This window comes from Taudactylus pleione, unplaced genomic scaffold (assembly GCF_031769625.1).
Source record: "Taudactylus pleione unplaced genomic scaffold, aTauple2 ptg000324l, whole genome shotgun sequence".
Classification (NCBI taxonomy): Eukaryota; Metazoa; Chordata; class Amphibia; order Anura; family Myobatrachidae; genus Taudactylus; species Taudactylus pleione.
The window spans coordinates 1,244,922-1,389,100 of record NW_028284725.1 but is presented as its reverse complement, the minus strand read 5'-3'; the positions used below and the strand labels follow the sequence as shown (position 1 = coordinate 1,389,100).

The 144,179-nt window shown below is 48.4% G+C and overlaps 1 protein-coding gene and 1 pseudogene across 1 annotated transcript; one reads left to right on the top strand and one right to left on the bottom strand.

Annotated features, from left to right (window-relative positions):
- Window positions 1-9,811: 9,811 nt before the first annotated feature.
- On the top strand, window positions 9,812-13,442 carry LOC148509498 (uncharacterized; annotated as a pseudogene).
- A 22,708-nt stretch (window positions 13,443-36,150) lies between these two features.
- LOC148509497 (potassium voltage-gated channel subfamily A member 7-like) lies at window positions 36,151-133,160 on the bottom strand. The gene is made up of 2 exons (XM_088443050.1): window positions 132,077-133,160; window positions 36,151-40,949 (listed from the first exon to the last, which is right to left on the bottom strand). Exons 1-2 carry the CDS (start codon window positions 132,698-132,700, stop codon window positions 40,086-40,088), a joined length of 1,488 nt encoding a protein of 495 aa, XP_088299176.1. The 5' UTR covers window positions 132,701-133,160; the 3' UTR covers window positions 36,151-40,085.
- Between the last annotated feature and the right edge of the window lie 11,019 nt (window positions 133,161-144,179).

Below are 144,179 nucleotides of genomic sequence, written 5' to 3'. Positions count from 1 at the left end.
GTGAAGTGGGAGGTGAGAAGGGCGCAGGGCTGGCACCAGAGGAGGGGCCAGCCCACAGTAACTAGCCACACAATGCCAGGTGCAGGGGGAGAAGGGCCCTGGAGGCGGGCAGATGAGGGCTGTGGGGAGGGAGGAGGTGGAGCAGCTGGAAGGGGGATTATTTCTCTCTGCCCAGACACAGACACTGCCCGTGTTAATCCATCCCTTACGGTGCCACTCTCATATGTTTGGGGGGCGAGCCGCCCCCTTGTCCCCCCCCCTAGTTCCAGCGCTTATGTGTATGACAAACAAACACACATACACTGAGTGACAGTGATGCCTGCAGTCACCCTACACCCACTGCATCTACCTACACCAACAACTACAACTCTTTCTGCCCTTATGTCCTGGTAATGGCGTTTTGAGTAGAAGTTAGTACACAGGGCCTGATCCAACATGGATGGCTATTCTGCTATATGCACGCAATGCAGTTGGTAACATCAGCGGTGATATGTATATGTTTGCATTCGCATTGCGATCGCAGCCTGACACAAGGACGTCCACTTCCCCTTACTCACATATTTTGGTAACATAGCAAAATAATCGGTAACATCGAGTAACATCGGAGGCATACGCACAGATAAGGCAGGTCAGACCTCACTCAGGAGTTGCTAACTTCAGCGCACGCTATGAGACCTCAGGCTGCGTATGGTATCGCTGTGGATAATTTATGCACGCCCCTGCAATGCCATCCGAATGCACTGGCACGTCTGCATTCGCCCGACCACCGCCCCCCCATCACCACCCTCAAACGGCACTTCCTGTCAATCACTCTGCAATGGGTCTGCGACTGCAGTCCCGATCGCATTAGCTAGTTCGCACACTGTAATGCAGACTCATGTGCAGTATGCAACAATTGGCCAATTGCATGGGTATAAGCAACTGCAATCCTAGCTGAATCAGGCCCACAGTCCCACACCCTCTACCTCTACTTTCCTTTATGATATTGGCATCCTCCTAAAGGCGTTGTAGAACACAGGGCCTGATTCAGAGCCGCTCGTAAGCGGCCGCTCGTTCACTCTGAGCGATGTTCGCACAACTGCGCATGCGTATGGGTCGTAATACGCATGCGCAATCCAGTCATTGTGGTCGGAAATCGTGCACTCGCAAAACAGCGAGGGGCTGCTAATTTGAGTGACAGAATGTACCGTTTGTGGGTGGTAACAGGGGAAGGTGCTTGAAAACGGGGGAGTGGAGATCCGAACACAGGAGTGCCAAACGGTCAAAAGGGCGTTTAATGGGAGTGCATAATTAGTAAAGGAGCGTCATCGACCACGTCACTTGGTTGTCTTTTAGCCTGAACTGCTCGCAGTGATTGCGGTAGGAAAAACCTACCACAAGCACTGCGAGCAGTTCAGATGCCTTTCGATGTACCCGATTAATCTAATAAATACTGGAGATGACGTGTGTTGCGTACGGCAAAAGGGCGTCTTTACAAAATAGCGAGCGCATTTTTCGTTCGCTCGCTCAGACATAGAGGCGTCAACAAACCGCAAAGAGCGAGCGCTCAATTTAAATAGCCGGCCTCTTTTTTGGAACGACCGTCCGCAAATAGCGTCCGGCTCTGAATCAGTCCCACAGTCCAAATTCCCACACCCTCACCCTCTGCTTTCCTGAGTGACTTATTGGCGCCCGATCACGAGGGAGCAACTTTTATATGCAATCCAAAACACGCGAGATCCGATGTTGGGAAGATGTTTTTCCTCGTTCTGGGATCCAAACTTGGTGGGAAGACTCAAGCAGAGACTCGAATGCACTCGGAACCCCTAAGTATGGGTGTGTTTGGTTCATGGGAAAGCCGAACCGCTCATCTCTACTTATAATAAGTTTATCATGCCTCTATGATGCACTTACAATGTTTATCACATGCCTTTATGACTGTCATGCTCCGACCCTGAAAAACCTTTTTCTTACCTCTCCGTTGTCTGTCCAGGCTAGCACTGAGGTCCGCTCACGCTGCACATATCTCCAGACTGGTGCTGAGGTCTGTCTGTGCTGCTCCTGCCCAGTCCACTCAGTGGACCTCATTCAGAGTCGGTCGTTGCGGCCGCACGGTCATAAAGGAAAAGGGGCCGGATATGCAAATGAAGCATTCGCAAGTTGCGTCCTTAAGATCGGATCGTTAGCTGGCCGACCAAGGGGAGGATGCGACCGTAAGACAAAAAATACGCCCCCTTCTCGTACGCATTACACGTCATCTCCGGCCATGTAAGGATTAATCGAGACCATCGGTAACCATCGGAACTGGTCGTAGAGCTTAAGGTTGACCATACCCTCTCTTAAGCACTACGATCAGGTCAGTGTACAAACCACCCATGTCACGTGTGCCATGACACTACTTTGTTAATTATGCACTCCCATAAAACGCCGTTCGCATAATTAGGCACGCCTGCGTTCGGATCTCCACTCCCCCGTTTTCAAGCACCTTCCCCTGTTACCACCCACAAACGCCTCATTCTGTCACTCAAACTACTGACCTGGCTGTGTTCAAGGAGCGAGAAATTTCTGATCGTAGCAGCTAGTTTGCGCATGCGCATTGCGAATTTTACGCATGTGCAGTTTAGCGAACATCGGTGGTGTACGACCGTGCGGCCGCAACGACCGACTCTGAATAAGGTCCAGTGTCCTGTCAAACAGCATGGAGATGACCCCTTGCTCACAGCGTGTCTTCCCAGCATGATGGCACACAGGCTGCACGCCAGAGTTCCCTCCTAAACCACAGTATGGGCGCAGCCATGTTGTACTCTGTCACTCTTCCTCCACTCAGAGCGCTGCTTACAGACCAGTTGATCGCAACATTCACTCCCTGGAGATTCTCCTCTATAAATTCCATTTCCTGACTGGCCTCGTTGCCAGTACAACGTCGCTTCTTGCTGAGGTTACAGCTCTGTGCTGATCTCCCAGGTACTATGAAGCTGTATGGTTCCAGTCCATTATACCCAGTTCCTATATCTAGTAAACAAGTGTCCTATACCATTTATTACCACTGAGACCTGTTTTTACAGCCACTATCTGTTCTAGACGATACCTCAAACCATCAGTCTCATCCAAAGCTTCCAACATTGGACTCATATCAATTAAGTTCTTCAATTCATCAACATCGGTCCCAACTGATCAAGTTCATCAATTCATCAGCATCAGATTCAAATCCATCAAGTTCTTCAATTCATCAACATTGGTCTCAAACAGAACCAGCTCTCAATCCAGCATCATCAGTCCCAATCCAATTCTGCTCATTCATTCAGTATTATATGTCCAACTTCATTCCAACCTACCGTTCAATAAAGACATTTTATTCCTGTTCTCGCCTTCAGACCCATCATCCACTGCCTTATCTCTACCTCCTCACACCTATACATGAGGAGGTCCTGGCTCAAACCACCTAAGTTCCTTCACGCCTCTCCAATCTCCTCTTCAGCCTCCCACACCTGTTTCAACCCTCAGGCGTATCAGTTTGTACTGGCACTATGGATCCAGCAGAGAATTAGGTACATGCTGTTGGGTTTACACCTGAACTTGTTGCTCACCTAGAACACCAAGAGGCGGCACAAGGTGAGGTGGTCCAGTTTCTCCAAGAACTGACTAACCGGCTGGATAACATTCAATCCACTCTTGGAGGCTCAGGAGCTGCCGCTTCATACATTATGATTTCTCCGGTTCCAGTTTCCTCATTGGCACCTCGTCTGCACATTCCTACTCCTGCAAAATTTGATGGGAACACCAAAAAGTGCAGATGTTTCTTAAATCAATGTGAAATACATTTTGACCTCCAACCCAGCAATTTTCCTACAGACCGCATCTGTGTGGCATATATCATCTCCCTATTATCTGGATCCGCCTTAGACTGGCTTTCCTGGGATATATAATTTCAGGTTCTGGTCTCAAAATGGACTCAGTAAAGCTCCAAGCAATTCAGGAATGGCCGTTTGCTAATACTCTCAGGACTGTTCAGTTCTTCCTAGAGTTTGCGGACTACTATCGCAAATTCATAAAGAACTTTTCCACCATCATTGCACCTATTACTGCTCTCACCTAAAAAGGTGCCAATCCCTCCAGATGGTCAGAGAAAGCAAAGGAATCCTTCCAGAAAATCAAACAGAAGTTAATTTCAGCTCCTGTTCTTCGTCAACCTGATGTCACACAAGCATTCGTCTTGGAAGCCGACGCTTCTTCTGTAGGAGTCAGAGCTGTGCTCTCTCAACGCACTCCTGATGGTCTTCTCTACCTCTGTGAATTTTTCTAGAGAAAATTCACTCTGGCTGAGTGCAACTACTCTATTGAGGATAAAGAACTTCTTGCTATTAAGTTAGACTTAGAGGATCTATCTTTTGAAAGGAGCTGTGCATCCCATTTCCATTCTCACAGAACACAAAAACCTCTTATATCTTAAAACAGCCCACTGTCTGAATCCGAGACAAGCCAGATGGGCTCTTTTCTTCTCAGGATTTAACTTCAAGTTGTCTTTTCGTCCAAGGGTCCAGAACCGAAAGGTTGATGCCTTCTCTCGCCCTTTGGAGAAAGAAAACAAGACTACATCCTCTGGGAAGCATCTCATAATTGATCCAGTGGCTTTCTCTGCAGTCGGAGTAGAATTCTCACCACCAGTTATGAAAACTCTTGTCAAGCCCGCATTATGCAAGAAACTGCTACATTGGGCTCATGCTTCCAACTTCAGAGGTTATGCAGGCATACAAAAGACCTTTGAGTTAATTTTCAGGTCTTACTGGTGGCCCTCTCTCAGAAAAGACGTCCAAGACTTTGCCTCTTGTAACAAGTGCGCCCAACATAAAGTGCCTCAATAGTCTACAGCTGGGCAGTTACTTCCACTTTGTTCCACATCAACCGTGGTCACATCTGTCGATGGACTTTATTACCAACCTCCCGGTTTCAAACAAATTCAACACCATCTGGGTGATAGTTGACCGGTTCTGTCCAGAAATCTTCACACTCCATGGACTACCTCTTTAAATCTTCCCTGACTGGGGAGTGCAGTTTGTTGCCAAATTTTGTTGTACGTTGTGTTCTTCACTTCAAGTCAAACTCAATTTCTCCACTGCCTACTAGCCCCAGTCTAATGGCCAGACGGAAAGAGTCAACCAAGATCTGTAGTCCTTTCTTCATTTATACGTATCCTCCTTGGGCGGAATTTTGTCACAACAAACAGTGCCATTCATCATCTGGTGCCATGCCCGCCACTTATGGCTTCCACCCTCAAGTTCCTGAATTTCAGCCTCTTCTGCCTCACAGGTTCCAGCTGCTGAGCGCATCTTGCAGCACTTTTCCTGGATTTGGAAGATCCTCTCCTCAATTGTGAAGGCTTCTGAGCTGACAGGAAGAGGAGAGCAGTCCCCAGCCTCAAGCAAGGAGATCGAATTTGGCTCTTTACACAAAACCTGCGGTTAAGAGTTCCATCCATGAAATTTGTGCCCCGATACATTGGACCACTCGCCACCGAGCATGTTATCAACGTGGTTTCATTCAACCTCAAGCTACCCCCATTCCTGAGGATATCAAGTTCCTTCCATATTTCTTTATTGAAACCACTCATGCTCAACCGGTTTCATTCAGCACTTCCAAAGGCACCCAAAGTCCAGACTCACGGCCTGAGTCAGCAAGGATCACAACTTCAATTCCGCACGCAATCCGGTGATTGTTGCGTTCTGCACATGCATCGCAGTGACTACACAGACCCATTGTAGAGTGATTGACAGGAGGGGTGGCCTGCAAAATGCCGGCATGCCAGTGCATTCGAATGCCGTTGCAGGGGCGTGCATAAATTATCCACTGCGATGCCACACGCAGCTTGTGTACTCATAGCGTGCAATGAGGTTAGTAATACGTGAGGCTGTGATGGTACTTAGTATTACCGATGGTTTCACCATCTTGCTAAGTATTACGGATGTGCGTAAAGGGAAGTGGGCGTCCTTATGTTTTGCTAAAACAGCATAGCGCTTGCAGAGATTAGCATACCTTTGCAGTTGAACTGCGTGCGTAATCGCAGCCATGATCGAGGTTGTGATTCATAGTGAATCAGGCCCTCATTGTGGAGTTGAATATGAAGTGCCAAAGACTCTAGAATCCGTTATGGATGTCTTCAATACCTAATCAAATGGAAGGACTACGGCCCAGAAGAACGTTCTTGGACTTTTGTCTCTAGGATGCGCATATATGTTTATCATTCCTCTATGATGCTCATATAATAAGTTTATCATTCCTCTATGATGCACATATAATACGTTTATCATTCCTCTATGATGCTCATATAATACGTTTATCATTCCTCTATGATGCACATATAACACGTTTATCATTCCTCTATGATGCACATATAATAAGTTTATCATTCCTCTATGATGCACATATAATAAGTTTATCATTCCTCTATGATGCTCATATAATAAGTTTATCATTCCTCTATGATGCTCATATAATAAGTTTATCATTCCTCTATGATGCACATATAATACGTTTAGCATTCCTCTATGATGCTCATATAATAAGTTTCTCGTTCCTCTATGATGCATATATAATACGTTTATCATTCCCCTATGATGCTCATATAATACTGTAAGTTTATCATTGCTCTATGTTGCACATATAATACGTTTAACATTCCTCTATGATGCACATATAATAAGTCAGATATAATAAGTTTATCATTTTTCTATGATGCACATATAAGTTTATCCAGTGGCGTAACTTCATCCCAGGTGCCCAGAGGTAAGATAAATGTTGGTGCCCCCCGCCAAAAAAATTAAAATGTACCACCCCCCAGCACCTATGCCAGCCCCAGCTGCCGCCGCCCCCCTATGCAGTTCCTTTTACACAATGCTCCCAGTAGTGAGCCCCCTGTAGTTACCCCCTGTAGTTGCTCCCAGTAGTGAGCCCCCTGTAGTTGCTCCCACTAGTGAGCCCCCTGTAGTTGCACCCCAGTATTGGGCCCCCTGTAGTTACCCTCTGTAGTTGCCCCCTATAGTGAGCCCCCTGTAGTGAGCCCCTTATAGTTGCTCCCAGTAGTGAGCCCCCTGTAGTTACTCCCTGCAGTTGCCCCCAGTAGTGAGCCCCCTGTAGTTGCTCCCAGAAGTGAGCTCCCTGTAGTTGCCCCCAGTAGTGAGCCCCCCCCCGTGCACACAAAAAAAACAACAAACAAACACTTACCTTTATCCCCGCCTCAGTGCTGCTGCCGTCCATCCCTGGTGCCTGCTCCTCGGCACTATGGGAGTGACGTCATGACATCACTCCCATAGTGCACTGCGGGACCAGGAAGACGGAGGGAGCTCCGTCCACCGGCTGCCGCCGGGGGTTTGAATAGGAGTCGGGCGCCCGCTGGTAATACACTCAGCGGGCGCCCGGCAAATGGAGGGTGCAGGGGGTGCGGTCGCACCCCATGCACCCTCCATAGTTATGCCAATGGAGGTGGAGCGCTGATCAGCGGCGTTCTTTGTCCTTGCAGCTCCCGGGGACAATGGAGCCAGGTGTCCCCTTCAGGGCTAGCGCCCGGCGGCAAATGACTCCATTGTCTCGGGAAGTTCCGCCACTGAGTTTATCGTTCCTCTCTGATGCTCAGATAATAAGTATATCAGTCCTCTATGATGCACATATAATACGTATATCATTCCTCTATGATGCACATATAATAAGTATCTCATACGCAGCTTGTGTACTCATAGCGTGCAATGAGGTTAGTAATACGTGAGGCTGTGATGGTACTTAGCAAGATGGCGAAACCATCGATAATACTAAGTATTACGGATGTGTGTAAAGGGAAGTGGGCGTCCTTATGTTTTGCTAAAACGGCATAGCGCTTGCAGAGATTAGCATACCTTTACAGTTGAACTGCGTGCGTAATCGCAGCCATGATCACAGTTGTGATTCATAGTGAATCAGGCCCTCATTGTGGAGTTGAATATGAAGTGCCAAAGACTCTAGAATCCGTTATGGATGTCTTCAATACCTAATCGAATGGAAGAACTACGGCCCAGAAGAACGTTCTTGGACTTTTGTCTCTAGGATGCACATATATAAGTTTATCATTCCTCTATGATGTACATATAATACGTTTATCATTCCTCTATGATGCTCATATAATAAGTTTATCATTCCTCTATGATGCACATATAATACGTTTATCATTCCTCTATGATGCACATATAATACGTTTATCATTCCTCTATGATGCACATATAATACGTTTATCATTCCTCTATGATGCACATATAATACGTTTATCATTCCTCTATGATGCTCATATAATAAGTTTATCATTCCTCTATGATGCACATATAATACGTTTATCATTCCTCTATGATGCACATATAATACGTTTATCATTCCTCTATGATGCACATATAATACGTTTATCATTCCTCTATGATGCTCATATATTACGTTTATCATTCCTCTATGATGCACATATAATACGTTTATCATTCCTCTATGATGCTCATATAATAAGTTTATCATTCCACTGTGATGCACATATAATACGTTTATCGTTCCTCTGTGTTGCACATATAATAAGTTTATCGTTCCTCTATGATGCACATATAATAAGTTTATCATTCCTCTATGATGCACATATAATACGTTTATCATTCCTCTATGATGCTCATATAATAAGTGTATCATTCCACTAGGATGCAAATATAATGGAGGACGAAATTTGAATAGAATTGAGGAAAGGTAAGATTGCTGGTTTTCTGCTGTGTGTGGGTTTTGATGACAGCCTTGTTGCTGGGTTAAACTGTTTGTGTGAGATTGAGTGGATTAGCCTATAGGATTGTTAGTAGGTGGAGCTAGGTTTTGTCTATTTAAGGGCTGCCAGAACTCAGCTCAGTCTCTTTAGTGATCTTCTTACATGAGCTAAGTATCTGGGTTGCTAGTCTGCTCATTGTTGCACATTGCCAGCACTCGATTCTTTCCCCTCTCCATTCATAATGTCACGGCCCCGCCGCTCTGCTCCCCCCCCAGCCGGCTGGCTGATTTTGCCTGCCCCATTTGCTCCGCTCCCTCCCGCGGTTCATCCCCCATTCCTCAGCCTGTCCTCTTACTTTTGTCTCCGGGTGGATCAATCATCCCCCCCGGCAGTCCACCAGCACAAACAGGCTCTCCCTCTTTGGCCGCGCCCCCTCCCTTGCTATTGCAGCCCTCCAGCCGGCAGGCTTCCCCAGCACCTCTCCCTCCCCAGACTGCACCAGGTTCAGGCCTCATGGCGGAGCGTCCTCCTTCCGCGACCGACGGCATCCCCACCCTGTCGGCGGGTACACCTTCCGGTTCCTCTGGTCCCGCGCCTCTACCAGGTTTGCCCAGCATAGTTAGCCTTTCTCCCCCTCCTAGCACTCCCTTCTTACCTGTTCTGGCGGGGGCTCCTTCCGCGAGTCACCCGTCGGCGACAGGTCCCTACGCTGCAGCCGGGCACATAGCTGGTCCTTCTGCATGGCCTTATGCAGGCCTGGGAGGCGGGCTTGTTTCCCCACATACCTCCTCTTCTGCCTCTTTAGCGCTGGGTGGTCCTGTCGGCCTGGCTCACACGGCGGGTCCGGCGGCCATCTTACAGCCGGGCGCCATTTTGGGGATGAGCTCCCCTTATTTTGCCGGCACGGTCAGTCAGCTGCACAGCAGCATAGCGCCACGCTTACCAGCTCCCAGCTGGTTTCCCACTCAAGGTGGGGTGGTACCCATTAGTGTAGTATCCCTGGCGGCTTATCAGCCCCCGTGGTTCACGCCAGCAGGTAGTCAGGCAGCGGCGAGCGCGTCACCAATGCCCCTTTCCATGGCTGGTCCTAACTGGAGCCAAGCGTCATGGAGTTCAGGTGTTGCCCCACCTGTTTTATCCTCCCCTGCAGTGGCCCCTTCCTCGTCTGTGTACGGGGCACATTTTACAGCACCCCCCATTTACTACCCTTCAGCTTTAACACAGCAGCAATTGTATTACCCTTACGTACCGCCTTGGCAAGTTTACCCCTCTGCCCCGGCCGCACCCCCTCTTCGACCTGTGCTTTATCCTCCTATTGCCCATACGTTTCCTTTGAACCCCCCTGTTGATAGTAACAGTCAAGCATCTCCGGCTCGAGGTCCTCGCATTGCCCCTCCGGTGGTGGACCCGACACCCTCGCCCACTATCGCTACCTTGTCCACGTTGCCGGTGCCTCACACGTCTCTTTCAGTTTCAGGTACAGATGCGGTTAGCGGGCAAGTTACCGCGGTGGCTGTAATGTCTTCGTTGTTTGAAACGGCGCACGATCCTTCTACCACGGTGACCGGGACAGGTGCGGAAACAAGAGATAAAGTGGGAGAAGAAGTTCCGGACCCATCAGGGTCTGGTGAGCATGAAAATGACATGTCTTCTACCGATTCTTCCTCTTCCTCTTCACACTCTTCTGGATCCCCTGCACGCCCCCGCAAAATTGCGCGAATGGTAGCGCGGCGTCTAGCTAAAAAGTCTAGTAACAATACTAGGAAGGATGATGAGATAGGGGCTAAAGCACAAGAAGCAGGCGCAGACACAGTTCACTGTGCTAATACGGCGGTGCTTAGGGGGCTTGCGTAAAAGTGTTAGAAGCAGAATACGCAGGCGAAAATTCGTGGATGGAGGATGGAGGGTCCCTTTCCCTGTCCTCTTTTGCATAACCTCTGTATATCCCCGGTGGGGGTGGTTCCTAAAAAAGTGCCGGGTAAGTTCCGCTTGATTCAACATCTCTCTCATCCTCGGGGCGGTTCAGTGAATGATGCTATACCTGGGAACTATTGTAGTGTAGTGTATCAATCTTTTGATGCTACTTTAGACTTGGGGCCTGATTCAGACCCACTCGCGAGCGGCTGTCCACTCGCAAGTGGGTCGATGTTATGCACTGAGCATGCGCACGACGGAGGGAGCTCCGTCGTGCGCATGCGCCAGACGCGACGAGCGAAGGAAAGTCCTTCGCTCGTTGTGTCTGATCAAAGGGGGCGTGCTGTCGATGTTGATTGACAGCACGCCCCCTTTGGTGGGCGTGCCGGGGGCGTGCCTCCCTGACGGGGGCGTTCCCACGGGAACGCCTCCTGTCAGAAGCCGGCCCACTGACATCACTAGTGATGTCAGTGGGAGTGATTTTGGCTCTGATAGAGCCAAAATCACTCCGGAGCTTGCGGTTGAAAACCTCAACCGCAGGCTCCGGCTCGCAGTTTCGATAGTTGCGATGGTCACGACCATCGCGGCCATCAAAATGCACGCTCGTATAGGCTGTGGGTGGTGACCCACAGCTATACGAGCGTCCAGGAGGACGCTCCATTTTCATGGAGGGCGGCCCTCATTCAGAGCGTGCGCTCTGCTCAGAGTGTACGGCTCTGAATGAGGGCCTTAGTTCGCAGTTTTGGTAGTGGTGCTTTAATGGCAAAGCTAGACATAGAGGCTGCATTTCGTTTGTTACCGATGCATCCGGAGGCCATGCAATTTATGGGTTTTAAATTGGATTCGGGTTATTTTGTAGACAAATGTTTGCCCATGGGTTGTGCTGTTTCCTGTGCCTATTTTGAGAAATTCAGCTCTTTTCTTCAATGGTGTCTGCATGCCGGTACAGGCCAGATGGGTATAGCGCACTATTTGGATGATTTTCTCTTTATAGGCCCAGGAAAGAGCGAAGTTTGTGCTGATCTTCTCTTTTCGGCGCAGGTTTTGTTCAAAGTGTTAGGTGTCCCCATTGCCCATGACAAGACGGAGGGTCCGGTGGCGTGTTTGTCGTACTTAGGCATAGAGATAGACACGGCAGCGGGTTGTTGCAGGCTACCTAAGGATAAAGTGGAGAAATTGCAGGAACTAATTGAGTCGTGTTTATCAGCAGAATCAGTTAGGTTACGCAGGGTTCAGTCGCTCCTGGGTTCCTTAAACTTTGCCTGTCGGATCATTCCCATGGGTAGAGTTTTCTGCAGAAAATTGGAGAGGGCCACAGTCGGTGCGACGCAGCCGCATCAGTATATTCGCCTGTCGGGAGAGATTAAAGAGGATCTTAGGAATTGGAAACGTTTTTTGTTGAGTTTCAATGGTGAACGCATTTGGCCTTCACCCCCGTTGGCGAATAGTATGCTTCAACTTTTTACGGATGCGGCTGGGTCGTCTGGTTTTGGGGCCTTTTTCAATGGGGAGTGGTGTGCTGCTCCATGGCCTCTTGATTGGCACAGGGAGGGGCTGACGAATAACATGTTGTTGTTGGAACTGTTCCCAATTGTCGTAGCGGTGGAACTCTGGTCTGTACGACTGAGTAACTGCCAAGTAGTATTTTGGTGTGACAATCTGGGAGTGGTGCACGCCATCAACAACCAACGTTCGTCCTCACCTTTTGTTTTACGTTTGCTTCGGGATTTAGTTTTGCGCTGCCTCGAGGGCAATTTAAGGTTTAGAGCTAGACATGTACCGGGTGTCTGTAATGAAATTGCTGATGCTTTGTCTCGCTTTCAATTTGCGCGCTTTAAAGCTCTTGTCCCGTTGGCTTCTGACATTGGTTTGGTGTGCCCCCCTTTTGTGTGGCAGATCATCAGGCCGGCTTAGAAGGTTTGGCGTTACAATCGCTTGCCCCGTCGACTCTCAAGGCTTATTCGGCCGCTTGGCGGGATTGGTGCACTCATGGTGCACTCCTTGAGAAGGAGGGTAAGTCGGCGGATGAGTTGATTTCTTCCTTTGTTTGGGAAAGATATCAACAGGGTAGGTCCAGGGCCTCCATGGGATCCGCGCTTGCAGGGATTTCTTTTTTTGTAAGCTGAAGGGTTTGCATGACCCCACCAAGTCTTTTGTGTTAACGAAGGCCATGAAAGGTTGGGCTAAGGCTTTCCCCGTTCGTTCGGATTCACGGCGGCCTGTGGACTTACAGTTGTTGGCAAATTTGTTATCAGTTATGTGGAGGGTGGCCTCTGATAATTTTGAGGCTTGTCTTTTCCGTCTTTCATTTGCAACAGCATTTTTTGGTGCATTTAGAGTTAGTGAGCTGGTAGCTTCCAGCAAGGCGTCCAATTCCTTAGGACTTTTGTTGAGCGATATCGTTTTTAAAGATTCGTCGGTGCTTTGTCGGCTTCATTTCTCTAAAACCGATCAAACAGGCAGGGGTAAGTGGGTTACTTTACAACAACAGCAGGACCGGAATATTTGTCCAGTACACTTAGCGGCAGATTACATGGTAAAGCGCCCTTTGGGGGGAGCGCAATGGTTGCTACATGCTGATAATTCACCCCTCACGAAATACCAGTTCGCAGCAGTATTCATGAAAGGCTTGCTTGAATTAGGGGCTGATCCGTCAGAATATGGTACTCATTCCTTCAGAATTGGCGCTGCTACTAGCGCGGCTCTCGCTGGAGCTTCAGCAGACTCCATTCAGCAAGTAGGGCGTTGGAAGTCGGCTGCTTTTAAGAAGTATGTGCGCTGCGACAAGGTGTAGATGCGCTCCTGGCGTCAACCCGAAAGCGTTGCTTCCCCGCCAATTGTTCAACGACTAGCGTTGAGTAATTGGGGGTGTGAAGGGATTTTTTAATTTTTCCTCCCGTTAGCCATGATTTGGCCCATATTTGGTTCACGGGAAGGTTTTTTGGGTTTTCTTCTTCACTCGGGTTCCAGTTTCCCCACATTTTGCATCCCTGCTAGTTAGTTGCCATGTGTTGTTAAAGTTGTGTTTGTGTTTTTGGGTATGGTGCGGTTGCTAAGGTTAGGGTTTTCTCTTTTTCCACAGATTTGGCAAATGAAGATGTGACAGTGTGGCTAGTGGGCCATTCTTATATTTTTTGGGCGGAAAAGCATGTCTTGTCACAGGGTCAGAACTTGTGGCCGAGTGGTGTTAGTGTTCGCTGGATTGGTGTGAGAGGTTTACGTGTGGAGTCGGTGCTAGGATTGATTGTTTCATCTGTTGCCAAATGGGGAACGCCCAAATTCTTGGTGCTCCATGTTGGAGGGAATGATCTTGGTCAGCTGAAAGGAGTTGAATTGATTGTGAGGCTGCGTGAAGTTTTGGAAGAGATGCGTGTCAGATGGCCGACTATTCAGATTGTTTGGTCGGATATGATGCCGCGTTTGAATCGGAGAGGTGTGCGCAAGCATGGTGCGTTGGATAGGTCACGGAAGAAGGTGAATGTGGCAATTACGAGACATGTTGAGTCTCTGGGTGGAATGGCGATTAGGCATGTTTTTCTGGTCGGAGAGCTTGGGAAGTTTTTTCGGCATGATGGGGTACATCTTAATGCTGTGGGCACAGCTTTGTTTATTAAGGACTTGTTCTCGTTCCTGGGTTAGGTTTTTGGGTGGCGGGCCGGTCTCTTTTAGGGCCCGGCTTTGGCGGGAGTACGCTGCAACTCAGTGGCTTTAAGTGGCGTAAGACAACTTTGTGGGGGCACTGACCCTCGTTGCCCCTGGCGAATTTGTCCTGCTCTGTGCGGGGGACCCGGGTGCTGGCTGTACGGTAGCACCTCGGATTGGCCCTAGAGGGAAGTGAGACTCTCACATCGTTAGTACGTCTAGAGGGGGGACTTTTAAGTAGTCCTCCGAGTATTCTGATCAGCGTGAAAGCTAGAACTGAGTTTGCAGCGTCTCTTAGCCACCCTGGTTAGGTTGATTAATAATTTATAAATAAAAAGCTGTGACCTTTTTAGCCAAGCTCTGGTGTCCGTGTCTTTATTTATTTATATATTGGTTAAGTAAGATATCAAGGTGTTAAGATATATTTGAAGCAGTAAACCAATGCAGATCTTATACGTTTATCCTTCCTCTGTGATGCACATATAATACGTTTATCATTCCTCTATGATGCACATATAAGTTTATCATTCCTCTATGATGCTCATATAATAAGTTTCTCATTCCTCTATGATGCACATATAATACGTTTATCATTCCTCTGTGATGCACATATAATACGTTTATCATTCCTCTATGATGCTCATATAATAAGTTTCTCGTTCCTCTATGATGCAAATATAATACGTTTATCATTCCCCTATGATGCTCATATAATACTGTAAGTTTATCATTCCTCTATGTTGCACATATAATACGTTTAACATTCCTCTATGATGCACATACAATAAGTTTATCATTTCTCTATGATGCAGATATAATAAGTTTATCGTTCCTCTGTGATGCACATATAATAAGTTTATCATTTTTCTATGATGCACATATAAGTTTATCCAGTGGCGTAACTTCATCCCAGGTGCCCAGAGGCAAGATAAATGTTGGTGCCCCCCCCCCCCCAAAAATTAAAATGTAGCACCTATGCCAGCCCCAGCTGCCGCCCCCCCATCTATGCAGTTCCTTTTACACAATGCCCCAGTAGTGGTCCCCCTATGCAGTGCCGCCTATGTAGTGCCCCCCAGTAATGGTCCCCCTATGCAGTGCTTCCAGTAGTGTTCCCCCTATGCAGTACCTCCAGTAGTGAGCCCCCTGTAGTTGCCCCCAGTAGTGAGCCCCCTGTAGTTACCCCTTGTAGTTGCCCCCAGTAGTGAGCCCCCTGTAGTTGCCCCCAGTAGTGAGCCCCCTGTAGTTGCACCAAGTAGTGAGCCCCCTGTAGTTGCTCCCAGTAGTGAGCCCCTTGTAGTTGCACCCAGTAGTGAGCCCCCTGTAGTTGCACCCAGTAGTGAGCCCCCTGTAGTTGCTCCCAGTAGTGAGCCCACTGTAGTTGCACCCAGTAATGAGCCCCCTGTAGTTGCTCCCAGTAGTTAGCCTCCTGTAGTTGCACCCAGTAGTGAGCCCCCTGTAGTTACCCCCTGTAGTTGCACCCAGTAGTGAGCCCCCTGTAGTTGCTCCCAGTAGTGAGCACCCTGTAGTTGCTCCCAGTAGTGAGCCCCCTGTAGTTACCCCCTGTAGTTGCTCCCAGTAGTGAGCCCCCTGTAGTTGCTCCCAGTAGTGAGCCCCCTGTAGTTGCTCCCAGTAGTGAGCCCCCTGTAGTTACCCCCTGTAGTTGCTCCCAGTAGTGAGCCCCCTGTAGTTGCTCCCACTAATGAGCCCCCTGTAGTTGCACCCAGTAGTGGGACCCTGTAGTTACCCTCTGTAGTTGCCCCCTATAGTGAGCCCCCTGTAGTGAGCCCCCTGTAGTTGCTCCCAGTAGTGAGCCCCCTATAGTTGCTCCCAGTAGTGAGCCCCCTGTAGTTACCCCCTGCAGTTGCTCCCAGTAGTGAGCCCCCTGTAGTTGCTCCCAGTAGTGTGCTCCCTGTAGTTGCCCCCAGTAGTGAGCCCCCCCGCGCACACAAAAAAAAACAACAAACAAACACTTACCTTTATCCCCGCCTCAGTGCTGCTGCCGTCCATCCCTGGTGCCTGCTCCTCGGCACTATGGGAGTGACGTCATGACATCACTCCCATAGTGCACTGCGGGACCCGGAAGACGGAGGGAGCTCCGTCCTCCGGCTGCCGCCGGGGGTTTGAATAGGAGCCGGGCGCCCGCTGGTAACACACTCAGCGGGCGCCCGACAAATGGAGGGTGCAAGGGTTGAGGTCGCACCCCCTGCACCCTCCGTAGTTATGCCAATGGAGGTGGAGCGCTGATCAGCGGCGCTCTTTCTCCATGCAGCTCCCGGGGACAACGGAGCCAGGTGCCCCCTTCAGGGCTAGCTCCCGGCGGCAAATGACTCCATTGTCTCGGGGAGTTCCGCCACTGAGTTTATCGTTCCTCTCTGATGCACATATAAGTTTCTCATTCCTCTATGATGCACATATAATAAGTATATCATTCCTCTATGATGCACATATTATAAGTATCTCATTCCTCTATGATGCACATATAATACGTTTCTCATTCCTCTATGATGCACATATAATAAGTATCTCATTTCTCTATGATGCACATATAATACGTTTATCATTCCTCCATGATGCACATATAATAAGTTTCTCATTCCTCTATGATGCACATATAATACGTTTCTCATTCCTCTATGATGCACATATAAAAAGTATCTCATTCCTCTATGATGCACATATAATACGTTTATCATTCCTCCATGATGCACATATAATAAGTTTCTCGTTCCTCTATGATGCACACATAATAAGTTTATCATTCCTCTATGACAGGGATGGGGAACCTCCTGCCCGGGGGGCGTATAAGGCCCTCGGAATCATTTGGTCTGGCCCTTGAAGCTTTTTTCTACTAGCCTCATCTGGCTAGCAGGGTTCCTAGCAGGGGCTGGCTGACAACTTTTAGCCTGGGGGGCAAATGCATGCAGGCGGCCCTGGCAGAGGAGTAGCATGTAGCCAGGGTGCCCGAAGAATGTGCGTGCTACGGCGACCCCCCCCTCAAGTGTTCCAGGGAGGAGACGGGTCCATATGGGATTAATGTAAGGTGAAAATAAAGATTAGGGGCAGCCCCCTGTCGTAGTGCCCATATGCAGTGCCCCCGTGTGCCACAGGAGAGAACACCCTTATGCAGGCCTCCAGTAGTGATCCCCCCTATGCAGTGCCCCTTGTGCCCCCAGTAGTAAGCCCCTTATATAGTGCCCCCAGTAGTGATCCCCCTATGCAGTGCCCCTTGTGCCCCCAGTAGTAAGCCCCTTATATAGTGCCCCCAGTAGTGGTCCCCCCTGTGCAGTGCCCTTTGTGCCCCCAGTAGTAAGCCCCTTATACAGTGTCCCTAATAGTGGTACCCCCTATGCAGTGCCCCTTATATAGTGCCCCCAGTAGCAGTCCACCCCCCATGAAGTGCACCCAATAGTGGTAACCTTTATGCAATACCCCTTAAATAGTGGCCCCAGTTGTAGTCTCCCCCCTATGCAGTACCCCCAGTATTGCCCTTTATATAGAGCCCCCGCAGTGGTCCCTCGATGCAGTGCCCCCAGTAGTAGTCCCCTCCCCCTATGTAGTGCCCCTAGTAGTAGTCCCCTCCCCCCTATGCTGTGCCCCTAGTAGTAGTCCCCTCCCCCCTATGCAGTGCCCCTAGTAGTAGTCCCCTCCCCTTGTAGTGTCCCTAGTAGTAGTCCCCCCCTTGTAGTGCCCCCAGTAGGAGTAGCTCCCCTTGTAGTGCCCCCAGTAGTAGTAGCCCCCCCTTTGTAGTGCCCCTAGTAGTAGTAGTCCCCCCCTTTGTAGTGCCCCCAGTAGTAGTCTCCCCTCTTTGTAGTGCCCCCAGTAGTAGTAGCACCCCCCCTTTTTAGTGCCCTTAGTAGTAGTAGTCCCCCCTTTGTAGTGCCCCCAGTAGTAGTCTCCCCCCTTTGTAGTGCCCCCAGTAGTAGTAGTCCCCCCCTTTGTAGTGCCCCCAGTAGTAGTCTCCCCCCTTTGTAGTGCCCCCAGTAGTAGTAGTCCCCCCCTTGTAGTGCCCCTAGTATTAGTCCCCCCTTGTAGTGTCCCCAATAGTAGTAGTCCCCAGTAGTAGTAGTCCCCCACCCCCCTTGCAGTGCCCCCAGTAGTAGTAGTAGTCCCCTTATAGTGCCCCCAGTATTAGTAGTCCCCAGTAGTAGTAGTCCCCTCCCCCTTGTAGTGCCCCCAGTAGTAGTAGTCCCCACTTGTAGTGCCCCCAGTAGTAGTAGTCCCCTACTTGTAGTACCCCCAGTAGAAGTCCCAAGTAGTAGTAGTCCCCATCCCCCTTGTAGTGCCCCCAGTAGTAGTAGTCCCCCCATTTGTAGTGCCCCCAGTAGTGCCAGACCCCCCCCCCCAGTAGACACACGTAATATAAAAAACAAAAACAAAAAAACACTTACCTGAATCCTCGCTCCCGCCGTCGCCATCCGCTCCTCCATCTGTCCTTCCCGGGCCGGGCCGCTCTGCATTATGGGAGAGACGTCATATGACGTCATGACGCCTCTCCCATTGCCCACTGCGGGAGCCGGAAGATGGAGCGGCTCCTGCAGTGGGCGCAGCAGCAGCTAATGAGAGTCTGACAGATTCTCATTGGCTGCTGATCAAACACACAGCTGCCGGAGCCGGCGGCTGTGTGTTTGTCACTTGTGTAGCGCTGACCGAACTCCGTCCCGTCAGCGCTACACACGCGGTGCAGTCTGTGTCACAGTGACACAGACTGCACCGGCCCGCAGCCCGCATGACGCTGCGGCCCGGGGGGCACATGGCACCCTTACCCCAGAGCATCCTCAGGATGCTTTGGGCATTGCTGTAATCACTGGCAATTGTGGCCCCACCCCCAAGTGACATCACACGGACAGGGCGTGGCCTGCACCAGGCCCGCAAATAATGTTATATATATATCAAAATGGCCCCTGGCAGAAAAAAGGTTCCCCACCCCTGCTCTATTACAATGTATAAAACATGCTCCATTACAAGAAAACCAGAAAATATTGCACAGGATTTTGGAATGCGTGTGGACGTGCTGATCACATAACAGGAAAGGTTTTATGGGTGATGATCACATAACAGGAAAAGGTTTATGGGTGATGATCACATAACAGGAAAGAGTTTATTGGTGCTGATCACATAAAAGGAAAGGTTTTATGGGTGATGATCACATAACAGGAAGGGAGTTTATGGGTGCTGATCACATAACAGGAAAGAGTTTGTGGGTGCTGATCACATAACAGGAAAGGGTTTATGGGCGATGATCACATAACAGGAAAGGTTTTATGGGCGATGATCACATAACAGGAAAGGTTTTATGGGTGATGATCACATAACAGGAAAGAGTTTATGGGTGCTGATCACATAACAGGAAGGGAGTTTATGGGTGCTGATCACATAACAGGAAAGAGTTTGTGGGTGCTGATCACATAACAGGAAAGGGTTTGTGGGTGCTGATCACATAAAAGGAAAGGGTTTATGGGTGCTGATCACATAACAGGAAAGGGTTTATGGGTGCTGATCACATAACAGGAAGGGAGTTTATGGGTGCTGATCACATAACAGGAAAGAGTTTGTGGGTGCTGATCACATAACAGGAAAGGGTTTGTGGGTGCTGATCACATAACAGGAAAGGGTTTATGGGCGATGATCACATAACAGGAAAGGTTTTATGGGTGCTGATCACATAACAGGAAAGGGTTTATGGGTGATGATCACATAACAGGAAAGAGTTTATGGGTGCTGATCACATAACAGGAAGGGAGTTTATGGGTGCTGATCACATAACAGGAAAGAGTTTATGGGTGCTGATCACATAACAGGAAAGGGTTTGTGGGTGCTGATCACATAAAAGGAAAGGGTTTATGGGTGTTGATCACATAACAGGAAAGGGTTTATGGGTGCTGATCACATAACAGGAAGGGAGTTTATGGGTGCTGATCACATAACAGGAAAGAGTTTGTGGGTGCTGATCACATAACAGGAAAGGGTTTATGGGTGCTGATCACATAACAGGAAGGGAGTTTATGGGTGCTGATCACATAACAGGAAAGGGTTTATGGGCGATGATCACATAACAGGAAAGGGTTTGTGGGTGCTGATCACATAAAAGGAAAGGGTTTATGGGTGCTGATCACATAACAGGAAAGGGTTTATGGGTGATGATCACATAACAGGAAAGGGTTTATGGGTGATGATCACATAACAGGAAAGAGTTTATGGGTGCTGATCACATAACAGGAAAGGGTTTATGGGTGATGATCACATAACAGGAAAGGGTTTATGGGTGCTGATCACATAACAGGAAAGAGTTTATGGGTGCTGATCACATAACAGGAAAGGGTTTATGGGTGATGATCACATAACAGGAAAGAGTTTATGGGTGCTGATCACATAACAGGAAAGGGTTTATGGGTGCTGATCACATAACAGGAAAGGGTTTATGGGTGATGATCACATAACAGGAAAGGGTTTATGGGTGCTGATCACATAACAGGAAAGGGTTTATGGGTGCTGATCACATAACAGGAAAGAGTTTATGGGTGCTGATCACATAACAGGAAAGGGTTTATGGGTGATGATCACATAACAGGAAAGGGTTTATGGGTGCTGATCACATAACAGGAAAGGGTTTATGGGTGATGATCACATAACAGGAAAGAGTTTATGGGTGCTGATCACATAACAGGAAAGGGTTTATGGGTGCTGATCACATAACAGGAAAGGGTTTATGGGTGATGATCACATAACAGGAAAGAGTTTATGGGTGCTGATCACATAACAGGAAAGGGTTTATGGGTGATGATCACATAACAGGAAAGAGTTTATGGGTGCTGATCACATAACAGGAAAGGGTTTATGGGTGATGATCACATAACAGGAAAGGGTTTATGGGTGCTGATCACATAACAGGAAAGGGTTTATGGGTGCTGATCACATAACAGGAAAGAGTTTATGGGTGCTGATCACATAACAGGAAAGGGTTTATGGGTGCTGATCACATAACAGGAAAGGGTTTATGGGTGCTGATCACATAACAGGAAAGAGTTTATGGGTGCTGATCACATAACAGGAAAGGGTTTATGGGTGATGATCACATAACAGGAAAGAGTTTATGGGTGCTGATCACATAATAGGAAAGGGTTTATGGGTGCTGATCACATAACAGGAAAGGGTTTATGGGTGATGATCACATAACAGGAAAGAGTTTATGGGTGCTGATCACATAACAGGAAAGGGTTTATGGGTGCTGATCACATAACAGGAAAGGGTTTATGGGTGCTGATCACATAACAGGAAAGGGTTTATGGGTGCTGATCACATAACAGGAAAGAGTTTATGGGTGCTGATCACATTAACAGGAAAGGGTTTATGGGTGCTGATCACATAACAGGATTTCTCACCAGTGATTAGTTTTAGAACGGTAATTGAGATGCTGGGGCTATTGTGGGAGAAAATAAAAACATTTTGGGCCACTCTCACTTTTCACTATGTTACTCAGGGCCTGATTCAGAGCCGGACGCTATTTGCACTCGCGCGTTCAGAAAAAAGGGGTGGCTATTCAAATGAACCGTTCGCTCTTTGCGGTCTGTTCACGCCTATAGGTCTGAATGAGCGAACAAAACTTGCGGTCGTTTTTTGGGAAACTACGCCCCCTGGGCGCTCGCATCCTACGTCATGCCCGCTATTTATTAGATTAATCGAGTAGATCGACCAGCGTATGAACTGCTCGCTATTCTTGTGGTTGGTTTTTCCTACCGCAATCTTGCGAGCAGTTCTGACTATAAAATAACCCAGTGACGTGGTCAATGACGCTGCTGTATTAATTATGCACACCCATAAAACGCCCGTTTTGACCTTTAAGCATGCCTGCGTTCGGATCTCCACTCCCCGTTTTCAAGCACCTTCCCCTGTTACCACCCACATACGCCTCCTCCTGTCACTCAAAATAGCAGGCATTCGCTATTTAGCGAGCAAACGATTTTCGGCCGCACTGACTGGTTTGCGCATGCGTATTATGATCCGTACGCATGCGCAGTTGTGCAAACATCGCTCGGAACGAACGAGCGGCCGCTTACGAGCGGCTCTGAATCAGGCCCTCACTTCCTTTTCACAGCACTGTGCAATCATGGCAACAACCATTAGTGCACAAATACTATAAACGTGGTTCCATGTGGGCTGCTTCATACGTGTGTTTCTTTATACCAGGGGTGGGGAACCTTTTTTGTGCCAAGGGCCATTTTGATATATAGAATATTATTTGTGGGCCCGGTGCAGGCCACTCCCTGTCCGTGTGATGTCACTTGGGGGTGGGGCCACAATCGCCGGTGATTACAGCAATGCCCAGAGCTGTAAGGGTGCGACCGTCTGAAGCATCTTAAGGACTCTCCAGGCAGCACTGCTGCATAGACTCTGGCTGCAGGGTACCATTCTAGACACCCTGCTAGCCAGACGAGGCTAGCAGAAAAAGCTCTGAGGGCCAGACCAAATGATTCCGAGGGCCTTATTTGGCCCACGGGCCTGAGGTTCCCCATCCCTGCTTTATACAATATTTTTATGAGACAGTCAGCTCACCTGTGTACCTACACAGTTCATGGCCCACGCTGTTCCGTTCACTGAATGTCATTGTCAACACTGATCACTGCTAACTGGTTCGCTGATACCCTGTCAGTTAGAAGCAGGCAGTGCATGTTTTCATTCTAGCCTAGGAAATTATTTCACTAGGGGGCTTATTTATCAAATAATATTTGCGGCCTAGTCCTCAATAGAATCATGTAATATTGGCCCGTACTTGCTTACCCTCACCCATTCCGCGGCAGCCTCCTGTTACCCCAGAAAGTATGTAGGATCCTGGGGCCTAGACTCAAGGACATCACAACATGTGATGTCATTCCGTCAACCACTTCGGGGTTGTGTGTAGCGGTAGCCACCTAGCCCAGTACCAGCACACAGTCTCACAGTCACTGCCTTCCCCAGAGTCTGTCTTACGGCAGTGACTGGTGGCTGCAGCAGTGGTGGCAGGGGTGGGCTGGGCCAGGGGGGGCCAGCCTCAGAGCTCAACCAGCCTCTCCACCAGTACCGCCCAGCAGAAGCCAGCACCATCTAAGGGCAACTTTACCTTTCCAGCCGGCGATGGTCTATGTAAGGTAAGTGCACCACAAGGTGATAGGGGGGTGGCGGCCTCTGGTGCGGTGTGGTTACTTTGAGCTATGTGATTAGGAGGAGGGGAGGGGCAGGGGAGCACAAGGTGGGAGGACTGGAGAGCACAGTGAGGGATGTAGTTGGGGAGCAGTGTGTGGGATGTAGATAGGGGTATGGGGGTGCAGTGTGTGGGATGTGGATAGGGGAAGGGAAGCACTGTGTGTGGGATGTAGATGGGGTGGGGAGCACTGTGTGGGATGTGGATAGGGGAAGGGGAGCACTGTGTGTGGAATGTGAATAAAGGAAGGGAAGCACTGTGTGTGGGATGTGATTAGAGGAAGGGAAGCACAGTGTGGGATTTGGATAGGGGAAGGAGAGCACTGTGTGTGGGATGTGGATAGGGGAAGGGGAGCACTGTGTGTAGGATGTGGATAGGGGAAGGGGAGCACTGTGTAGGATGTGGATAGGGGAAGGGGAGCACTGTGTAGGATGTGGATAGGGGAAGGGGAGCACTGTGTGTAGGATGTGGATAGGGGAAGGGGAGCACTGTGAGTGGGATGTAGATAGGTGAAGGTGAGCACTGTGCATGGGAAGTGGATAGGGGAAGGGGAGCCCAGCACGTGGGATGTAGATAGAGGAAGGGGAGCACAGTATGTGGGATGTGGATAGAGGAAGGGGAGCACAGTGGGATGTGGATAGGGGAAGGGGAGCGCAGGGTGTGGGATGTGGTTTGGGGAAGGGGAGCGCAGTGTGTGGGATGTAGATAGGGGAAGGGGAGCGCAGTGTGTGGGATGTGGATAGGGGAAGGGGAGCACTGTGTGTGGGATGTAGATATGGGAAGGGGAGAGCAGCATGTGGGATGTGGATAGGGGAAGGGGAGCACTGTGGGTGGGATGTGGATATGGGAAGGGGAGCACTGTGTGGGATGTAGATAGAGGAAGGGAAGCACAGTGTGGGATTTGGATAGGGGAAGGAGAGCACTGTGTGTGGGATGTGGATAGGGGAAGGGGAGCACTGTGTGTAGGATGTGGATAGGGGAAGGGGAGCACTGTGTGGGATGTGGATAGGGGAAGGGGAGCACTGTGTGTGGAATGTGAATAGGGGAAGGGGAGCACTGTGTGTGGGATGTAGATAGAGGAAGGGAAGCACAGTGTGGGATTTGGATAGGGGAAGGAGAGCACTGTGTGTGGGATGTGGATAGGGGAAGGGAGCACTGTGTAGGATGTGGATAGGGGAAGGGGAGCACTGTGTGTAGGATGTGGATAGGGGAAGGGGAGCACTGAGTGGGATGTAGATAGGTGAAGGTGAGCACTGTGCATGGGAAGTGGATAGGGGAAGGGGAGCCCAGCACGTGGGATGTAGATAGAGGAAGGGGAGCACAGTATGTGGGATGTGGATAGAGGAAGGGGAGCACAGTGGGATGTGGATAGGGGAAGGGGAGCGCAGTGTGTGGGATGTGGTTTGGGGAAGGGGAGCGTAGTGTGTGGGATGTAGATAGGGGAAGGGGAGCGCAGTGTGTGGGATGTGGATAGGGGAAGGGGAGCACTGTGTGTGGGATGTAGATATGGGAAGGGGAGAGCAGCATGTGGGATGTGGATAGGGGAAGGGGAGCACTGTGGGTGGGATGTGGATAGGGGAAGGGGAGCACTGTGTGTGGGATGTAGATATGGGAAGGGGAGAGCAGCATGTGGGATGTGGATAGGGGAAGGGGAGCACTGTGGGTGGGATGTGGATAGGGGAAGGGGAGCACTGTGTGTGGGATGTAGATAGAGGAAGGGAAGCACAGTGTGGGATTTGGATAGGGGAAGGAGAGCACTGTGTGTGGGATGTGGATAGGGGAAGGGGAGCACTGTGTGTAGGATGTGGATAGGGGAAGGGGAGCACTGTGTGGGATGTGGATAGGGGAAGGGGAGCACTGTGTGTGGAATGTGAATATGGGAAGGGGAGCACTGTGTGTGGGATGTAGATAGAGGAAGGGAAGCACAGTGTGGGATTTGGATAGGGGAAGGAGAGCACTGTGTGTGGGATGTGGATAGGGGAAGGGGAGCACTGTGTGTAGGATGTGGATAGGGGAAGGGGAGCACTGTGTAGGATGTGGACAAGGGAAGGGGAGCACTGTGTGTAGGATGTGGATAGGGGAAGGGGAGCACTGTGAGTGGGATGTAGATAGGTGAAGGTGAGCACTGTGCGTGGGATGTGGATAGGGAAAGGGGAGCCCAGCACGTGGGATGTAGACAGAGGAAGGGGAGCGCAGTATGTGGGATGTGGATAGAGGAAGGGGAGCACAGTGGGATGTGGATAGGGGAAGGGGAGCGCAGTGTGTGGGATGTGGTTTGGGGAAGGGGAGCGCAGTGTGTGGGATGTAGATAGGGGAAGGGGAGCGCAGTGTGTGGGATGTGGATAGGGGAAGGGGAGCACTGTGTGTGGGATGTGGATATGGGAAGGGGAGAGCAGCATGTGGGATGTGGATAGGGGAAAAGGAGCACTGTGGGTGGGATGTGGATAGGGGAAGGGGAGCAATGTGTGTAGGATGTGGATAGGGGAAGGGGAGCACTGTGTGTAGGATGTGGATAGGGGAAGGGGAGCACTGTGTGTAGGATGTGGATAGAGGAAGGGGACCACTGTGTGTCGGATGTAGATAGGGGAAGGGGAGCATAGTATGTGGGATGTGGATAGAGGAAGGGGAGCGCAGTATGTGGGATGTGGATAGGGGAAGAGGAGCACAGTGGGATGTGGATAGGGGAAAGGGAGCGCAGTGTGTGGGATGTGGATAGGGGAAGGGGAGAGCAGTATGTGGGATGTGGATAAGGGAAGGTGAGCACTGTGTGTGGGATGTAGATGGGGAAGGGGAGCACTGTGTTGGATGTGGATAGGGGAAGGGGAGCACTGTGTGTGGGATGTGAATAGGGGAAGGGGAGCACTGTGTGTGGGATGTGGATAGGGGAAGGGGAGCACTGTGTGTGGGATGTGGATAGGGGAAAGAGAGTACTGTGTGGGATGTGGATAGGGGAAGGGGAGCACTGTGTGTGGGATGTGGATAGGGGAAGGGGAGAGCAGTATATGGGATGTGGATAGGGGAAGGGAACCACAGTGTGGGATTTGGATAGGGGAAGGGGAGCACTGTGTGTGGGATGTGAATAGGGGAAGGGGAGCACTGTGTGTGGGATGTGGATAGGGGAAGGGGAGCACTGTGTGTGGGATGTGGATAGGGGAAAGAGAGTACTGTGTGGGATGTGGATAGGGGAAGGGGAGCACTGTGTGTGGGATGTAGATATGGGAAGGGGAGAGCAGCATGTGGGATGTGGATAGGGGAAGGGGAGCACTGTGGGTGGGATGTGGATATGGGAAGGGGAGCACTGTGTGGGATGTAGATAGAGGAAGGGAAGCACAGTGTGGGATTTGGATAGGGGAAGGAGAGCACTGTGTGTGGGATGTGGATAGGGGAAGGGGAGCACTGTGTGTAGGATGTGGATAGGGGAAGGGGAGCACTGTGTGGGATGTGGATAGGGGAAGGGGAGCACTGTGTGTGGAATGTGAATAGGGGAAGGGGAGCACTGTGTGTGGGATGTAGATAGAGGAAGGGAAGCACAGTGTGGGATTTGGATAGGGGAAGGAGAGCACTGTGTGTGGGATGTGGATAGGGGAAGGGAGCACTGTGTAGGATGTGGATAGGGGAAGGGGAGCACTGTGTGTAGGATGTGGATAGGGGAAGGGGAGCACTGTGAGTGGGATGTAGATAGGTGAAGGTGAGCACTGTGCATGGGAAGTCTATAGGGGAAGGGGAGCCCAGCACGTGGGATGTAGATAGAGGAAGGGGAGCACAGTATGTGGGATGTGGATAGAGGAAGGGGAGCACAGTGGGATGTGGATAGGGGAAGGGGAGCGCAGTGTGTGGGATGTGGTTTGGGGAAGGGGAGCGTAGTGTGTGGGATGTAGATAGGGGAAGGGGAGCGCAGTGTGTGGGATGTGGATAGGGGAAGGGGAGCACTGTGTGTGGGATGTAGATATGGGAAGGGGAGAGCAGCATGTGGGATGTGGATAGGGGAAGGTGAGGACTGTGGGTGGGATGTGGATAGGGGAAAGGGAGCACTGTGTGTGGGATGTAGATATGGGAAGGGGAGAGCAGCATGTGGGATGTGGATAGGGGAAGGGGAGCACTGTGGGTGGGATGTGGATAGGGGAAGGGGAGCACTGTGTGTGGGATGTAGATAGAGGAAGGGAAGCACAGTGTGGGATTTGGATAGGGGAAGGAGAGCACTGTGTGTGGGATGTGGATAGGGGAAGGGTAGCACTGTGTGTAGGATGTGGATAGGGGAAGGGGAGCACTGTGTGGGATGTGGATAGGGGAAGGGGAGCACTGTGTGTGGAATGTGAATACGGGAAGGGGAGCACTGTGTGTGGGATGTAAATAGAGGAAGGGAAGCACAGTGTGGGATTTGGATAGGGGAAGGAGAGCACTGTGTGTGGGATGTGGATAGGGGAAGGGGAGCACTGTGTGTAGGATGTGGATAGGGGAAGGGGAGCACTGTGTAGGATGTGGACAGGGGAAGGGGAGCACTGTGTGTAGGATGTGGATAGGGGAAGGGGAGCACTGTGAGTGGGATGTAGATAGGTGAAGGTGAGCACTGTGCGTGGGATGTGGATAGGGAAAGGGGAGCCCAGCACGTGGGATGTAGACAGAGGAAGGGGAGCGCAGTATGTGGGATGTGGATAGAGGAAGGGGAGCACAGTGGGATGTGGATAGGGGAAGGGGAGCGCAGTGTGTGGGATGTGGTTTGGGGATGGGGAGCGCAGTGTGTGGGATGTAGATAGGGGAAGGGGAGCGCAGTGTGTGGGATGTGGATAGGGGAAGGGGAGCACTGTGTGTGGGATGTGGATATGGGAAGGGGAGAGCAGCATGTGGGATGTGGATAGGGGAAAAGGAGCACTGTGGGTGGGATGTGGATAGGGGAAGGGGAGCAATGTGTGTAGGATGTGGATAGGGGAAGGGGAGCACTGTGTGTAGGATGTGGATAGGGGAAGGGGAGCACTGTGTGTAGGATGTGGATAGAGGAAGGGGACCACTGTGTGTCGGATGTAGATAGGGGAAGGGGAGCATAGTATGTGGGATGTGGATAGAGGAAGGGGAGCGCAGTATGTGGGATGTGGATAGGGGAAGAGGAGCACAGTGGGATGTGGATAGGGGAAAGGGAGCGCAGTGTGTGGGATGTGGATAGGGGAAGGGGAGAGCAGTATGTGGGATGTGGATAAGGGAAGGTGAGCACTGTGTGTGGGATGTAGATGGGGAAGGGGAGCACTGTGTTGGATGTGGATAGGGGAAGGGGAGCACTGTGTGTGGGATGTGAATAGGGGAAGGGGAGCACTGTGTGTGGGATGTGGATAGGGGAAGGGGAGCACTGTGTGTGGGATGTGGATAGGGGAAAGAGAGTACTGTGTGGGATGTGGATAGGGGAAGGGGAGCACTGTGTGTGGGATGTGGATAGGGGAAGGGGAGAGCAGTATATGGGATGTGGATAGGGGAAGGGAACCACAGTGTGGGATTTGGATAGGGGAAGGGGAGCACTGTGTGTGGGATGTGGATTGGGAAGGGGAGCACTGTGTAGGATGTGGATAGGGGAAGGCGAGCACTGTGTGTAGGATGTGGATAGGGGAAGGGGAGCACTGTGTGTGGGATGTGGATAGAGGAAGGGGAGCACAGTATGTTGGATGTGGATAGGGAGGAGCACAGTGGGATATGGATAGGGGAAGGGGAGCGCAGTGTGTGGGATGTAGATAGGGGAAGGGGAGAGCAGTATGTGGGATGTGGATAGGGGAAGGGGAGCACTGTGTGTGGGATGTGGATAGGGGAAGGGGAGCACTGTGCGTGGGATGTGGATAGGGGAAGGAGAGCACAGTTGGATGTGGATAGGGGAAGGGGAGCGCAGTTTGTGGGATGTGGATAGGGAAGGGGAGCACTGTGTTGGATATGGATAGGGGAAGGGGAGCACTGTGTGTGGGATGTGAATAGGGGAAGGGGAGCACTGTGTGTGGGATGTGGATAGGGGAAGGGGAGCACTGTGTGTGGGATGTGGATAGGGGAAAGAGAGTACTGTGTGGGATGTGGATAGGGGAAGGGGAGCACTGTGTGTGGGATGTGGATAGGGGAAGGGGAGAGCAGTATGTGGGATGTGGATATGGGAAGGGAACCACAGTGTGGGATTTGGATAGGGGAAGGGGAGCACTGTGCGTGGGATGTGGATAGGGGAAGGAGAGCACAATTGGATGTGGATAGGGGAAGGGGAGCGCAGTTTGTGGGATGTGGATAGGGGTAGGTGAGCACTGTGTGTGGGATGTAGATAGGGGAAGGGGAGCACTGTGCATGGGATGTAGATAGTGGTAGGGGAGCACTGTGTGTGGGATGTGGATAGGGGAATGAGAGCGCAGTACATGTGATGTAGATAGAGGAAGGGGAGCGCAGTATGTGGGATGTGGATATGGGAAGGGGAGCACAGTGTGGGGTGTAGATAGGGGGAGGGGAGCACTGTGTCTGGAATGTAGATAGAGGAAGGGGAGCGCAGTATGTTGGGTTGTGGATAGGGGAAGGGGAGCGCAGTACATGGAATGTAGATAGAGGAAGGGGAGCGCAGTATGTGGGACGTGGATAGGGGAATGGGAGCACAGTGGGATGTGGATAGGGGAAGGGGAGCACAGTGTGGGATGTGTATAGAGAAAGGGGAGCACTGTGTGTGGGATGTAGATAGGTGAAGGTGAGCACTGTGCGTGGGATGTGGATAGGGGAAGGGGAGAACAGCACGTGGGATGCAGATAGAGGAAGGGGAGCGCAGTATGTGGGATGTGGATAGAAGAAGGGGAGCACAGTGGGATGTGGATAGGGGGAGGGGAGCGCAGTGTGTGGGATGTGGATAGGGGAAGGGGAGCACTGAGCGTGGGATGTGGATAGGGGAAGGGGAGCGTAGTATGTAGGATGTAGATAGAGGAAGGGGAGCGCAGTATGTGGGATGTGGATAGGGGAAGGGGAGTGCAGTATGTGGGATGTGGATAGGGGAAGGTGAGCACTGTGTGTGGGATGTAGATAGGGGAAGGGGAGCACTGTGCGTGGGATGTGGATAGGGGAAGGGGAGCGTAGTATGTGGGATGTGGATAGGCAAAGGGGAGCACAGTGGGATGTGGATAGAGGAAGGGGAACGCAGTATGTGGATTGTGGATAGGGCAAGGGCAGCACAGTGGGATGTCGATAGGGGAAGGGGAGCGCAGTGTGTGGGATGTGGATAGGGCAAGGTGAGCACTGTGTGTGGGATGTAGATAGGGGAAGGGGAGCACAGTATGTGAGATGTAGATAGAGGAAGGGGAGTGCAGTGTGTGGGATGTGAATAGGGGAAGGGGAGCACAGTGGGATGTGGATAGGGGAAGGGGAGCACAGTGTGGGATGTGTATAGGGGAAGGGGAGCACTGTGTGTGGGATGTGGATAGGGTAAGGGGAGCGCAGTATGTGGGATGTGAATAGGGGAAGGGGAGCACAGTGGGATGTGGATAGGGAAAGGGGAGCACTGTGTGTGGGATGTGGATAGGGGAAGGGGAGCACTGTGTGTGGGATGTGGATAGGGGAAGGGGAGCACTCTGTGTTGGATGTGGATAGGGGAAAGGGAGCACTGTGTGGGGGATGTAGATAGGGGAAGGGGAGCACAGTGTGGGATGTAGATAGGGGAAGGGGAGCACAGTGTGGGATGTGGATATGGGAAGGGGAGTCCTGTGTGGGATGTGGATAGGGGAAGGGGAGCGCAGTATGTGGGATATAGATAGAGGAAGGGGAGCGCAGTATGTGGGATGTGGATGGGGAAGAGGAGCACAGTGGGATGTGGGTAGGGAAAGGGGAGTGCAGTGTGGGATTGTTACAAGTCCAGTCCAGGACTCGTCTGCTGCCAGTATTCCTCCTGCGCCTGACCATGCTTCTAGGTTGCCGGTTGCTAGAAGACCTAGACGTCAGAGGATTTCAGATGTTTCCTCCTAGTGTTGCCTGATTGGCACCTGATCCTATTTGAACTTTCTGGACTGTCGCAGCCCTGTCGGCTATAGAGTTTTCATGTGGAACTTTTGGTTATGCACCTGCTCTCTGTGCATCCAGACTTCCAGCTATATTTTCTACATGCTGCGTGTATTCTGCTGACCGGCTTTTTAGTGACCCAAGTACCCTGGGTCCAAGCAACGCTGTCTACAGAGCCCTCCAGGCCATACAGCAATCCTGCTTCAACACCACGTTTCTAGCATCACTGTCTACTAGGCCCTCCAGGCCATACAGCAATCCTGCTTCAACACCACGTTTCAAGCACCACTGTCTACTAGGTCCTCATACAGCAATCCTGCTTCAACATCACGTTTCAAGCACCACTGTCTACTAGGTCCTCCTGGCCATACAGCAATCCTGCTTCAACATCAGGTTTCAAGCATCGCTGTCTGCTAGGCCCTCCAGGCCATACTGCATCCTGCTTCTATACCAGGTTTCAAGCATTGCTGTCTACTAGGCCCTCCTGGCCATACAGCAATCCTGCTTCTACACCAGGTTTCAAGCTTCGCTGTCTGCTAGGCCCTCCAGGCCATACTGCATCCTGCTTCTATACCAGGTTTCAAGCATCGCTATCTGCTAGGCCCTCCAGGCCATCCAGCAATCCTGCTTCTTCACCATGTTTCAAGCATTGCTGTCTACTAGGCCTCCTGGCCATTTAACATTTTTAGTTCAACTGTAAACCTACAGTATATTCTATTGACTGTCCTTTGGTTTCAGCTCCTTATTGCACCATTGACATGTTGTGTTTTCACTGGTCCATTATATCATTTATTTAGTAAACTGCCATGATTTAACTAACAATTGCTAGAGGATCTTAACAGGGATGTGGATAGGGGAAGGGGAGCACTGTGGGTGGGAAGTGGATAGGGTAAGGGGAGCACTGTGTGTGGGATGTGGATAGGGGAAGGGGAGCACTGTGTGGGATGTGGAGAGGGGAATGGGAGTAGTATGTTGGATGTAGATAGGGGAAGGGGAGCGCAGTGTGGGGTGTAGATAGGGGAAGAGGAGCACTGTGTGTGGGATGTAGATAGAGGAAGGGGAGCGCAGTATGTGGGATGTGGATGGGGAAGAGGAGTGCTGTGTGGGATATGATCTATGTATTGGTGATTAACTAATATTACCAGGAAGATACATCTATATGATCTATGTATTGGTGATTAACTCATATTACCAAGAAGATACATCTATATGATCTATGTATTGGTGATTAACTCATATTACCGTTTATCACAATTAGTTTATATTTTTCTACGTCTACATTTTTATAGTGACGGAGAATAAACTGCTCCAGGAATCCACTCTTATGAATATTGATAACAATGGTGTTATTATCCTGGAGCTAAATTTGATGGTTTTTCATTGATTTTCAATTTTCTTTTTTCTGTTTGTGGTGTTTACTTGTTGTGTGTCAGATGTTAAATGTAACAGAATAAATATTACTTTTTTAACTGATATTATGAAGTTGTGCCCCCACAAATAGATCTTTTTCTCCTTTTGGGTCTAGATGACAATTTACATTGCAATCAGGGCTTTGAACAGTGGAGGGAGAGGGGCACGACGATGCAGTCGCGATGCCACGTCCCCGCCCATCGGACATGGCTGGCCTCCCCCTACGATGCTTTCCCGGAGGTGGCTCTGAAAAGTCATCAAGTGGTACAGTCACTGTCTCCCTCAAGCTCAGCACATTCATCTGTGCTGCTGTGAAACTTCTGATCATCTGATGGGCTACAGATTATTCACTTGCTGTCTCCTTCAAAACTGGGAACATGAGCTGGAGATACAGACTGTTAACAAAAAGCTCCCCCTATAGCACAGTAGAGGATGTGATGGGCTATGAGAGCCAATGTTGTCTTTACCTTTGACATTTATTTATTTATTTATTTATTTATTTATTTATTAACAGTCCTTTATATAGCGCATCTGGTAATTTGTTTGTTAATTGATTGTGACTACTGCAATAGGCAGAAGTGGAGATGTTGCCCATAGCAACCAATCAGATTCTACTTAACATTTAACTAGCACCTTCTAGAAGATAATAGCTAGAATTTGATTGGCTCTAAAAACTCTAACTTTAGTAAATTTACCCCTTAGGACGGACCGAACTCCACTTATAACAACGTCAGAATAATTTTCATAAATATCCCCATCTTTCCTAATAAAGTGGGACATGCTGCTGAAAACTGTTTAGCCTGTGTCATTTTCTAATGTATTGAACCAAACCAGCCCCAATGGTGTCACACTCCAACTGTTTTTAGCTTTGAGGGCCAGGCGGTGCTGGGATTGAAGCGTCCACAAATGCTATGTCACACTTGCCGACATTTCAGGGAGTGGGCAGCTAGGTGTGTGGGGCAGAGCCGGCCCTAGCCAAATTAGTGCCCTAGACAAGATTTTGGGGATTTTGGTTGGAACCCCCTCCTGTGGGATCCTGAAGAGTGGTGTTGACCCACAGAAGAGGCGTGGTCCTACTGTACTGTGGCCCCTTTCCCCAATTGTGCTCCCAGCACTGATCACAGCACCCTTTTCCTAGCACACCCCTATCCCAGCAGAGCATACCTCTCCCAGCAGTGAGCACCACAGCACCCCGGCCCTCACCCAGTTCCAGACTTACTTTACTTGAGAGCAGCCTGCAGAGCCACCCGACTCGCTGTACAGCAAGCCGCGGGCAGTGGATGGCTCAGGTTGACAGGCTGCGTAATGATGCATGCTGTCCCAGCGCTATCCACTAGCTATTGTCTAGGTACCCCACTCAGCAAATCACCACTGACAGTTCTGCCGCTGCCCACTCACTGTTTGCTTCGGAGCTCTGATCGTGGACACTGCATTCCTGCCCCAAACCTCCACCTGCCCTAAAGGGACTTGGATGCCCCTAGGCATTTGCTTAGTTTGCCTATGCCTAGGGCCGGCTCTGGCATGTGGAATGGTACAGCTGGGGGTGGGGGGAGGGCATGGTACTGCTATGGTATTATCATGATCATGGTTCCGCTATATAAAGCCGCAATTCCTAGCATTGTAAAGTCCATTGTGGGGATACCCTGGAAGTTGGCGGCAGCAGAGTAATTTTTAGGAGACTTGCCAACTCTTACCAGGGTCCAGGAGCACCACCTGTGATTCTGGCATCTCTAGGACATTCCAGGACAGTAGGTAAGTATGTGCTATGCAGGTGGAAGCACAAGGACTGTTAATGTACCGTCTTAATCTATGGTGTGATCACTCTGTTAGTTTTCCATCTAATGGGGAGATTTGTTCACATGTGCTAAAGCTTTAATGCCAGCTTTGTACCACAACCCACTTACAGAATTTCCTACCATGCCTTATCAGACTCACCCACAGCTTTCAAATTTTGAAAACCCATCTCTTGTTACAGCTCATCAGGACTGCCATCAAAAATTGTGGGGTCGGGGAATGACATAATCGACGCCCCACCCTCCCATTCCCTATCTTCCTTACCTATATGGTGGTCCCCCTGAGCCTCTTCAACCTCATCCTCCTGTGCCTCTCCAGCCTCACCCTGCCAAAGGTCTCTCCATCTCCAGCCCCGTTCTATCTTACCAGCTGTCTCTCCAGCCCTTCTGTCTCTCCAGCTCTCCAGCCCCCTTCTCTGTCTCCCGCTCCAGCGTGTCTCTCCAGGCCCCTTTTGTCTCTCTAGCCCCCCTCTGTGTCTCCAACGCAGCTCACCAGTATCTATCCAGCCCCCTTCTGTCTCTATAGCCCCAGCATGTTCCTCCAACCCCCTTCTATCGCTGTAGCATGTCTCTCCAGTCCTTTTCTGTGTCTCCAGCTCCAGACCACAGTCACTCACTTGCCTTATTCTGTCGTCCGGCTGCTCTCCTTCACTCCGCGCTGCACCACAATAGAGAGAGAAAACTTTTTTGCACTGCTTACCAGAAAGAAGGGACCAAGTGACACGGCTCCTTTCCAGGTTATCGTACATGCCCCTGTCATAGCGCCTGTGAATCAACCCGGCACAGGGGGGAGCCAGCGGCTGTGCCATGCCACTGATGGGGCCTGGCCCAACGGGAGCTGTGGACCAATCCGCTCCTGGTGGTAGGAGCCAAGGGTGGGCCCCCCTCTCTGTCCAGGTCTGGGACTCCAGTCCCGGCAGTTCCCCCTGATGGCGGCCCTGCAGCTCATACTATTCTCTCCTATACTACCCACGCTAATGTTTCTCCTCACACCTGTCCCAGTCTCCACTCTGAACCACACTCGCTCCTCATCTCAATTGTGTCCTCTTTCAATTGTCTACCTATTACTATCCTGTTTTATGTATACCGTTATCCCCAGTGTCCAGCATGCAGAGCGAAAAAGCGCTTTACAAGTATTAATGCATAATCATAATGATGCATTACTTTGCTTTTTGGTTTAGGCCAGAATTACCTCCAAAACAATCTACATAAGTGATTGGGCTTGGGATAGTCCAGCAAACACCGTTCTGATCTGCGTCCCCCTGCAGTAACCATTGAGACATATAAAATATATACTATTTATCCAAATCTGTGGCTTAGAACAGAATGTCACAGAAATATATCAGCATGCGATGATCAGCACCGGAACTGTAAATCCAGATGTTTGGGCAGCAAAGCAAAAAGCACAGAACCATTTTCTTGACATCATGGTTAAAATAAAAGGTTGAAGGCTTTAGTTTTATTTCTATAGCGTTCTTCCGCTGGCGGAAAAAAAAGTCTTTGCAATAAATAAATGTTTTATTATTTGATAAATATACAATTTCCAAGATATTGTTGTACTTACAAGTATTCAGCAGAAGGGGCCTATGACACTGGCCGGTGTGTATGCTTCAGTTTTATATAATAGTCCTATGTAAACATTTTGCTTAATTTAAGAATTATATATGCAGCCAAGCACTCACAGGCATCAAACACCATTGTGGCTTCCTTAGCTTGTAATGCTTACAGCACATTTCCAAGCAATGTCAGATTTAATAGTTCACACTCTTCAGCAGGATCCATTGTTCTGTTTTCTCGGATGCTCCGAACGTCAAGATGTTTAATACTATCCAGTCTGTCATTAACTCTCACAACTCTCCACCCTCAGGAGCAAAACTTTGGCCGATCATTTCTCCTCATCTGTTGCCTTGTTGGAGTGAAAGGCTCATTAAAGCCACATTACTATGCTGACTATTTCCTCAGAGCTGGTTGATTGAATCCATTACAGCCTCGGGGCGTGGTGGGCTTTTAATGACCATGACCTGGCCACCTTCTGAATGTGGCTGCTCTTAACTATCTCTTTTACACTTCACTTTTCCTATTATGGCTGTGCCCTGGGGCGGCTCAGCTGGGCTAGTTTGGGGGTGTCCTGCTCCCTGGATTTGAACCCTAGTATTTTAGGGACCTACCCTACAGAGGTTACCTGGATATGGTGGGTAGGCCCATAACCTTGGCCATGATTATGCTAAAAACCTCTACTGATTGCAAATGTATTTATATATAATTAGTAATTTGGAGTTGTGCACCTGTGATCTGTCTGTGTCTGTGCCTGCAATAGAAGTCTCAACAGGTAGCACCTCCCATTATATATATTCAGGGTGTGCAGTCCAGGAATCTTTCCTATATACACATTCTGAATGTTGTCAGAGGTAGAAACAGAAATGAATTACTGCCCAATTCATATAACACAGAAGTAATAAACAACAGTGTCCTCATACACCCGGGGCAGGATGCACTAAAGCAAAACATGTGGTCCAACCCCGAAAATGACGTTTTCGGGGGTTTGACCTCATTTCTCATATGCACCAATCCGGCTTGGATGCAGTGGGTAACGCTATCTTCTACCCTATAGGAGCATATCGTGGTGCGTGTGTCATTCTGTTCATGTGCAGAATGACACCAGATGGACCCGAACTCCCTCATTTGCAAAGAACAGCTCTTACCGAGAGAGTGGTCCTTTGTGTATGCATGTGAAGGGTGTCGGGATCGCATCCTAAGCACACTTACCGACTTTTAGGCAGCCATGTCGGACCTTTAGTCACAGCAGGTGGGCGGTGCGGGGGGCGTGACTGCTCAATCGCGTCATTGTGGCCCCACGGCCCCCGCTGTCCAGAGCCGATGATACGGACACTGCAAAGCGGGGGGGCAGAGCTACAATGACGTGATTCAACATGAAATGTGTCATCGCCCCCCCCTGGACTGTCCACTTTTGCACAGTAAGGTTGGCAGTCACGGGGGGGAGTGTGGGTGGCAACGGGGGCAGTGCTGGCGACTGAGCCGCTCAGAGATGTGTAGCATCTTTTACTCTAAATTTTGCATCTTATTTGCATCGCAAATGCAGAAAAATGCCATTTAAAGTGTACTAGAGGCGCTTGGCTGCAACTTTAAACGCACAGGAATTAGGTTTAACATGTATGCAGTCGCAGATGATGCACAACGGAACTTGGCGTGAGAAAAAGCCACAGTCGCTGCATCAGAGCCCTTCCTGCACAGATTCAGACTGGATCGCGCACAGATGTACAAATGTCGCACAGCAAATTGATCAGTGTAATCTAGCAAAGTGGTTTTGCCACTTCCAGTGGTTTTTTTATGCAAAACACCATTTTAGCAAGAAAAACGCTCAGTACAGCCCAGTCACCCAGGACCTGGCGCTCCTGAGAGGGGCTATTTGCTGTGACTTCAGCAACAGTGTATGATTGAGGACACATCTGTGTGAGGTCGCTTATCATTTTGTGTTTGCTGGATAAGCTATTTTATGACCGTAATTTGGTGGTAGAGGTCGATGATATAAATCGTGAGGCTCATTGTTGATTGTCTATAAGGAGGACATAATATTGCTATATTTTGTCTGATTTTGTTTTGACTTAAACGTATGGTTCATGTATATCTAATTGCAGTTTAGATGTCTCTCTTTAGTGTTTAGCAACTCCAGCCTTGTATATCGTGTGCTCTATAATTTCAGTCCATTGTAACTGTCTCTTAAATCCTCCTCAAGGACATGATCCCCGTGTCTACGTGATCCCTCGTAACATGACGTCAAAGCGCGTGTCCCTTTACTCCAAGCAGCAGGCTATAACCTATGAGTGAATTATTATGCCACAGTCCAAGTGATAGATATCATTATTTAGTCTCAGATCATCACCATGTAGCATATGTTACATGTGCACATCATTGTGCCACCTTAGGATGGTTAGACAGAGGCCCAAAAAGATGTGCACTCAAGAATGTCACCTGTAAACTGGATGTTTGATTTAAGACTATTAGGGGGTATATTTACTAAAGTGCAGGTTATTAGAAGTGGAGATGTTACCCATAGCAGCCAATCAGATTCTACTTAACATTTAACTAGCACCTTCTAGAAGATAATAGCTAGAATCTGATTGGTTGCTATGGGCAACATCTCCACTTCTAAAAACTCTCACTTTAGTAAATTTACCCTTTATTGTGAGATTGAGGGGATGGGTGAAAGCAGAATTTCCAGTGAAGAAATGTAAACGGCATTATTATGTTATAGCATGACATTCTGCAAACATTTGACCAAAGTTTACATTCATTTATAAGAGGAACAGTAGAAAATGTCAAATCATACGAGCGTGGTGCAACTACTGAGAATGTGCACAAAAATTTTCCTTACATGACCATTGAATATGTGAAGTGCGTGTTAATCTGGTGGTAATGCAGGAGATTTAGGGGTCTATTTACTAAGCAGTGTTAGGAGACAGAGACTGCTTAGTAAACAGACCCCTTAATAATTTGGGTTTGTGTGAAAGAGGGTAACAGCAACTATTTTTGTCATCACACATAGGGGTCGCCTCTAGGTATTGTACTGTTCAGCGGAGACACATATAAAAAGAAAACCATTAACAGGTACTGTATTTTGTAAACCCCAAGCAGTAGTTTCTGAACTTAAATGTTCTGGTTCCCTTATAAGTGAAAACCAAGATTTCCACGGATCACATTATGATATTAAAAATAATCTCTAGTGTAGAAGTGTAATATCATAGATCACATACAACTCCATCATGTCGTCTTTGGCGAACGAGCAGAAGTACTTCCTTCTGTATTCCTACCCTAGGTTGCCTTTGCTATCATATTTGGGTATTTAGTCATTTGCTGTTATTTGCGGCTTCTCTCAGCTATCTGTTCATTGGGCTCTCCAGCCTTTAGTGTAGGTCTAATGTTTCAGAGTCGGGTGATGGACACCTGCTCCATCTAGGACATTGGTAGGAACCTCTCACTGGTATAAATGAATTGCCTTCTTGCAGAGCCTCCAACTGGCCAGAAGTATTGGTAACCTCCAGGTCCAAAGGTCTTCAGCATAACTCCCTCATCGTTTGTTCCTCTCATGCACTCACGTGAGGAGTCTCATGTTATCCCTAATTTTGCACCCACCAATGATGGTACTTCCCCAACACCATCTTTGGAAGCCATTGTGAGGTTTGCCTTAACATTGCTGAAAAGCTATTCATATGTTTCCAATGTTTGTGTCATGTAAAGAAAGCAGAGTATTATTTAACGGTTAAGCGTGGCACTAAGCATATTTTTCCAATGTTTTTGGGCAACACAACAAAAATAAGTCATTGACTCTTCATGTACAGTACAACTCTTAATTTAAGACTCCAAAATAAAGGATGATCATGTGATGTTAGATGGGAACAAGGCGCAGTTTAGAAAGTCACACTTGTGTTATGATATGCGACTGTCCAGTCTTCATGTGATTATCTTCCAGAGGGTAAAGTCCATCTAGGAATTCAGCCTTGGAATTACTGTATAAGTTCTTACATTTGTCCAGCACTGGACTCTTCCCTTTGGGCTTTGGAGTATGTGGTGGACCATTTGGGCATGAGCCAATGTGATTGTACTGGCCAATATCTGAGCACTCAGTTTCCCGGTGATAGAAATAACTAAAGTTGGATACAATGACAGGCACAGGAAGAGAGATGGTTAACACACCCGCAATGGCGCAGAGAGAGCCCACCAGTTTACCACCTACTGTCTCTGGAGACATGTCTCCATAGCCTACTGTGGTCATGGTCACCACAGCCCACCAGAACGCCTCGGGGATACTGGTAAACTTTGTTTCTGCATGATCAGCTTCTGCAAAGTACACGGCACTGGAGAAGAGGATGACTCCAATAAACAGAAAGAATATGAGAAGTCCTAGTTCCCTCATACTGGCTTTCAGTGTCTGCCCTAAGATCTGTAATCCCTTGGAGTGTCGGGAGAGCTTGAAGATACGAAAGACTCTGACCAAACGGATGACTCTGAGGATAGCCAGTGACATAGCTGGCTGGCCCACACCTCTGTGACGAGCCAGTTCAGTGCCCAGAGTAACAAAGTATGGGATGATTGCCATGAAGTCAATCATATTCATGATATCCTTGAAGAAGGCAGCTTTGCTGGGGCACGCAATGAAACGCACCGAGAGCTCAAAGGAGAACCAGCAGATGCATATTGTCTCCACAATGAAGAAAGGATCCTCAAATGGACTCTTCTCTTTAAATACAAGTGTACTGTTAGACCTGTGATGGGGCTGCACCTGCAACAAAAATAAATAAGCAATAAGAAGAAGGCGCAGAGACATCTGAATTCACTGGAAGAATTTCTTTCTCTTTTCATAATTATGCATAAAAGTAACACTTACACTATGTCACCAATTACCCCAGTGAGTGTGTATATATTCTGCGATATGATAATGTAATGGCACAAATATAGACAGAAAAAGTAGTTATTACACTAGAGCTTGAGATTTCACCTCAGCACAGTTAAAGGGCACAAATGCGCCCTGCACCAGCCCGCCCCCTGAGCACACTGCGTCATGCTGGCAGTACCTGTAAGTGCAGCGATGACCGGAGCTCCGAAGAGCTGTACAGGCTGCAAGGTGTCTGTCTGGAGTGTCTAAAGGTTGCTCCAGTGATGCTACAGCAGGGATCCTGGATAGCTAGAAACAAGGGCAGTGAGGCGCCTATGGTGCCACCCACACCCCTAGTTATGGCCCTTTTCACCTGTTGCCAGTTTAAAAAAATGTCTGGGCTGTCCTCACCCCGCCCCTTTCCTGATCATTGCAACAACACTTGCCAGTCAGGACTACGGTTAAATTTTTTAAAACATGTTTACGCTGTTGCAACAATGGTTTTGTACTATGCTAAACAGATAAGTTTCAGGGATCTATTTATTATTACAAGCCCACTTGCCACAGCAATATAAAAAAATCACTTATCGCCACAATATATATCTTTTCAGAATTAATAATGCAGCTTGGGAACACTCTGGCCTGGAGCAGAAAGGGTTAATGTACTACTATGAAAGGACATCTTTGTTATCTTTTTTGGTTCGTCCATGAGCAGTGCACATTTGGGCTTTGAGTTTAAAACTAGAAAAAAATGTATCTACATTTTTTTTGAAAGAATTAAAACCTTTAAAACATTAAAACAATGAGTGTATATATATATCTATATAATAAGTGAAAAAGTGTGCAAAGCAATGCAGCGGATTGGATTTATATAGGAAATGGACCTCAGACTGCACACCCTGAACATATATATATATAATTGGAGGTGCTACCTGTGGAGACAATTGATATATGCACAAAAAGAAGAAATACAGGTGCTCAACTCCAAAATAACTGATTGTATATAAATAAATACATTTTTGCAGTGAATAGAGGTTTTTGGCATAATCTTGGCCAAGGTTATGGACCTACCCACCACATTCGGGTAACCTCTGTCGGGTAGGTCCCTAACATACTAGGGTTCAAATGCAGAGCGCAGGACACCCCCAAACTGGCCCAGCTAAGCCGCCCCAGGGCACCGTCATAGTAAGAAAAGTACAGTGTAAAAGACATAGTTAAGAGCAGCCACAGCTGCATATAAAGAATGAAAATAAAAAAAGTGAGGTACATGTATAATAAACAAACAGTGAAGGGTTAAAATGTGTTATAAAAGAAAAATGTGTTATAATGCGGTGCCTTGAAACAGATCTACCCGACAGAGGTTACCCGGATGTGGTGGGTAGGCCCATAACCTTGGCCAAGGTTATGCCATTGCAAAAATTTATTTATTTATATACAATAATCCGTTATTTTGGAGTTGAGCACCTATATTTCTTCTTTTTGTGCAAGTGAAAAAGTGTGTCTATCTGTCTGTTTGTCCTTTATGCACAGCCAGAGTTTTGGGCCTAGCTCCACCAAATTTGGCATGGTGTTGTAGTTTGACCAGAATTAGGTTTTTGCCTAGGCTTGAACTTCATCAGGGCCACACACGGTCACACAATCCCTAAAAATGAGGACACTCTTAAATTACACAGGGTCCGGGGCTAGCTCCAATGGAAATTGTCAGAGTTTTTTCCTTTTTAAAGTGACCATATATATTAGTCAGCCCTCTGTGTTTGCATGCAAGGGCGTAACTAGAACTTTGTGGGCAACATAGCAAGATCTTAAAAGGGCCCCCCAGATGTAAAAAAAACAACACATACATTAGTAGTACCCCTTATGACACGCAGTAATAGTGCCCATACACATTATACCACATAGTAAAGCCCTTTACAGATTGTGCCACATAGTAGTAGTACCCCATATAAAACATTATTTCACACAATAGTAGTGCCCCTTATATATTATGCCCCTTACACTACACTACACAGTAATGTCCCTTACACATTATATCACACAGTAATGCCCCTTACACATTATGGCCCCCCCAAAAACTCACCTCCCCGTGTCCCTCCAGCAGCCTCTCACCTCGCCCTGTGTGCCATCAGCAGCCAACAGGTGTGGATTTGGTGCTGTGCCGGCAGCTAATTACAGCTGGCATAATTTGAATCTGGCGCCAGTCGCTAGCCAATCGGAGCTGGTGAACTAGGAGCCAATCAGGAGCCGTCACTGCTGATTGGCTGCCGGTCCGCAATCTCTGATTGCCTCGCGACCGGTGGCGCAGTCTCTCTGTCTGGTGTTTGTTATTTTTGTTCCTGAATGCTGATAATAAAACTCTAATTATTTAATTTACACCTGAAAAGCTGCATGTGGACCCTTATTATGCACCTAGGCACAGCACCAATGACCCATATCAATCTCCTTTATTGGAGATTGTTCTCAGGTACCATGATATATATACCTTTATCCAGACAGTGGCACTCACAGGGTTTGAATCAATCAAGATAAATCGGGAGACGATATAGATATATATATGAGGAAGTCCAAATAGGACAAAACGCGTTGGGGCTGGTTCTCCTGCACCTCCAAAAAAGTGGACTTTATTCTGCTTAAACCATATACAAGATAAGCAATATTTTTTTCTGTCACCATTCTGTCTGTATTTCCTGTGTTTATTGGTTAATAAATAATCGTTTACGGAGAATTTTCTCAATTTTTTATGGTCTGAGGCCTGATATGCCTGGTTTATGAAGCTGGAAGTTGGTCTTTGAAACTCTGGGAACAGGAAGGAGTGACATTCTTATATGCACTATATATTGCATTATCTGGTACGCAGATTCATGTATGTCACTGTTTATTATGTTTGCATAAGAAAATACTACACTATATGGTGTCTATGGGCTTGATTTAAGCCCTCTTTTTAAGGTATATTCAAGTATATATCATCCCTTGTAATAACATCCAGAACACATTGTCACCACGTGCTTCCTGACCATAGGAGTGCTACCTGGACATCAGATAAGCCTTAAAACAATTACATTTTGGTACGCACAATACTTACCTTGAGCACAAATTAATTTACTGTAAATACTACACTATTAGGCGCGGGTCTTTGATTTTTCAGCACCCATTTTCCCGTTTGCCACACGGAGCACTAGAAGACTGGTGCCACCTGTTATTGTCAGGAGTGGTTTTTTCACAACGTATCATCACTTTCTTCAACAGTATATTACTTACTCACATAAGGAACCTAAAATTTGTGCGCCAGTGATCACTCAATTAATATATATATATATATATATACAGTATATATATATATAGGCTTACATGCCTACTCTCCCGGGATGGCCGGGAGTCTCCCGAATTTTGCGTGGCACTCCCAGCCCCCCTATGGAAAAGTAGGCAAATCTCCCTGCCACCGTCACCCCCCTACATCACCCCAGACCTCCCCCCCATGCAGCGGGGCTGGCTGGTGAGTCGCATCATCTCGGCCCCTCCCCTTGCTCTTCGCAATGCCATTAAGCTCATTATTGTGAAGAGGGGGCGGGGCCACAATGACGCAATCACGCAGCCACGCCACTGGGCCCCAATATAGCATCATCACCTGGCCACACATCCTGCTGTATACAGACATTCAGCTCCCTCCTGGTAGGCAAGTAGGCAAGTATGTATATAAGAGGTGCGGCAGGACGGCACTCGGCAGACCAAAACTGAGGACTGGTCATTAAAGAACCAAAGCGTTTGCACCTGTCTGCTGAGTGCTGTCTTGCTGCACCTCATGTTTGTTTTTCTGACAGGTACCGAGGCCATTACATTTGTTTAGCTGAGGGCTGGCCACTTTGCATTTTATGTATATATACTGTATGGAGTGGTCAAAGCAAAACTATCATCGGGGAGAATGAGCTGTACAATCTGATGCTTATACTTTGTTTTTAAACTGTAAAATACTGCACTAAGAAATACAATATGTGCAGACCTCCTTACCATACTCCTATAATAACAAGAGACAACATGCAACAAGTAAATGTATCTGTGTGTGTGTGTTTATATATATACATATATATAATGCAAGTGTCAGTCAGACGCCTCTCAGTCAGATGTTTCTCATACATAATTGTCATGTGGTTACAGTTGGAGCTAATACTAGATGCACCTGTGCTGTCACTTAGGATGCCGGGGTATTAGGGGAGGAAGAGGGGGGTGGCGATGGAAATCACAGTATTGAACCCAAGCCACAATTGCTCCCATATTGCATGCAGGGGTCCGAATGCATACACTCACCTGTACTCATAGCAGCATGCTTCTCTGCAGCCGGACCTCCCATTCTGTACACTTGGTTTTATATATATATATATATATATATATATATATATATATATATTGTATATATACACACCACATACAGTATATATGTATATATCACACTTGCACTTACGTTCAGAGGACAGATGCAATGCAGCAGCTCTTGTTGCATGTTTAGGATCTGAAATAGCACCTGCGAATCACTGCATTATTCCGCAAGGTGGCGGGTCTCCAATTCTGTTCAGTCAGGGGGGGTTTCTGGGTACTCAAACCCCCCTGCATGCGCCACTGAACTTTGCACAGCCCACACAATTCTGACCACACGTCATCACTGAACTTATCCTACATGCTACAACCAAGTTGTGCCCCTTCAGTCGCTAATGCAGATGTGTTGTGTTTGCGTACCACTCTGCGTCAACCATAGTTAGTGGCGTACACTTGGTTCCAGAGCATGTGCAGGACGAAAACACACAATATACTGTATTCTCTGCAAACTAACTTGCTTTCAATTCAGACCCAAAATAAGTGACTGTAAGGTCACTCAGCCAGTGTACACTGTTTAGCAGGCAGCAGCCACTCCTCCATGTTGGTGATGGGCTGGGAGTGTGGCGCTGGGTTCTGAGGTCCCAGCCCAGCCTGACAGAAGATGCCTCCCAACCCTGCCCCACACAAGGTAAGAGACAGGGGGCAGCCCAGGAGCAGAGAGGAAGGAGGGCACAGGATGAGGGGAAGATGGAGCAACCTATGGCATAAGAGGTGTGGGAATGGTTGAAAAGATGGAGATAAAAGACAAGATGAGTTTGGGTAAGCCTCTTGTTTCATGTAATCCGGAAGAGTATAAAAGTAAAAATAATAACACTAGCCATTCTAAGAGGAGTTGTAATTAAACTGTATCAATCAAGGCTGCACAATATTCATTTACAATATATTTGGTTCTGCACAAATGGTCAATTAAATGTTACTTAGCCTGGAACTCTGCGTTCAGAACCGGCTGTACTAATTCAGAGATGAAAACAGACCCCGCGTGAGTGATGAGTACTAGAGAAAAGTGAAACAGAATTTCCACTCATTGCCAGGAGCTAGAAATATATACCGCTGGGCAAACTCACACCCAGGACGGCTTAAATGGGGGAGGGCCAGGAACAGTTGAAAATGTAATTATTTTATTTTTGGATTCTTGTTTCCCTGAAATGCTTCATAAAACATCTGAGAGCGTCACAGTGCAATCACGAGCACTTCATAATGCCGCAGTTCCCACTGACCTTGCATGCTCGCACCATTAATGTCAGCAATAGGGGTTACATTAGGACATGACCTTTCACACTTCAGAGATGTGGTTTTCTTTTCCAAGTAAATGAGTCACTAAGCAATACACATAGCCAGGTCTTTTTTACTTCCAAAGTATGGTATACTCATGTAACTCTTAAAAATATATTAGCTCCATAGTATAAACAGCCGACAAGTGTTTTACTCAAGGATCACTTTTATATAGCATAGATACCAGAGAAATATACTGTATATATATATATATATATATATATTTATTTTTTAAATAAAGTTTTTTTTATATAAGCTGTAGAAACCAATCAGGCATTAGCTTTCATTTTTCTAGCTTGCATTGGATTGATTAAAGCTGTTATTTGACTGGTTGCTGTGGGCCCTATTCCGACATTGCCCACTAAATCTGTATCATCATGACATCATGCCTAGGGGTGGAGCTGCTGGCACTAGGAAGTGGGGCATTGCCGGAAGCATCCTAATGCTGGGTACACACTTAACAGATATATCTGCAGATCGAGTGATCCGCAGATATATCTGCAGATGATGGTTGTTCAGTGTCTAGGAGGAGGCGTGTCCGCCCCCCTCCCCTTGGCTGCTGCTGCATGTGTACGGGCGGTCTGCAGACATATCTGTCCATTGGCTGTGCAGCGCAGCCAATGCGATATGTCTGTGAACAACGTCGTTCACAGATGTATTGTCTGTACACACTGGCTGACGGGCAGCAGATATATTGGCCGATCAATTGATGCAGCGTACCTGCCTGGAGTGTCCCCTGGATGCTCAGGGCGGCTCAACAGTATAACTACTGGCTGCAGGGTGCATGGAACGGCAGAGGCCATGGGGACATCCCTAGTTCATACTTGCCTACCTTCCCGATTTGGTCGGAAGCCTCCCGAAAATCGTGTGCCGCTCCCGACCTCGCGGGAAGGAAGGTAATCCTCCCGGCTGCCGCCCACCCCACCTATCCCCCCCCCGCAATTACCTTTGAAAACCCTGTAGTGGGGCGGGCGGTGATGCGATTCACGTCATTTTGGCCCGGCCCCCTGCTTCACAATGCCTGTAATATCGGCATGACGTGATCAATTGGCCCCGCCCCACCACGCTCACAAATACTTGTAGTCTGGTCGGCCCCCTCCTCCTTGTGCTGGCCACACCCCCCCAGTCATGCCGATCTGGCTGCTCTGTTCCGGAAGGGGCAGCCAGAAAGTCGGCAAGCCTGCCCTAGTTACAGCTTTACGGGTTACAATACATTTGTGTTAACTGTACAATTGCGTTTTAGAAGCCTTATTTACTGATGTGTTTTATGATTGCTTTCATTAGAGTTTCCACCTTTAGAACATGTCATATTCACCGGGTAGTTGAAAAGGAGGTAAAAGGGTAATAGACTATTTGAACACAATCACTGCTAGGACAGTGAAAAGAGTAAGGGGTCTATTTACTAAGCAGTGTTAGGAGACAGAGTGAAAAGTGATAAGAAAGTGATAAGGTGCCAGCCAATCAGCTCCCAACTGTCATCTCACAGGCTGTGTTTGAAAAGTGACAGTTGGGAGCTGATTGGACATACCCGATGCTCATCTCACTACTCCAGTAAATTAAAAACAAAATAAAAAAATAAAATAAAAATAAAAACCTCAGTGGACTTGGGCCGGATTCACTATGCACTCAGCACTACATTAAGGACGTCCACTTTACCATGCGCACATCCGCAATACTTCGGTACAATCAGGTACCATCGCAGCCTCACGCACACTTGCACAAGTCCTGACCTTACTCAGAAATTGCTAACAGCCACACACACTATGAGGCCTCAGACTGCATAGGCTGTCGCAGTGGATAATTTATGCACGCCCCTGTAACGGTGTTGAAATGCACTGGCACGCCTGCTTTGGCCCTACCACCACCCTCCGTCACCACCCACAAACGGCACTTCCTGTGAATCACTCTGCAATGGGTCTGCGTAGCCTCTTCGATTGCAGTGCAGATCACAGTGGCCAGCTCGATGCATGCACAGAACGCAACAATCGCCCGATTGCAGGCGTATTAGCACCTGCGATCCATGCTGAATCAGGCCCTGAGTCTGTGCTGACCATATAGGTAATAATGACACAGAGACATTTTCTGTTTAGCACAGTTCCAATCATCACAAGCAACAGCTCTTTGCCCTTGGTTAAGTCACTTTGCACCCTCATTTAATTAATGCATTCCCTCTTTCGCCAGGGTCTCCGCCGAGGTATTTTGTTATGAAGATGTTCAATTACAGAGATAGGAATGTTATTCTTGCAAGATGATCATGCAGTTCTTGATCTTCATATGGATAGGAGCCACGTCTACAAGGAACCAGTGTGGCCTTTAATTTGCTTAGTATGGAGCCTTGCACTTATCAGAGACTTGGACATGTAATTATCCTGAGTACAGGTGTATATTTTACTAAAGGTCAATTTTAATCAATTTTGATAAATTTAAAATAGATGAAAATCAATCACCATCGATGTTGTGCTTCTGAGGCTAAATCACACATTTACTAATACTTAAAAACACAAATAAAAAATCATCTGTTAGTGAATGTGTGGTTTAGCCCGAGAACACACCATCGATGTTGATTGCTTTTCATTGATTTTCAATCGATTAAAATCGACCTTTAGTAAATATATCCCCAGGACTTTACCTGACACTTTTTTTTACTTTTTAGGGCCATATTCAATATGGGCGAAAAGTGCGTTATCAGCGATAATTTATTGCTGATGACGTAATTTTCGCCTATTTCAATTATCCCCGTATTTAATTGCCGGTGCGAAAAGTCAATGTAAAAAATCAGGGAATATTTTTCGCTAGCCTTTAGCTGGCGAAAAAAAGTGCAGAATTGGGGTTTAGGGGTGCAGGCTTAAAAAAAATAGCCTGCACCCCTGGGAGTGTCATTTAAAAATAAACTGTCAAAAAAAAAAAATTGGGACACCTCAAAAAATTAACTTAATTTTGGGGTTAAAAAAAAAAAGGGGGACAAACTTTTAAAGTACCGAAATTAATTTAAGAGGGGTTCCCAAGTATGCGGCAGGTGTTTTACAGAATGCGGGTAGTAGCGGCAGGTGCATTTTTGCAGAATTTTTAAAATTTACTTTAGGGATTTAAAATTATGCTTGCACCCATTTATATGTTCCCCAAATTTGATGGCCATAGTTTAAAAAAAATAAAAAAATCTAAGTGCTATTCTTCCCTCCTTCTTCATAGCCCCAATTATGCACCTGCCGCGGCTATTACAAACCCCGACTTCCTTCAGCAGGCAAAAATGGGGGTACCCATAGTGATCACCCATGTCTAGACATCTTTAGGGGGGTCCCAGGAACAATTCCCGAAAATTCCTGTTTTTTGGCGAAACTTACCTTTCCGCCGGCTCACGTTTTCGTTGATTCCTAGTTGAATACGGGCATAAAGCAGGCACGCGCCCGATACTTTATCCCCAGAAAACCTGCAATGTGGAGCGAAAAGTCCAGCACTGACTTTTCGCTCCAAATTGAATACCACCCTAAGTCACTTCCTTGATTCCAATTCTCCAGGTATTCTCCCAATTTATTTTATTTTATGCTCCCCCAACAAAGAAATTTAAATTAAACTGATGTCTTGAAGGTGAATGCTTGCCTGGATTGCTGTGGGATGCTGGCCTTCCCCATGATATAGTGATAATTGTGGACAGGACCATCCTTCTGCTACATCTAGCTCCCAAACTATCACAGATAGATCTGATCCCCTAGGAATCCCTGATTTTCAACCATTTGTCATGTCTTGCTACTGGAACAGTATGCATATAAAGAAGTACCATCAGGAAAGTTATAGTGCAGAAAATAGCCAAGAATGTACTTTTCTTATGTTTTTAACGCGTTTCACTGCCTCTTTGTCTTACGCTATTATTAATGAGCAGCTATAATTAACACATGGATATCACAGATCAAAGCAGCAGTGGGCAAAGAATAAAAAATATAAATTCTATGACGTTTTACAAGATAATCTAAAGTTTCAAAAATTCTTCTCTGATACTGAGCAAATGCCAACTACACACTGTCCCAGATTAAGTGACACCAAGTTGTCGGTACACCTCGGAAAGCTGTTAATCCTGTCAAGAATAGATGTGTAACCATGATGACTCGCCATCCGATCCCAAACATCAAAAAAAGGAAGGGATTCCTTTCTTGCAGGGGAACTCAAGCCAGAAACATTGAAAACATTCAGTTGCTTCGGTGAAAGGCGTTAGAGAATGTTTTACTAACTGTTCCGACAAGCTGTGCAGTAAAAGCAACAGGAGAAATAGGTGGCTATAATTAAAGTGAATTGGATATGAGCTACATTTCTCTTCTCTGAAAAGTGCCCCTATGCGTGGTTGATGGTGGCGAAACGCAATGTGTCATGTTAAGCCATGCTATGCACATGAAAGAAGTGAGAAGCATAAGAAGAAATCAGTACTTGTTCAAGATAAAGATAAAAATAGACCTCCTGGCCTTCCAGTACAACCTAATGCTCTCGGCTGGCATTTAGTTCAGTGTCATGTGCTCATTGCCAGACAGATTTCAAGACTAGGATTTCACGTAAGTTCCAGAGAGCTGAACCAGTTTAAGAAGAGCAGGCGAATGATTTGCTGTAAGCATACAAAAGTTCATCATTGAAGGCTTCCTGACACTTCGCAACACAATGGCCTTGTGCTAGTAGTTGGTGGTCTGAACAAGCTTTACACACATGTGTGGGACAAGATGTAAGGGAAGAAAATGATGAGGTTTTGTACTAGGACTGTTCACATTGTATTATCATCTCATCATGTTGTCTCCTAAATATTTGCATTTCTCACAAGGGCAGAACGTTAGTAGTTGGGTTGGGATCAAAGTGGAACTAGACCTAAAAAACAAAAACACTTTGAAACATTTATTATACATATATACTGTAAGTATACGCATGTTATACATGTCTACACCCCCCTCTGCTCAGAGGTGGTGTGGTGACGATTTATTGACAGCTATATATACAGAGCACACATATTCCACAGCACTTTACAGTAAATAATTGACCAATCACATCAGTCCCTGACCCGGTGGAGCTTAAATCTATGTTCCCTACCACATGCTCACACACATATACACTAGGGTTAATTGTTGTCAGGAGCCAATTAAACTACCAGTATGTTTTTGGAATTTGGGAGGAAACCGGAGTACCCCGAGGAAACCCACGCAAGCATGGGAAGAATATTTAGACTCCACAAAGTAAGGGCTGTGGTGGGAATCGAACCCAAGACCTCAGTGCTATGAGGCAGCAATGCTAACGATTACACCAACTGGCAAATGGCACCTTCAGGTCTGCTTGTTTCTCCTCATTCCAAGCTCTGATGGGTGTAAAGTGAAGAGGTGGCTTTGCGCATATAGTAACCAGTTAATTGGTGAACATGCTGACACAGGGCCATATTCAATAAGCGACGAAAACAAAAGTTTTTTTTCGCCATCAGAGAAAATGGATGTTTTTTGCAAAAAAAAATTCCAACATTTTCTCCCAAATAACATCGAAAACGACAAACAGGCAAAAATGGAGAAAAAAAAACAGGAGAAAAGTTTTCCCCATCCCAGACTAGGAGAAAAAAAATGCAATATCCCTATTTTTTGCTAAAAGTATGGAGATTTCTTTCAGAACCATTTGGACACCCCCCTAATGATAAACTACCCCAAAATGTATCGTAACTTGCGTACTTTGACGAAATACGACCGCAGAAATTTAGGGTGAAAAAAAAAAATCATTGAAAATGATAGCAAGCTATTTTTTTTCCCAGGAAATTATCCAGCAATTTTAAAAAATATAAAAAAAACGCCTGCTGCGACCGCGTGGAATGTTTAAAACACTCAACGAATCCATACCACCCCCCCAAAAAATCCGACCCAATACATTAAAACCATTTTTTTTTCACCCAAAATTTGTGCAGTAATTTTCCCCCAAAGTAGGCAACTTACAAAAAAAATTATCATTAGGGGGGGTGTCCAAAGGGTTCTAAAAGAAATCCCAACACTTTTAGCCAAAAATAGGAATTTTGCTTTTTTTTCTCCTGGTCTGGGAAGGAGAAAACTTTTTTTCAGTTTTTATTCTGCATTTATGCCTGTTTGCAGTCTTTGTCAAAAAACGTGCATTTTCGCCGCTAATTGGAACGGCCCACAGTTGAGCAGTTCAATCAGAGACGATGACAGGAATGGGCTACAGACCACCTGTCAGGATTCAGCCTGGGATCGGCTGTTACTCACTGCGGCACCGGCTTCCCCTGATCAGCCGCGCGGTCAGACACCAGGTGCAGCGGTGTGTAACCTCCCCAGGGCCCCGTTGGGACTTCCAAGCGATTCTCCAGATCGGAGTTCCCACGGCTGTAGCCATGGGCGCAGCCATGTTGTCTTCTCACCTGACCGGATCCTCCACCAATGGTAGCCTTGCTATCTCTCAGCTGACTCTCTCCTCCAATGAAAAGCTACCTCAGGGGAAAGCAGGACTCCGGCAAACGGGAATTTGCCTGAACAACTTCTCTACTTCCAGTAGCTGCTTGCACCGAAGCAATGTTCCAGACGCCACTCTGTGTTTATATCCAGTGCTCTTTCACTAGTTGTTGCTGTATATCTCCAGTGTGCTTATCTCTCTCAACCTAGATTGTTCAGTGTACTCACAAATTTTCATCTGATATTCTCCAGTGAATACCAACATCAGTCTCAACTGATATTTTCCAGTGATAACCAACATCGGTCTCTACCAATATTCTCCAGTGATTACCAACATCAGTCTCAACCGATATTCTTCAGTGATAATCAACATAGGTCCTTACCGATATTCTCCAGTGATATTCGACATCGCCCCCTACCGATTTTGTCCTGTGATACTTTACTTTGGTCCTCACTGCTATACTCCAGTAAAACCCTACATCACTTGCTACTGCTAGCTCACCAGTAACATCCTACATCGGTTCCCATCGATTACCTTGTGTGATACCACGGTATTGTGTTTAATTCTAGCCATTCAGTTACCATCTGCTTTGCGAATTCCCGGGTATGCGAAGACCATATCCCAATTGGAGGGGTCACTGGTGAAAACCACGAGCGAGTTAGACCACGCGCCTCTGGTCAGGTCTCGCCAACACCCAGAATTAGCCGACGAGGAAGACCTACATTCTTCCTCCTCGTTTGCTGCTCCCTCCTTACCTGGTAGCCCTGGCTCTCAGTCCTCTGACTGAAGATCTCAAGGACCAGGTCGTGACACCACCTCTATGGAGTTCTTTAATGAACATGAAGACAGTTAAGATGAATATGTAGAAATTGGCTCAGACATATGGACACGAAATAATACTCTCTCTCAACCCCTCATCTCTGACATAGCAGTCTCTGCAGCTTGCTCTCACTCAGCATCAGGTCTCCCTCTCTGCTGACGGAACAGGGATGGAAGATTTACAGTGTCACTCTAGACAGACATTCAATATCGACACCAGATCGTCATCGTCAAATGGTCGACATGGCCAAAAGGTCTGCAGGGTTGAATTGTCAACAGTTAAAAAGGTCGACATGGACTTAGGGAAACAGGTTAAAAATGCCGACATGGTTAAAAGGTTGGCACACAAATAGTCAGCATAGAAACGGTTGGTTAGGGTTAAGATGAGGGTTAAGTTTAGGGTTAAGCCATAGGGGGAGGGTTAGGGGGAGGATTTGGGTATAAATAACAAAAAAAGTGTTGACTTTTCGGTGTGACTCTGTAGACATTAGTCCAAGTCGACCATTAACAGTCAACCATTTGACCCTGTTGACCATTTGCCTGTTGATCATTTGGTGCCGACCTATTGACTATCTAAATACTGTAGATCTTTCAATCCACACCCACTGCCGACACCTCTGCGATCACTACTAGATTCCTTGGGCAGGGCTAATATCTTTACCAGTCTCCTTCTTCAAACTCTCATAAACAGTTCCCATAGAGGATATAGGAATGGCAATGTTCTAGCAATTCTGCATAGAGATGAGCAGGTTCAGTTTTCAGTGCTGGTTTCCCAAATTGAGAACCATTGGCTCTCTGCCATCGCTGGCAAAACCATTGGTCATCAGTAGTAAACCATCGATGTTTGTTAACTATCGATGGTCAATGGCCATCCCTGCATAAATCATCGTTTGCTAGTCTGCCAGGCTCAGCAATTAGAGTTATTATTTGATTAGAAGTTTGACCTAATTAGCATTAACACTATATACACTGTAAGTGTACCCCGAGATGTGCTTTGGTACAGAAATATTGTCAATGAGAGCATTTACATTACAGCATTATTACATTACACAGCAACGTGTGCTGGGCTGGGGAGAGAGGCTGCTGCTGACAGGTAAAAGGGAGGGGTGCCCCTCCAACAAGCCCGGTCCAGGGGAATTAGTACCGTACCCCCCCCCTCTCTGCACCGCTGCCCACAAAGGGCCTGATTCACTAACGTACGCAGCTGTGATTATGCACGCACTTGGCCAGTTGTTGCGTTCTGCGCCTGCGTATGCATCGCAGTGCGCGAGCGTGATCTTGCCATTGTGATCGGAACTGCGATCGCAATTGCTCCGCAGACCCATGACAGAGTGATTGACAGGAAGCACCATTTGTGGGTGGTGATGGGAGGTTGGTTGGAGAAACGCAAGCATGCCAGTGCAATCGCATGCCGTTGTAGGGGCAAGCATAAATTATCTACTGCTATGCCCTACGTAGCCTGAGGCCTGATAGCGTATGGCCAAAAGGTCTGCAGGGTTGAATTGTCAACAGTTAAAAAGGTCGACATGGACTTAGGGAAACAGGTTAAAAATGCCGACATGGTTAAAAGGTTGGCACACAAATAGTCAGCATAGAAACGGTTGGTTAGGGTTAAGATGAGGGTTAAGTTTAGGGTTAAGCCATAGGGGGAGGGTTAGGGGGAGGATTTGGGTATAAATAACAAAAAAAGTGTTGACTTTTCGGTGTGACTCTGTAGACATTAGTCCAAGTCGACCATTAACAGTCAACCATTTGACCCTGTTGACCATTTGCCTGTTGATCATTTGGTGCCGACCTATTGACTATCTAAATACTGTAGATCTTTCAATCCACACCCACTGCCGACACCTCTGCGATCACTACTAGATTCCTTGGGCAGGGCTAATATCTTTACCAGTCTCCTTCTTCAAACTCTCATAAACAGTTCCCATAGAGGATATAGGAATGGCAATGTTCTAGCAATTCTGCATAGAGATGAGCAGGTTCAGTTTTCAGTGCTGGTTTCCCAAATTGAGAACCATTGGCTCTCTGCCATCGCTGGCAAAACCATTGGTCATCAGTAGTAAACCATCGATGTTTGTTAACTATCGATGGTCAATGGCCATCCCTGCATAAATCATCGTTTGCTAGTCTGCCAGGCTCAGCAATTAGAGTTATTATTTGATTAGAAGTTTGACCTAATTAGCATTAACACTATATACACTGTAAGTGTACCCCGAGATGTGCTTTGGTACAGAAATATTGTCAATGAGAGCATTTACATTACAGCATTATTACATTACACAGCAACGTGTGCTGGGCTGGGGAGAGAGGCTGCTGCTGACAGGTAAAAGGGAGGGGTGCCCCTCCAACAAGCCCGGTCCAGGGGAATTAGTACCGTACCCCCCCCCTCTCTGCACCGCTGCCCACAAAGGGCCTGATTCACTAACGTACGCAGCTGTGATTATGCACGCACTTGGCCAGTTGTTGCGTTCTGCGCCTGCGTATGCATCGCAGTGCGCGAGCGTGATCTTGCCATTGTGATCGGAACTGCGATCGCAATTGCTCCGCAGACCCATGACAGAGTGATTGACAGGAAGCACCATTTGTGGGTGGTGATGGGAGGTTGGTTGGAGAAACGCAAGCATGCCAGTGCAATCGCATGCCGTTGTAGGGGCAAGCATAAATTATCTACTGCTATGCCCTACGTAGCCTGAGGCCTGATAGCGTGCGTGGAAGTTAGCAATTCCTGAGTAAGGTCAGGGCTTGTGTAAGTGTGCACAAGCCATGAGGCTGCGATGGGACCGATGGTTTTGCAGTCTTGCTAAACATTACAGATGTGTGGTAAGTAAAGTTGTGTAGTGCTGCGAGGGAATAGTGATCGCAATGAATTAGCATACTATCGCAGTTGAACTGCGTGCGTAGTCGCTATTGCATATGCAGTTGCGTACGCTAGTGAATCATGTCCAATGTCCTTGTCAGGGGCAGAACTATGGGAAACAATGGAGGCACCTGCCGCCGGGCTCCAGCTCTGAAGGGGCACCTCCTCCATTGTCCACAACGTATTCACCCCACTTAGGGCTGTAACTATGTACATGGAGTGTACCGTCACGGCCGCCCAATACATGGCACCTCTTCCCAGCACCTGAGAAGCCACCATACAGTAGTGGAGAGCTCCATGTCAGACCATCAGCTGCTGCCTTCGTCTATCTATAGCCTGTCTGAATGCAAATTACTACATTACAGTGTCAGCGGCTGTAACAGGGGGGAGGAGGGATCTCCAAATTATAACTTGCCTCCGGGCATCTGGGATGAACTTACGCCACTGGTCCTAGTCATACCCCTGAGTGATGGTAGAGGATAATCATTTAATGGTGGGTCAGAGCTATTAATTTAGAGGAGAATGGTGGGTGCTATTTAATAATGGAATAATGGTGGTTCCTATTCATTTATGGTGGGATGTTGGGACTATTTAATGCTGGAGTGTTTGGTAGGTTATTAATTGACTGTGGGACTAAGGGCCCGATTCAGACTCGCTCGCTAGGATGCATTCGCACGCAGCCTACCAATTTTTGCATTCTGCGCATGCGTACGCATTGCAGTGCACGTGCGTGAACCAGTCCATGCGATCGTGAAGCACTCGCTCGCTGCGCATAGCCACCTCACTAGAATGAGAGACAGGACAAGCCGTTTGTGGGTTGTAACAGGGGTTGGTCGCTAGAAATTGGGGTGTGGTGGTGCGAACGCAGGCGTGCCTGAGCGTCTTATCGCCGTTTCAAAGGCGTGCATGATTAAGAAGCAGCGTCATTGCATACGTCACTTGGTTGTTTTACACACTGAAGCACTCGCAGTGCTTGAGGTAGGGTATGGTCAACCACAAGTGCTGCGAACGCTTCCGATTGTACTCGATGTTACCGATGGTTGCAAACACATCCTGGAGATGACGTGCATAAGTGGGCGTCTTAAGACAGGCTGGTGGGTGTCTGCATACACACCGCTATCGCACGCCAAGACATAGTGAGCGTGCTAATGCCTTGCTGTGCGATTGAGGATTTGCATACTTTCGCTGCGTGCGAACGCATCTAGCTAGCGGGTCTGAATCAAGCCCTAAGTTCGGGGAGTAGGACAGCATTTAATAGAGATGCGTACAACTGGCACTATTGCCTGCAGCTCTGCCCATGCATCTGAAGGGTTTCATGTTGGTTGTGCCCATTTTGCCAGCATGGCTCAGAAACCTCCTACTAGAATTTATGTATTTGCCCATGAAATCCTCCTGGATCCAACCCACTGCCCCAATGGCTAAAACTTATTTGTGTATTTTAAATCCTTATTTAAAAAAAATGTGTGTGCACTAGGTAGGGTATGTCCTTCTGTAAACAAACAATGACAAACTGTCACTTAATATACTTCTCTTGGGAAATCTGAGGTCCAGCCCACTGGAAGAAACCTACACATTATAAGGCATTCAGCATTGCTCTCTAATGGACAATGGTGTAAGATTGTCCAATGTGTTATTACCACCATCTATAGGTGTTTATGTGAGCTATGTATCAACAGTTTTTTGCGTTAAAAAAAGTGATAAAAATGGTTTTCAAGTATTTTTCACTAGAGATAAGTTTCGAGGAAATGTATAAGTGATAACTCTATTAAATAAATAGTTCTCTTTTTTATCATTAAAATTACCATTTGCTATAAATGGGTCCACAAATAAGGTTCAAACAATCTAACAAGTACTACACATACCTGTCTTATAGAAGAATGGAGTTTGTTTTATTATGGTGAGCTATGTGAGATATATTCACGTACACACACACACACACGAACACTATATATATATATATATATATATATATATATATATATCACACACATACACATACAGTACATACACAGTATATGACCCATAGAAGAAAAGTAGAAGTTTTTGTAGGGAAAATCAGGAGAAACTAAAGGGGAGGGGAAATCTAGAATCCAGAGATTCCTTTATTTTGATGAACCACTAGAATTCCGCACGTCATTCATGCAGAACGTCACCTACCGTTCACTGCGCATGTCCAAAACTAAAACAGAGCATGCGCAGTTGTTATTTTTTTTATCGGAACATGAAAAAAATCATTTATGCAGTTGTTTTCCCATTATCTAATTCGAAAACAAAAATGCAAAAATTATCAGAATTCAAGGGGTTTATCACTTTTCCATTTTTGGCGAAAAAACGAAAAAACATGATAAATAAAAAAAGCGAAAAGGTACACGATGTCTGGCGAAAAGAAACTTGATCTTTTCACATTTTTTGATACATATGCCCCTATGACTGAACGCAGTTTTTGCTATAGTACCACTATCCACACTATGTGGATTTCTCTCTATTTTTGATACAAACACAATTCTGAGTTAATAGAAATGCAAAAAAAAAGGAAGCAACTTGTCATCTGGAACAAACCATATTGCAATGTAATCGGTGCAAATACTTTTTAATTTTTGCATAAAATTATATAATGAAATATATTTTAATGTATTTCTCTGCACATGCTTTTGAATAGGGATTATTTTGTGTTATATGTGTGTGTGTATATATACACGCACACACACACATATATATATGTATATATATATATATATATATATAATATATATATATATATATCTATCCCGGGATGAGGTTAACATAACACGAATGAAGACAGAAGGTGGGGTTATTGATGGCTTTAACCTCCCTTAATATACAGGTCAACGTCAAGATAAACTATCACCATTGTAGAAAAAAAGATTGTGTCCAGCAATAGGGCTTTTTGCCCTTTGAATAGTCGCCCACACAATGAGCAGATACTGGGACTTGAACCGTGGCCTCCAGCTCTCAATGTAACTGTTGGGCTGGGCAGTATGTTTAGCCTCTAGCTACTCCACCTCCCTGCTGTATGTACTACATATCTGTAATTTCAGTAGCCAGTTTACAATAATGGTCCAGACATTCATGAGCAATGTTTATTGCGTGTTGGATGGTGACAGACTGTTCTCTTTAAATATATCCTAACGCAAGTCTTTGGAGCTGCGTGTTGACAGCTGTTACATAAGCTAAGGTAAGAATGGATTCCAGCACAAATTACGGATGACAAAGCAAAAAAAAAAAAAAAATGTTTAGTATATATTTTCATATACTTTACTTGTACAACACTGGGAAAAAAAAATATATAAAATAAATATAATTTTCCCCAACATGAATAAAAATAATATGAGGAGGGGCATTTAAATGAGTCCTCCCATATCCTAGGCCTGAAATATTCCCAGGTGACCTCTCTGTCTCCACTGCATTGGACTTTCAACCCTGTTCCTGGAAACCACAAAAATATAACCCTATCTAATATGTTCAAGATGTGAAATGGATGTACCATCCACGTACACCAGCAAGGAGCCATAAAGACTAAAACCAATTTATGCATAAAACACTTCTGGTCAATTAATGTAACTCTCTATTTTAAATAGCCATCCCCTCAGACCTTTGCCAGCCCTGTCTGTCTTTGTGCCATAGAGAGACCATTAGCACACTTGATCAAGACAAACAACATACCAAACTTCCAACCTCTGTCTTTACTTGAACTCCTGTGACTCACCGGAACCTCAATCTTAAATGCGCCCTAGAATGCTAAATAATATGCTGGAATGAACAAAAAACATTTAGTAAATTCAATTATGTTTCTGAAAAATAATGAAACCTCCTTTGTCAAACCTTTTACAGCTTGCCAAACTAGAAAGCCCTAGTAAATACCTCCAACCCACAAGTTCGAAAATAATAAACAAAGTTGCAACTACTATCAGTAACCTGGTTAAAACCCAACCTCTATCCAAAGAAATGATTAACTCTACCCTAACTTCTTCTCCTAGTGTACCTCCTAACTTCTCCCAGCGTACCTCCAAACTTTCTCTCCTAGCGTACCTCCTAACTTCTCCGAGTGTACCTCCAAACTTTCTCACCTAGCATACCTCCCAACTTCTCCTAGGGTACCTCCAAACTTCTTCTCCTAGCGTTCCTCTAAACTACTAGATAACTTCCTAACTTCTCCTAGCATACCGCCAAACTTCTCCTAGCGTACCTCCTAACTTCTGCTCCTAGCATACCTCCAAACTTCTCCTAGCGTACCTCCTAACTTCTTCTTCTAGCATACCTCCTAACTTCTTCTCCTAGTGTACCTCCTAGCATACCTCCTAACTTCTTCTTCAAGCTTACCTCCTAACTTCTTCTCCAAGTATACCTTCTAACTTCTTCTCTTAGCGTACTTCCTAACTTCTCCTAGCGTACCGCCAAACTTCTCCTAGCATACCTTCTAACTTCTCCTAGCGTACCTCCTAACTTCTTTTAGCATACCTCCTAACTTCTTCTCCTAGCATACCACCTAACTTCTTCTCCTAGTGTACCTACTAACTTCTTCTCCTAGTGTACCTACTAACTTCTTCTCCTAGTCTACCTCCCAACTTATTTTCCTAGTGTACCTACTAACTTCTTCTCCTAGCCTACCTCCTAACGTCTTCTCCTAGCATACCTCCTAACTTCTTCTAGCATACCTGCTAACTTCTTCTCCTAGCGTACCTCCTAACTTCGTCTCCTAGCATACCTCTCAACTTCTTCTCCTAGCGCACCTCCTCTAATTACTGCTTCAACCTTCTAGAGAAACCTTCCCATTCAAGGGGGCAAAAGAAAATCTTATCTAATTTGCTAATTCTCACAGTCAATCTTCCATTGTTCGGGCAAAGCATGGGGTCCAACTACTCTCCAGGAACCAACGTATGAAAATGCTTTAAAGTAGACATTTGAGCAGCCACATACTACAAAGCCAGAACATGTGTGACTTGGTCTCTTGTCACCGTGTGCTGCACATGTACAACTTGTGTGTATTTCCAAAATTTCCACCCAGTTTATGCATGTGCATAATGAATGTTTCTGCCTAAAGTATTTCTAATCCTTGTAACTAAGAATAAGATGCATCTCAACGGGGCATGCCTAACTTCCATCTGCAAGCTCTCACTACAGTACACTGCACTTCTCAATGCCCCTTATACTCAGGCCTGGTGCTAGGTTTCTCAGCACCCTAGGCAAAACTGCAGCCTACTGAGCCACCCCCCACCACCGCCACCAATACCCACTTTCAAACCCAACAGGTGAAAGTGAGCAGGCATCATCTTAGTTCCACAGCCGCCACCTGCATTTTGTACAACAAGAATGTCTCTCTCAGACACATCCTTAATATTGTGATGGGCAGACTCTGTGGCGCCACCGCCCCAGATCCTGGCAACCTAGGCAGCTGCCTAAAGCTACCTAATGGTAGAGCTGGCCCTGCTTATACTCTTACTGGAGCAAGAGGCCACAACCGCTAAATATTTGCAATTCTAAATCCAGACGCAGTGCATCAATTTTGCACCTAGATACAAATTTACGTCACGCAAATGCATTTATGTGTGCCTTCAATTCAGACTCTTAAGGCTATAATTTCTAAGTGATTACTGTATGGGTTTGCCCATAGCATTTTAAAGACAAACAGAGTGAATGACTGAGAACGGAGTGGGTTAAACCTCAAGTCTGGGGGTTGGCTTGGGTAACACCATGTGACTTAGTTTGCCCTATTAGGATAGGTGGCTGAGACAAAGCTTCTTTTGTTCCTGTCTTCCCACCCTCCATCCCTGTGTGTTTCAGTGGGATTATTTGTATTTAGCTGTTTTCTGTGGCGGGAATGAACGGCAGGTCGCCACTTAGGGTGCAAATCTATTTCAGGTTGTAGTATTATAGTCTTTGGGTGCTCTCACCCTCTTTGACTTGTTAAGGTCGCTGGATCACCCTGCCGGGGATAGCGTCACACCCTTCCGGGTGGGTAGTCATGTTAGAGGGTTGAGTGGATACCTTTTTGTTGACAGTTGTTTAGTTACCGGTTGCTCTGCACCTTAGGCGGTGTCCGCTTGGTATGTCTGTCTGTGTGCTGCATGTCTGGAGTAAACTGAATGTTGCCGTCCTTTCTTAGCCACCATACTTTCGATCAGTTTAGATTAACTTAATACTCATTAGATAATTTTAATAAATTGCTAACTAATTATTCTGCCAAATCTCATGTCTCCGAGTCTTTATTTCATATAAGTTATTAAGAAGGTGTTTTATTGCATGGTGTTACACAAGGCACTGCTCTGACGATTGAAGGTTTATGGCATTAATAATAAATGCAAAACCTCAGAAATAGTTTGTTTTGAAAACCATTCGCTTAGTAATTATAGCCCCTAGAGTACAGAGTGGCAGTATAAACTCCCAGCGCCAGTATATAACGTATGCCACTTCAGTTGCTCTGTAACACAAAATGAATGACTTTCCTAGTGACTAAACACACACTTAAGTGCACATACTTAACTTAAAAACTTCATCTCCCATTCCTTCCAGCTATCTTTACCATGTCATGTACACCCTCCACTTATCTCTGCCACCAGCCTATCTCAAAGCCTAAAACCTCTGCCAATTCTTGTGGAATTTAGACCCATTCACCAGGTTAGATAAGAATATAAACTCACCAGCAATGGAAAGCATCTGTTGTGTGATATAATGGAAATGCATTCATTAAACCTTCTAAAATGGAGATGACCCTAGCAACCAATCACCTTCTAGCTAGCATTTGTCAAGTACAAATCAGGCGGAAGCTGATTGGTTGCTATAAGGGCAGCATGTCCACTTGCCCACTTCTCCACTCTTCAGGAGGTTTCATACATTTCCTAAAAATAGCAGCTAGTGTATACTGGAGTTTATACTAGGGATGTGCGCCGGAACATTTTTGCCGGATTTGGATTTGGTTCTAATTCATCATCCGGCTTTGGATTTGGACTTGCCAAACTGTGGTGACTGGCTTTTGATTTGGATTTGGATTTTTTTACAAAAATTGACAAAAAAAGCTAAAATCACATAAATTGGTCTTTTTTTTCTTCCTAGAGTATTATTAACCTCAATAACATTAATTTCCAGTCAATTTAGACCACCTCACAGCTTATAATATTGTTTTCAACATTACTGGCCAAAGGTTGCAGTGAGCTGACTGGTTACCAAGCGACAGAGCAGCGGTGCAGCGCCACAGACACCACAGTATAAAGCACATCTATGACACATTGCCATACAGCAGTGGCAGAAATGAAAAGTAGTGCACCCACCCAGTGGGGTACGGCCAGCAGAATCACAGAACTTGTTTACAAAGTGGGCTACGGCCCTAAGAGTCACATTGCACAATCTTATTCACATTACACCGCACATCGGACCTTATTCAGAGTCGGTCGCGAGCGCTCAGTGCTCGCAACCGACTCGATGTTGGTCCACAGGGCATGCGCACGACGGATTCGGCTCCGTCATGCGCATGCGCGAGCCCCCACTATCGATGGGTGATCCGTCGTTAGCGGGCTCAAAGCAGACGGAGCGAGTTGTCGATGTTGATTGACAGCTCGCTCCGTTTGCTGGGCGGGCAGGGGGCGTGCCTGCCCAAACGGAGACATTCCCGCCGGAACGCTAGCCGTTTGGGGGCGGCCCCACTGACATCATCAGTGATGTCAGTAGGGAGCTTCCTGCTGAAACACAGCAGGAAGCTCCCTGGGGCTTAAGGTTGACGAGACCCTACCCTAGGGTCTCGTCGTAAGCCCCTATGGTCGCGATGGTCTTGACCATCGCGACCATCTCCCTTAGTGGTCGTTAAAGCCAACGACTGACATGGAGGCGGCCGTTCAGGATGCAAGCGGCCGCCCTGTTAAACCTTCTATCGGATGAGGTGTTGTCATGTGTGCAAACCACTTATCATACTAAGATAAAATAAAGACACTGAGACGTGGATTTGGCAGATAACTTGATGGCGATTTATTGGAGCAATAATAATTTATTATTTATTTATTATTATTTAAGGATGTATGGTGGCAAAGAAAGGACGGCCAGAAATCAGCCAGATCTGCTATGCCCACACACAAACAACAAAAGGCATAGCAGGCGTAGATCGCCCAGAGTGCATACACATAACCATGTAAATCATATCAACAACAAAAGGTAACGCTCAGCCTCTATCTTGACTTCCCACCCGTTTAGGTGGTGATACTGCCCCCCGTTAGGTTGGTACAGCCAACTACCAGTCAACAGAAGGGAGCGCCCTTAAATCATAATTGCACCCGGACTGGTGACCTGCCGTTCTTTCCCGCCACAGCAAGGTTCTGCTTATAGAACCGCCGCACCGCCACCATACCAAGGACTACCCCAACAAACGCCAACTCCTCAAAAAGATCCCCAATAAAACAATGACAAACCCTCCTCCATTAAATGGACTCCGTCAGTCCTATATAAATCACTAAAACGAAATTGAATGTTTTTATGGTAAATGACACGGCCATAATTGGCCATCACAAATTTGGCTACTGCAAAGTTAAGTTACTTCCTAGCTTCGTCAATAGCAGGAAAACTCGTAACCCCACGCCAGACCTGTCGAGGTACGATGCAAGACCAAATTAATTAACACGAGGGCCAGGCCGACAGCACCCTCGCCAAATCGTTGACAATATCAACTCGCCCACGCTAATTCTACAGTGGACCTCCGCCCTAAGTCGTTGCCTCCTACCCAGAAAATATGAGTGGCCTATAACCCAAATGACCTGCGTGACAAAGAGCCATCCTAAGGTGGAGGAAGGCAGTAAAGAAAAATTAGGAATTGTATAAAACAATAAAATTTTATGGTGTATTAGTGGGATCTGATAGAAGTGAGTATCTGCCAAAAAGAAAAATTTTCTATTGGTCGCCGACTTTACTATTTAAAGTGGCTAAGACAAACAGAAGACACAAAGGGTAAGAATGGGTGGGGGGGGGGAAATTGGGAAAAACAGGTGAACTCGGCAAGAGGTAAAATAAAAACATGCTGAGGGATAGACTATGAATTAAATGATTGAGAATAGCCGAATTGAATCCGTCAGTTCAGGTAAAAATTGTAAAATCCCTCAAGACTCCCATTGCCAGCAATGGCGAGTAGCTAATCCCGAGTAGGACGGACAGGGGTAACAGACAAGACAAGACAAGACAGGACAGTACATGAGACAAGATAAAAAACCAGGCAAGCAAAAAATATCACGTAACAAGAACACACTTGTGATATGACCTTACATTGACCGAGATATCCGAGAGGAGCATGGTGGCATCAACCCATTTGGAAGACGCCACCAGCTCTGATACCCGCAAGGCGCCGTGAAAAGCCATCGAAAACGCCAATTGGATCAGGACCGCCTCGTACTCGGTAAGAGCAACTCCGTGAACTGCCCCCAATACTGTCGGAAGCAAATGAGCGTCCACAGGTTACCTACGGTCAGCTACTGGTCGAGAAACCCGTGCCCAACCCTTTAAAGTCTTCATGATCAGAAAGCTTTTATATAAAGTCAGGCTGTCCCCTCAACTTACAATAAAATGCAATGCCTGCCAAGAGCGCGTAACAGAAGCACTGGATCTGCCAGCCAAACGGAGACTCCAAATAAAAGCAAGCATCGAACGATGCTGACTCTTACCTGCCTGCTGCTACGGGAATAATCTTCCCATTCATTCCATGCCTGATGGTATGCTCGCAACGTGGAGGGGGCTAGAGACTGTTCTGCTAAGCCCTCCATGCCGGCTCGATCACCTGCCAAACATAAGAGGGGCAAAGCACCGCGTCAGCGTCAGCACCAGGAGCCAAAAATCGGAATTGAGCCTACTGGAAATGTGATAACGCATCAGCTCTCATTCCCAACCCCCGGCACGTGTTTTGCTTTAAACATGATGTTACAGCGCAAACATGTAAGCAGCTGCGCTAGCAAATGCAGAACCAGCAGGGAAGACGCCCGTTGCCGGTTAATCGCGTGCACCACGCCCAGGTTGTCACACCTGATCACAATGCTGCGATTGCATAACCGTTCACACCAGATTTCGAATTAAACCATTATGGGAAAGAGTTCGAGAAGGAGCAAGTCCCCTTCCGTCCCATTCCCCCGGCCAATGACCAAAACACCAGGTACCATCGAGGTAGCATCCGAACCCCATGGCGCCTGCTGCATCGGTGAATAGCTGCAGCTGGGAATTGTCCGTGGGTGGAGACATCCACAACCGGACGCCATTAAAATCCTGAAGAAACGAGACCCAGAGAGGAACCGCTTAAACTCTAAGGACAAACGGATCAAATGTCTCGGCTTAGTGACTCCAGCCGTGGCCCTCTCCAGCTTACGTGAAAAAAAAAAACAAGCGAAATTTAACAGGCCCAGGAGAGATTGCGCCTGCCGCAGGATCATTTTACTGGAAGCCGTGCACTCCGCTATGGCATTGCGCAACTTATCAAGAGGAAGGCGACAAGCACCCGCTGAAGTTTCGATCTCGATACCTAGGAATGACAAGCAAGAGGAAGGGCCCTCAGCCTTGTCCGCAGCAACGGGAACTCCAAAATGAGAAAAAAAAAAAAAAGCGCTTGCAAAGAAAACAACAAATAACTACAACTATCTGAACCGGCAGGGCCGACACAAAGCAAGTCATCGAGATAGTGGGCTATCCCATGACCACCGCAAGAAAACTCCACGCACCAGTGTAGGAAAGTGCTAAATCGCTCAAAAAATGCACAGGACACAGAACATCCCATAGGCAAGCACTTGTCTATGTAATATCCGTCGACCAAGCGAAAACCTATAAATCGGTATGACGCTGGGTGTAAAGGAAGTAGGCGAAAAGCTGACTCGACATCTATCCTAGCCATCAGTGCGCCTGGACCATAACACCTAATGACGACCAAAGCATTGCCAAAAGACTGGTAAACCACCGAGGAAACCTCAACTGGTATAGCATCATTTACTGACGAGCCTGGTGGATAAGACAGATGGTGAATGAGCCTGTATTTTCCTGGAACTTTCTTGAGAACCACACCCACCAGGGAAACAATAAGATGCCTAATGGGGGGTTCAGCGGAAGGGCCCGCCATACGACCGACGCCAACCTCAGCAGCCACCTTATCCCTAACAATGTGAGGCAACTCACACGCAGACTTCCAATTTCTAGACGAACCCGAGTCGACAGCCCTGCAAATAGGTAAACGAAAAACAAAACTGAAACCCTTTAACAAAATTCTGCATCCTGCAGAACCAGGTGCCGACTCCACCATTTTGCTATCGCTGTGACACGGACAGGGGATGGAGCTTTACTTAGCACTAGCGCCTTTTGCTGGCTGGGCAGGCTGCTGCTGGGTACCCACCTTTAAACACTTGGCCACTGGGTGGTTGCCACCGCATCGCAATCAGAGGTGACGAAAACGACATTTTCATTATAGCGTACAGGTAGAATTATTAAACGCGTATCATTTTCCCCCAGACGCCTGCTGCTGGCCCTGATGAACCGAACTAGATGCTTTGCTCACATTGTACCCCTCAAACGCAGGACGCAAAGGCTGCGTGACCTCCAGCCACACCTCCACGTCCTTCCACCCTAGATCCATAACCTGACTGCCATTTTGCTTGCAACGAAATTCTTCGTCGCAAGCGCGCCAAGCCCTGCCCTTGGATGATAACTGCATGCTATGAACTAGATGCAGATACCTAATGACGTTCAGGTGCTCCTCCGGACTCGTCTCCAAATAACAAGCCGAGAAAACGCAAAAGCCAGCCAACCAATTATTGTAAGATGTAAATGCTGCCAAACCTATACCGCCTTTTGCCATAGCAGCTTTAAACGTCTCTGAGCTTTCTCCGTAAGAGCAAAAATATCCACATATTCTCCCCTGCGGATCTTAGTACGGCAAGTTGCCCTTAAACTTCGCAAATACAGCGGTGTTGTCACAGTGCACCCCTGCAAAACCTTCAAACCCTTTCTCTATTGGCTTACGCTTAGGGGTGCAATGCCTACGCCTCGAGCACCGCCTTGCTTCCAATTTTGCATATTTTGCCACTCTTGCTTACGCGCTCTGCCAGCGGTGTCCGCTTTAAATATAGAGGAAGCAAAAGAAGGTGTCAAAGAAACTAGAGTCTGAGAGAGACCCACCTGAACCCTCCGATGTCACGGTATCAGAGGAAATCTGGACGGCCCTTCCCCGACGTCTCCATCCACCAGCTCTCCTTCCTCGACATCATCATCTTAAAAAGAAGAAAGGACACCTGCTACCGCCTCTGCGGCAGGCAACCCAACATCTGCACTGCCCTGACCAGACCATTTGTTCAGCGGAAGGGAGGGTGCGGTAGTCACTAAACTTTGCTGGGCCAAACTAGGAGCAATAGTCCTCAATGCTTGCACAAACTGCCCTATCTCCGACCCCTTTTGCACCCCTGCAGCGTTATCGGTAGCAGGCGCGACAGTCTGTTGGTGGAGCTGCTAAAAATGGGGCAAATGTAGAAGCCAGAGTTGATAAGGCCGACGCAATGACTGAGGGCTCTGGCTGCACAGCAATGGGGGGGGGGGCGGCAATACCCAAAACTACAGGACCTGATAGAGCTTGCGCCATCCTACTAGCACTAGGGCCCTGAGCCCCAGACCTGGTAACAGGGTTGCTGCTATTTCCTATGTGGCCGAAGGACCTCTGTGACGTATCCACCACGCGACCGCTGCACTAGGCTGGACCGTTCCTGCGTTACCATCCACTAGGGCATAGAGGGGGAATAAATATTTGTGGCGAGGGCAGTGAGCCACCGTGCCCAAAGCATGGCGAGCGCAGCGAGCCCGCGAGGGGACACTTTTGGTCCCCCGTTAGCATCCCCGCCCCTCCCCCTTTCAAGCCGGGTCACCTGGGTGTGACGTGACAGGTCCATCAGCCTTGTAAAGTCTAGACCTAACCCCGGTAACATGAGCTGGGGACAAACTGGCTGTAAAATGGCTGCCCCATCGACTAAGCCATGCTCCCCGCTAACTAACATGGCGGGCGCCCCGCAGTTAAGGGGAACAGGAAGGCCCCTAGGTGAGCTGAAACTCCCTACGCACCCTGCCGCCTCCGGATGGGGCTCTATGCCCCCGCCGGGGCCTCCTCCTCCTTTTACCGGAGGCTGTGATCTGGTCGCTGGACGGGTGAGCGCGCCCGTGTGCAGCTGACATGGCGCGCTCCAGCCCATGACCAACTGCGCTGTAAGCGGGAACCCCGGCCGGGCCCGGGCTCAGCAGAGCCGGGCGCCGGCGTGAACTCTGCACCCTGACCGCTGAGGCGACGGAGGCACCACCAGCCGCACACGCGGCAGGGGCCACCCCACGACGCCGATCCCCATAAGAGGCAGCGACGGGAACGGTATCCGCCGTGCCCGCGGTAGACGTTCCAACACGCCGGCGTGGGCACCGCATCACTCCTAGTGCGGCGGCGGGAGCAGCATCCGCCGCGTCCGCAGCAGGGGCCGCCCCACGACGCTGGCATGGGCCCAGATCAGCCTCAAAGGCAGCTGAAAGCGGGCAGGAGGGGGCGCAGAATACGTGATATTGATCACCAATAAAGAGGGACAGGGCCAGCCACAGGGAAGCTATACAGCGAAATTGACAGGCCAGAAAAGTAAGGGAAAGAAAAGAATGTGAGAAGAAATATGACAGAAGAATAGGGAGAGAGATGAATAGGGAGAGAAATATACAGTATAGACAGGGATATAAGACAAGAAGGAAATCAAAAACAAGAAAGCAATTAAGAGTATAAATGCTAACAGCACACACTGTACAATCTCTGTTACTGACCAGAATCTGAAACAAGAGGCTTTGGCCCACACTTCTGGCCCTCTATATAATGTTCCCGTAACAAACCTGCCCCTGATTGCCATAGGCTAACTCCATCAAGTAATTTGCATACATGCCGGCCCCCATCCTAGAGGTTTAAAACACCTCTTTTCTTATGTAATCATTCGGTTTCTCTTCTGAGCGACCGCTTGCATCCTATGACCGCCTCTGAATGAGGCCCATAGTGCCCCTGATTCACATTACACCATAAAGTAGTGTCTCTTATTTATGTTACGACACACAGTAGTGCCCCTTTTACACAATGCCCACAGTAGTAATGCCCCTTATATAATGCCCACAGTAGTAGTGCCACTTATACAATGACCCCAGCAGTGGTGCCCCTTACACAATGCCCCCAGTAGTGGTGCCCCCTATGCAGTCCCCTTAGTAGTAGGGCCCCCTATGCAGTGCCCCCAGTAGTAGTATGCCCCCCATTAGCAGGTCCCCAGTAGTATGCCCTCCATTAGCAGGCCCCCAGTAGTATGCCCCCCATTAGCAGACCCCCAGTAGTATGCCCCCATAAGCAGGCCCCCAGTAGTATGCCCCCATAAGCAGGCCCCCAGTAGTATGCCCCCCCCAGTAGTATGCCTCCATAAGCAGGCCCCCAGTAGTATGCCCCCCCATTAGCAGGCCCCCAGTAATATGCCCCCCCAGTAGTATGCCCCCCATTAGCAGGCCCCCAGTAGTATGCCCCCATAAGCAGGCCCCCAGTAGTATGCCCCCCTGGTAGTATGCCCCCCATTAGCTGGCCCCCAGTAGTATTCCCCTATAAGCAGGCCCCCAGTAGTATGCCCCCCATTAGCTGGCCCCCAGTAGTATGTCCCCCAGTAGTATGCCCCCATAAGCAGGCCCCCAGTAGTATGCCCCCCATTAGCTGACCCCCAGTAGTATGCCCCCATAAGCAGGCCCCCAGTAGTATGCCCCCCCAGTAGTAGCCCCCCATTAGCAGGCCCCCAGTAGTATGCCCCCACAGTAGCAGGCCCCCACAGTAGTAGGTCCCCCGTGTAGCAGGCCCCCTGTAGTATACCCCTCCAGTAGTATGCCCCTCAATTAGCAGGCCCCCATACACACATAAAAAAAAAAAACTTACTTGTATCCCCGCTCCAGCCGCCGTCCGCTCTGCTGCCACGCGACGAGGAGGGAGCCGGAAGACGGAGCTCATGAGTGAGCTCCAGCCAGCTCCCTCCGTGCAGCAGCCAATGAGAGTCTGTGTGACTCTCATTGGCTGCTGTAACAAACACACAGCTGCCGCTGGTGGCTGTGTGTTTGTTCTGTGTAGGGCAGACCGCTATCACAGCGGTCTGCCCTACACTCGAGGAGCCCTGATGTCGGATTCTCTAGCGAGAATCCGACATCAGGCGGTCGCCGTTCGGCCCCGAACGGGGATCCGAGTCAGGCGGGGACTCGGATCCCCTATGTTCGGAGCGGTTTGGATTCCACAGAATCCGAACCGCTCATCTCTAGTTTATACGAGTAGATTCATTATCCATAAGTCAGTATATGCTGCACATAGAATTTTCAGACCCTAGTTTCTTTTTTCTTCATTACTCGGCTTCCCCCATCAAGACACATTACTCACATTCTATTCTATTCTAAAATGTGTTTTGACGGCAGTTTTGCAGCGGTTTTGGCCTTAGTAAATCTGCAGATAGCAAAACCGCCGCCAAACCACAGTCAAAACACATTTTAGAATAGAATAGAACAGAGCTGTCATTTAGAGACCGCTGCAAAACCAAACCCCGGGGTTTAGAATAGAATAGAAACCGCCACCAAACCCCCGGGGCTTAGAATAGAATAGAAACCGCCACCAAACCGCCGGGGTTTAGAATAGAATAGAAACTGCCGTCAAACCGCCGCTTAGTAAATTTTGCCCTAAGTCTTGATTAACTGAGGTAACTGTGGAGCTGACGGAAAAGTCCAGTAAGTCAGTGGTAATAGCAGGGTAGGGAATCCGGGAACACTGTGATAATAGCTGAAAGGAAAATCAGGTAATGCTGAGACGATGGCTGAACAGGGTTATCCAGAAATGCTGTAATAGTTGCTGAAAGGGAAAGCAGGTAATGCTGAGATCATGGCTAAACAGGGTAACCCGGAAATGCTGTAATAGTTGCTGAAAGAGAAAGCAGGTAATGCTGAGATGATGGCTGATCAGGGTTTTAGCTGAAAACTCAGGTGCAAGCTGCAGTAGGTAATTGGGAACTACAGGTTCAGGAAAGAATGGGTAGGTTTGGGAACTTCAGGTTCAGGGAGGAGTGGGTAGGTAGAAGGAGCAGGACTTGATCCACAGCAGGAAGCAAGGCAATGTAGAGTGGTGCAGGGAGCCAGGGACTGGCAAGGAGCTGAGGTAACACTGGAGCTAAGGTCTGGTTCAGGAGCGCAGAGAACTCTCTCATAGCTGATGCTGAAACACATTGCACTGGAAACTATAGGGAGCTCTAAACCCCCTTAAGTACCCAGCAGCAGAGCGTGAGTGGCTGGAGAGATCACCTGACGCATCAGGATAGCCCACTATGTCACATGACCTGAGGCAAGATGGACACACCCATGTACCTGTGGTGCTGAGACACTGCTAGACTTACCCTTGCCAGGATGGCCCAACACTGGCAGACCCCTGTGCATACCCACTGCCCGACTCCATGCGCCAGCTCCCTTGCCAGAAGAACCGCGCCAGAGCGCCCTCACCGGTAAGGACCACAAACCTCCACGATTTAACTACTAGCCAGAAAGGAGACCGAAGGTTAGAGTGGGACCGGAGCAAGCGGCTATCCCCGCATCCAACACGGAACACAGTGCAAGTGTCTATCTAGCACTGAGCGCCGAAGTCACCACCGACATCGGAGAACTGTGCAGGCAGCACACTCCGCGTCTCAGGGTAAGATAGGGACAGCTACCCGCAGCACTGCAGTACAGCAGCGGGCACACACTTAAACCTTGAAAGAGCATAAACATCATCTGCACTGATCTTAGTATATATTTATATTTTATACAGATTACAATTCATTTTTGTTTCATTTGCATTTTATTTTTATTTTAATTTTCATTATTTTAATTTCTTATCTTTATTATTTTTATTCTCATTTATTTATTTATTATTTTTTTCTTAATTTGATTTCTGATTTTGATTTACTTTTCGTTTCAAAGTGGTTTGCAGACACACTTGATTCATATTTCATTAGACTACATGATAGATTAACATCTCACATTTCTTTGCAATATATTCCACAGTCGCACTTATTTCATTTATTTGAGTCAGCGCTTCTCATACTGTAACACATGCTACCTATTGAAAAATAGATAATATAGAAGCAGCTATAGATTTTCAGGTGCGCTATTTTTTTTGTTATTTTCTGATAGCGTCACTAACAACCTGCCACCCAGCGCACTACAACACCCAGCAATACCCTTACACTCCAGCATTGTTATTGTACCTGTTCATCGCTGTGCCTCTACGCCACCGTGTTGTTCTATCTGGTTAAATAAACCTGAAACTTAGTTAAGCTGCACCACAAGCACCTCTGCTGCACAACTCATCATCCTGTACACCCAGGGCCCAGTGTACTGTCTGTAGTAATAAATATAGGGTTGCCTACCCTACCGATTCGGGCGGGAGCCTCCCGATAAACGGGTGCAGCTCCCGCCCCCCCCGGAAAGGCAGGCAAGCCTCCCGCCTGCCGCCGATCCCCCGAACCCTCCTCCCCTTTACCTGATAAACCCCCGAAGCAGGGGGGGGGCTGACGCAATTCGCGTCATTTTGGCCCGCCCCCTGCTTCGCAATGCCTTTTTTCTGCATTGTGTAGCGGGGGCGGGGCTAAAATGACGCGATCGCGTGGCCCTGCCCCCTGTCACGCCCGCAAACTGACCTCAACTCATTTGGACCAGCCCCCTTTTGCCGGCCACGCCCCCTGTTCTGCCGATCTGGCTGCTCCCTCCCGGAAGGAGCAGCCAGATTGTAGGCAAGTATGAATAAATATATATTTAAATCATACCATCTATCAAGTTCCAGATCCCAGTGTCCTTCCCTGGTAACTCCAATAGGTCACGTGCCCAGGCATACACCGCTAGACTCTGCTAATAGATCACATTCCCAGGTGCACCCCGCTATACTCTGCTAATAGGACACATACCAAGGCGCTCCGCTATGCTTTGCTAATAGGTCATGTACACAGGCACACCCCGCTATACTCTGCTAATAGGTCACGTGCCCAGGTGCACTCTGCTATACTCTGCTAAAAGGTCACATGCCCAGGCGCTCCCCGCTATACTCTGCTAATAGGTCACATGCCCAGGAATTCCGCTATCCTCTGCTAATTGGACACATGCCCAGGTGCTCTGCTATACTCTGCTAATAGGTCACATGCCCAGGTGCACCCCGCTATACTCTGCTAATAGATCACATGCCCAAGTGCACCACGCTATACTCTGCTAATAGGTCACATGCCCAGGTGCACCCCGCTATACTCTGCTAAAAGGTCACATGCCCAGGTGCACTCTGCTATACTCTGCTAATAGGTCACATGCCCAGGAATTCCGCTATCCTCTGCTAATAGGACACATGCCCAGGTGCTCTGCTATACTCTGCTAATAAGTCACATGCCCAGGTGCACCCCGCTATACTCTGCTAATAGGGCACATGCCCAAGTGCACAACGCTATACTCTGGTAAAAGGTCACATGCCCAGGTGCACCCCGCTATACTCTGCTAATAGGTCACATGCCCAGGCGCTCCGCTATACTCTGCTAATAGGTCACATGCCCAGGCGCTCCGCTATACTCTGCTAATAGGTCACATGCCCAGGCACTCCGCTATACTCTGATAATAGGTCACATGCCCAAGCGCTCCGCTATACTCTGCTAATAGGTCATGTACCCAGCCACACCCTGCTATACTCTGCTAATAGGTCACATGCCCAGGCACTCCGCTATACTCTGCTAATAGGTCACATGCCCAGGCACCCCGCTATACTCTTCTAATAGGTCACATGCCCAGGCGCACCCCGCTATACTCTGCTAATAGGTCACATGCCCAGGCGCACCCCACTATACTCTGCTAATAGGTCACATTCCCAGGTGTACCCGCTATAATCTGCTAATAGGTCACATGCCCAGGCGCACCCCGCTATACTCTGCTGATAGGTCACATGCCCAGGCACACCCCGCTATACTCTGCTAATAGGTCACATGCCCAGGCACACCCCGCTATACTCTGCTAATAGGTCACGTTCCCAGGCGCACCCCGCTATACTCTGCTAATAGGTCACATGCCCAGGTGCACCCCGCTATACTCTGCTAATAGGTCACATGCCCAGGCGCACCCCGCTATGCTCTGCTAATAGGTCACATGGCCAGGAGCACCCCGCTATACCCTGCTAATAGGTCACATGCCCAGGTGTACCCCGCTATACTCTGCTAATAGGTCACATGCCCAGGTGCACCTCGCTATACTCTGCTAATAGGTCACGTGCCCAGACGGACCCCGCTATACTCTGCTAATAGGTCACGTTCCCAGGTGCACCCCACTATACTCTGCTAATAGGTCACGTTCCCAGGCGCACCCCGCTATACTCTGCAAACAGGTCACGTTCCCAGGCGCACCCCGCTATACTCTGCTAATAGGTCACATGCCCAGGCACAGCCCGCTATACTCTGCTAATAGGTCACATGCCCAGGCGCACCCCGCTATACTCTGCTAATAGGTCACATGCCCAGGCGCTCCGCTATACTCTGCTAATAGGTCACATGCCCAGGCACTCCGCTATACTCTGATAATAGGTCACATGCCCAAGCGCTCCGCTATACTCTGCTAATAGGTCATGTACCCAGCCACACCCTGCTATACTCTGCTAATAGGTCACATGCCCAGGCACTCCGCTATACTCTGCTAATAGGTCACATGCCCAGGCACCCCGCTATACTCTGCTAATAGGTCACATGCCCAGGCACCCCGCTATACTCTGCTAATAGGTCACATGCCCAGGCGCACCCTGATATACTCTGCTAATAGGTCACATGCCCAGGCGCACCCCACTATACTCTGCTAATAGGTCACATTCCCAGGTGTACCCGCTATAATCTGCTAATAGGTCACATGCCCAGGCGCACCCCGCTATACTCTGCTGAGAGGTCACATGCCCAGGCACACCCCGCTATACTCTGCTAATAGGTCACATGCCCAGGCACACCCCGCTATACTCTGCTAATAGGTCACATGCCTAGGTGCACCCCGCTATGCTCTGCTAATAGGTCACATGCCCAGGCGCACCCCGCTATGCTCTGCTAATAGGTCACATGGCCAGGAGCACCCCGCTATACCCTGCTAATAGGTCACATGCCCAGGTGTACCCCGCTATACTCTGCTAATAGGTCACATGCCCAGGTGCACCTCGCTATACTCTGCTAATAGGTCACGTGCCCAGACGGACCCCGCTATACTCTGCTAATAGGTCACGTTCCCAGGTGCACCCCACTATACTCTGCTAATAGGTCACGTTCCCAGGCGCACCCCGCTATACTCTGCAAACAGGTCACGTTCCCAGGCGCACCCCGCTATACTCTGCTAATAGGTCACATGCCCAGGCACAGCCCGCTATACTCTGCTAATAGGTCACATGCCCAGGCGCACCCCGCTATACTCTGCTAATAGGTCAGATGCCAAGGTGCACCCCGCTATACTCTGCTAACAGGTCACATGCCCAGGCACAGCCCGCTATACTCTGCTAATAGGTCACATGCCCAGGTGCACCCCGCTATGCTCTGCTAATAGGACACATGCCCAGGAGCACCCCGCTATACCCTGCTAATAGGTCACATGCCCAGGTGCACCGCGCTATACTCTGCTAATAGGTCACGTGCCCAGACGGACCCCGCTATACTCTGCTAATAGGTCACATTCCCAGGTGCACCCCGCTATACTCTCCTAATAGATCACATGTACAGATGCACCCGCTATACTCTGCTAATAGGTCACATGCCCAGGCACAGCCCGCTATACTCTGCTAATAGGTCACATGCCCAGGTGCACCCCGATATACTCTGCTAATAGGTCACATGCCCAGGAGCACCCCGCTATACACTGCTAATAGGTCACATGCCCAGGCGCACCCCGCTATACTCTGCTAATAGGTCACATGCCCAGGCGCACCCCGCTATGCTTTGCTAATAGGTCACATGCCCAGACGCACCCCGCTATACTCTGCTAATAGGTCACATGCCCAGGAGTACCCCGCTATACTCTGCTAATAGGTCACGTTCCCAGGCGCACCTCGCTATACTCTGCTAATAGGTCACATGCCCAGGCGCACCCCGCTATGCTTTGCTAATAGGTCACATGCCAAGGCGCACCCCGCTAAACTCTGCTAATAGGTCACGTACCCAGGAGCACCCCGCTATACTCTTTTAGTAGGTCAGGTACCCAGGAGCACCCCGCTATACTCTGCTAGTAGGTCACATGCCCAGGTGGACACCGCTATACTCTGGTAATAGGTCACGTGCCCAGGAGCACCCCGCTATACTCTACTAATAGGTCACGTACCCAGACGCACCCCCTATACTCTGCTAATAGGTCACATGCCAAGACGCACCCCGCTATACTCTGCTAATAGGTCACATGCCCAGGAGCTCTGCTATACTCTGCTAATAGGTCACATGACCAGGTGCACCCCGCTATACTCTGCTAATAGGTCACATGCCCAGGTGCACCCCGCTATACTCTGCTAATAGTTCACATGCCCAGGAGCACCCCGCTATACTATGCTAATAGGTCACATGCACAGACGCGTCCCGCTATACTCAGCTAATAGGTCACATGCCCAGGAGCACCCCGCTACATACTGCTAATAGGTCACATGCCCAGGCGCACCCCGCTATGCTTTGCTAATAGGTCACATGCCCAGGCGCACCCCGCTATGCTTTGCTAATAGGTCACATGCCAAGACGCACCCCGCTAAACTCTGCTCATAGGTCACGTACCCAGGAGCACCCCGCTATACTCTGTTAGTAGGTCAGGTACCCAGGAGCACCCCGCTATACTCTGCTAGTAGGTCACATGCCCAGGTGGACACCGCTATACTCTGGTAATAGGTCACGTGCCCAGGAGCACCCCGCTATACTCTACTAATAGGTCACGTACCCAGACGCACCCCCTATACTCTGCTAATAGGTCACATGCCAAGACGCACCCCGCTATACGCTGCTAATAGGTCACATGCCCAGGAGCACCCCGCTATACTCTGCTAATAGGTCACATGACCAGGTGCACCCCGCTATACTCTGCTAATAGGTCACATGCCCAGGTGCACCCCGCTATACTCTGCTAATAGGTCACATGCCCAGGAGCACCCCGCTATACTCTGCTAATAGGTCACATGCACAGACGCACCCCGCTATACTCAGCTAATAGGTCACATGCCCAGGAGCACCCCACTACATACTGCTAATAGGTCACATGCCCAGGCGCACCCCGCTATACTCTGCTAGTAGGTCACATGCCCAGGCGCACCCCACTATACTCTGCTAATAGGTCAGATGCCCAGGTGCACCCCGCTATACTCTGCTAACAGGTCACATGCCCAGGCACAGCCCGTTATACTCTGCTAATAGGTCACATGCCCAGGCGCACCCCGCTATGCTCTGCTAATAGGTCACATGCCCAGGCGCACCCCACTATACTCTGCTAATAGGTCAGATGCCCAGGTGCACCCCGCTATACTCTGCTAACAGGTCACATGCCCAGGAGCACCCCGCTATACACTGCTAATAGGTCACATGCCCAGGCGCACCCCGCTATACTCTGCTAATAGGTCACATGCCCAGGCGTACCCCGCTATGCTTTGCTAATAGGTCACATGCCCAGACGCACCCCGCTATACTCTGCTAATAGGTCACATGCCCAGGAGTACCCCGCTATACTCTGCTAATAGGTCACGTTCCCAGGCGCACCTCGCTATACTCTGCTAATAGGTCACATGCCCAGGCGCACCCCGCTATGCTTTGCTAATAGGTCACATGCCAAGGCGCACCCCGCTAAACTCTGCTAATAGGTCACGTACCCAGGAGCACCCCGCTATACTCTGTTAGTAGGTCAGGTACCCAGGAGCACCCCGCTATACTCTGCTAGTAGGTCACATGCCCAGGTGGACACCGCTATACTCTGGTAATAGGTCACGTGCCCAGGAGCACCCCGCTATACTCTACTAATAGGTCACGTACCCAGACGCACCCCCTATACTCTGCTAATTGGTCACATGCCAAGACGCACCCCGCTATAGTCTGCTAATAGGTCACATGCCCAGGAGCTCTGCTATACTCTGCTAATAGGTCACATGACCAGGTGCACCCCGCTATACTCTGCTAATAGGTCACATGCCCAGGTGCACCCCGCTATACTCTGCTAATAGGTCACATGCCCAGGAGCACCCCGCTATACTATGCTAATAGGTCACATGCACAGACGCGTCCCGCTATACTCAGCTAATAGGTCACATGCCCAGGAGCACCCCGCTACATACTGCTAATAGGTCACATGCCCAGGCGCACCCCGCTATGCTTTGCTAATAGGTCACATGCCCAGGCGCACCCCGCTATGCTTTGCTAATAGGTCACATGCCAAGGCGCACCCCGCTAAACTCTGCTCATAGGTCACGTACCCAGGAGCACCCCGCTATACTCTGTTAGTAGGTCAGGTACCCAGGAGCACCCCGCTATACTCTGCTAGTAGGTCACATGCCCAGGTGGACACCGCTATACTCTGGTAATAGGTCACGTGCCCAGGAGCACCCCGCTATACTCTACTAATAGGTCACGTACCCAGACGCACCCCCTATACTCTGCTAATAGGTCACATGCCAAGACGCACCCCGCTATACGCTGCTAATAGGTCACATGCCCAGGAGCACCCCGCTATACTCTGCTAATAGGTCACATGACCAGGTGCACCCCGCTATACTCTGCTAATAGGTCACATGCCCAGGTGCACCCCGCTATACTCTGCTAATAGGTCACATGCCCAGGAGCACCCCGCTATACTCTGCTAATAGGTCACATGCACAGACGCACCCCGCTATACTCAGCTAATAGGTCAGATGCCCAGGTGCACCCCGCTATACTCTGCTAACAGGTCACATGCCCAGGCACAGCCCGTTATACTCTGCTAATAGGTCACATGCCCAGGCGCACCCCGCTATGCTCTGCTAATAGGTCACATGCCCAGGAGCACCCCGCTATACCCTGCTAATAGGTCACATGCCCAGGTGCACCCCGCTATACGGTGCTAATAGGACACATGCCCAGGTGCACCCCGCTATACTCTGCTAATAGGTCACGTTCCCAGGTGTACTCTGCTATACTCTGCAAATAGGTCACGTTCCCAGGCGCACCCTGCTATAGTCTGCTAATAGGTCACATGCCCGGGCGCACCCCGCTATACTCTGCTAATAGGTCACGTTCCCAGGTGCACCCCGCTGTCCTCTGCTAATAGGTCACGTTCCCAGACGCACCTCGCTATACTCTGCTAATAGGTCACGTACCCAGGTGCACCCCGCTATACTGTGGTAATAGGTCACCTGCCCAGACGCACCCCGCTATACTCTGCTAATAGGTCACGTGCCCAGGTGCACCCCGCTATAATCTGCTAATAGGTCACATGCCCATGTGTACCCCGCTATACTCTGCTAATAGGTCACGTACCCAGACGCACCCCCTATACTCTGCTAATAGGTCACATGCCCAGGCATTCCACTATACTCTGCTAATAGGTCACATGCCAAGACGCACCCCCTATACTCTGCTAATAGGTCACACGCCAAGACGCACCCCGCTATACTCTGCTAATAGGTCACATGCCCAGGAGCACCCCACTATATACTGCTAATAGGTCACGTGCCCAGGCGCACCCCGCTATACTCTGCTAGTAGGTCACATGCCCAGGAGCACCCCACTATACTCTGCTAATAGGTCAGATGCCCAGGTGCACCCCGCTATACTCTGCTAACAGGTCACATGCCCAGGCACAGCCCGCTATACTCTGCTAATAAGTCACATGCCCAGGCACACCCCGCTATGCTCTGCTAATAGGTCACATGCCCAGGAGCACCCCGCTATACTCTGCTAATAGGTCACATACCCAGGTGCACCCCGCTATACTCTGCTAATAGGTCACGTTCCCAGGTGCACCCCGCTATACTCTGCAAATAGGTCACATGCCCAGGAGCACCCCGCTATACACTGCTAATAGGTCACATGCCCAGGCGCACCCCGCTATACTCTGCTAATAGGTCACGTTACCAGGCGCACCCCGCTATACTCTGCTAATATTTCACATGCCCAGGCGCACCCCGCAATGCTTTGCTAATAGGTCACATGCCCAGGAGCACCCACTATACTCTGCTAATAGGTCACGTTCCTAGGTGTACCCCGCTATACTCTGCAAATAGGTCGCGTACCCAGGTGCACCCCTCTATACTGTGCTAATAGGTCGCGTACCCAGGTGCACCCCTCTATACTGTGCTAATAGGTCACATGCCCAGGAGTACCCCGCTATACTCTGCTAATAGGTCACGTTCCCAGGTGCACCCCGCTATACTCTGCTAATAGGTCACGTTCCCAGGTGCACCCCGCTGTACTCTGCTAATAGGTCACATGCCCAGGAGCACCCCGCTATACACTGCTAATAGGTCACATGCCCAGGCGCACCCCGCTATTCTCTGCTAATAGGTCACGTTCCCAGGCGCACCTCGCTATACTCTGCAAATAGGTCGCGTACTCAGGTGCACCCCTCTATACTGTGCTAATAGGTCACATGCCCAGACGCACCCCGCTATACTCTGCTAATAGGTCACATGCCCAGGAGTACCCTGCTATACTCTGCTAATAGGTCACGTTCCCAGGCGCACCTCGCTATACTCTGCTAATAGGTCACATGCCAAGGCGCTCCCCGCTATGCTTTGCTAATAGGTCACATGCCCAGGCGCACCCCGCTATACTCTGCTAATAGGTCACGTACCCAGGAGCATCCCGCTATACTCTGTTAGTAGGTCAGGTACCCAGGAGCACCCCGCTATACTCTGCTAGTAGGTCACATGCCCAGGTGGACCCCGCTATACTCTGCTAATAGGTCACGTGCCCAGGAGCACCCCGCTATACTCTACTAATAGGTCACATGCCCAGGTGCACCCCGCTATACTCTGCTAATAGGTCACGTTCCCAGGTGCACTCTGCTATACTCTGCAAATAGGTCACGTTCCCAGGCGCACCCTGCTATAGTCTGCTAATAGGTCACATGCCCGGGCGCACCCTGCTATCCTCTGCTAATAGGTCACGTTCCCAGGTGCACCCCGCTGTACTCTGCTAATAGGTCACATGCCCAGGAGCACCCCGCTATACACTGCTAATAGGTCACATGCCCAGGCGCACCCCGCTATTCTCTGCTAATAGGTCATGTTCCCAGGCGCACCTCGCTATACTCTGCTAATAGGTTACGTACCCAAGTGCACCCCGCTATACTGTGGTAATAGGTCACCTGCCCAGACGCACCCCGCTATACTCTGCTAATAGGTCACGTGCCCAGGTGCACCCCGCTATAATCTGCTAATAAGTCACATGCCCAGGTGTACCCCGCTATACTCTGCTAATAGGTCATGTACCCAGACGCACCCCCTATACTCTGCTAATAGGTCACATGCCCAGGCATTTCACTATACTCTGCTAATAGGTCACATGCCAAGACGCACCCCCTATACTCTGCTAATAGGTCACACGCCAAGACGCACCCCGCTATACTCTGCTAATAGGTCACATGCCAAGACGCACCCCGCTATACTCTGCTAATAGGTCACATGCCCAGGAGCTCTGCTATACTCTGCTAATAGGTCACATGACCAGGTGCACCCCGCTATACTCTGCTAATAGGTCACATGCCCAGGTGCACCCCGCTATACTCTGCTAATAGGTCACATGCCCAGGAGCACCCCGCTATACTCTGCTAATAGGTCACATGCACAGACGCACCCCGCTATACTCAGCTAATAGGTCACATGCCCAGGAGCACCCCGCTACATACTGCTAATAGGACACATACCCAGGTGCACCCCGCTATACTCTGCTAATAGGTCACATGCCCAGGAGCACCCCGCTATACTCTGCTAATAGGTCACATGCACAGACGCACCCCGCTATACTCAGCTAATAGGTCACATGCCCAGGAGCACCCCGCTACATACTGCTAATAGGACACATACCCAGGTGCACCGCGCTATACTCTGCTAATAGGTCACGTTCCCAGGTGCACCCCGCTATACTCTGCTAATAGGTCACGTTCCCAGGTGCACCCCGCTATACTCTGCAAATAGGTCACATGCCCAGGAGCACCCCGCTATACACTGCTAATAGCTCACATGCCCAGGCGCACCCCGCTATACTCTGCTAATAGGTCACGTTCCCAGGCGCACCCACTATACTCTGCTAATAGGTCACGTTCCTAGGTGTACCCCGCTATACTCTGCAAATAGGTCGCGTACCCAGGTTCAACCCCTCTATACTGTGCTAATAGGTCACATGCCCAGACGCACCCCGCTATACTCTGCTAATAGGTCACATGCCCAGGAGTACCCCGCTATACTCTGCTAATAGGTCACGTTCCCAGGCGCACCTCGCTATACTCTGCTAATAGGTCACATGCCAAGGCGCACCCCGCTATGCTTTGCTAATAGGTCACATGCCCAGGAGTACCCCGCTATACTCTGCTAATAGGTCACGTTCCCAGGCGCACCTCGCTATACTCTGCTAATAGGTCACATGCCAAGGCGCACCCCGCTATGCTTTGCTAATAGGTCACATGCCCAGGCGCACCCCGCTATACTCTGTTAATAGGTCACGTACCCAGGAGCACCCCGCTATACTCTGTTAGTAGGTCAGGTACCCAGGAGCACCCCGCTATACTCTGCTAGTAGGTCACATGCCCAGTTGGACCCCGCTATACTCTGCTAATAGGTCACGTGCCCAGGAGCACCCCGCTATACTCTACTAATAGGTCACATGCCCAGGTGCACGCCGCTATACTCTGCTAATAGGTCACGTTCCCAGGTGCACTCTGCTATACTCTGCAAATAGGTCACGTTCCCAGGCGCACCCTGCTATAGTCTGCTAATAGGTCACGTTCCCAGGTGCACCCCGCTGTACTCTGCTAATAGGTCACCTGCCCAGACGCACCCCGCTATACTCTGCTAATAGGTCACGTGCCCAGGTGCACCCCGCTATAATCTGCTAATAGGTCACATGCCCAGGTGTACCCCGCTATACTCTGCTAATAGGTCATGTACCCAGACGTACCCCCTATACTCTGTTAATAGGTCACATGCCCAGGCATTCCACTATACTCTGCTAATAGGTCACATACCAAGACGCACCCCCTATACTCTGCTAATAGGTCACACGCCAAGACGCACCCCGCTATACTCTGCTAATAGGTCACATGCCAAGACGCACCCCGCTATACTCTGCTAATAGTTCACATGCCCAGGAGCTCTGCTATACTCTGCTAATAGGTCACATGCCCAGGTGCACCCCGCTATACTCTGCTAATAGGTCACGTTCCCAGGTGCACTCTGCTATACTCTGCAAATAGGTCACGTTCCCAGGCGCACCCTGCTATAGTCTGCTAATAGGTCACATGCCCGGGCGCACCCCGCTATACTCTGCTAATAGGTCACGTTCCCAGGTGCACCCCGCTGTACTCTGCTAATAGGTCACATGCCCAGGAGCACCCCGCTATACACTGCTAATAGGTCACATGCCCAGGCGCACCCCGCTATTCTCTGCTAATAGGTCACGTTCCCAGGCGCACCTCGCTATACTCTGCTAATAGGTCACCTACACAGGTGCACCCCGCTATACTTTGGTAATAGGTCACCTGCCCAGACGCACCCCGCTATACTCTGCTAATAGGTCACGTGCCCAGGTGCACCCCGCTATAATCTGCTAATAGGTCACATGCCCAGGTGTACCCCGCTATACTCTGCTAATAGGTCACGTACCCAGACGCACCCCCTATACTCTGCTAATAGGTCACATGCCCAGGCATTCCACTATACTCTGCTAATAGGTCACATGCCAAGACGCACCCCCTATACTCTGCTAATAGGTCACACGCCAAGACGCACCCCGCTATACTCTGCTAATAGGTCACATGCCCAGGAGCACCCCACTATATACTGCTAATAGGTCACGTGCCCAGGCGCACCCCGCTATACTCTGCTAGTAGGTCACGTGCCCAGGAGCACCCCACTATACTCTGCTAATAGGTCAGATGCCCAGGTGTACCCCGCTATACTCTGCTAACAGGTCACATGCCCAGGCACAGCCCGCTATACTCTGCTAATAGGTCACATGCCCAGGCACACCCCGCTATGCTCTGCTAATAGGTCACATGCCCAGGAGCACCCCGCTATACTCTGCTAATAGATCACATTCCCAGGTGCACCCCGCTATAATCTGCTAATAGGACACATACCCAGGTGCACCGCGCTATACTCTGCTAATAGGTCACGTTCCCAGTTGCACCCCGCTATACTCTGCTAATAGGTCACGTTCCCAGGTGCACCCCGCTATACTCTGCAAATAGGTCACATGCCCAGGAGCACCCCGCTATACACTGCTAATAGGTCACATGCCCAGGCGCACCCCGCTATACTCTGCTAATAGGTCACGTTCCCAGGCGCACCCCGCTATACTCTGCTAATATTTCACATGCGCAGGGCACCCTGCTATGCTTTGCTAATAGGTCACATGCCCAGGAGCACCCACTATACTCTGCTAATAAGTCACGTTCCTAGGTGTACCCCGCTATACTCTGAAATAGGTCGCATACCCAGGTGCACCCCTCTATACTGTGCTAATTGGTCACATGCCCAGACGCACCCCTCTATACTCTGCTAATAGGTCACATGCCCAGGAGTACCCCGCTATACTCTGCTAATAGGTCTCGTTCCCAGGCGCACAACGCTATACTCTGCTAATAGGTCACATGCCCAGGCGCACCCCGCTATGCTTTGCTAATAGGTCACATGCCCAGGCGCAACCCGCTATACTCTGCTAAAAGGTCACGTACCCAGGAGCACCCCGCTATACTCTGTTAGTAGGTCAGGTACCCAGGAGCACCCCGCTATACTCTGCTAATAGGTCACATGCCAAGATGCACCCCGCTATACTCTGCTAATAGGTCACATGACCAGGTGCACCCCGCTATTCTCTGCTAATAGGTCACATGCCCAGGTGCACCCCGCTGTACTCTGCTAATAGGTCACATGCCCAGGAGAACCCCGCTATACAGTGCTAATAGGTCACATGCCCAGGCGCACCCCGCTATACTCTGCTAATAGGTCACGTTCCCAGGCGCACCTCGCTATACTCTGCTAATAGGTCACGTTCCTAGGTGCACCCCGCTATACTGTGGTAATAGGTCACCTGCCCAGACGCACCCCGCTATACTCTGCTAATAGGTCACATGCCCAGGAGTACCACGCTATACTCTGCTAATAGGTCACATGCCCAGGCGCACCCCGCTATACTCTGCTAATAGGTCACGTACCCAGGAGCACCCCGCTATACTCTGCTAATAGGTCACATGCCCAGGTGGACCCCGCTATACTCTGCTAATAGGTCACGTGCCCAGGTGTACCCCGCTATACTCTGCTAATAGGTCACATGCCCAGGTGTACCCCGCTATACTCTGCTAATAGGTCACGTACCCAGACGCACCCCCTATACTCTGCTAATAGGTCACATGCCCAGGCATTCCACTATACTCTGCTAATAGGTCACACGCCAAGACGCACCCCCTATACTCTGCTAATAGGTCACACGCCAAGACGCACCCCGCTATGCTCTGCTAATAGGTCACATGCCCAGGAGCACCCCGCTATACCCTGCTAATAGGTCACATGCCCAGGTGCACCCCGCTATACTCTGCTAATAGGACACATGCCCAGGTGCACCCCTCTATACTCTGCTAATAGGTCAGATGCCCAGGTGTACCCCGCTATACTCTGCTAACAGGTCACATGCCCAGGCACAGCCCGCTATACTCTGCTAATAGGTCACATGCCCAGGCACACCCCGCTATGCTCTGCTAATAGGTCACATGCCCAGGAGCACCCCGCTATACTCTGCCAATAGATCACATTCCCAGGTGCACCCTGCTATAATCTGCTAATAGGACACATACCCAGGTGCACCGCGCTATACTCTGCTAATAGGTCACGTTCCCAGTTGCACCCCGCTATACTCTGCTAATAGGTCACGTTCCCAGGTGCACCCCGCTATACTCTGCAAATAGGTCACATGCCCAGGAGCACCCCGCTATACACTGCTAATAGGTCACATGCCCAGGCGCACCCCGCTATACTCTGCTAATAGGTCACGTTCCCAGGCGCACCCCGCTATACTCTGCTAATATTTCACATGCCCAGGGCACCCCGCTATGCTTTGCTAATAGGTCACATGCCCAGGAGCACCCACTATACTCTGCTAATAGGTCACGTTCCTAGGTGTACCCCGCTATACTCTGAAATAGGTCGCGTACCCAGGTGCACCCCTCTATACTGTGCTAATTGGTCACATGCCCAGACGCACCCCTCTATACTCTGCTAATAGGTCACATGCCCAGGAGTACCCCGCTATACTCTGCTAATAGGTCTCGTTCCCAGGCGCACAACGCTATACTCTGCTAATAGGTCACATGCCCAGGCGCACCCCGCTATGCTTTGCTAATAGGTCACATGCCCAGGCGCAACCCGCTATACTCTGCTAAAAGGTCACGTACCCAGGAGCACCCCGCTATACTCTGTTAGTAGGTCAGGTACCCAGGAGCACCCCGCTATACTCTGCTAGTAGGTCACATGCCCAGGTGGACCCCGCTATACTCTGCTAATAGGTCACGTGCCCAGGAGCACCCCGCTATACTCTACTAATAGGTCACGTACCCAGGCGCACCCCCTATACTCTGCTAATAGGTCACATGCCAAGATGCACCCCGCTATACACTGCTAATAGGTCACATGCCCAGGCGCACCCCGCTATACTCTGCTAATAGGTCACGTTCCCAGGCGCACCCCGCTATACTCTGCTAATATTTCACATGCGCAGGGCACCCTGCTATGCTTTGCTAATAGGTCACATGCCCAGGAGCACCCACTATACTCTGCTAATAAGTCACGTTCCTAGGTGTACCCCGCTATACTCTGAAATAGGTCGCATACCCAGGTGCACCCCTCTATACTGTGCTAATTGGTCACATGCCCAGACGCACCCCTCTATACTCTGCTAATAGGTCACATGCCCAGGAGTACCCCGCTATACTCTGCTAATAGGTCTCGTTCCCAGGCGCACAACGCTATACTCTGCTAATAGGTCACATGCCCAGGCGCACCCCGCTATGCTTTGCTAATAGGTCACATGCCCAGGCGCAACCCGCTATACTCTGCTAAAAGGTCACGTACCCAGGAGCACCCCGCTATACTCTGTTAGTAGGTCAGGTACCCAGGAGCACCCCGCTATACTCTGCTAATAGGTCACATGCCAAGATGCACCCCGCTATACTCTGCTAATAGGTCACATGACCAGGTGCACCCCGCTATTCTCTGCTAATAGGTCACATGCCCAGGTGCACCCCGCTGTACTCTGCTAATAGGTCACATGCCCAGGAGAACCCCGCTATACAGTGCTAATAGGTCACATGCCCAGGCGCACCCCGCTATACTCTGCTAATAGGTCACGTTCCCAGGCGCACCTCGCTATACTCTGCTAATAGGTCACGTTCCTAGGTGCACCCCGCTATACTGTGGTAATAGGTCACCTGCCCAGACGCACCCCGCTATACTCTGCTAATAGGTCACATGCCCAGGAGTACCACGCTATACTCTGCTAATAGGTCACATGCCCAGGCGCACCCCGCTATACTCTGCTAATAGGTCACGTACCCAGGAGCACCCCGCTATACTCTGCTAATAGGTCACATGCCCAGGTGGACCCCGCTATACTCTGCTAATAGGTCACGTGCCCAGGTGTACCCCGCTATACTCTGCTAATAGGTCACATGCCCAGGTGTACCCCGCTATACTCTGCTAATAGGTCACGTACCCAGACGCACCCCCTATACTCTGCTAATAGGTCACATGCCCAGGCATTCCACTATACTCTGCTAATAGGTCACACGCCAAGACGCACCCCCTATACTCTGCTAATAGGTCACACGCCAAGACGCACCCCGCTATGCTCTGCTAATAGGTCACATGCCCAGGAGCACCCCGCTATACCCTGCTAATAGGTCACATGCCCAGGTGCACCCCGCTATACTCTGCTAATAGGACACATGCCCAGGTGCACCCCTCTATACTCTGCTAATAGGTCAGATGCCCAGGTGTACCCCGCTATACTCTGCTAACAGGTCACATGCCCAGGCACAGCCCGCTATACTCTGCTAATAGGTCACATGCCCAGGCACACCCCGCTATGCTCTGCTAATAGGTCACATGCCCAGGAGCACCCCGCTATACTCTGCCAATAGATCACATTCCCAGGTGCACCCTGCTATAATCTGCTAATAGGACACATACCCAGGTGCACCGCGCTATACTCTGCTAATAGGTCACGTTCCCAGTTGCACCCCGCTATACTCTGCTAATAGGTCACGTTCCCAGGTGCACCCCGCTATACTCTGCAAATAGGTCACATGCCCAGGAGCACCCCGCTATACACTGCTAATAGGTCACATGCCCAGGCGCACCCCGCTATACTCTGCTAATAGGTCACGTTCCCAGGCGCACCCCGCTATACTCTGCTAATATTTCACATGCCCAGGGCACCCCGCTATGCTTTGCTAATAGGTCACATGCCCAGGAGCACCCACTATACTCTGCTAATAGGTCACGTTCCTAGGTGTACCCCGCTATACTCTGAAATAGGTCGCGTACCCAGGTGCACCCCTCTATACTGTGCTAATTGGTCACATGCCCAGACGCACCCCTCTATACTCTGCTAATAGGTCACATGCCCAGGAGTACCCCGCTATACTCTGCTAATAGGTCTCGTTCCCAGGCGCACAACGCTATACTCTGCTAATAGGTCACATGCCCAGGCGCACCCCGCTATGCTTTGCTAATAGGTCACATGCCCAGGCGCAACCCGCTATACTCTGCTAAAAGGTCACGTACCCAGGAGCACCCCGCTATACTCTGTTAGTAGGTCAGGTACCCAGGAGCACCCCGCTATACTCTGCTAGTAGGTCACATGCCCAGGTGGACCCCGCTATACTCTGCTAATAGGTCACGTGCCCAGGAGCACCCCGCTATACTCTACTAATAGGTCACGTACCCAGGCGCACCCCCTATACTCTGCTAATAGGTCACATGCCAAGATGCACCCCGCTATACTCTGCTAATAGGTCACATGACCAGGTGCACCCCGCTATTCTCTGCTAATAGGTCACATGCCCAGGTGCACCCCGCTGTACTCTGCTAATAGGTCACATGCCCAGGAGCACCCCGCTATACTCTGCTAATAGGTCAGATGCCCAGGTGCACCCCGCTATACTCTGCTAACAGGTCACATGCCCAGGCACAGCCCGGTATACTCTGCTAATAGGTCACATGCCCAGGCACACCCCGCTATACTCTGCTAATAGGTCACATGCCCAGGAGCACCCCTCTATACTCTGCTAATAGGTCACATGCCCAGGTGCACCCCGCTATACTCTACTAATAGGACACATACCCAGGTGCACCGCGCTATACTCTGCTAATAGGTCACGTTCCCAGGTGCACCCCGCTATACTCTGCAAATAGGTCACATGCCCATGAGCACCCCGCTATACACTGCTAATAGGTCACATGCCCAGGCGCACCCCGCTAAACTCTGCTAATAGGTCACGTTCCCAGGCGCACCCCGCTATTCTCTGCTAATAGGTCACATGCCCAGGCGCACCCCGCTATGCTTTGCTAATAGGTCACATGCCCAGGAGCACCCACTATACTCTGCTAATAGGTCACGTACCCAGGTGCACCCCGCTATACTGTGCTAATAGGTCACATGCCCAGAAGCACCCCGCTATACTCTGCTAATAGGTCACATGCCCAGGAGTACCCGGCTATACTCTGCTAATAGGTCACGTTCCCAGGCGCACCTCGCTATACTCTGCTAATAGGTCACATGCCAAGGCGCACCCCGCTATGGTTTGCTAATAGGTCACATGCCCAGGCGCACCCCGCTATTCTCTGCTAATAGGTCACGTACCCAGGAGCACCCCGCTATACTCTGTTAGTAGGTCAGGTACCCAGGAGCACCCCGCTATACTCTGCTAGTAGGTCACATGCCCAGGTGGACCCCGCTATACTCTGCTAATAGGTCACGTGCCCAGGAGCACCCCGCTATACTCTGCTAATAGGTCACGTACCCAGACGCACCCCCTATACTCTGCTAATAGGTCACATGCCAAGACGCACCCCGCTATACTCTGCTAATAGGTCACATGCCCAGGAGCTCTGCTATACTCTGCTAATAGGTCACATGACCAGGTGCACCCCGCTATACTCTGCTAATGGGTCACATGCCCAGGTGCACCCCGCTATACTCTGCTAATAGGTCACATGCCCAGGAGCACCCCGCTATACTCTGCTAATAGGTCACATGCACAGACACACCCCGCTATACTCAGCTAATAGGTCACATGCCCAGGAGCACCCCGCTACATACTGCTAATAGGTCACATGCCCAGGCGCACCCCGCTATACTCTGCTAGTAGGTCACATGCCCAGGCGCACCACACTATACTCTGCTAATAGGTCAGATGCCCAGGTGCACCCCGCTATACTCTGCTAACAGGTCACATGCCCAGGCAAAGCCCGCTATACTCTGCTAATAGGTCACATGCCCAGGCGCACCCCGCTATGCTCTGCTAATAGGTCACATGCCCAGGAGCACCCCGCTATACCCTGCTAATAGGACACATGCCCAGGTGCACCTCGCTATACTCTGCTAATAGGTCACGTTCCCAGGTGCACCCCGCTATACTCTGCTAATAGGTCACGTTCCCAGGTGCACTCTGCTATAGTCTGCTAATAGGTCACATGCCCGGGCGCACCCTGCTATACTCTGCTAATAGGTCACGTTCCCAGGCGCACCTCGCTATACTCTGCTAATAGGTCACGTACCCAGGTGCACCCCGCTATACTGTGGTAATAGGTCACCTGCCCAGACGCACCCCGCTATACTCTGCTAATAGGTCACATGCCCAGGAGTACCTCCTCTATTCTCTGCTAATAGGTCACATGCCCAGGCGCACCCCGCTATACTCTGCTAATAGGTCACGTACCCAGGAGCACCCCGCTATACTCTGCTAATAGGTCACATGCACAGATGCACCCCGCTATACTCTGCTAATAGGTCACATGCCCAGGCACAGCCCACTATACTCTGCTAATAGGTCACATGCCCAGGTGCACCCCGCTGAACTCTGCTAATAGGTCACATGCCCAGGTGCACCCCGCTATACTCTGCTAATAGGTCACGTTCCCAGGCGCACCTCGCTATACTCTGCTAATAGGTCACATGCCCAGGCGCACCACGGTATGCTTTGCTAATAGGTCACATGCCCAGGTGCACCCTGCTATACACTGCTAATAGGTCACATGCCCAGGAGCACCCCACTATATACTGCTAATAGGTCACGTGCCCAGGCGCACCCCGCTATACTCTGCTAGTAGGTCACATGCCCAGACGCACCCCACTATACTCTGCTAATAGGTCACATGCCCAGGTGCACCCCGCTATACTCTGCTAATAGGTCACATGCCCGGGCGCACCCTGCTATACTCTGCTAATAGGTCACATTCCCAGGTGCACCCCGCTATACTCTGCTAATAGGTCACATGCACAGATGCACCCCGCTATACTCTGCTAATAGGTCACATGCCCAGGCACAGCCCACTATACTCTGCTAATAGGTCACATGCCCAGGTGCACCCCGCTGAACTCTGCTAATAGGTCACATGCCCAGGAGCACCCCGCTATACACTGCTAATAGGTCACATGCCCAGGTGCACCCCGCTATACTCTGCTAATAGGTCACGTTCCCAGGCGCACCTCGCTATACTCTGCTAATAGGTCACATGCCCAGGCGCACCCCGCTATGCTTTGCTAATAGGACACATGCCCATGTGCACCCTGCTATACTCTGCTAATAGGTCACGTTCCCAGGTGCACCCCGCTATACTCTGCAAATAGGTCACGTACCCAGGTGCACCCCGCTATACTGTGCTAATAGGTCACTTGCCCAGACGCACCCCCTATACTCTGCTAATAGGTCACATGCCCAGGAGTACCCCGCTATACTCTGCTAATAGGTCACATGCCCAGGCGCACCCCGCTATACTCTGCTAATAGGTCACGTACCCAGGAGCACTCCACTATACTATGCTAATAGGTCATAATCTCCAGGTGGACCCCGCTATACTCTGCTAATAGGTCACATGCCCAGGTGTACCCCGCTATACTCTGCTAATAGGTCACGTACCCAGACGCACCCCCTATACTCTGCTAATAGGTCACATGCCCAGGCATTCCACTATACTCTGCTAATAGGTCACATGCCAAGACGCTCCCCCTATACTCTGCTAATAGGTCACATGCCAAGACGCACCCCGCTATACTCTGCTAATAGGTCACATGCCCAGGAGCACCCCACTATATACTGCTAATAGGTCTCATGCCCAGGCGCACCCCGCTATTCTCTGCTAATAGGTCACATGCCCAGGCGCACCCCACTATACTCTGCTAATAGGTCACATGCCCAGGAGCACCGCTATACTCTGCTAATAGGTCACATGCACAGACGCACCCCGCTATACTCAGCTAATAGGTCACATGGCCAGGAGCACCCCACTATATACTGCTAATAGGTCACATGCCCAGGCGCACCCCGCTATACTCTGCTAATAGGTCACATGCCCAGGCTCACCCCACTATACTCTGCTAATAGGTCAGATGCCCAGGTGCACCCCGCTATACTCTGCTAACAGGTCACATGCCCAGTCACAGCCCTCTATACTCTGCTAATAGGTCACATGCCCAGCCGCACCCCGCTATGCTCTGCTAATAGGTCACATGCCCAGGAGCAGCCCGCTCTACCCTGCTAATAGGTTACATGCCCAGGTGCACCCCGCTATTCTCTGCTAATAGGTCTCGTGCCCAGCACCCCCTATACTCTGCTAATAGGTCACATGCCCAGGTGCAGCCCGCTATACTCTGCTAATAGGTCACGTTCCCAGGTGCACCCCGCTATACTCTGCTAATAGGTCACGTTCCCAGTCGCACCCCGCTATACTCTGCAAATAGGTCACGTTCCCTGGCGCACCCCGCTATACTCTGCTAATAGGTCACATGCCCAGGCGCCAGTGGCGTAACTAGGGCAGGGCAAGCGGGGTTCGTGCCCTGGGCGCCGTTGGCCCGGCGGCGCGGGGGGCGCCGCCGGCCACGGTACCGGCCCGCCCGCCCTTGATAGCCAGTGTAGCGCCGACCGCAAGGAGTGCGGTCAGCGCTACACATTTGCACAGGACCGGCGCTAGGCTTCCAGCGCCGGTCCTGTGCTGCACGCCTGAGCCCGTTCCCTCCCCCTGAGCGCTTGCCCAATAGCGCCAGGAGGCGGGCTCAGGCTGTGCATAACACACGCATCGCCGCCAGCGCTGGCGGCGATGCGTGTGTTAAACAGCAGCCAATGAGAGTCAGATAGACTCTCATTGACTTCTGCAGCATCCACTGCAAGAGCCGGACTTCCGTCCGGCTCCTGCAGTGGGTAATAGGACTGACGTCATGACGTCATGACGTCAGTCCCATAATGCTGAGCGCGCCAGCCCGGACGGACTGGAGGGCGGGAGCGGCATCGGCATCGCGGACAGGAGCAGCGTGGAATCAGGTAAGTATATTTTTATATATATTTATTTATTTTTAAACCTTACCTATCTGCACAACGGGGGAGGGGTTGGCTACTACTGGGGGGGACATCTACTGGGGGGGACATCTACTGGGGGTGCCATTGGGAGGACCTCTACTGGGGGGGGCTACTCTACTGGGGACTACTACTTGGGGGGGGACTACCACTGGGGGTATTCTAAAAGGTGCACTGCACTCGGGGGACCACTAATGGGGGCAATAATAGGAAGGGCCACTACAGGGACCACTGGATAGGGGGGGGGGTCACTACTGGGAGCCTGCATCGGGGGGACCACTACTGGGGGCACTGCATGGGAGGGGGGGACACTACTGCTGGGGGCACTATATAAGGGGCTTACTGCTAGGGGCACTGCGGGGACCACTACAGGGGGCACTAGATAGGGGGGATCACTACAGGGTGCCTGCATAAGGGGACCACTACTGGGAAAACTGCATGGGGGGGAGTACAGTTGGGGGCACTATATAAAAGGCCACTGCATAAGGGGGAACACTACGTGGGGCACTGCATTTGTGGAAGCCACTACTGGGGGTACTGAGTAAGGGGAACTAATTGGGGGCTGTATAAGAGGGACCACTACGGGGGATACTGTATAAGGGGCACTACTATGGGCCTGCATGAGAGGGACCACAACTGCATACTGGGGGTACTACTGGGGTTAAGGTGCATATGGATAGGAATGTTCAGTTTGAAAATAAAGGGGTGTGTCATGTTGACACGCCCCATTTTTAAGTGACCACGCCCATTTTCTGCCTTCGGCGCGCGCGCACATGGGGGGGGGGGGAGGGCATCCCTTTTCAAATTTGCCCTGGGCTCCAAATACCCTAGTTACGCCACTGCCAGGCGCAACCCGCTATACTCTGCTAATAGGTCACATGCCCAGGCGCCAGTGGCGTAACTAGGGCAGGGCAAGCGGGGTTCGTGCCCTGGGCGCCGTTGGCCCGGCGGCGCGGGGGGCGCTGCCGGCCACGGTACCGGCCCGCCCGCCCTTGATAGCCAGTGTAGCGCCGACCGCAAGGAGTGCGGTCAGCGCTACACATTTGCACAGGACCGGCGCTAGGCTTCCAGCGCCGGTCCTGTGCTGCACGCCTGTGCCCGTTCCCTCCCCCTGAGCGCTTGCCCAATAGCGCCAGGAGGCGGGCTCAGGCTGTGCATAACACACGCATCGCCGCCAGCGCTGGCGGCGATGCGTGTGTTAAACAGCAGCCAATGAGAGTCAGATAGACTCTCATTGACTTCTGCAGCATCCACTGCAAGAGCCGGACTTCCGTCCGGCTCCTGCAGTGGGTAATGGGACTGACGTCATGACGTCATGACGTCAGTCCCATAATGCTGAGCGCGCCAGCCCGGACGGACTGGAGGGCGGGAGCGGCATCGGCATCGCGGACAGGAGCAGCGTGGAATCAGGTAAGTATATTTTTATATATATTTATTTATTTTTAAACCTTACCTATCTGCACAACGGGGGAGGGGTTGGCTACTACTGGGGGGGACATCTACTGGGGGGGACATCTACTGGGGGTGCCATTGGGAGGACCTCTACTGGGGGGGGCTACTCTACTGGGGACTACTACTTGGGGGGGGACTACCACTGGGGGTATTCTAAAAGGTGCACTGCACTCGGGGGACCACTAATGGGGGCAATAATAGGAAGGGCCACTACAGGGACCACTGGATAGGGGGGGGGGGTCACTACTGGGAGCCTGCATCGGGGGGACCACTACTGGGGGCACTGCATGGGAGGGGGGGACACTACTGCTGGGGGCACTATATAAGGGGCTTACTGCTAGGGGCACTGCGGGGACCACTACAGGGGGCACTAGATAGGGGGGATCACTACAGGGTGCCTGCATAAGGGGACCACTACTGGGAAAACTGCATGGGGGGGAGTACAGTTGGGGGCACTATATAAAAGGCCACTGCATAAGGGGGAACACTACGTGGGGCACTGCATTTGTGGAAGCCACTACTGGGGGTACTGAGTAAGGGGAACTAATTGGGGGCTGTATAAGAGGGACCACTACGGGGGATACTGTATAAGGGGCACTACTATGGGCCTGCATGAGAGGGACCACAACTGCATACTGGGGGTACTACTGGGGTTAAGGTGCATATGGATAGGAATGTTCAGTTTGAAAATAAAGGGGTGTGTCATGTTGACACGCCCCATTTTTAAGTGACCACGCCCATTTTCTGCCTTCGGCGCGCGCACATGGGGGGGGGGGGGGGAGGGCATCCCTTTTCAAATTTGCCCTGGGCTCCAAATACCCTAGTTACGCCACTGCCAGGCGCAACCCGCTATACTCTGCTAATAGGTCACATGCCCAGGCGCACCCCGCTATGCTCTGCTAATAGGTCACACGTCCAGGAGCACCCCGCTATGCTCTGCTAATAGGTCACGTACCCAGGTGCACCCCGCTATACTGTGCTAATAGGTCACGTACCCAGGTGCACCCCGCTATACTGTGCTAATAGGTCACATGCCCAGACGCACCCCGCTATACTCTGCTAATAGGTCACATGCCCAGGAGCACCCCTCTATACTCTGCTAATAGGTCACATGCCCAGGCGCACCCCGCTATACTCTGCTAATAGGTCACGTGCCCAGGAGCACCCCGCTATATTCTGCTAATAGGTCACATGCCCAGGTGCACCCCGCTATACTCTGCTAATAGGTCCCGTACCCAGATGCACCCCGCTATACTCTGCTAATAGGTCACATGCCCAGGCGCACCCCGCTATACTCTGCTAATAGGTCACGTTCCCAGGTGTACCCCGCTATACTCTGCTAATAGGTCACATGCCCAGGAGCACCCGCTATACTCTGCTAATAGGTCACGTTCCCAGGCGCACCCCGCTATACTCTGCTAATAGGTCACGTACCCAGATGCACCCCGCTATACTCTGCTAATAGGTCACATGCCCAGGCGCACCCCGCTATACTCTGCTAATAGGTCACGTTCCCAGATGTACCCCGCTATACTCTGCTAATAGGTCACGTTCCCAGGTGCACCCCGCTATACTCTGCTAATAGGTCACGTTCCCAGGTGTACCCCGCTATACTCTGCTAATAGGTCACATGCCCAGGAGCACCCGCTATACTCTGCTAATAGGTCACGTTCCCAGGCACGGGGGGACCCGGGAGCCCTGACAGGTAAGTTTTTCACAGGTGTGTGGGCGCGGAGGGGGAGTTAATACTGGGGGCACTACTTTAGGGTGCACGACTACAGGCGGCATTGCAGGGGACACAACTACTGGGGGCATTGCAGGGGGCACAGCTACTGGGGGCATCAGACAAGTGGTACAACTACAGGGAGCATTGAATAAGAGACACAACTATTGGGGGCATTGCAGGGGGCACAACTACTGGGGGCTTTAGAAAAGGTGCACAACTTTAGGGGGCATTTCAGAAAGGGTACTATATGTGTGTATATATGTATATATATCTTTATTTATATAGATTTATATATATGTATGTATATATATAAAGATATAGATATATTACCTTTATTGATAGGGGCCCCCACATGTTTGTTGCCCAGGGGTCCCCACAGAGCTTAATCCGGCCCTGCTAATAGGTCCCGTTCCCAGGCGCACCCGCTATACTCTGCTAATAGGTCACATGCCCAGGTGCACCCCGCTATACTCTGCTAATAGGTCACATGCCCAGGCGCACCCCGCTATACTCTGCTAATAGGTCACATGCCCAGGTGCACCCCGCTATACTCTGCTAATAGGTCACATGCCCAGGCGCACCCCGCTATACTCTGCTAATAGGTCACATGCCCAGGTGCACCCCGCTATACTCTGCTAATAGGTCACATGCCCAGGCGCACCCCGCTATACTCTGCTAATAGGTCACATGCCCAGGAGCACCCCGCTATACTCTTCTAATAGGTCACGTCCCCAGGCGCACCCCGAAATACTTCAAATTGGATAATCCTTTAATATATAGTTAGAAGAGCAAGAATAAAGCCATTAAACAGAAATTAATTATTGTTCTTATTTCTAGTGGCCACAGTGCTCCTCATTATTGAACTTATCCACGGGTCACACCATGCTGAGGGGCCTATTCATCAACACTAAAAAAATCGATGGAGGTAATCAGGTTTAGATCGCGCATGGAGTTCTCCCTAATTACCGGAGGAATTCATCATTCCTCCTCCCTATAACTATCTATTCCGAAAAGCTGACATTTTTGCGTTGACAGCTTTTCAGAAAATAGATACTTTCCCTCCTACTCTAACTTACCGCAGCTGCAATCAGTGCTGCGCAGGCGCCGTTACGTTCACAAAAGCGGCGCATGCGCAGCACTGATTACAGCAGCGGTAACTCTGTTTCTGGCTGCCCACCCCTCCCCCTCCACTCCCATCTACCCGGCCGCCTGGACCCCGACAGGCTGCAGCCGCTGATCCCGACCTCCTGCTCGGCTTGCTTTAGATTTGTTTGTTTTTTTACTTTACCGTGTTCTGCCGGGAGAACATAGGGCCTCATTCAGAGGCGGTCGGAGGATGCAAGCGGTCGCTCAGAAACTGGGCGGCCACTTGCATCCTGACCGCCCGCCTCTGTTGCGGTCGTTAGGCTGTGGGTTAACACCCACAGCTCTAACGACCGCTCGGGTGATGGTCTCGATGGTCATTGACCATCGGGGCTTACGACGAGACCCTAGGGTAGGGTCTCACTTGTCGTAAGCCCCGGAGAGCTTCTGGCTCTGTGAGAGCCGGAAGCTCTCCACTGACATCACTAGTGATGTCAGTGGGGCCTCCCCCAAACGGCAGGCATTCCCATGGGAACACCTCCGTTTGGGCTGCCACCCCCTCGGCCCACTTTCCAGACGGGGCGAGCTGTCAATCAACATCGACAGCTCACCCCCTTTGGAAAGAGACCGACAGCGCCGGTCGTAGCGGGTCTCACGCATGCGCACGAGGGAGCCGGCTCCCTCGTGCGCATGCGCACTGGCTAAACATCGAGGCGGCCGTGCGGTCGTAGACTGTACGGCCGCCTCTGAATAAGGTCCATAGTGTCAGAGCAGCAGCCGGAGCCGGAGGAGGGACCAGGGAGAGACGGAGGGAGCCGGAGGAGAACTTGCCCAGCTGACAGCAGGTGAGTAAAACCCGCTATACGCCACCTGACATTGGCGATAGTAACACCATCAAATTCCAAAAACACATAATTTTCAGAATTTGATGAATAGCCGGGGAGTGAGGAAATGAACGCAGGTGGAATTATCCAGGAGATATTAGCGATATCTCTTGCGTTAAGTGTCTTAATGAATACTTTAAAAAAAAGGTGAAAAATATAATTGAACATTTTATTGGGCGATACCCAATACTCGGTGTGGTTTTATATTTTTTTGCAACACCAAATCCTTGTACAATGTACCATGTTTTCTGATGTCTGTAAAGTGACTTTGAGTCCTATGGGAGAAAAGCGCTATATAAATAAAATTATTATTATTATTACCCTCTATAGTCCACCTTTGTATAGCTGACAAAATGTGTATTACTTTAACCACATACACCTTTTCTCTGGTCACACTTTACCATAAAATTAAATGAATCAACACTTAGGTCAGAATTCATTACAAATGAACATGCATTAATTTAATGTGACAACAAGAAAATGGCTGCTTTACCAGAAGGTAGAAAACACAGGCATTGGTGTTACATTGAAGGAAGGTGATTCGGATCAATTTAATACCAATGCCTGTGTTTTCAACCATCTGGTAAAGCAGCCACCTGGCAAAATTCATTTTATATTGTTTGTTTTAATTGTCATTTTCTTGTTATAGGCTGCTCTCCCCACATTAGTGCAGCACAGCTGTGTATCCTGACATGGGCCCTCATTCAGAGCCGTTCGCTATTTGCGGTCGTTCGTTCAAAAACAAGGGGTGGCTATTCAAATGATCCGTTCGCAAATTGCAGTCTGTTCACACCTCTAAGTCTGAACGAGCGAGCAAAACATACGCTCGTTTATTTGTTAAAAACGCCCCCTGGCCGCTCGCACCATACGTCATGTCCGCTATTTATTAGATTAATCGAGTACATCGACCAGCGTATGAACTGCTCGCTATTCTTGTGGTTGGTGTTTGCTACCACAAATTTGCGAGCAGTTCTGGCTATAAAATAACCCAGTGACGTGGTCAATGACGCTGCTGTATTAATTATGCACACCCATAATACGCCCGTTTTGACCTTTAAGCACGCCTGCGTTCGGATCTCCACTCCCCATTTTCAAGCACCTTCCCCTGTTACCACCCACATACGCCTCATTCTGTCACTCAAAATAGCAGGCACTCGCTATATAGCGTACAAACGATTTTTGGCCGCACTGACTGGTTCGCGCATGCGTACTAAAAACCATACGCATGCGCAGATGTGCAAACATCGCTCGGAACGAGCGTACTGCCGCTAACGAGCGGCTCTGAATGAGGGCCATAGCCTTTAAAAAAAAAGGTAATTAAGGAAAATGTCCTTAAAACCGTTATTTTAGTGTTGATGAATAGGCCCCTGAATCCCAAATGTAAAGGCCCCCATACATCAGTACTTGATTGCTGCAATCGTGCAATTTGCAATTGATGGTGGATAAAAATCTTTCCCTTTTTCAATCGATTGTGGCATCTCTGCAATCTGCAATCGATTGAAAAGGGAAAGATTTTTATAGACAATCAATTGCTGATGTATGGGGGCCTTAACACGGGTCACACCATGCTGGCTCCCATATGTAACATGGGTCACACCATGCCGACTCCCATATGTAACACGGGTCACACAATGCTGACTCCCATATGTAACACGGGTCACACAATGCTGACTCCCATATGTAACACGAGTCACACCATGCTGACTCCCATATGTAACATGGGTCACACCATGCTGACTCCCATATGTAACACGGGTCACACCATGCTGACTCCCATATGTAACACGGGTCACACCATGCTGACTTTCATATGTAACACGGGTCACACCATGCTGACTCCCATATGTAACACGGGTCATACAGCTGAATCCCATATGTAACACGGGTCACACCATGCTGACTTTCATATGTAACACGGGTCACACCATGCTGACTCCCATATGTAACACGGGTCACACCATGCTGACTTTCATATGTAACACGGGTCACACCATGCTGACTCCCATATGTAACACGGGTCATACAGCTGAATCCCATATGTAACACGGGTCACACCATGCTGACTTTCATATGTAACACGGGTCACACCATGCTGACTCCCATATGTAACACAGGTCACACCATGCTGACTTTCATATGTAACACGGGTCACACCATGCTGACTCCCATATGTAACACGGGTCACACAGCTGAATCCCATATGTAACACGGGTCACACCATGCTGACTCCCATATGTAACACGGGTCACACCATGCTGACTCCCATATGTAACACGGGTCACACCATGCTGACTCCCATATGTAACACGGGTCACACCATGCTGACTCCCATATGTAACACGGGTCACACAGCTGACTCCCAAATGTAACACGGGTCACACCATGCTGACTCCCATATGTAACACGGGTCACACAGCTGAATCCCATATGTAACACGGGTCACACCATGCTGACTCCCATATGTAACACGGGTCACACAGCTGAATCCCATATGTAACACGGGTCAAACCATGCTGACTCCCATATGTAACACGGGTCACACCATGCTGACTCCCATATGTAATTTGGTTCATGGACAAAGAAGGATAATAATAAAACATGTTGTAACTTATGCTAATGCTCCCTATTTCCTGTATTGTGCAATGCTACTTCTTTTTAAATAATTGCATTTTGTAATAACTGATATAAATTACATAGCTTTAATGAACATCACTGGGCACTGCAGGGGGCGTTTAGAAGAAGAGATAATTCATCGGAATAATAGCGGATTTTTTTTTGCAAGATGAGACATGTGAGACGGCTGATTGGTGAGTTGATAAAGGTGCAAGCTGTCTAAGGGAGATTATATCTCGTCTTTATTACTACTGATGTCCTGGTCTGACATCTCGCCCAGTCTCTTATCTATATAGGTCACGATGATGAGGATTAAATTCAATCTCCTGTTAGCACAAACAAACCCGCAGCAGAATCATTCAGTAGTATCATCCACACAAAGCAGTATGCGGATTCTTTAATTAAAGTAAATTCAACTCAGAACATCCAACTCTCTGGAGGTCGTTTTAGAAAGTGCAAAGCTGCAGGTCCACACAGCAGATTAAGGGCCTGATTCAGAGCCACTCGTAAGTGGCCGCTCGTTCGTTCCGAGCGAAGTTAGCCCAACTGCGCATGCGTACGGATCGTTATACGCATGCGCTAACCAGTCAGTGCGGCCGAAATTCATGTGCTCGCAAAATAGCGAATGCCTGCTATTTTGAGTGACAGAAAGAGGCGTATGTGGGTGGTAACAGGGGAAGGTGCTTGAAAATGGGGAGTGGAAATCAGAACGCAGGCGTGCTTAAAGGTCAAAACGGGCGTTTTATGGGTGTGCATATTTAAAACAGCAGCGTCATTGACCACGTCACTGGGTTATTTTAGAGTCAGAACTGCCTGCAAAATTGTGGTAGCAAACACCAACCACAAGAATAGCGAGCAGTTCATACCCTTGTCGATGTACTCGATTAATCTAATAAATAGCGGACATGACGTAGGATGCGAGCGGCCAGGGGGCGTATTTTTCCAAAAAACGAACGCAAGTTTTGCTCGCTCGTTCAGACCTAGAGGCGTGAACAGACCGCAAACAGCGAACGGTTCATTTGAATAGCCACCCCTTGTTTTAGAACGAACGACCGCAAATAGCGAGTGGCTCTGAATGAGGGCCTAAGTTTTGTGACCTCACGGTCCTATTCTTGCTCGCAGGCAGCTATTTTTACAGGAAGTGCATAGATGCCCCTGACGACTCCTGCATGGGGTGCAAAATTTGATTTCTTATTGGATGCAAGCACTTGTGCGCCGAATATTAAGACTACTTGCAAAATTGAGATTTCGTTATGGTGGAGCAAATTATTAAAATGAGGTTCAACAAGGCGTTGTTCCATGTTTAGCAGGAGGATGTGGAGGTGGCAGAGACATTCGGTGGGATACATTTTGAAACCATTAGGATAGCTTTTCCCTGACCAAATCACGGCGTTGCTCAGGGGAGGGTGGAGCCACAATTACTTATACCCCTTTCACACTGCATTCCCGAGTCGCACCTGTGATTTTGTGCACTGGTCCATTCAGACTGGCGGCCAGACCCGGCTTAATGCCGGGTCGATGATGTCACCGCCATCACGTGCCGAGCCGGCGCTTGGTGATGAGATCATCTCCAAGCATCAGCTCTTCCTATGCTGTGCAGTGTGCAGTAGTGGATCCGGGGGGGGGGGGGGCGATAAGGGCGATCGCCCCCCGTGCAGAAAGTGCAGCTGCGCAAACCTGCAGCACTAGCGATGACAAATACATCGCTGCTGCTGGCGATTCTACTCTGTTGCTGGGCTGCCGGCCCCCCTCCCCTGTCTCCTCCCCAGTGGCGTTACAATTCATCCACCGCGGCTGGCGTCCAGAGCCACATACAGGCACAGAGCATCTCTCTGTGCCTGTGTGTCACTCTGGACGCCGGTCGCAGTGACGCCATCACGCATGCGGCACCCTTGTGTTTCAGGCCAGAGAGGGAGAACGAAGAAGGAGGTTTGCGTCCAGACACCCCAAGTGCAACCAGCCTGGACATCGTGAAGAGAAGTAAGTAGTAATGCACTGGGGAGGGGGCACAGTATAGGGGGCATTACTGGGGTACTGTATAGGGGGCACAGTATAAGGGCACTACTGGGGGTACAGCATAAGGGGCACTACTGTCTGGGAGCACTGCATAAGGGGAGCTCCTGGGGGTATTGTATAAAGGTAGTGTCTAAGAGCCTGATTCAGACCCGCTCGCGAGCGCACAGGGGCTTGCGGGAACGAGACCCTACCACAAGGGTCTCGTCGCAAGCCCCGATGGTCGCGACCATCGCGACCATCACCTGGCCGCTCGCTAAAAAAACAGGGATGCCCTGATTCAGAGCGTGCGCTCTCAAAGAGCATCCGGCTCTGAATCAGGCCCTAAATCCCCTTCACGGAGAGGAACGTGATGTCATCAGCCAGTGTCCAGCGTCTCTCCCTACCATCCAAGTGCACATAGAGGTGGAATATAACCATGTGGCGAGCGTAGCGAGCCACGGAGCTCGAAGCGTGGGTGAGCGCAGCCAGCCCGTGAAGGGACAATTTTCTTGTTTAAGTGGGGACAACTTACTTGTTTAGCTCTCCTTCATATGCATGAACTGCACTTCCGCCCTCACTCATATCACTTCCAGGTCCCTAGCAAGAAGGGGAAATAAGCTCTACCATTGTATAAGGGGCACTGCATAAGAGCACTACTGGGGGTACTGTATAAGGGGCACTACTGGGGACACTGTATAAGGGCACTGCATAAGGGGTGCTACTGGGGGTACTGTATAAGGGGCACTACTGTTAATGAATATTCTGTTTGTTGTATTTTTTCAAAATTTATTTGAAAATGGGAGGGGTAGAGCTGTAAGTGGGAGGAGTAATGAATGGAGAGGGGAGGAGTCAGTGATAATTCTTAAACCGCCCCCCTAAAAGTAAAGTATGGATCTGCCACTGATGCCGGGTTGAAATGCCAGGTTGCTTCGCTCAACGCAGGTTATTTCAACTGGGCCCTTTCACACTGCACAATAACCCGGGATATTGCTGGCAGTGTAAAAGGGGTGTTAATTAGGAAGTGGACAGGTTGTGGAGTCCGTGAGTATGTTCCAGGAGAGTAGATAAAAATTTATTTATTGTTAAGGAATGTAGGGCTCGATTCAGACCCGCTCGCTGGACGCATTCGCAAGCAGCAAAAGTATGCAAATCCGCAATCGCACAGCAAGGTATTAGCACGCTCACTATGTCTTGGCGTGCGATCACAGTGTGTATGCAGAGGCCCACCAGCCTGTCTTAAGATGCCCACTTATGCACGTCATCTCCAGGAAGTGTATGCAACCATTGCTACCATTGAGTACCATCGGATGCGATCGCAACACTTGTGGTTGACCATACCCTACTGCAAGCACTGCGAGTGCTTCAGTGTGTAAAACAACCAAGTGACGTGTACTATGACGCTGCATCTTAATTATGCACACCTCTGAAACGGCGTTAAGACACTCAGGCATGCCCGCGTTCGCACCACCACTCCCCCGTTTCCATCGACCATACCCTGTTACCGCCCACAAATGGCTTGTCCTGTCACTCATTCTAGCGAGGTGTCTATGAGCAACGGGCGAACACTTCCCGATCACTTGGACTAGTTTGCGCACTGCGATGCGTACGCATGCGCAGATTGCAAACATCGGCAGGCTGCATGCGAACGCTTCCTAGCGAGCGGGTCTGAATCAGGCCCTTAGACCATAAGCTCCAATGGGACTGGAACCGATATGAGTCACATAGAATAGCAACTGAGAACACCTAAGATGGCTGCCATACCGTCTGCAACATGTCCAATATCCAGCATATGCAATTGCAAGGCGATAAGGGTGTGCACATAATAAGGCAATCTTGAGCAGATTTCTTGGGCAAAGGGAACAAAATAAACATATCCACACTAAAAATAGCAATAATACTTGTCTACAGTGCATACATTACATAAATGGGGTAATGTTAGAGGGGAGTGCACTCCTGTGTTGTCTTCTCCCTGTACTGTGATGCACCGGCGGGGCTGACATCACTGATGTACCAGTGCACACGTGCAATCTCTGTTCCCGCCACTATGTAGAGTGGCGAAGTCCTGCGCTGACATGTAGTACTTAGCTTCTCCCTTAGAGACCTGCTTCTATTGCCATCAGGGCCGTATTAAGGGGGACGACGACGGGTGGTCGTCCCTGGGCCCCCACACACAGAGGAGCCCCCACACAGGGTCAGTGTGACCCTGCTGAGAACAGGTGTCCAGTCGCGGTCACACAGGTGAGTAATTAGCGGTGGAGCAATAGGCTCCATGTGGTTTGGGGGTAGGGGTCGGTAGGCTCAGGGTGGCTAGGGAGAGGGGGAAGGAGAAGGGGGCTCAATTTAGTCGCCCTGGGGCCTCCACAAGCCTTAATCCGGCTCTGATTGCCATAGCCATTACTGTGACACTACAGTTAGAATTGCGCCACATGGAAATTTGCTATGGGGATTCAGATAAAATTTAAAAAGTTGTGAAAGATTACAAATTATCCAGGTGACAATCCAAATCCTGAAGAAGTGAATAAAGCCATGGGAACCATTGGCCTAGCTGTAGAACAGCATGAGTATTCCATAATTAATGGGAAAGTGTCAGCACATAACATGTGTATAGCCCAGCAGGCAGCATATGAAGATAAAGGTCTGATGAGGAGGATAAACCCAAGGCATACACTGTACTGTAACAAGCTGAGTGCATGCAGAGACATGAACAAGTACATTGACATGATGTTGTCCATATCTCAGCAATTGACATCTAGATGAGCCCAGGTGGACAATGAGGAGGTTGCAGTGGTGAAGCTGCAAACTCTGACAACTGGATTTGAAGGAGATCGTGAGGGCTAAGCTGCTGCAGTTTCAAGAACGCATACCGGTTCAGACAAATGCTTAGAGTTCTGTTGTATTCACAAAGGACAAAAGGTCTAAGTACAAGTACAAAATGGGACATAAAGCCTCTGAATGCAGATTAAAAGTAATGTGCAAAAGAAGCGTAATAAAAAAAAACAAGTTAGCTTTAAATGTCACATACAGTCGCAAGAAGGTTTGCTGGTACATGGACTCAGAAGCCACTAAGCATTTCAGCTGCAATCAATAATGGTTTACATCATTGAGAACATATGACCCTATATCAATCAGACAGATCGGAGCCAAAAGGGTATATTTATCAAAGTTTGATTTTGCATTCGATTTGATGTTCGATTTAGCTCACGTCAAATCTAATCAAATCGAATGTACAAATCCCTCATCAAATCCCAAAGCCTTTTCTAAATATTTGATTTGGTTAAATTTTGAACAGTGATTTGATGTTTGATTTTGTATGCCCATGTACAAATAGAACACAAAATCCCACTCAAAAACGAACTTCAAATCCCCAAATAAATAGACTTGCTTTATGCTTTCAATTTTAGCATGAGCAAGTCTGATTGACACAGATACATGCACAGATCAGTGAGATCTGTGCATGCATCTGTGTTTAAGAAGCTTCTAAAGTTATACATTTGAAAAAAAAAAAATAACCTCTCTCATCCAATGAACGCTCAGCTCCATAGGCAAACACAGGGGGGGTTTCCATCTGCCTGGAAACCCCCCTCCCCAGCACACACCATGACCACAATAGAAATAGTAATATAATAGAATGTTACTAGCGCTGCATGTTCTTCTCAGTATCACAAATGAAATGATTAGCACCACCTGTGGATCTTTTAACATGTGTCAGCTAGTAATAAATATACCTGTGCACCAACTAGGAGATGTGGAAAACATGCACTGTTACAGGTGCACTGCTATAGACCATCAATAGGGTAAATTATTAATACTGTATAATAATACACTATCAATTACATAAGGAGACCAATATGTACATATATATATATATATCCAGGGCAGTGCTAGGTTCTTCTGCTGCTCTCCCAGACTTGTTCCAATGCTCTGGAATGGTGCCCACATCTGTAGAAAAACATTCTGCTCAGATAGGATGGACCTACTGCCGCATCTAATGGGTTACTGTGATCACTAGTCCTCTATATGCTGGAATTATGCAACACAATATATTTTGTATGTAACATATTAAAGCTGGATAAGTACTAATTCTGCCCTCTTCATGGACTGGCCACACTCACTCTAAAATCAAGCATTTGAGAACCCCCCCTCTAGAAATCCTGCATTTGCCATTGAGCTCCGGCATTTGGACATTCAGGAAGTACTGTCCTTAGAGGACGGCATTAAGTTTGTGGTTCGGGCTCCTCGTTTTTTTGTTTTAAGAAACGGTGGATGCCTACATGGACAAGAGGACCTGTCCAGGTATTGTAGGTGAGTATGTGTGAGTGTGTATATGTGTAATAAACTTCTACTTTCACGGTGCGTGGGTGTTGTCTTTATTTAACATTTCAGAGGTACCAGTGGGCCCTTAATGCCTTGCATGGTGGTACTTGTGGTTTTCCAAGTACCAGCATGTGGGGGAGGCTTGTTGGGAACTGTAGTTCGACTGTAAAAGACAATGTTATTATATATTTTCTTACGCACACTTTACACTATCAACCTGGCACCCAACGGTAAGGGATGCCGGGGATTAGAGCCGTAACTAGACTTATTGGTGCCCTGTGCGAGAGAGAGCATTGGCGCCCCCCATTCATTTTTTAAATGGAACATAAGATAGCCCACCTGAAATAGGGTATAGCCTCATGATAAAGGGCCAGAGAAGAGATAGGGGAGGCCAGGAGATGCTGGGGATGAAAGAAGAGGATGCTACAAGTGAGAATGATAATAAACAGGAAAACTGACAGGCCCAAACAGCGCCCCCTACCCTGTGGTGCCCTGTGCCATGGCACAGGTCGCACTACCCTAGTTACGGCCCTGCCGGGGATAGCCCAGGCCTATCAGCCCAGGCCTGGGGTGCCTTGGGGAGGGGTACCCCTTTATTGGTGGTGTTTCCACCTCCACAGGGATCCTCGGCTTCGGCTAACTAGCGGTCAGGTGTAATGCTTTTGCCGGGGGACCCGGTGATAGGGTTCCCCTGGCTGTTGCATTGCACCCCTGCTAGAAAGAGTATGGTGCTGGTATTGGTAAATACAGGGGGCCACTACTCATTTTGTCCCCTGAATTTCCAAAACCAGGACCGGCTCACTGAGACCAGTTTTGGTTGTGCTAAATACAGGGGCTGGCTCTTAAAAGTCTGGGGCTAATTACGATTTTAGGGGGGAACCCCACGTCATTTAATAAAAAAATATTTTAAACTTATGTAGCTTTTTACACACAGTTGCATGCACAGATCTCACTGATCTGTGCATGCATCTGTGTCAATCATACCTGCTCATGCTAAAATTGAAAGCATGAAGCAGGTCTATTATTTTGGGGATTTGAAGTTTGATTTTAAGTTCGATTTGGAGTTCCTTTTCAAATCGAATCTCAGTAAATGTGGGATATGTATATTGGTCTATGTAAAAGTACCAATGTATTTCCGATGTTCCTCACTCTTCTCAACTGTTGCTAGGTACAGAACATTACATTTAGTCATTGCCATATCTCTAATGCATGATTTACTGTACCAATTAGACTTTGACTCAGCTTTCTTAAATTAGGAACTAGTTGAGGAAATTTATAAGGAACCTCCTGAGCATTACAATAACGCCATGTTCCAAATGATCAGCAAGAATATATTGAGGCAATACTTAAGTATGCATTGAAAGATGCAAAACAAGTCAGTACTCCAGTTGACAAAGGCACAGAAATTACAAAAGCTATGTCTCCAACAAGCAGAGATAGTGAAAATGCAGTAAGTTCCTTATCAGAACACAATTGGAAGTTTAATGTATGCAAGCATTGGGACTCATATAGACATCACACATGCTGTGAGGCGGGTGAGGCAATTTGCAATGTATCCTGGGAAACAGCATTGGACTGTAGCTAAAATAATCCTAAAGTACTTAAAGGGTACAACTTATTTGAAATTAGAATTTAAAAGTTTGGAAATTCTGTATTAAAATCTTTCTGTTGACTGGGGATCAGATGAGGACGACCTTTGTTCATATATGGGACAACTGTTTATACTAGCAAGCTCAGCCGTCAGCTGTTTCAAAAACTAGACAAAAATAATTGTGAATACACACACCCCAGCACTAATATTCTAATAGTTTTAGTATTTGCACAGCAGCAGGTGGGAAATTAGTGTGCAGCCGTCACCTGGGCAAGCAGTGAGCGAACCATTGTTGCCCTATCCACCACAGAGGCGTAGTACATGGCACTTACAGAAACCACCAAGGATTCAGAATGTTTAAAAAAGACTTTGGGGTCAATCCAATTGTGTGCGAAGGGTGCAGTGTGCCAGTGCCACAGCGTTAAAACGCCGGCAACGGCATCGCATCTCACACCTCTCACACCCCGCTTCGAGCCCGAATTCGCATCATTTTGCTTGAAGCCCTACAGGGAATTCGGCCTGCCATTAAGTGCGGGTAGTGCCGCGATGACTTGCACCCGCGAGATCATCGCTGCTAATTGGATCGAGCTCTTTGTGCGAGTTAAGTCTTCTTTGCTGAGTTGAGCATAGAGTGTAATAATAAAGGTGCAATTGACGTGTTTTAAAGCACCAAGCACCATGGATGGTCCAAGCAAATAGCTATTAGACATCACTTTATCCATAAAATTGTGGAGAAAATGTGTCAGCGTAAACTATGTAATCACTGACAAGCTAACAAAGGGACTGACGTCCCTATTGCTAAATGTGTTCCTAAATAAGTGTGGATTGGAATATATTTGAAGTGTTGATGTTTCACTGTTTATTGTTTGTTGCATAACCCAAGTGTCTTTGGTTACAGGTGGACTTTGCTGGCAAAGCAATGTGTAATATATTTATGTAACCGGAAACTGCCCTGAGTGAGGGGGGGGGGGGGTTAGAACGCGCCTGTGGGATGACTTCACTGACGTGCAGTACTTAGCTCCTCTGTTAGAGACCTGTTACTATTGCCATAACAATTACTGTGACACCACTGTAAGCCCTGCACCTACTGCTGTTACTGCTGTTAACGCTGTGTATACCGCTGTTACCAAATAAACCCATCATCCAGATTACGGACTTCTGTGTGGACTGACCTCCATATCACAGTCCTCTGTCACTTATTATAACCAAACAGGTTATACCGATAGGTGATTTAGAGGTGGACGCAGGGAAGCCATCGGACGCAAGTGTCCGATGGTTCCTTCTGCGCATGCGTCTTGCCCACACTGCACATGTGCAGCAATGTTTATCACACACAGAAGCAGATCGAAATTGCATGGAGATCCATGCAATTATGATGAGCGTATCTGGTGGTTATTGGGGGGGTGGCTACTAGTTGCGAGTGTGTCGGTATCACTGACACACCGGCAGCCATGGGCAGTTGGACACTCTGTGTCTGCCAAAGGCAGGTGCAATGGTCGATGGTCGAATGTGCGACAATAATGCATCTTTGTTGTATGCACATCGGCAGAACTGGCGGGCATCTCAATAGGATGCCCATAGGCCACAGCACTGCCATAAAGCAACTGCACCCACCTCTGAATCACCCCCAAGATGTAAATGGTGCCATTTTATCTGCCGCCTGTATAATATCCCCATCCCACAATATGGCCTTACAATGGCATATTTACTGTGTCATCACACAATCCCATCATGCCACCACATAGAATAATAATGCCACTATTTATATTCCTCATGCTAGACTATGACATCATAAATGCCACCACATTCATCATTATGTCACTATACGAGCATAACTTATTGAAATCACCATATGCAGTACAGTGCTACCGTATATTTTATTACCAGTTATTTATATAGCGCACACATATTCCGCAGCGCTTTACAGAGAATATCTTACCATTTACATCTGTCCCTGCCCCAGTGGAGCTTACAATCTATGTTCCCTACCACATGCGCACACACATACACACTAGGGTTAATTTGTGTGGGGAGCCAATTAACCTACCAGTATATTTTTGGAATGTGGGAGGAAACTGGAGCACCCAGAGGAAACCCACGCAAGCACAGGGAGAATATACAAACTCCACACAGTTAGGGCCGTAGTGGAAATCGAACCCACAACCTCATTGCTGTGAGAACACCAGCAATAGGCACTAACCAGGACGATACTAGCACAGGCAGCAGCGTCTATTGGCGGTCTCCAATCTGCAAGTTTATGAAAATGCCACTACAAACTCCTTCCCTTGTGTACATCCATGCAGCTGAATGAGCAAGGACTGAGACGCCCATGTTTAGCGCCCATGCTGTATTACCGAAGTGACATGTTATATAGGCCACCATCTCTCGCAGGATCGAAACTTGCACCAGCCCTTTGGTGAGTGCGGTTTCTCCATTTGACAATGGCCTCCTATATTTCCCTGACACGCCCACTGATCTGCCCATTTTTGCATGCACTACTAGCCACCTCCCAGTCACCGCCCAGGAACACCCATCAATTTTCCACCACTTTTCTGATACCGTCTGACCCGATTGCTACAGCACCTTAGTACGTACGCTCTGTGTAACGCCTGTGCCATAGGAGATATTATAATTTTTTTGCACATGCGCAGTTGCAAAGAATCGCTCAGCTACATGAGAATCGAATATGAAGGTAAAATTTTGCACTGCAATTTTGAGCATTTTGAGCAATATAGTAATACATCACTGCTATAGTAAGACCTTACCTTCCATCACCTGTGTGCTAACATATTCCACTCTGTCACCTCTGTAGTAACACATTTCCCTCCCTCACCCATGTTGTAACTCATTCAACATTCCCCTCTGTCACCTCTGTAGATAATACAATCCCTCCCTCACACCTGTATTAACTTCTTCCCCTCCCTCACCTCTGGAGTAACACATTCCCCTCCCTTACCTGTGTAGAGATACAATCCCTCCCTCACACCTGTATTCATTTATTCCCCTCCCTCACCTCTGGAGTAACACATTCCCCTCCCTTACCTGTGTAGAGATACAATCCCTCCCTCACACCTTTAGTAGCATATTACCTTCACTCACACCTGTAGTAACTTATTTCCCTCCCTCACCTCTGGAGTAACACATTCCCCTCCCTCATCCATGTTGTAAAACATTCCCTTCCTTCACCCTGTAGTAACACATTTTCCTCGCTCACCTCTGTAGTAACACTGCACAGGGGGAAGAAACATTTTAGCCCTTTTCACCCCCTTAGGAGACGAATTTATAAAAATCTCTTCTTAATGGGCACCTACGTCATGGAAGGAATATACTCCCCGGTGTTCATGTTTCTGGGTCCAGGGATTTGGGCTGGGTGTTGATGAGTCAGTGAGTCAGTTAGTCACAACATCTGATTTTATATATATATATATATATATATATATACACACACACGGTAGATATACATTTATAGTGTGTGTATGTATATTTTGGGGAAAGGCAAATGTGTAAATCCCCTATGATGAAAATCACTCATTTGCTGCTTCCAGATTGATGAAACTAAAATATACTTCTTGTGTTTAGATGAGACGCAAGCTGTACAGGCTTAAGACTATATAAGAGTCCTTAGTTTTTTGTAATTGATAGAATTTTGGTCAACTGTTGCTAGGTAGAGTAGTTGAGGGGTTTTATTTGGTTGGTTGGTTCTGACCATGTGTGAGCTTGTGGGAGTGGCTTATGTGGACTTTATAAGGCTGGTGTACGCCCAGCGACTTGCTTTCTGGACGGTGGTTGTCCCTCCCTCCCTCCCCTATCTATTTCTTATGCTCTTTATTGTTGTGTTCTTACTAACACTATGTTATATTATCATGTTGGGCGGGAAGATGCTGCAAACCAGCGGCCACGTAAGGTGTAAGAAAAAGCTGTGGAGCACATTTCCTTTGAAGGGTCATAGTATGGCCTACCCCTGCGGGAGGACTTTGGGCGTCCGTCTCTGCGGACACGCTCATACTATGCCGTATTATAGGAGTTGTGAGTCTTCACAGCTCAGCTTACGATGACCACAAGGGGGGGCGTTTCAGTCGCTCTCTAATATTGGTTAAGTAACGCTCACCTTACAATGACCACAGGGTGGGTGTTTCAGTCGCTCCCTAATATTCGTTAAGTAACATATGGCTGGAGCATCCTTTGCCTCCCAAAAGTAAATTAAAAGCTCAGGGTCATACCTTCAATAAAAGCAAGTTATGACCATTTAACCAAAGTAGTCCGTGTCCGTGTCTTTATTTTAGTGTAAGTTAGTTGTAAGTTGTTTATATTGTTTTTAATTGCAATAAATTTATGGACGCCTTATACAGATCACACTGTTATTACTTAGCGAGAGCACACTAATAAACGGGACAGTTGTGAGTTGAAAAAAGCACTTGGCTGGTAGTGTAGGACGATGACCTCTCCGGTCTCTGCACTCATTACTGTAGCTGTAACAGGCCTGGTCTCTTATGCGTGGTTGCAGTTCTTCCCGTGTGGTATGAGGTATATGATCTTGGTCTCAGAGGTAGCCTGAGGGCTGTGTGAAATGTGATCAGTGCTGTATTTAGATCTTGTGCTGTGCTGTGCTGGGCCTCATGTATATATTCACTCTGTAACTGTGCACCAGTGTCGCACTCTCTGACCATCCACAATTATGCTGGATCAATGAAAGGTTACCACAGACTAAGGACCAGGACTGGTGAAAGGGATGAGCACATTACACCTGTACCGTGTACGTATCTCTACGTATCTATATGGTTTGTGGCGTCATGCCAATATCACATCTGTGGCCATAACACAGTCCAGTTAAATGTATAAATAACTCGCGCAGGCTAAAAAAACACTTTTTCCTTTTTAATCACCTATGAAAAGGCACCACCAGATTTACCTCCATCCTGCAAATCGCTGGTGGTGCTGCTCATTTCGCTGCCCAACGATGACCACCAGTGCCGAAACCGGGAGATTTTCTGCCTTGTGCTGGCCCCAGGGCTGCCATCAGAAATTGTGGGGCCCGGGACTGACAGAATAGACAGGGCCTCCCCCTCACTCCTCACTTTCCCCGAGTCCCAGCAGTCTGTGCTCTTCCTTTTATTTTTTAAAACCCCCACCTCACTTTCCCTGAGTCCCAGCAGTCTGTCCTTCCTTTTATTTTTAAAACATCAACCTCACTCCCAAAAGCCAGCCACCCCTGCAGCATGCCTTTTTTTTTTTTCTTATTAACTTCCTCTCCCCCCGAAGGATCCGGCTTCTTCCTCCTCGGTCCACTGCAGCTCGCTCCTCTTGATCCGCGGCTCCTCTGATGTTGACCTCGCCCTTCAGTGGCGCGCCGTGACGTCATGACGTCACGCGCGCTGACTCCAAAACAAGCTTTATTGAAAGCTTGTTTTGGAGTCTGTCGCACAGTAAGCTAGTGGAGGAGCGGCCCGAGCGGCCGGGTAGCCTCCTCCAGCTCCATCGTTAAGTAACGGGGACGGCGGGCGGCAGCAGCAGCGGCGGGCGTGTCCCTTTTCCTCTCTTCAATGGGGTAGGCTGCAGGCTCTGCAAAGGTTAGGTGGTACCGACCGTGGTAGTAGCTAGCGGGCGCCGGGCGGGCCCCCTTCCAGCCAGAAGCCGGGCCCGGGACTCCAGTCCCGACAGTCCCCCCCTGATGGCGGCCCTGCTGGCCCCTCTCCCTGAACATGTGATATCGCAACATCACGGCGGGTGTGGAGGTGGGGTGACTCTGCAGCAGCTCTTCTGGCTGCAGAGTCCTGTCCAAGGCACCCTGGAAGCCAAATGCAGGTGCCATGGGGGAGCGACCTTCTGCTTTAAATAAGTGGAATAGAACAACAGTGTTAGCAAAGGCAAGGTGGAGAAAGAAGTGCCAGCAGGGTGAGATTAACAATGGGGCAGATGGGACTACAGCTCCAGACCTCCATACACATTTAGGAAGACAAGGTAATAGGGAGCACGGCTTAATTGCAGGAGGCGTGGCCACGTCCCCATCCCGGAAAAAAAAGTTTTGCACCCTGGGGAGGGAGGGCACTCTGAGCCCCCTCAGCCCGGCGCAAAGTCTGGGGGGGGCGCAATCAGTGTGATCGCTCCCCCCCACAGGCATAGGAGACTGCTGTGGCTGCTGCTGCACAGCAGCCACAAGCAGCCTCCCAGTGCAGCCCAGTACACGCTGTGTGCTGGGCTACTGTGAGGGAGAGGGGGCGGCACCGGACCCGGGCCCCCACCGGGCCCCTCAGGAAGCTCGGGCCCGGGTAATCTGTACCCACTCCCCCCACTCTCGGCGCACAGCACTGATCACACCCCTATGTAAGTGGCTACACCCACACAGCACTGATCACACCCCTATGTAAGTGGCCACACCCACACAGCTCTGGTCACATCCCTATGGAACTGACCACACCCACACAGCTCTGGTCACAGCTACTGCCCACAACAGGCCCTTGATCATTATCAGCCCCAGGCCTTAAGTGTCAGCTCTATAATACTAAAAAAATAAAATGAATCTTATATATTTTATTTTGTGTGTGATAATAACTGTTCCATCTGGCCACATTCTCCCATCTGAGACAAAGCAATTGTCTCGCCATATAGCAAAAATGCACATTGTAAGGCAGGGAACAAGGAGAAACTTAATAGCAAATTTGCACCCCTTAACCCAAATCTTTCTATATTATATGTATTCAGTTCTGACCAGGGCCCTATCTGTGTGGAGTTTGTATGTTCTACCTGTGTTTGTGTGGATTTTTCATCCTGCTGCAAGGGCTTCCCGCCACAGTCCAAAGACGTATTAGCAGGTTAATCAGCTTCTGCCTAGTGTGTATGAGTGTCTGAGGTAGGGAATATAGGACCTCATTCAGACCCGGTCGCAAGCGCTGCGCGCTCGCAACCGGGTCAATGTTTTGGTCCTGCGCATGCGCAAGCCCCGGATCGAGAGAGAAACTCTCTCGCTCCGGAGCTCACTACAAAAGGCCCGGCTGTCGATGTTGATTGACAGCTCGGCCCGTTTTGTAGGCGGGGCGAGGGGGTGGCTACACAAACGGAGGCATTCCAGACAGAACGCTTGCCGTTTTGTGGACGGCCGCACTGACATCAGCAGTGATGTCAGTGGGGAGCTTCCTGCTCGATCAGAACAGGAAGCTCCCTGGGGTTTGCGGTTGCCGAGACCCAACCTTAGGGTCTAGTCGCAAGCCCCGATGGTCGCACTAAGAAATATAAGCGGCCGCCTTCATTCAGAACGAGCGCTCGCTTCTTGCGAGCGCCTCTGAATGAGGGCCATAGGTCCTAATTCAGCAATGTACATTCATCCGACAATGAACATACATCTCCCATTGTTAGGGGTCTGCGTCTGCGCAGGACCCATTCTGCACATGTACAGAATGGGTCCTGCGATCTCGCTCGCAGACCCCCCAAGCCGCAGTATGATTGACATGCTGCGGTATTTGGAAGGGCAGAGCAGAGGTATGCCTGGTCACCGTACCTGGAGTGGTCACCGTTGACGGACACAGATTCCCCGCCTCTTACGTGGCCAGAGCCCGATGAGGCTGTGGGAAGCTTGACCAAAATAGGGTTGCCGACATTCTGGCTGCCCCTTCCGGGAGGGAGCAGCCAGATCGGCATGGCAGGGGGGCGTGGCCGGCATAGGGGGGGCGCGGCAGACAGCTTACCCGGCATTTGTGGGCAGAGCAGGGGCATGGTCACATGATCACATAATTTTTGTCCTGTCCCTCTACACAATGTCAAGATTACCATAACCGTCCCCTACCCAGCATAGGGGGGCGGAGATGTCGGCGGCTGTCGTTAGGCTTTCCTGCTTTTCCAGGGGGCTGGGAGCGTCACCCGATTTTCGGGAGGCTCCCGGACAAATTGGGAGGGTAGGCAAGTACGGACCAAAGAAGCAAACATTGTGAGCATTGGTTCCAATGGTGATCCCAGCCTGCGATATTGGCAGGGTTGCCTACCCTCCCGATTTGGGCGGGAGCCTCCCGATAATCGGGTGCAGCTCCCGCCCCCCAGGAAAGGCAGGCAAGCCTCCCGGCGGCCGCCGATCGCCGCCGATCCCCCGTCATCCCCCCCCGCAATTTACACCTAACCCCCGCTGCGTGGGCAGCCAGTGACGCGATTCGCGTCATTTTGGCCCCGCCCCCTGCCTCACAATGCCTATATTATCGGCATTGTGTAGCGAGGGCGGGGCCAAAATGACGCGATCGCGTGACCCCGCCCCGTGACTCCTACAAATGCCAGGCACCCGCCCAGACACGCCCCTTTTTTGGTCACGCCCCCCGCTGCCCTGTCCCGGAAGGAGCAGCCAGAAAGTCGGCAACTATGGATATTGGTCACAGTGCTAGGATCACTAATGCAGCAAGGAGGTGTCTGACATTTGCATCGGAAATGGACGGATTTGCACAGCCACTCGTGTGCCGCTCTGCCAATGTGTCCAGCTCTGAATCAGACCCATAGATAGTAACAGAGCCAGTCTTAGCCAATTTGGTGCCCTAGACAAGAATTTGGTTAGTGGTCTCTAGCAGATAATACAATACATACTGTACAGTATATACAATATATATATATATATATATATATATATACTAAGGGTGAGCGGGTTCGGATTTCTGAAATCTGAACCCCCCCTGAGCCCCCCCGATCCGAGGCCGATCCGAGTCAGGCTCGACTTTTCCCGCCTGACTCTGATCTGAAATCGAGGCAAAACGTCATCATCCCGCCTTCCGGGTCTCGCGGGTTTTGGATTCTATATAAGGTACCCGCGTCGGCTCCATTTTCTCACTCGTCTGTGGACAGTGAAGAGGGAGGGTGGGAGTTAGGGCTGGCTGGGCTGTGTAGTGTAGTGTTGTGCTGTGCTGCGCTGTGCTGCTGTTGTCCATAGGGGCTGTGTCCACTCCTCCAAAGTCCATAGGGGGCTGGCTGTGTTGTGCTGTGCTGCTGTTGTCCATAGGGGCTGTGTCCACTCCAAACTCCTGTGCAGTGTCCCAGTCCTAAAGGGGTGCTGTAGTGTTGTCCAGGGGGTGCTCTGTCCATCAGGGGTGCTCCCCCCAAGTGCTAAAAAAATATATATTTTTTCTGTGTTTGTGAATTGTGTGCACTGTGGCTGCACGTACATAAACAAAGGAGCAGCGCCAAGCGTGCGCCTGTGTCCCATAAGTAAAAGGCCGGCTGGCTTGTCCGTTAAAGGGTGCTGTAACCCCCAAAGGGCACTCCAAACAAAATAAAAAAATATATTTTTTTGTGTTTGTGAATTGTGTGCGCAGTAGCCGCACGTGCATCAACAAAGTAGTGCCAAGCGTGCGACTGTGTCATAAGTAAAGGGCCGGCTGGCTTGACCGTTAAAGAGTGCTGTAACCCCCAAAGTACACTCCAAACAAAATAAAAAAAATATTTTCTGTGTTTGTGAATTGTGTGCACTGTGGCTGCACGTGCATCAACAAAGGAGCAGCGCCAAGCGTGCGCCTGTGTCCCATAAGTAAAGAGTCGGCTGCCACTAGTCATGACATAGACGATAACATGCCATCAACGTTGTCTGCCAAGGCCGATGCCCAATGTCATAGTAGAGGGCACATACAATCCCAAATGACAAAGTTCAGGAAAATGACCTTGAAAAAAACATTTAAATCATCTGAAGAGAAACGTAAACTTGCCAATATGCCATTTACGACACGGAGTGGCAATTAACGGCTAAGGTCTTTCCCTATGTTCATGACTAGTGGTTCAGCTTCACATGACGATGGAAGCCCTCCTCCCGCTAAAAAAATCAAACGAGTTAAGCTGGCAAAAGCACAGCGAAGAACTGTGTGTTCTAAGAAGATATCACAAATCCCCAAGGAGAGTACAAGTGTGGTGGCGGTTGCGATGCCTGACCTTCCCAGCACTGGACGGGAAGAGGTGGCTCTTTCCACCATTTGCACGCCCCCTGCAAGTGCTGAAAGGAGCACTCACAGTCCATTTGCTGATATGCAAATTGAAGATGTCACTGTTGAAGTACAACAGGATGAGGATACTGGTGTAGCTGGCACTGAGGAGGAAGTTGGCGAGGAGGATTCTGATGGTGATGTGGTTTGTTTAAATCAGGCTCCGGGGGAGACAGTTGTCCGTGGGATGAAAAAGCCCATCACGGTCATGCCTGGGCAGAAGACCAAACATTCCACCTCTTTGGTCTGGCAATATTTCTATCCAAATCCGGACAACAACTGTCTTGCCATATGTACCATATGTAAAGGTGAAATAAGTAGGGGTAGGGACGTTAACCACCTAGGAACATCCTCCCTTATACGGCACCTGCAGCGCGTTCATAAAAAGTTACTGTCAAGTTCAGAAACTTTGGCTAAGACCGTAAGCAGTCCAGGGACACCTAAATCCCTTTTTCCTGTTTTATTCAAGGAATCGGTGGATGAGGAGGATGAGGACGACATCTTGCCTCCGTAGAGCCAGTTTGTGCAGGGACACATTAATTGCCAGCTTGTTTTGTGGGGGCCCAAACGAACCAATCATTTCAGCCACAGTCATGTGGCAAACCCTGGCGCTGAAATGATTGGTTTGTTAAAGTGTGCATGTCCTATTTATACAACATAAGGGTGGGTAGGAGGGCCCAAGGACAATTCCATCTTGCACCTCTTTTTTTTCTTTTTTTTGGCAGGTGCACACCCCTAATACATACACACATATATATAGGCCACCAATGCCTCTCCATTCCAGTAGTAGTACAATCAGCACCCAACCTTTCCAGCTGTTGTCACTCAAGGCTCAGCTCCACAAAGGCCCATGGGAGGGGTGGGGGCATGTACAGCCCAGGTGCAGAGCCCTGCAGGGCCATCTCTTCCTTTGGGCTTGTTGGGCAGTTGCCCAAGTGCCCGAAGCTTGTAGGGGCCCACCAACCCACCCCCCTGCAGCCGCGGCCAGTTGGTAAATTTGGGAAATTTTTATAAGCCGGCCGCCGGTGCACTGTATTCTTATCTAACCTCTCCCACCCCTTCATCCCCCGTGACGAGTACTCACCTCAGTCCCAGTTTCACTTCATTCGCCGGCTTCAGACCAGTCAGACAGAGTCTCTCTGCATGTGTGGGAGGTCTGATGGGCATGCAGGAGGATTTCATTTTATTTACCATTCACATTTTTTCCCGGGAATGGGTGGGTAGGGGCCCTAGTGCATTGCTTTGCCCACACTGCTGCTAAGACAACCCTGGAGCCGTGGGATGCCCCTTAGGCATTTCAGATGCCCTAGGCATTTGCTTAGCATGCCTATGTCTTGGGTTGGCTCTGGATAGTAGGCTCCACTGGTGAATAAAGCGCTGTGTAATATATACTGTAGTTATTGTATAAATGATTTGAATGTTGCTATTATTTGTTGTTTATAACGTAGGAGCCACGTGTTATTATATACAGTATACATAGTATATATCTCATGACTCAGTAGTAGGCCCAGGCAAATGTTACAAACTGTCCTCAGTCTTTTTATAGTAGACAATTTACGAGCATTGCTAGGCAAGGGCATCTGGGCAGACATTTTGGTCTGATCGGTAGTTACCCAGCTCTCAGCATCCTGCAGATGATCTGCTGGATCACTAAGAGCTTTGTTTTATTAAATATATTGCAACAGATTTTTTTATTGGTGGAAAATAGGTCAGATAGAGAAAAGCTTTATCAATATTCTGCTTATACATACAGTGGCTATAAAATGAATAATCACTTTTTAATTTTATTACTTTTCTGCTTACATAACAGATTGAAAAACGGAGTTAAAAATGACTCTGTAATGTGAAGTAAGAAGACCTGTAATGAGGAGCGAGTGCACTTCATATGCGGGCAAGATTGTAAAACCCTAGGAAGTTTCAGTCTAGGGGGTAAATTTACTAAAGTGACAGTTTTTAGAAGTGAGTTTTAAAAGTGATGTTGCCCATAGCAACCAATCAGATTTGACTTAACATTTAACTAGCACCTTCTAGAAGATAGTAGCTAGAATCTGATTGGTTGCTATAGGCAACAACACTTTTTAAACTCACTTCTAAAAACTCTCACTTTAGTAAATTTACCCCTAGGGGATTTGTTCATACTTGCCTACACTCCGTGGACCTGCGGGAGGGACCTGATTTTTCGGGTAACCTCCCACTCCCCCGGAAGAGTAGGCAGTTTTCACATATTCTACTCACTCCCTAGTGAAGTGGGCAGAATGGGGAGAATGGTCTTATGGATCGGCAGGTCCGTGAGTAGGAGACAGGGCCTAATGACGCGATTCTATGAGAATCGTGTCATTTGGCCCCGCCCCCTAATCAAATATGTGGGATTCCCAGCATATTACAATGAGGGGGCGTGGCTTAATTATGTGGATCGTCTGGCCCGGTCCCCATCGGCACCCACCTGCATCTCCTCTCCAGGCAACTCCCGGAGAGGAGAATCTGAATGCCGGTAAGTATGGATTAGTTGCAGGTTAATTGTTGGTTTATGTAGGTAGCCAATCAGAATGAGGATAGAGAGGGTGTGTTCATAGGCTAGAGGGGTGGTTTTCATTGTGTGCTAGGCAGGGTTCTGCCTCTTTTCCTTTGGTCTTCTAACTTGTTTATAGTACATTTATTTGTCTTTTTCCTTCTTTATTCTTCTCTTCTACTCTTTCTTTGCTGTTTTTTCCTCTACCTTTTCGTTTTTTTCTGCGCTTGCATGGTTGCCAGGATTTTATGAAGAGTTTTGCCGCAGACCCCAGTTACCCTTCTGGGGTCAGTGGCATTAGCTTTCTGGCAGGGCCATATTGTTGCAGCCCTGTAGGTGGGGGGTAGGTGGGGGGTACCTAACACTTGTGCACAGCATCAACACTTGTAGGTGGGGGGTACCTAACACTTGCGCGTAGCATCCATTCCGACTCTGGGGTCCCGGCACTGCCGCACAGCTGCGGTGGTGGGGGTCCCCAACCTCCCGATTTGACCACTTGTGGGCAACTTCGGCCCACGGGTGGAACAGCAGAACCGTACTGTCCCACTGAAATCGGGATGCTGGGGAAGGGTGCGCCCTCTATGGGTGGCACAATATCTGCGGCCTGACAGACTGCCAGATAAAATATCTGCTGCCTGACAGACTGCCAGATAAAATGTCTGTCGGTCTGACAGGCATTTTATCTGGCAATGTATGCCCAGCATAAGCAGGGGAGTTTTTCTCCCTCCCACTTTCTCCCTGGGCACCGCTGATTGGCCGGTGTCAGAGAAGGGGGCGGGGAGAGCAGGGAGACAGCCCTTCAGGAAGCACATTACGCCGTCCTGAGATAAAGAAAAAAAAATGTAGAAGCAAAATGGAAACCAGAGCTTTCTATGCTTCTATGAATTGCTCTCCCATACTAGGGGACCGGCATGAATGGCCACCAGACCTATGTCCGGCGGTTCAAATCCCGACGGCGGAAGACCGGCAGCAGTGAAGATCCCGACAGGTAAGTAAATGGACTATTGCTAAACCTGTCCCCCCCCCCACACACCCTCCCTTAGGGACTCTTTTCTTTGCTATTGTAGTACAGTGCTAGTACCAGAAATGTTGTATAACACATAGCAACCAAATTATTTTCTTATCTATAATGGGTGCATGGTTTGCCCACACACCCATACACTCTTATAATTAATCTCACCTTTCTGGAGTCCCGCATCGGTGCTGCAACAGCAGCAGAAATCACCTAGAAAATGGTGCTGTGGCCATTTTCCCGGTGATTTGCACATGTGTAGTAGAGAATCCATTAGGCAGGAGACAGTCTAGCACATTGCCAGAGTCTACTGCACCACAGAGAGCAAGGGGACCACACAGAGCCTACATACAGGCTCCCTCCTCTCTTTAACCGCCTCTGAACCAAATATTGCTATACGTCACTGGTACCTTGTAATTAAATAAACCTATAATTGTGGGCATATTTGCCTATCCTCCCAAAATGTCCGGTAGTCTCCCGGAATAAAGAAAGATCTCCCGGTTGCCCGGGAAGGTAGGCAAATATCCTGGAGTTGTGGACATCCACAGAAACATAAGATCGCACAAGCGTGAATCTAATTACGTGGCAGGACTACCAGAAAATGGGCGCTGCTCATTGGCAAATGCATGGCCTGGTTGCCTGGAGACCCCCCCCTACCCAGCCCACACCATAACCACAATAAATATAGTAATATAATAGAATTTTACTAGTGCTGCATGTTCTTCTCAGTATCACAAATTAAATAATTATCACCATCTGTGGATATTTCAACATGTGTCAGCCAGTAATAAATACACCTGTGCACCAAATAGGAAATCTGTAAAACATGCACTCTAAAGCTGGCCACACATCTAAAGATTATTTGTCCAACCAGCCAACTAGATGCTTGGTTGGAATTAAAATCTGGTAAGGAAAGAAAGCAAATGACAATCAGCAATTTGCTCCCAAAGTAAACGCAGGAAAATGGACGAAAACTGTTGTTTGAACAAATTGTTTAGATCAAACATTTAACAAACTTGTCTGAACAACCATTTTCATCTGTTTTCTGACATTTAGGAGCAAATTGCTGATCATCATTTACTCCCATACGTTACCAGATTTTCATACCAACCAATCAACAAGTTGGCTGGTTGGATGTAAGTTGGTCTAGTGTGTGGCCAGCTTTAAGGTGCTCATACACGGGATGATTTTTTACACGATATGGCCAGTTACGACAGGTTGGACAGACCAATCGTGGGAAAATAGGTTTATTTTGTGTGTTCTGCGACCCCCATGTGCGTCCCTGCCGTCATCTAGTTGGATCGCAGATCAGATGGTTTTGCAGAGAGATCTCAACCGATCGTGTACGATGTGACACACTTTTATGCATCTTATCCTATGATTGTAAAGATCAATTGTACACCATTTGACCACATCTTATGAAAAATTTAAAGGGAAGAATTTCAAGGGCAATCGTACAACTCATCATACCAACTTTGAATCGCACCGTGTATGGGGGCCTTTAGGGGTGCACTGCTATAGACCATCAGTAGGGTTAATTATTAATACTGTATAATAATACACTATCCAGAGCAAAAGGAGACCAATATGTACATATATGTCCAGGGCAGTGCTGGGTCTTCTGCTGTCCCCCAGACTTGCTCCAATACTCTGGAATGGTGCCCACTTCTGAAATAAAAACATACAGCTCAGGCAGGATGGCCCTACCGCCGTATTTAATGGCTTACTGTGATCGCTGGTCCTGTATATGCTGGAATTATGACACACAATACACTTTGTATGACGCTTATTAAAGCTGGATAAGTGCTAATTATGCCCTCTTCATGGACTGGCCACACTCACTATAAAATGAAGCATTTGGAAACCCCCTCTAGAAATCCTGGTTTTGCCACTGACGGTCTCCTGTATTTGGGACAGCTTTATGTGTATAAGTGAATGGCTTCATTGTCTAAACTAGAGATGTGTGACGGAACCATTTTTGCTGGATTTGGATTTGGCTCTGATTCGTTGTCCGTCTTTAGATTTGACTGGTTTTGGATTTGGATTTTTTACAAAAATTGGCAAAAAACAACTAAACTCACATAATTTGGGCTTTTTTGTCCCTAGAGTATTATTAACCTCAATAACATTCATTTCCAGTCATTTACAGTCAATTTAGACCATCTCACAACTCACAATATTGTTTTCACCATTATTGGCCAAGGTTGCAGTGAGCTGGCTGGTTATTAAGTGACAAAGCAGCAGCACAGACACCGCAGTTTAAAGCACATCTATGAAACATTGCCACACAGCAGTGGCAGTAATGAAAGGTAGTGCAAGATGGAAGTGGGGTAAGGCAAGCAGAGTCCCAGTACTTGTATACACAGTGGGCTACGACCCAAGGAGTCACAGTGCTTGTATACACAGAGGGGTACAGCCCAAGGAGTCACAGTGCTTGTATACTCAGTGGGCTGCGGCCCAAGGGGTCCCAGTACTTGCATACACAGAGGGCTAAAGCCCAAAGAGTCACAGTGTTTGTATACACAGAGGGGTACAGCCCAAGGAGTCACAGTGCTTGTATACACAGAGGGCTATGGCCCAAGGAGTCACAGTGTTTGTCAGAGCCGTAACTAGACTTTTTGGTGTCCTGTGCCAGAAAGAGCATTGGCGCCCCTCTCTTTTTTCATAGGGACATAATGCACCCAAAAAAGGGGAATGGCCTCATGGGGAAGGGCCAGGGAAGAGATAGGGGAGGCCAGGAGATGCTGGGGATGAAATAAGAGGAAGCTACAAGTGAGAATGATAATAAATAGAAATTTGACAGGCCCAAACAGCGCCCCCTGACCTGTGCGATGGGACCGGCAGCACTACCCTAGTTACGGCCCTGGTGTTTGTATACAGTATACACAAAGGGCTACAGCCAAAGGAGTCACAGTGCTTGTATACACAGAGGGCTACAGCCCAAGGAGTCACAGTGCTTGTATATAGTATACACAGACAGCTACGGCCCAAGGAGTCACAGTGCTTTTAAATTTATACAGTACACAGTGGGATACAGCACAAAAAAAACATTTTTTTTACTTTTATTATTTTTTTCAGTCTTTTTATACTTTTTTAAAAAATATTATTTTACTTTGTTTATACACTGGAGCAGATGGGTATGAGTACAGTGCAGCATACATCAGCATGCCTTGTACACACAGCCACTTGTGAGTCTGGACACAACCACTTAAATCAGCAGAGTATAGCGCAGCATACATCGGCGTGCCGTGCAGTGTGCCCCCTATACACAGTCACTTAACAGCACAGCCACTTGAGTTTGGAGTCTGGACACAGGCTACTACAGCCACTTTAATCAGCAGAGTAGCGTAACATACATCAGCGTGCAGTGTGCCTCCTACAGTCACTTTACCAGCACAGCCACTCTTGACACAGCCATGTTAATATATGCAGAGAGACATTGCAGAACAGTGCGCAACGTGCAAGTAAACAGTGAAATGGCACCGAGTCCCGGTCGCGGCGCCTTATATTGGAAAGAACTCTCACGAGAATCCGACGTTGGGAGGATGACGTTCGGCCTTGAAGTGCAATCCGAGTCAGGTTCGAACAACTGAGCCACGGCTCGGATGGACTCGGATCCCCGGTGTTCGGAGCGGTTCGGATTCCACAGAATCCGAACCGCTCATCTCTAGTCTAAACCAGTGATTTTCAACCTTTTTCAACTCGCGGCACACCGAACACTATTAAAAAAATAACCTTGGCTGGCCCCCACAGAAACAAAACAAAACACATTGCTCACCACAAAAAAAACATTGGCGGGTCCCCACAGAAAAATATCATCCATATTGATATTTGATACCCACCAAAACAAAAACCTGTTACTCACACAGGGGTCTATTTACCAAGCAGTGAAAAGCATGGAGAAGTGTGCCTGTGGAGAAGTTGCCCATAGCAACCAATCAACTTTGAAGTAGAATTTTTTCAGTACAGTCTAATCAAATAATAGGTAGGAGCTGATTTTTTGCTATGGGCAACTTATCCACTGGTCCACTTCTCCACGCTTTTCACTGCTTGATAAATAGACCCCCACAGTGCAGAGCAACAGCGTTCAAGAAGGTGGGCATGTGGGCAGGCGGGAGGTAGAGAGAGTGGGCTGGATGGCTGGCAGAGTGGGCTGGATGGCTATCAACGCGGCGTGCGTGACCTGTGATGTCTTGGTAGGTCATGGCCCGGGTGTGCCTAAGTCTCCCAGAGGAGCTCAGCGGCAGCCCAAACTGCAGTACTGTAATGTGGCCGGCATCTCTGACCACCGCGGCACACTTCACAACCGTCCGTGGAACAGTGGTTGAAAATCGCTGTTCTAAACAATAGAAGTGATCCTACAGTGTGTATGAGATGTCCATAAATTGGCAAAATGCATGGGTGCACTGTATGTACTGTACTTGCAGAGCAAAGTCCATCATCTTATAATATGGGAGTATAAAAAGCATTATGTAATCCGTGTGAGTGCTGAGAGCAATAGAATAGACTCTGTGTTGCAGACTGGGGGCATTAATATACTGTAATGAGTCATTGCAGTGTGTGATGTTGGTATACTGGGAGGTCTATATAGTGAGAGGGGGTGTTACCATACTGAGGTGTCACTATAGTGTGTGGGTTGTCAGTATACTGAGTAGTGCTTTTTATACCCCCATACCTCCCTGTTTAAAGTTATTACAAATATATAATAAGTAAAAAAAAAGAATACTAAAAGCTCTGAGACAGTCTTTTGTGTAATGTTTGGCCCTAGAAAAACACATTTGTTAATGCACTATGAACAGACTGAACCATGCCACGTATGTAACATGCCAAATATTCATACTGGTGGGTGTGTGACTTGAATTGCATCTCTACCTCACATGGGAAAAAGGAAGCCAGATGTACAGATTTATTTTTGTACAGTGACATGTTAATTAAATATAGTTTATTGAATATTTATTTTGAAATTTTAAAGTAAAAACAAAAATTCTATAGGGGCTGCAGGGTGGCACAGTAGTCAGCATAGCTGCATTGCAGGGTTGAGGCTTTGGGACTTGATCATTTCCAGGGTGCCATCCAAAGGAGATCCAAAGTCCCACATTGTGCCCATGTGGCATCCCCTGGAAGCCCTTGCTATATTACAGCTAGTGCATGTATTATTATCTTTATTTTAATAAAGCACTGACATATAATACATTGATTGAGGCAATCGTGATACATTTCAAATGGTAGTGCTAGAAACGCCCTTGGGCACCACCATATTCAACCAATATGTTGAGTAAGATACGCCCCTTGGGCAGAGCAAGATATGCCCCCTCGATGGCGCGTCATCTCCCAGATATGATTTTTCAAAAGTAGGCAAGTATTTGTGTAGGTCAAGTTTAGGCATAACGTGGATTATGTAGCAGAGTGGCACAGTGGTTAGCATTACTGTCTTATCTCACTGGGGCCATGGATTCAAGGCCAACTACTGCACTATATGTGTGGTGTTTGTATGTTCTCGCCATGTTTGCATGGGTTTTCTCTATGTGCTCTAGTTTCCTCCCACACAGTGTGGTAGGGGACATAGATTGTAAGCCCTACCAGACAAAGACTGATGTGACGATTATATATACTCTGTAAAGCTCTGCGTAATATGTCAGTGCTATATAATCACAATTATATATTATAATCACCTGCGTCTGTATTCTAAACTGACAGCATGTAGCTCCTTTACCACTTCAACCACTATGTAGCCTACTACACGTAGTTTGTTTGTGATTGAAGATGAACTATACACAACATGAGAAGTGACTTGCGTTGCTCATAGCACTCAGTTGCTGCAGCACTTCTCAGTAACAGAACTGTCAATTAAAGATGTAATTTATTTAAGTTCTCAGTCATTATGATGAGTGGGAGCTATGCAGGATGCAATGCAGGGACTTCAGTCAGGGCAGTGACACCACTTCAGTGGTAATTTTTTTTCTTACATGAGAATTGTTCCATGTTCTTAAGTTTTAAAAACAATGTTCAAACTTTAGTATGGTGCGGTGTGACCAGCCTGTCAGTGGCTATTTCTTTTGTCACTACTCCTAAATCCATTAAAATAAACCCGTCATAAACCCGTCAACTTAACAAAGTTGGGAAAAGACGCTGAATCTATTATAATTTAAGCTAACTGGAAAACTTTGTATGTCTGCATTACAAATTGACAACTAGATTTTTCCATGGATAAAACTGACCTATGTGAGGTATATTGATCTATCCAATGTACAGTTCTAATCCTCATAGCTCATTCACACATAGGCAGTGAAAAAATGTATAAAAATGTATTTAAAAAAAAGTCCTGGACAAACCATGTTGCAATGTATTTACGTTGCTCTTTTTTCTTTTCATGCAGGGAAAATCCTGGCTGCTTTTTTCTTGAGTGCACAAATTCGGGACAATTGTGTTTATACACTGAAATTTAGAATTTAGCTAATTTTAACTCATTTTAAATTCCCCCCATCCCCCCCCCCCCCCAGTACAATAATTTTTTTGGCAAGGTGCAAATTGCTATTTTATGCCTTGCTCCTAAATCTGAATAATCTTTAATTTATACTGGTAACATGCATTAACATAACACATGAGTAATGTTTGATATTCTAAAAATGTAAACACAACAAAACATTTTTAGAAGTCAATGGTGTGAACATCACGGTTGACTCTTGTTTGTCCTATGTTTATAACACAAAATAAATGTGGAACTGTATGAACACACTCTTAGGGGTAAATTTACAAAAGTGAGATTTTTTAAAAGTGAGTTTTAGAAGAGATGGTGTTCATAGCAACCAATCAGATTCTAGCTATTATCTTCTAGAAGGTGCTAGTTAAATGTTAAGTAGAATCTGACTGGTTGCTATGAGCAACATCTCTTCTAAAACTCACTTCTAAAAACTCACACTTTAGTAAATTTACTCCTTATAGTTCCTCTCTCACAGAACCCTACCTTTGTGATTTCTACTAATAGTATAGAAACTGTCTTGTAATAACTTTCAGTATTTTAACAATACAATCAACTCCTACTGACTAGATCAAGGGAGGATCTCTAATGTCTTTGTGAATAAACAGAAATAAAATATGGCTTTGCATGGACTTTTGATAAACTAAACTAGGTTGTAAAGCCTGTATGACCCCGCCACCCCACCGCCTGACAATTGCTCCTGATATTAATTTATTCTGTTTCACTTTTCATACTCCAAAGACTAGTTCCTGAACATATGCAGTTTTCAGGGGTATATTGTACCTGCACATAATTTCTATCAGGAACTTCATGCTTGCTATCATCTTTTGAAATAAACCCCACCCCCAAAACCCTTCTAATAAAGTGAATGTAAAAAGAATTAATGTATAATGCTTACCGGTAAGGACAGATCCCTTTCATCCCGGAATTCCGGCAGAGTTTCTAAGCAGAAGATGACTATGGAGATTAGAATGACCATAACAGAGATAATGGCAATGATACGGGCGGCAGAAGAACTGTCCGGGTGTTCAAAGAGGAGCCATACTTGCTTCATGAACTCACATTCAGGAAGAAGTCTCTCCTCCTCTTTTTGAAACCCCTCATCTTCTCTAAATTTGCTCATTACATCGTCCCCAAGCTGGTAAAACAACAGCTCCTCCATAAAAACATCTAGGGGTACGTTAGCAGGCCGACGTAGTCGACCGCCGGACTGGTAAAAGTAAAGTATTGAGTCGAAACATGGGCGGTTCCGGTCAAAGAAGTACTCATTCCTCAGTGGATCAAAGAAGCGCATTCGTTTCCTTGGGTCCCCCAACAAGGTTTCGGGGTACCTGCTGAGTGTCCTTATCTGAGTCTCAAACCTCAGCCCGGAGACGTTGATCACCACCCGCTCGCAGCAGTCTTTCTGATGGCAGAGTTCGAACTTCTTCTCATCAGAGACCACCAGAAGGTTGGAGCTCCCAATCACTTCCTCCCCGTTCTCCATGACTGAGAGCATACGTGTGTCCTCAGGGTAGTCCATGTAGAGCTAAAATATCCATAGCGTCCTACTAGGTATGTTTTGTTATCCGCCTTTCTCCGATAGCTTTCACATTCCCTTTTCAAGTGAAAACTTCTTGTTCCTCTCTTTCAAAAACTTTCTATCTGTTCAGCTGGGAGAGAGGCTTACACATCATGCCTGCTTGACTTTCTTTTAAAGTTTGTCTGACTTTACCGAGATTCCAAACTTTGCTCATAAACTTTACTTCCAGTGGGGTTTTCTTCCACTAAGTGAGGAGACTCATCAGCCCTCCCACTCAACGCTTGTCTCTCTGTTGTCTGATCCTGCCTGCCTCGATCAAGAGATTAACATTATGTCACTTGCTCTTGCTGTATGTATATTTCTTTCCAGACCTTCATACCAATAGCAGCACTTCACTCCGTGCTGTAAACAGATTTGCAGAGCTCAAGGTATCGGTTTCTCTCTACTGCATAAGCTAACAGTTCCATGCAAAATAAAAATACACATCTGCTGCTCCTCCCTCCCAACTCCCCTTCCCAATTAATGTCCGAGAACCCATTGAAGGCTGGAGGTCAGCCCAGCCCCAAGTCCAACACCAAGCAGTCTCTAAAAATAATACCTTGCTAACTAGACTCCTTAGAATAGCCTGCTGCGGATTTTTAGACTGTTATTAATTTTTGTCATTCGTTATATCTTGGGGTAACAGGTCGGGTACTTCGATCCTAACCATACTGACAATTAGTTTTTTTTTAGAAATTAAAATGGGGACCTCCGCTTTATTGTATCACAACCTCTTTGGCCTAAATTTATGTAATTCAGCAAAACACATAGAGCCAATGTCAGATGTTGAATTTATTTCATGGACATAAAAAAAACCTTATAGCATTGCTGAGCATTTCAAATCTACCTGGCATTATGTATTACAGAGCTAATCATTCTAACCGACGCATTGCCGTTTTAGGTACTGTTGTGTTCTGCTTTCTTGTTAAGTCTTCTTGCTACCTTTTTATAGTTTAAATCAAAATATCCCCTTTGCTTTTATAATGGCAGGAATAAAGGGCTAATCTCCAGTTTCCTTTATCAGAATATGATGTCATGTGTCAACGGGTAATACTGCATATATATACAATGCCTGCTTCTTGTGTGTTTGCCAAGTGCAATGCTCAGTAAGAACTTCATAATGAGCTGTTACATCATGTTCCAGACGCAACCCCTGTCTAATACATCTCATTTGCATTAGTGAGCAATTTGTGATGCGATTATATGGAGCAATGCAAGGTATTAACAAAGAATTCCTTCATAAATACATAATAAAGGAACTTATCAAACTGAGCATCTAGTATGTTGATTTTGCTTCGGACTATGTAATACCACCAGATCTACATCTGCATAATCCTGTCTGGCAGAACAAAAGCTAGCGCTTCCGACACCCATCAAATAAAACAATCTACACTGCAATAACAATTTGGGAGGTTTAACCTAGTAGTACATAAAATAGGAGGGCATTTATAGGGCCGGTGCCAATACAAGAGTTGATCTAGAGAGATGATTAGCAGGGCCAAATGTAATAGGGCGACAGTTTAGAAAATGTGACAGTTTTCTCACACTTTTTAAACTCGGCCAATGTAATAGAGTCAGAGAACAAAGCAACAGAGCAAACTCGCATATTTTTCAGACTCAAAAAAACTCTCATGATTTTAAATTTCATTCAGATGTTTCCCATTTTGAAGATAAAACTCGACCAATGTGAGAGGTTACTGCTAAACTCTCACATTTTCTAAAATCTCACCCTATAACATATGACCCGCAGTGTTGAGTCAGTTACTTTACTTTAATGAAAGTCCCCATGGTCAACCAATAGCATTTCTGAACAATATCAATACCAGCCTGTTCACAGGTTGTACAGCCATGGCCAAAAGTTTTGAGAATGACACAAGTATTGGTTTTCACAAAGTGTGGGCGCCAGTGTTTTTAGACCTTTTTGTCAGATGCTACTATGGTATACTGAAGTAAAATTAAGTGTCAAAGGCTTTTATTGGCAATTACATTAAGTTTGTGCAAAGAGTCAATATTTGCACAAAATTTGCTAAGAACACAGCCACGAATAAAGAATGGTACCAAAACATCCTCCAAGAACAGTTTGGTGATGAACAATGCCTTTTCCAGCATGATGAGCACCTTGCCATAAGGCAAAAGAGATAACTAAGTGCCTTGGGGAACAAAACATCAAAGTTTTGGGTCCATGGCCAAGAAACTCCCCAGACCTTAATCCCATTGAGAACTTGGCTGCATTGAATTAAGGTCATAGCTTTTATTAATTGACCAGATCTTAAATCTTAAAAGGTGGCAAAAGAAGGAGCTGCAAACTGCTCCGCGCTAGCCAATTTATTCTACCCTTTATAGGCACAACGCCAGGGTCAGACTGACCCACAGGAGTACAGGGAAAATTCCCAGTGGGCCCCAGCGCCTGAGGAAACAACTTCCTCGTCTAATGCCAGGTTTCAGACAGTGAACTTGAATATACTGTTACTCTATTACAGGGTCAGTTACCTGGTAGGGGCTGCAGTTTTTAGACCGGCAGACTAAATGCCTCCTGTTTATATCCCAACTGGAGAAGCCTGACAGGGGGCTTAAGATAGATGTCAAAATACAGATGCCTATCTTAATCCAGACACCGGAACGCTGAAGGACGATAGCCCGAATGAGGTAAGTCCAGGGCATCCTCAGTGTTAGCCGAAGGGGGAGGGTTAGGTTTAGGGAGTGTAGTGAGGTTAGGTTTGGGGGAGAAGGATAGGATTAGGCAACCCTAGGGGGAGGGCTAGGTACTGCCGGGGGTAGGTTAGTGTTAAGCACCCCCCTGGGAGGGTTAGGTTTGGGGTGCAGGAAAGGGGGGTTAGGTTTAGGCACCACCAGGGGGGACTTAGGGTTAGGCACTACCCCAGGAGTTTTAGGTTTAGGCACCCCTAAGGGAGGGTTGTCGGGATCTCCTCCTGTCGGGATTTGAACTAGTGGCTAAACAGCCGCCAGTATTTCATACCGATCCCCTGGTAGAGCAGGAATATGGGTGAACAGACCATGCATTGTAGTATCCAGGCTGTCTGCAGGCTATGTCCTCTAAAATGGTTGGCCAAGCCTCTGTGGTGGCCAGGCTGGCCACAACCTTTATGCATGGCCCTAGTTCGATGCGGCACAACCTGCACTGTGCAGGACTCACCATCCTTTACTATGGCACAGTACGGGGGCCTCCAAAAAAAAAAGCACCCAATGTCTGTCCGCATAGGTAGGACAAACCTTTTCATCCTTGAAAAGGGTAAGTGCCGCACAATGACCACTTACGCCACACGTGGCTGCTGGTCTGTAGCACCTTCCCGTCTGGCTGTGCCTTGTGATGTACTATAATAAGATTAGTAAGGACAAACAAACATTACATCATCAATGTTTTGGATGGAAGGGACTTTCAAAGTGAAAAGAGGCAGAACCAGATGCAAATGGACCATATATAGTACCACAAACAGTAACGTCCTTAAATAACCCTACGTTAACCAATCCAAAATATCCAACAAGCAGCTAATTTACCTAGTAACAGGCTAACTGTTAGTAACCAATCACTAAAAAAGAAGGACTTGTTTAGCTTCAAGCTTATACAGCTCTCTTCTAATCTTAAAAATATTTTCTTTGGATAACTTTTATTTATTGGTTTGTGCATGTCTTCCTGCAACTTTTACAAAACCTGTTACTTTTTTCCCTAGGATACCTTCTGCGCTTCTCAGCCATGGTTTTATAACACTGAGTATAGTTCTTTATTTTCATTGTCCTTATAATTGCATCCTTGAAAGAAAGGAAGAAGGCCCGAAGGGATAATGCTTTGTAGTAAAGGTTTCAGCCGTACTATAAACATGGTAAAGTGGAAACCTGACTTAACTTAACATGTACAGTAAATTTTCCTGTGTTATTGTGTAAACTTTGAAATAAGGAGTGAAATCTAGTTTCATATAATAAAATAATATGATATGAGACTGGGAATGTAAAAATGTAAAATGGGAGAGAAGAGCTAGTGGGAAGGGTGTCATGTGAGAGGAAAGCTGGTGGGAAATAGAAAGCATGTCTAAAATATGTTGTGGACAGTGGGTGGCATTTAAAATCTGATGTTGATGTTAAAACTGTAGAGTATGTGTGAGAAAAGCTGGTGGGCAGGAATATTATGTGAGGGAAAAGCTGGTGGGCAGCAAGTGACTTGTGAGAAAAGCAGGTTGGCAACAGGGTGCATATGAAGGGAAAAAAGATGGTGGGCAGCAGGGGTATTGAGGGAAAAGCTGGTGGCATGTAAGATAAATATCTACTGGGCAGAGCAACATTGACAGAAGGAAAATCTGGTAGATATTTTCATATTTTTGTTTTTTTTCTTATTCAAAATAAACACACTATATATTGTGCAAGTAAAAAGGAATTTCATAGTGGCTTTAAATAAATGCATAATACACAAGGACTAAAATAAATAAAAAGGAAATCTGTTGCAGGCATATTGAGACAAGTTTTTTGTTTTACTTTTGTTTTGAAATATAAGATGTCTACTACCTCACTCTCACTGTACAAATCCTGCATTTGCCCCTGGACTGCAGAGGAGCCTGGACAGTGTTCTGTATTGGACACCTGTGCATCTGGTCTGCAGCTGTGCAGTTACAGGATTGTTGTCAGATGCTGTCCTCTACATCCTTGCTTTTAATTAGTTCTAAGCTGCAAGACGTGTATTGTGAATAGCCGTGCTGCTAATTAGATCAGAGCTGCAATTGCTTTCTCCTAACCTTGTATTCCCAGCTGTTAACACAGTGACACTTGGCACACACTTCACCATCAGACAGACTCCATCTGCTGCAACAAGCTAAATTCAGTTAGACAATTATCTGAAGCAAGCATTGGCACAGCTGCTGTGGAACTACATATACCAGCTTAGCCTACCACAGATATGCAGTTGGGGCATGCTAAAATAGTGTCATGGTATGCAGGGATCTGTAGTTCTGGAGTGCCGCACGTTGTCTACCCCTGATCTAAAGTATCCACTGGTGGCTCCTGTATCACACACCCAGGGGCTCTGTGCCCATCTCCGTAGCACCAGTCAAGCTCAGCATTTCATCTGTTGGAATTGTTCATTTATTACTGTGTATCCTAAGACATCAGCATTTCTGTGCTCACAAACTAATCCAGAACATTGGTATCTACATCATATTAACTAATACAAAGGCTATTACAGTTGCATCACACAAGTATATCATGTCTCTATGATTACATTGCCTGGGTTGCAAAATGAATGTTGCCATATCTGATCAGCCACATTGGTTCAGAGACTATACCTATTATTATCATTGGTCGTTATCTGCCTGCTGTATACAGGGCCGGATCAAGGTCTGTGGGGGCCCCTGGGCAACAAACTTGTGGGGGCGCCTATATATATATATATTAGGGGTGTGCACCGGCCACTTTTCGTGTTTTGTGTTTTGGTTTTGGATCTGGATCTTTCTTCGTGTTTTGGATCTGGATTGGTTTTGCCAAAACCACCCTTCCGTGTTTTGGGTTCTGGGTTTTGTGTTTTGGATCTGTATTTTTTTTTTAAAAAGCATAAAAACAGCTAAAATCACAGAATGTGTTGGTTTTTCTGCTCCTATGCTATTATTAACCTCAATAACCTTAATTTCCACTAATTTACAGTCTATTCTGAACACCTCACACCTCACAATAGTGTTTTTATGTCCAAAAGGTTGCACCGAGGTAGCTGGATGACTATGCTAAGCGACACGAGTGGGCGGCACAAACACGTGACCCATCTAGGAGTGATACAGACAGGATGGCAGTTTCAAAAACTAGGCCCCAAACTGTACATAATGCAAAGAAAAAAAAAAAAAACAAGATGGAATTGTCCTTGGGCCCTCCCACCTACCCTTATGTTGTATAAACAGGACATGCACACTTTAACAAACCAATCATTTCAGCGCCAGGGTCTGCCACACAACTGTGGCTAAAATGATTGGTTCATTTGGGCCCCCACAAAACAAGCTGGCAATTAATCTGTCCCTGCACAAACTGGCTCTACGGAGGCAAGATGTCGTCCTCATCCTCCTCATCCACCGATTCCTCACCCTCTTCAGTGTTGTGTACATCCTCATCCTCACAGAGTATTAACTCGTCCCCACTGGAATCCACCACCACAGGTCCCTCTGTACGTTCTGGAGGCTGGTCTCCCTGGAAGAGTTGATAATTCATTTTTATGAACATCATCTTCTCCACATTTTGTGGAAGCAACCTCCTACGCCTTTCGCTGACAAGGTTCCCGGCTGCACTAAACACTCTTTCGGAGTAAACCCTGGAGGGGGGCAACTCAGATAAAATAGAGCTAGTTTGTACAGGGGCCTCCAAATTGCCTCTTTTTCCTGCCAGTACAGGTATGGACTGTCTGACATGCCTACTTGGATGCTGTCACCGATGTAATCCTCCACCATTCAGTCAATGGTGACAGTATCATATGTAGTGACAGTAGACATGTCAGAAATTGTTGCCAGGTCCTTCAGTCCGGACCAGATGTCCAAACTTGGTCCTGCCTGCCCTGCATCACCACCAGCGGGTTGCTTAGGATACCTAAGTTTTTTCCTGGCAGCCCCAGTTGCGGGAGAAAATGAAGAAGGAGCTGTTGACGTGTCACGTTCTGCTTCAGCTGACAGTGTTTTCACCAGCAGGTCTTAGCTCCTCCTTCACTTTCTCCAGCTGCTTCTGCAAAAGCCTGATGAGGGGAATGACCTGACTCAAGCTGGCAGTGTCTGAACTGACTTCACGTGTGGCAAGTTCAAAGGGCTGGAGAACCTTGCACAACACGGAAATCATTCTCCACTGTGCTTGAGTCAGGTGCATACCCCCTCCTTTGCCTATGTCATAGGTGGATGTATAGGCTTGAATGGCCTTTTGCCGCTCCTCCATCCTCTGAAGCATATAGAGGGTTGAGTTCCACCGAGTCACAACTTCTTGCTTCAGGTGATGGCGGGGCGGGTTCAAGAGTGTTTGCTGGCACTCCAGTCTTCGGCACGCAGTCGCTGAATGGCGAAAGTGGGCAGAAATTTTTCGGGCCACCCAAAGTGTCTCCTGCACGCCCCTGTCACTTTTCAGAAAATTCTGCACCACCAAGTTTATTGTGTGAGCAAAACATGGGACGTGCTGGAATTTGCCCAGATGTAATGCCCGCACAATATTGGTGGCATTGTCAGATATCACAAATCCCTAGGAGAGTCTAAGTGGGGTAAGCCACTGGGCGATGATTTCCCTCAGTTTCTCTAAGAGGTTGTCGGCGGTGTACCTCTTACTGAAACCGGTGATACACAGCGTAGCCTGCCTTGGAACGAGCTGGCGTTTCTGAGATGCTGCTACTGGTGACGCTGCTGCTGTTGCTGCGTAAGGTGATACATCTACCCAGTGGGCTGTCACAGTCATATAGTCCTTAGTCTGCCTGTTCCACTTGTCCACATGTCCGTGGTTAAGTGGACATTGGGTACAACCGCATTTTTCAGGGCACTGAGGACACTTTTTCTGACGTTTCTGTACAGTCTCGGTATCGCCTGCCTAGTGAAGTGGAATCTAGACGGGATTTGGAACCGGGGACACACTACCTCCATCAATTGTCTAAATCCCACTGCACTAATGGCGGATACCGGACGCACGTCTAACACCAACATAGCAGTCAAGGCCTCAGTTATACATTTTGCTTCAGGATGACTGCTGTCGTACTTCATCCTCCTCGCTAAGGACTGTTGGAGGGTCAATTGTTTAGTAAAAGTAGTGGTGTTCCTACTTCCTCTCTGGGATGATGAACGACTCCCAGCAGCAGCAACAGCAGCAGCGGCAGCAGCAGGCGTAGTAATGCAGGATCCTCCGGAGGAATCCCGTATAGGAGAGTCAGTCATGCCAGTGATATGGCCTGCAGGACTACTTCCGATCCTGACTAAGGAGGAAATTGACGAGGAGGGAGTTGACGGTGTGGTTTGCAGTCGCTTGGATACAACAGGACAACGGAATTCAGGTGTCCCTGGACTGCTTACGGTCTTAGCCAAAGTTCCTGAACTTGACAGTAACTTTTTATGAACGCGCTGCAGATGCCGTATAAGGGAGGATGTTCCTAGGTGGTTAACGTCCCTACCCCTACTTATTCCACCTTTACATATGGTACATATGGCAAGACAGTTGTTGTCCGGATTTGGATAGAAATATTGCCATACCAAAGAGGTGGAATGTTTGGTCTTCTGCCCAGGCATGACCGTGATGGGCTTTTTCATCCCACGGACAACAACTGTCTCCCCCGGAGCCTGATTTAAACAAACCACATCCCCATCAGAATCCTCCTCGCCAACTTCCTCCTCAGCGCCAGCTACACCAGTATCCTCATCCTGTTGTACTTCAACAGTGACATCTTCAATTTGCATATCAGCAAGTGGACTGTGGGTGCTCCTTTCAGCACTTGCAGAGGGCGTGCAAATGGTGGAAAGAGCCACCTCTTCCCGTCCAGTGCTGGGAAGGTCAGGCATCGCAACCACCACCACACTTGGACTCCCCTTGGGGATTTGTGATATCTTCTTAGAATGCACAGTTCTCCACTGTGCTTTTGCCAGCTTAACTCGTTTGATTTTTTTAGTGGGAGGAGGGCTTCCATCGTCATGTGAAGCTGAACCACTAGTCATGAACATAGGGAAAGACCTTAGCCATTCCTTGCCACTCCGTGTCGTAAATGGCATATTGGCAAGTTTACGTTTCTCTTCAGATGATTTAAATGTTTTTTTCAAGGTCATTTTCCTGAACTTTGTCATTTGGGATTGTATGTGCCCTCTACTATGACATTGGGCATCGGCCTTGGCAGACGACGTTGATGGCATGTTATCGTCTATGTCATGACTAGTGGCAGCAGCTTCAGCACAAGGAGGAAGTGGTTCTTGATCTTTCCCTATTTTATTTTTATCGGAGAAAGTTTGGTCCTCCATTTATGTTATATTGATATATACGTGCGGCTAAGGCGCACACAAACACAGAAAATAATTTTTTATTTTTGTTGGAGACTAGTGCACTTTGTGGGTTACACCACCCTTTAAGAAATGAGCCAGCCGGCCCTTTACTTATGGGACACAGGCGCACGCTTGGCGCTGCTCCTTTGTTGATGCACGTGCAGCCACAGTGCACACAATTCACAAACACAGAAAATTTTTTTTATTTTGTTTGGAGTGCCCTTTGGGGGTTACAGCACCCTTTAGCGGTCAATCCAGCTGGCCCTTTATTTATGGGACACAGGCGCACGCTTGGCACTACTTTGTTGATGCACATGCGGCTACTGCGCACACAATTCACAAACACAGAAAATATTTTTTTATTTTGTTTGGAGTGTACTTTGGGGGTTACAACACCCTTTAACAGTCAAGCCAGCCGGCCCTTTACTTATGACACAGCCGCACGCTTGGCACTACTTTGTTGATGCACGTGCGGCTACTGCGCACACAATTCACAAACACAGAAAATATTTTTTTATTTTGTTTGGAGTGTACTTTGGGGGTTACAGCACCCTTTAACAGTAAAGCCAGCCAGCACTTTACTTATGACACAGGCGCACGCTTGGCACTACTTTGTTGATGCACGTGCGGCTACTGCGCACACAATTCACAAACACAGAAAATATTTTATTTTTTTTTGCACTTGGGGGGAGCACCCCCTGGACAACACTACAGCACCCCTTCAGGACTGGGACACTGCACAGGACTTTGGAGTGGACACAGCCCCTATGGACAACTGACTGCACAACACAGTCCAGCCAGCCCCTATGGACTTTGGAGGAGTGGACACAGCCCCTATGGACAACAGCAGCACAGCGCAGCACAGCACAGCACAACACTGCACTACACTACACTACACTACAACACTACACTACACAGCCCAGCCAGCCCTAACTCCCACCCTCCCTCTTCACTGTCCACAGCCGAGTGAGAAAATGGCACCGACGTGGGTACCTTATATAGGATCCAAAACCCGCGAGACCCCGCGAGAAAGTCGAGCCCCCCCAATCCGAGGCCGATCCGAGTCAGGCTCGACTTTTCCCGCCTGACTCGGATCTGAAATCGAGGCAAAATGTCATCATCCCGCCTTCCGGGTCTTGCGGGTTTTGGATTCTATATAAGGTACCCGCGTCAACTCCATTTTCTCACTCGGCAGTGAGAAAGGCCCCCCACAGAGCATGCACACGACGGTGCCGGGTCTCGATCCAAAGGGGGCGAGCTGTCGATGTTGATTGACAGCTCGCCCCGTTTGGAAGGCGGGCCGGGGGGGTGGCAGCCCAAACGGGTTCGTTCCCATGGGAACGCCTACCGTTTGGGGGCGGCCCCACTGACATCACTAGTGATGTCAGTGGAGAGCTTCCGGCTCAGACAGAGCCGAAAGCTCTCCGGGGCTTACGACAAGGGAGACCCTACCCTAGGGTCTCGTCGTAAGCCCCGATGGTCGCGATGGTCTTGACCATCGCGACCATCACCTTAGGCGGTCGTAAGGCTGTGGGTGTTAACTCACAGCTTTACCACCGCAAAGGAGGACGTCTTGAAAATTCAAGCCGTCCTCCCCTCATTCAGACCGACCGCACGCTCTGTACGACCGGCTCTGAATGAGGTCCACAATCCCAAATCACAAAGTTCAGGAAAATGACCTTAAAAAAAAACATTTAAATCATCTGAGGAGAAACGTAAACTTGCCAATATGCCATTTACGACACGGAGTGGCAAGGAACCGCTAAGGTCTATCCCTATGTTCATGACTAGTGGTTCAGCTTCACATGATGATGTAAGCCCTCATCCCGCTAGAAAAATCAAACGAATTAAGTTGGCAAAAGCACAGCGAAGAACTGTGCGCTCTAAGAAGATATCACAAATCCCCAAGGAGAGTCCAAGTGTGGTGGCGGTTGCGATGCCTGACCTTCCCAGCACTAGACGGGAAGAGGTGGCTCTTTCCACCATTTGCACGCCCTCTGCAAGTGCTGAAAGGAGCCCCCACAGTCCACTTGCTGATATGCAAATTGAAGATGTCACTGTTGAAGTACAACAGGATGAGGATACTGGTGTAGCTGGCACTGAGGAGGAAGTTGGCGAGGAGGATTCTGATGGGGATGTGGTTTGTTTAAATCAGGCTCCGGGGGAGACAGTTGTTGTTCGTGGGATGAAAAAGCCCATCACGGTCATGCCTGGGCAGAAAACCAAACATTCCACCTCTTTGGTCTGGCAATATTTCTATCCAAATCCGGATAACAACTGTCTTGCCATATGTACCATATGTAAAGGTGAAATAAGTAGGGGTAGGGACGTTAACCACCTAGGAACATCCTCCCTTATACGTCACCTGCAGCGCGTTCATAAAAAGTTACTGTCAAGTTCAGAAACTTTGGCTAAGACCGTAAGTAGTCCAGGGACACCTAAATCCCTTTGTCCTGTTGTATCCAAGCGCC

Coding starts and splice junctions, on each gene's coding strand:
- LOC148509497 (XM_088443050.1), bottom strand. CDS start 132,700: ATGGACTACCCTGAGGACACACGTATGCTCTCAGTCATGGAGAACGGG. Junction 40,950..132,076: donor AAAGGGATCTGTCCTTACCG/GTAAGCATTATA, acceptor TTTTTGTTGCAG/GTGCAGCCCCATCACAGGTC.